The sequence below is a fragment of the Dermacentor variabilis genome, chromosome 1, assembly GCF_050947875.1.
Source record: "Dermacentor variabilis isolate Ectoservices chromosome 1, ASM5094787v1, whole genome shotgun sequence".
Taxonomy (NCBI): domain Eukaryota; kingdom Metazoa; phylum Arthropoda; class Arachnida; order Ixodida; family Ixodidae; genus Dermacentor; species Dermacentor variabilis.
The window spans coordinates 117308489-117430384 of NC_134568.1; the positions used below are offsets into that span (position 1 = coordinate 117308489).

The 121896-nt window shown below is 46.1% G+C and overlaps 5 protein-coding genes across 7 annotated transcripts; 1 reads left to right on the plus strand and 4 right to left on the minus strand.

Moving 5' to 3' along the window:
* Positions 1-22328: 22328 nt before the first annotated feature.
* LOC142583359 (uncharacterized) lies at positions 22329-28613 on the minus strand. The gene is made up of 4 exons (XM_075693790.1): positions 28204-28613; positions 26691-27308; positions 24233-24343; positions 22329-22607 (listed from the first exon to the last, which is right to left on the minus strand). The coding sequence occupies exons 2-4, from the start codon at positions 27295-27297 to the stop codon at positions 22462-22464; spliced, it is 864 nt and encodes a 287-aa protein (XP_075549905.1). The 5' UTR covers positions 27298-27308; positions 28204-28613; the 3' UTR covers positions 22329-22461.
* Positions 28614-45492: 16879 nt separating this feature from the next.
* LOC142583367 (annexin-B12-like) lies at positions 45493-115352 on the minus strand. Of its 3 annotated transcripts, none has more exons than XM_075693802.1 (12): positions 115205-115352; positions 112670-113419; positions 100244-100267; positions 100089-100164; positions 97661-97755; positions 92981-93185; positions 88210-88289; positions 76758-76814; positions 71967-72156; positions 66890-66948; positions 66680-66802; positions 45493-48244 (listed from the first exon to the last, which is right to left on the minus strand). In XM_075693802.1, exons 2-12 carry the CDS (start codon positions 113396-113398, stop codon positions 48188-48190), a joined length of 1695 nt encoding a protein of 564 aa, XP_075549917.1. In that variant the 5' UTR covers positions 113399-113419; positions 115205-115352; the 3' UTR covers positions 45493-48187. The 3 variants fall into 3 exon arrangements, with proteins under 3 accessions (XP_075549917.1, XP_075549920.1, XP_075549923.1); XM_075693805.1 differs by lacking the exon at positions 115205-115352 and adding an exon at positions 114823-115090; XM_075693808.1 differs by lacking the exons at positions 112670-113419; positions 115205-115352 and adding an exon at positions 100958-101122.
* LOC142583380 (uncharacterized) lies at positions 51580-57969 on the plus strand. Its single transcript, XM_075693816.1, has 3 exons — positions 51580-52159; positions 53235-53442; positions 55199-57969. Exons 1-3 carry the CDS (start codon positions 51629-51631, stop codon positions 55588-55590), a joined length of 1131 nt encoding a protein of 376 aa, XP_075549931.1. The 5' UTR covers positions 51580-51628; the 3' UTR covers positions 55591-57969.
* LOC142583386 (uncharacterized) lies at positions 61043-64070 on the minus strand. The gene is made up of 5 exons (XM_075693827.1): positions 63846-64070; positions 63685-63778; positions 63366-63601; positions 62995-63228; positions 61043-61630 (listed from the first exon to the last, which is right to left on the minus strand). The coding sequence occupies exons 2-5, from the start codon at positions 63726-63728 to the stop codon at positions 61299-61301; spliced, it is 846 nt and encodes a 281-aa protein (XP_075549942.1). The 5' UTR covers positions 63729-63778; positions 63846-64070; the 3' UTR covers positions 61043-61298.
* A 309-nt stretch (positions 115353-115661) lies between the features above and the next one.
* Positions 115662-116672, minus strand: Blos2 (biogenesis of lysosome-related organelles complex 1 subunit 2). Its single transcript, XM_075693838.1, has 4 exons — positions 116455-116672; positions 116146-116265; positions 115959-116063; positions 115662-115865 (listed from the first exon to the last, which is right to left on the minus strand). The coding sequence occupies exons 1-4, from the start codon at positions 116552-116554 to the stop codon at positions 115834-115836; spliced, it is 357 nt and encodes a 118-aa protein (XP_075549953.1). The 5' UTR covers positions 116555-116672; the 3' UTR covers positions 115662-115833.
* Between the last annotated feature and the right edge of the window lie 5224 nt (positions 116673-121896).

Below are 121896 nucleotides of genomic sequence, written 5' to 3' on the forward strand. Positions count from 1 at the left end.
AAAAGTCCGCGGTGCAGTTCATTTCACTGCTGAGCCCGTTCTACTGATGAAATTTCACTGCCACCTGAAGTGAAACTTGACAATGAATAGTGGCAGTCAAGTAAGCGTTTTATTTCAGTTCAATAAAGAATTAGGCTTTCACCGTTCCACAATAATAGACGAATGAAAACGTGTAAAATTGCGCGCTTATAACTATATTTTTGTGCTTACCACCTTATTTAGGTCACAGAAAAAGTTTTAAGTACGAACTATTTTCAGCCTCGCGGAGGAACAGTGGCTGACAGTTATGTGGGCGTGAACCGGGCTTCATTGCAGACTTGAGTTGTATCTGACTATAGCTTACTCTCTGCTTGTTAGTCGCGCTGGCCGCAAACGTTGTACTGCTCATTCCATAAAAGCCTTTTACAGCAATGCTGGTTAGCCGATTCGTCCGTCCGTCCGTCCGTCCGTCTGTCACCTGTACACTGAAAACTCCTCCAGCGCAACCCCATGCGCATGCGCGAAAAAAAAAAAAGAGAAAGAGAGGCGCGTGACTGCCTGCGGCGTGCGCCAGAAACTGCGCACGCCGCAGTTTCTCTCCGGCTCCGAAATGGGTAGGCCACGCGTCATACGTACTCCTAATGAGCAGGCAGCTTTCGATCAGCAATGCTGCGAGCAGAACCGGGATCGAGCTCGTCTACGCCGTGCCGATGCTGCAGCTCGGGCACAAGAACAGCCGAGCGCAAGCAGCAACTGCGTACCGAGGATCCGGCAGCCGTCCAAACCGTCATTTAATGAACCGTCGGGATTAACCCAGTGATAAACACCGGGGCCGCATGTTTAAGCTTCGCTGGTTAACCATCTGTGCAGAGTGCTCGGGGGATGATTTGTTGTTGGTATTTCCCTAGAGCAATTTTAACGCTTAGAATTCGCATCCACATTCAACCTCCCGAAGGCATCTCAAAGTGAACAAAGAATCCATTCAGAAGATCTAGAGAGGCCCTTGAACAACTCTCTTCGAAGCTGAGTTCCTCACGTATTCATTCTCAGCTCTCCAGTGAAAACACGCACCACTACGGCGAATTTCCAGCCGTATAGATGCCCAGTCGTGCACCGTCAGGCTATGTCATTTCTATATTTCTTATCAAGCAAGTCGACAGACATAGTGCTAAGACCATTCACCGTTCCGCCTGATAGCTTGTGCCACAATAATTTCACGCACGTCCTCATCCCTGTCTCTGACAAAAATGACACAGTCCTTGAACAAAGGTGCACATCCGCACTCCTGACAATGAACAGACATTGCGGTCGCGATAATTACTTAAACTACGTTGTCTTAGGCGGCCATTAAGACATCGTCCCATTTGTCCTGTGAATTTCCTGCCACAAATGACAATGGCAGTTCATACACCAGTTCTTCACACCGAGCGCAGGCTGATATGTCCTGCGCAAGATCTTCAGTGCTTTACCGAGACTGGTTATGCAGCATTACTTTATGTAAATGAGCAAATATACTAATGCAAGTCACTAAACCTGGTTGAAGCTTGCGAAAAGATAACAGAATGTAGCAGAAAAAGGAATCACTTCGTGGAATCGGTAGCACGTAGTTCAGGAGCTATGAACTTTGCTTGCACTTGTGTATGACTTATGACAGTTGCATAGCAAAATGTCACACCTTTTCATGCGCGAGAGTATGAGCGTTGTACCACTGGATGCAATCCTCAAAAGCTGGGGCTACGGTTAGTACGTGTCGCACAAGCGTATGAAGGCAAACAATTACTAAACGCGTAGACATTTCATTCGACACTACGCTTATCAACTACAGTCACCTTTTCAAAATCTTAGTATCAGAAATAGGAACCTTACCAAAGATAATTTTGTGCGGATGGCTGACAGGCGTGGCCGTGGTTGATGTCTACGATGCTATAACCCGGGTAGCACGAGCCGATAGCTGTGTATATATGCGAAATGTGGTAGCTGAGAAGAGGAAACGTTGAATATATCAGAAAAAAATGAAATTTCACCCAAAAAGAATTCTTCACTGCATGTATGATTTTCCTGTTAAAGCAATTTGGCGCTAGTTCGATAAATACGATCCAGCACTTGTTGTTCCTCTGCACAAGCGGCACACACCCGCCGTGGCGGGGACCTACCACGGTGGGTACGCGTACCATAATGACGAACCTATGTCATGGCTCGGGTCCACTATGGGTGGCGATAGGCCAAGAATCGGGGGGCAGGAGGTAGCTGAAGGAAATGCTTATGCGCACCACTTTCGGCGACCGATCTATATCCCCACCTTCTTCTTCGCTCTTGTCTTCAGATAATGCCTCTGAATAAGGCAGTTTAATAATGAATTCGACCATTCACTTTACTTTAGGCATTATTATTATTTTCTTTTTACTCTACCTGTTTATGCAAGGCTGACACACTGTTTTGTTTCAGTTATTATCGGTTTATTTAACATCTTGGATTACCTTGTTTATCATATTACCGCCCGGTTCGTGGCCTGTCCCCCACAGTGGGTAAATGTGTGCCATTATACGAGGAATCGTCATTATCATCATCATCAGTTCTCAACAGTCCGACTCAAAATTAAGGAGGCACGACTTGCTCCAATGGTGACAGTAAATTAAAATCCTGTTGTGGTGCATTCCAGTGCTCTATGCTATACGCGAGAGCGAGCAGAGTCACCACCTGGCGGGCGCCGGCTGAATCACGGATATTGTGGATTGCGCCGCGCGTCGTCTGCTTGCTAGGCACTGCGTGTTTACGTGTGCGTGTACGGCGTGAATATCTTTAAAGATAGTTTCTGGCGTGGTTGTAGCACAGCCGTAAATGCTTGTCTGTAATTTTTGACGATGTAAAAAAGCATTTCGCTTTGCGTTGTCGTCTTTGCACTGTAGCAAGGTAAGTGACATGCCTTGTGTCGATCGCGCGATGTGCGATTGTCTCACCCTCCGCTCGACACAATCATGCGAATTTTATTATCGCTCCGTGTTTAGAATACATTACAAAAAACTGTTTAGCTCGTTTTAAACAAATGAAGTGGTAGCAGCGAGATGTGAATGCCAGCGCTTTGGCGACTTGTCACGATGTGTTGGTCGCTCCGCAATCTAATTTCACGAAACATGGACGGCGTGGCGTGAACCTCACTCAGCAGTAGAAAAAACAATCGTAAGCATGAGCCCATATCATGTCATGCACTTTATATTACGACAACTGCGAGAATTGTATAACTCTCGCTTAATGCATTACGCGACTAGCGGTGTTATTTTAATATGCAGTTCTGATTCCACTCCGGTGAATTCATTTTGCTTTGCGATTAAATCGAGGCCTTTCGTACTTTGATTCGCTGCTACAAAATGAAAGCTGAAACAGGGTATTCTGTCAACAAAATGTGTGAAACGGCAATTTCTAGACGCAGGACGTCGTGACGCTGAGTTGAGAGGGGCTGTTGTAATTTCCTTTCGCTCTCCATTGTGGCCTTGTGAGCTCGACGGTAGACAGTGCCACAATTAGCTGCAATAAAACAACGTAATTATTTTATCTCCTCAAATAATTAGAGCTTTGTCGCAGCGTTGTCGTGTGTGCAACAGTGCAACGGCGATAAAAATAATATCATCTGAAGCAACGTTACGATCATGCCAATGTACTGTCGCTCACAGTGGCCTAACTTGCTTAATTGAACTCGTGAACTGCTTGCACTTCACAGCGAAAAAAAAAAGTAAAGAAGAACGAAGGTGTAGAGTACAATTGGTGATGTAGAGTGCCCATTATAACTTTCTACTTTACCTTCGTTGTACAGGAATGCCCTTTTTAAAATCGTGATAGATAAACAGAGAATGTGGTATAAATTAACTTGTGCAACAATATTAACAGAGTAAGCGGAACGCAAGCGAAACACACAAAAAATATCCCGACAAAGTGCTGACACAGCGACTGTGTGGCTTAGTGCCAGGCCCCGGTGTACGACAGTTTGCGCTTCTTTCAAGTAAATAGAAATGTTTGCCACATTTCGTGCAGGAATGTGCCATTGAAGGGCTATATATATATATATATATATATATATATATATATATATATATATATATATATATATATATATATATATATATATATATATATGTGTACTCTGACAAAGGCTGGTCCACCAGCCGAAAACGTTAAGTAAAAGAAGTCTCCCAAAAAGTTCGTCGTCTCTTTCGTGCGTATATATATATATATATATATATATATATATATATATATATATATATATATATATATATATATATATATATATATATATATATATATATATATACATGCAGGGTGTTTCAGCAAATACTTCCAAAGATTCTTAAAGTTGCCTGTGGCAGATTCTGCCTGTGGCAATTCTTGTTCATGAGGTGGTCTCCTCGAAGCGGGGGACACTACTTGCACGAAAAATTGAAATTAATAATCGACTAATTAACAAATATTCGCTAATTAACTTTTTAATAATTACTTTATGGTCCGCATTGCAATTTACAAATTATAGCCGTGGAGTTCGCAAGGCGGATCCACTTGGAACGAATTCTTGGGATGGCACCAGTTTCGATATAATAATTCCCGAACTTTGCGGAGAAATGCATTGGCGTTACAGTTACTTTTGTGCTTGAATGCATGAAACAACGTTTTGTTAAGAAAGTAACAGGAAGTACCAACGCATTCGAATGAGAATGTCAAAGTAACTTAATGAATGTCTGGCGAACACGAACGCTTTCACCTTCATCCTCCTCCGCCCCCCCCCCTTTAGCGTACGTTAAAGTGACTGCACCAACGCTACATTCTACAAACTTGGGATGCTTTTTCTCGTAATCTTGTTTCTTATTCGTTTTAAGAGGGGCGGGAATAAAAGCGAACTGGTACATTGTATCCGCTTGCCACGTTCTTAAAGTTATAAGCAACCCTATGACAATACGGTACTCTTCCGGCCACTTTAACTGCGTGACACAAGTATTGTTGCGCCGCTTACCTTTTATTTTCTGAAGCAACGCCTCAGAAATGGATGTCAGCACTAAACTCCGGCAGCCCGCCGCCTACAACCCCCCCCCCTCCCCTTACATAACTGCGCAACAAAACTATCATTTGCAGAATATGCGTGCGCGATTTCATTAGAGCAGATTCTATAATCACATAAACCCAAATGGCGTGTTTCCCAGTTTTCAAGTGCGCAGATGTTTACGGTATATGAATCCTCACGTGCGCGTGGCGAATACATTCTACAGGCGTGACTTTGTAAAGAAAGCAGCAGGTCTGAAACCCGCAGTTTCCCATCCTTCGGAAGCGCGTGTTAGGGTTAAACCTTTGCCGTTGTCTCTAAAATCATTTAAAGTTTCAGCCATGAAAAAACATGCTCTTTGTTAGACTTCTTGCGTCATCCTGTTTTCGCTAAGGATTATTATGAATATGTACAATTAACCCGTCAATGCATTCAGCTGGAAAATACTACGTTCATCATCATCATCATCATCATCATCATCATCATCATCATCATCATCAGCCTAGTTACGCCCACTGCAGGGCAAAGGCCTCTCCCATACTTCTCCAACTACCCCGGTCATGTACTAATTGTGGCCATGTTGTCCCTGCAAACGTCTTAATGTCATCCGCCCACCTAACTTTCTGCCGCCCCCTGCTACGCATCCCTTCACTTGGAATCCAGTCCGTAACCCTTAGTGACCATCGGTTATCTTCCCTCCTCATTACATGTCCGGCCCATGCCCATTTCTTTTTCTTGATTTCAACTAAGATGTCGTTTACCCGCGTTTGTTGCCTCACCCAATCTGCTCTTTTCTTATCCCTTAACGTCACACCCATCATTCTTCTTTCCATAGCTCGTTGCGTCGTCCTCAATTTCAGCAGAACCCTTTTCGTAAGCCTCCAGGTTTCTGCCCCATGTGTGAGTACTGGTAACACACAGCTGTTATACACTTTCCTTTTGAGGGATAGTGGCAACCTGCTGTTCATGATTTGAGAATGCCTGCCAAACGCACCCCAGCCCATTCTTATTCTTCTGGTTATTTCAGTCTCATGATCCGGATCCGTGGTCACTACCTGCCCTAAGTAGATGTATTCCCTTACCACTTCCAGTGCTTCGCTACCTATCGTAAACTGCTGTTCTCTTCCGAGACTGTTAAACAATACTTTAGTTTTCTGCAGATTAATTTTCAGACCCACCCTTCTGCTTTGCCTCTCCAGGTCAGTGAGCATGCATTGCAATTGGTCTCCTGAGTTACTAAGCAAGGCAATATCATCAGCGAATCCCAAGAAGTTACTAAGGTATTCTCCATCAACTTTTATCCCCAATTCTTCCCACTCCAGGCCTCTGAATACCTCCTGTAAACATGCTGTGAATAGCATTGGAGATATCGTATCTCCCTGTCTGACGCCTTTCTTTATAGGGATTTTGTTGCTTTCTTTGTGGAGGACTACGGTGGCTGTGGAGCCGCTATAGATATCTTCCAGTATCTTTACATATGGCTCATCTACACCCTGATTCCGTAATGCCTCCATGACTGCTGACGTTTCGACTGAATCAAACGCTTTCTCGTAATCAATGAAAGCTATATATAAGGGTTGGTTATATTCTGCACATTTCTCTATCACTTGATTGATAGTGTGAATATGGTCTATTGTTGAGTAGCCTTTACGGAATCCTGCCTGGTCCTTTGGTTGACAGAAGTCTAAGGTGTTCCTGATTCTATTTGCGATTACCTTAGTAAATACTTTGTAGGCAACGGACAGTAAGCTGATCGGTCTATAATTTTTCAAGTCTTTGGCGTCCCCTTTCTTATGGATTAGGATTATGTTAGCGTTCTTCCAAGATTCCGGTACGCTCGAGGTTATGAGGCATTGCGTATACAGGGTGGCCAGTTTCTCTAGAACAATCTGACCACCATCCTTCACTACGTTATAGCGTTCCAATTAAACGCCCAAAAATTTCCAGACGGCATTTTGGATTGTTACCTTAATATATCGCCATATTTTACATACAGGAGTATACTATTTCATGTTTTCATGCGAACACCCGTCTACTTGTGTGATCTTACGTTCAAGTGGCCGAATGAGCAACTGTCGAAATAAGTTTTCGAACCACGAGACCACCAATAAACCATCGTATCGGCTGTGCATGCATGCAGCCAGGAATTGATAGGTGCACTCTGAACTTGCGCGCGCAGCACCGCTGCGAGAAAAATTCTACTTAATTTTCTTTTATTTTTTTTTGTAGTGCCACATTAGGGATACTTTTGTGCGCACCTGCCCGTACATCGCAAAACGTGCAGCACGTACGCACTTCGCCTGGCATGTTAATAATCTCAAGTATATGAAATACTGAAAGGCCTAGGCTACTGGTCTTACACGCAGATAAAAAAAAAGTGTTTACCCAACTGGCAAAAGGCTGTGTGGCTTTACCTGAAATCGCACCAACGCACAGGCCATGGTCGACGCGCTCACTAAGTCAACTCCCTTGATTCAGAGCACTTGCGAGTGTCCGGTCATACCACTACGACATCATTACATTTAATGCCTCTTTGCGTTTGAAAGCACCGATACGCGTTGCCAGCTAGAAGGCCAGCCAAGGCAACCGATGGCAAGTCACGGTCGATTTAACAAAGATCTTGGTGAGAACTTGGTTTAGTGCAACGAAGAAGGAGCATGTTCTTTTCTTGTCTGACGGGTAATGCACTTAAAATACTCACAGGCAACGCTGACGCCACGCGATAGCAGACGCACTAGGCGCGGTGCACTAAGGTTATACGATAAGCGCTTGCTTTTTTTTTTTTTTTACAACTTCGGCATAAAGACGGTGTCAGATGGCTTAGAATTTCTACGTTGCTCTGCGCGTGCGTTCACAATGTGCACCATTTGAAATCACGAGCTTATGCTGCACTTGGAACAGATGACAGAAATCTTAATAAGGCGCAGCCCGTGGGCACCATGGACCATCAAGCAGCCGCATTATTAGCGAGGTTGCAAGCATGCGCAGTGCGATTCTGCTAGCGGGTGATGAACCGCGGACGCCTCCAGCCTTTTGAGCTACAAGCTGTAGGAATTCAGGTTACTGAAGGAAGGCTTCCAAATACGGACGCAATATATCTATAGGAACGAAAACGACGACATAAACGCCGTTCTCATTCCTACTTATTGTGTCCGTGTTTGGCAATCAAGGCAGAAAGTTGGGCTAGTTGGTGTGTCAACATTATTCAAAAGACTAGCGCAAAATAGCAGGGACACAGACAGAGAAGACGACAGGACGACCTGTCGTCTCTCTGTCCTCGTCCTGTCGTCTTCTCTGTCTGTGTCCCTGCTATTTTGCGCTAGTCTTTTGAATAATAAAGTGTTTGGCAAGCCTGCCTTCAGTAACAAGATTCCCTACCAACTTGTTCAACTTTCAATGCTTCTACGCTGTGGGAAGTTGCACCGTTCGTTTGGTCGCAGCAGCGACAGTATATGCGACCACTGGGAGAGAATGAGACGATGATAATGGTGTGTGGTGTTTTATGGCGCAAGGACCAGGTATGGCCAAAGAGCCCCATGACAAATGGTAATGTTATCGATGAATTGTGGATGGCATGGACAATGAATTCCTAATGGTAGATGTGAAATGGCAGTAAACGGGCCTAAAAACTGTCGCTGTAAATGGCGTAATACATATAAGTACTAAAATAATGGCACTGACTAGTTAGTGATGTGAGCTATGACAATTGGGTTTCGTTAAAAACATATGATGCAACAAAATATAACAGTGACACTAGAGCTTTAAATGGGCCCTTGAATGCAAGGGCCGTTGATCACGCGCTAAAAATTATCTGGCCAAATGATTTTCAGGGTGTCTGTTTCAGCTAAGAACTCTAAGACTATTTTCAGATTAAAAAGCGGTTAATTGCTAAGAAAAAAATGCTAGGTAGACAGGTATTTTTTCGCGATATGCAGAAGGGAAATACTTTTTCTTCTCTACTTCTAATGCAGGGCATTGAATATGAACATGTAGGACTGTGAGATTATTGCCACACTTACTACAAGCCGGAGGATCCCTCCCAGTCTAGAGGTAATAGTGAGTACCGTAAGTGTGTACTATTCTTAATCGGCAAACAAGCAATTCATTGTACCCTGCTGTTTTCTCACTTATCCAGTTGCCTAATTTTGGTTTTATCGTGTGCAGCTTATTCAATACTTGGATATCCCACTCTCCTTGCCAATGCTCCTTGCCAAGCTCACGGCGTAGAAGACACTTTAGGTATATGGCAGGGATGGGGATATTTCCATATATGTCACTAAAATTTACTGACGTAACGTTTTCGTTTATACATTTATATACATACATTATACATACATTTACATTTTACATTTATAGATTTACATTTACATTTACATACATTTACATTTTATACATTTACGGCCAGGTACCCAGCATAAAACAATCAGTTGGTCGCATATACATGCTGAGCACAACAAGCTGTGCAGTTCATTAAAAACGAAGTTCTTGTTTTTTCGTACACTAATTAGGGCTCTGATTAAACTTAATGAGTCTCCAAAGACAATAGCCCTAGAGACATTTGTGAGCCTTATGCATCGAATAGTCGAGAGTATAGCGTATGCTTCCGCTGTAAAAATGTGGGTGGATTTAGTGCCCCAGATGTTCAAAATGAGGGTCCTAGAGCTGCGTAAGCAACACCAGCAGGGAACTTTCAAGCATCAGTGTAAACTTCAGCACAGGAATACTTCTCCTGAAGTTCAAGAAAATTCGAATATATATATGCCTCGTGCTCCTTTCGATATTGCTATGAAGGAGATGTTGCATTGAATAGTCTGCCACTCCCAAGGCGGTGGAAGCCGAGTAGGAGTCATTACGACATTCTCTCGAAGAGGGACACCTGTTTTTTTTTTATTTTCTGGAGGGACAGAGGAGGGACCGAAGGGACAGAGGAGACCGGATGGCTGGTCGGTTACGGAACAGCCTAACAGTGGAGATGTCGCGAATAGTAGAATGACATGGATGCTGAATATTTGATTTAACTTTCAGGGCGTAGCAGAAATTTAAATATCAGTTTTTTAGATGTAGAGACCATTCGTTGGATTCAACGTAATGCTTTCTACAGGACTAGTCCTGAAAGCACCTGTAGCAAGGCGGATACCCAAATTGTGAACGGAATCTAGCCTCTTCAAAGTACTAGGTGTAGCAGAGTCAAAGACTATGGCTCCGTAGTCAAGGCGTGACCGAATCAGGCTTTTGTACAGGCCCAAGAGGCATCTTCTGTCACTTCCCCAAGTGGCGCAAGACAAGAGCTTCAGTAGATTCATTGTCTTCAGACAGTTCGCTTTCATATATTTCAAGTGGGTGAGAAATGTTAATTTAGAGTCTAAAATGAGGCCCAAAAATATATGTTCATGGCTCACGGGTCGCTGTTATCGATTAAGGTAAACAGGGGGGTCAGGTAATATACCTATCTTGTTCTAGAAGAGAACACACGTGCTTTTTTGAGGGTTTAGTTTAAATCCATTCTCGTCAGCCCACTTAGATAATTTGTTTAGCCCAAGCTGTATATGTCGCTCACAGATAGAAATACGAGAATTAAATGATTTAAAACCTATTTGTACGTCATCCACATACACAGAATAACACATTGTACGTGGCACGACAGTACCGAGCGAGCTCATTTTTACGACGAACAAAGTGCAGCCAAGCAAACCACCTTGCGGTACACCCGTTTCCTGCGTAAAAAGACGAGATAGGACATTGCCTACTCTAACACGGAACGTGCAGTTAGACAGGTAATTGGATGACATTCAGCAAATTGCCTCGGATTCCCATTCCAGCCAGGTCACGAAGAATTCCCAAAGGCCTCGTGGTGTCATATGCCTTCTCAATATGCATAAGTACTAGCTGACAAAAAGAACTGCTTATGCACAAAAGTATCGCGAATATTCCTCCACATAGGTGATCAGTTGTGGATCGACCTTCCCTGAAACCACACTGTAGGGGGTCTAATAGTTTGTTACTTTCAAGGAAATGAAGTAGGTGCCGGTTAACCATATTCTCAAACAGTTTACATAGGCAACTTGTCAAGGGTATAGGCCTATAACTGCTGACCGAAGTCGGGTCCTTGCCGTCTTTTAGTATTGGAATGATTATTGCTTCTTTCCAGGCGGACGGAATGCAGCCGGCAGAGAACACGAAGTCAGTGACAGTAGTGTTTTGTGGGTTTCAAGGTGATGTAAGGTTTGAGAAGTTTTTTGATACAGCTCTGAAATTTTGTTTTGGAAATTTAATAGCTGGGAAGGATATACAGAGAACTAATTGTGACTAGCTTATCAAACAGCACGACTCTGATAGCAACTAAAAGATTCGAAACAATATTACTACAGTGTCACTCTTGCTAACTTCCTAAAAGATAACCCACAAAGATTCTGGAAACATCTGCGCAGTACCGAGCAGACAACAACCAAACTAACTGAAGAAGAAAAAAGTGCAACGGCAAACAAATATAACAATTTCTTCAAATCAGTCTTCACGGAAGACAATGGTACACTCCCCCCTCTTCCACCATCCTGTACGTCAGTGCTTGATCGGTTAATAATAACGGACGCCGGAATCCACAATCTTCTCCTCAACATTGACCCTAAGAAATCAATCGGGCCTGACGAAATTCCAAACGAATTCCTAAAAAAATATGCTGAGTGGTGCAGTAGATATCTGGGACACATTTTTCGTAAATCACTAGCAACTTCTAATCTACCACATGACTGGAAAAAGGCTAAAATAATACCGATCCACAAGAAAGGAGACAAAAATAATGTTGCCAATTTCAGACCCATATCTCTCACCAGCACTTCATGCAAAATACTAGAACACATCATTCTAAAACACATGACAGTATTTCTAGAACGTGAAAACATCCTATCGCCTCACCAGCATGGTTTTCGATCTGGCTTATCAACCATCACTCAACTAACAGAGGTAGTTCATGACCTTGCTCTTAGTATTAATAATCGTTCTCAAATTGACATGATTTTACTTGACTTATCTAAAGCTTTTGATTGCGTGAGTCATACTAAGCTAATTGCAAAAGTGGAGCATGCCATCGGGAAAGGAGAGGTTTCTGCTTGGATAGCAGCTTTTCTAACACACCGCTCACAATTTGTTATGTTTGACCACATGCCATCTAATGTCGTTCCTGTCACATCTGGAGTACCACAAGGCTCGGTACTCGGGCCGCTGTTATTTCTGATCTTTATTAACGATATTACCAATAATATAGGATGCAAAATCAAACTCTTCGCGGATGACTGCGTAATATACAAAGAAATTAACAGCTATAACGACCATCTCGATCTTTCTGATTCCCTTAACACGCTAACCGAGTGGTGTTCCCAGTGGCAAATGTCTATTAACGTCAATAAATCAGTGGCAATGACAATAACAAGAAAAAAGCAACCCTCTCATTTCACCTATATCGTTAATGGCACGCCTCTTTCCATGGTTGAGCAACAGAAATATTTAGGGATAACGCTGACATCAAACCTCAATTGGGAAACACACATTACTAATATTACAACTACTGCACTACGAAAGCTATTTTATCTAAAAAGACGCCTAAAGATCGCTCCAACGAACATTAAGCTTCTGGCCTACAAAACATTTGTGAGACCTATTTTAGAATACGCTAACACAATTTGGTTTCCTTACACAGCAACTAACATAGCTAAACTTGAAGCTGTACAAAGAAAAGCCGCAAGGTTCATTCATAGCAAATATCGTTCTACTGACTCACCTTCACGTCTCTTAGCTTCCTCAGGCCTCAACACATTATCCACGAGAGCGAAACAAGGTCGACTAAAATTTCTGTTTCAAATGCTGCACCGTCACTATAAAATTGATATCACCCGGTACATTTCATATTCGCAATCTAGGATAACACGGCATCAACACGAACATACGCTAACCGAGTATTCCTTTTCTAATGACTCATTCAGGTACTCCTTCTTTCCTCGAGTAATCAGAGAATGGAATGAACTTAACTCGTCATTAACAGCGACAAATTCTTTATCCCTGTTCGTTTCACAACTGGAGCTCATCACAAGAGATTATTAACGATTCTCATCTAACAACTAACAGTGCTTAGAAAAAAAATATGTATACACTTGTTTTTTTCCAAATGCTTCACGTTTTTGCTTTGACTATGTTATGCCCCGGTTGTTGTTCATTTTATTCTCCTTGTTTTAGTGTTCTGTTGTATAGCTTATCTACCTTATCTTTTGTATTTTTGTTGAATATTGTTGCTTTTTCATTCTTTGTGTAACTCGCACATGTATTTATGTCGGGAAAAGAAATGTTCATGCCCGTCTGCTAGGCTCTCGGCTGAGAGCGGCAGTATTGTAAAATAAATAATAAATAAATAATAAATAAACTGCCTCAAAGGTAATTTGCAGCTTCAAATACTGGCAGGCGACACCTTTATCTACTATTATGGCCACACCGCCCGACGAGGCGAAGACATCGGTGCGGTCTTTGCGATAGATGGCATATTGTCGGAGAAAGTTAGTGTGCGAAGGATTGAGGTGTGTCTCTTGAACACACAGCACCCTTGGATTTAGCTTACGTAGCATTTCCTTAATGTCATCAAGATTGTGTATTAGACCTCTCACATTCCAATTATTATTTGTGTAGCCATAAGTGTTTTGTGCTGTGTGTTAAAGAGATAAATTATCTCACGAAACCTTTCCAGGCCCCATGATACGGAATTTTTTCTTTTCTCCGGGGTAGTGCTGCTGGCATCCATCGCCTCTTCAGAGGCGGTGGATGACGTCCGCTCGGCGGACACACTCAGGAGTTTTTCGGGCATATCTGCATGGGCAGTGGCCCTGGGACCGGTAAGCCCGGAGGTCTGCGGGCCCTTCTTAGCAGGAGGTAGAGCAGGAGGTTGATGGCGTGACCGCTGTCACACTCCGTGTGACTTGCACGACCGCCGAATGATGTGGCGCTACCCCCCGGCGCGTCACGTCAGTGTAGGACGAATTGGACTGATTGTAGGCAGAAAAACGCTTGCGCGCTTCCGGAAAGGAAATGTTTAGTTTGAGCTTCAGTTCTACGATTTGTTGTTCTTTTTTTCTTTTTTCCATGAGGGGCACGATCGCGAGTATAGGCAGGGTGGTCTCCTTCCCAGTTGACACAGCGGGTTGCTGAAGTGCAGATGTCCAAAGAGTGTTCGATGAGTAGAACTACACTTATCACAAGTAGCACGCCTTCTGCAGTTTTGAGACCAATGCTCAAAACGCTGACACTTGAAGCATCGACGCGGATTTGGAATGTATGATCTGACACGAAGCTTACAGTAAGCGGTTTCGATTGATTCAGGAAGGTTGCTGATTCCGAAAGCAATGATTATGTGCTTGGTTGGTATTTACTTGTCATCTTGCCTAATTGTTATTCTTTGCCCTTTGACTACGTTCTGGTCTTGCCATCCTCCAACGTCGAGACCGGCAGGTCTAGCCCACTGGCCCGGTCGCGGGCACGCCGGACAGCCAGGATTTGCTTGTGTAGAGCTTGTCCAGAAGCCAACGAACAATGACATTAAGGACAACGTAGGGTAAATTACTTGTACTTACTAATTGAATTAAAGAAATGATAAATTATTGCAAATGAAGGTGTATGAAAAAAAAAACTTTCCATAAGTGGGGAACGATCCCACGTCTTCGTACCTGAAGGCGTCAATGTTGCCGGATTCGAGACCCTCGTTAAGTAATAAACGAGAAGAAAAGGGGTTAACTGAGGGGCCCGATTTTTATTAATCATATCATAAGAAGCCAACAAACAATGACACCAAGGACAACATACGGGAAGTTGCTTGCACTTACTAATTAAATTAAAGACATGATAAGTGTTTGGATCGCACCGCTGGTACGATCTGTTGGGAACTCGGCGCTGACGCCCGTGGTTGTACCTGGGTCGCAAGCCCCAAGGGTAGCGTTGGCCTGGCGGCCTGGGGTACAACTGGAAGCATCCGAAGGTCCCGGCAAAGCATGAGTCGACTGGTAACAACGAAACAACTTGTTTATTTTAACATCGCAAAGAGTTGGCGGTCAGGTTTGACCGAAGTAGAGAGACGGGAGAGCACTTCACTCAACAGAAGAAATCGGAGCCCTCCTTTTGGCGTCCGGGGGCAGCTGTTTTTATACTCTCGCAGTTGAGGGCAAGAAGGAACCCCTCAAAAGACGAGCACGTGAATGTACAATGGGCTAATGGTGACGCACACTGTCGTAGCGCTGCCGTAGCACCATGTCGAGCACAATCTCGTAGCACCCTGTCGTAGCGCTGCCGGTCGGGCACAATGACTGTAATGAGAGGATGATCCCTGCTTTCGCATCGCCTGGTTCGGGCACAATGACTGGAATGAGAGGGTGATCCTTTGCGGTCGCATCGCCGCAGTCGCGCCTGGAAACACCTGCCGATGAGCGTTGCGACGACGACGATCGGGCCAAAATGTCTGCCGCCCCGCCGCAGTCGCGCCGGCAAAACCACGTGTCGCAGGCGAAACGCAACAGACCGCCCCGCCGGGGGAAGGAGATCCCGATGGACAGGGGACTGCATCCGCTGTCCGGAGGGATGTCGCTCGATGATGCTCATAACCGAAGTCGGGCGTCCCTCGACGTTTCTTGAGCGCAGCGCACAGAGAAGGCCTCGTTCTCTCGTTCAGGTTCGCACGGGACACTGCAAAGTGACTTCGGGAGAGTTCACATTTTTGTTCTCGTTCCCGGCAAGCGTTAGAACTACGCTGAAACTCAACCGCTCAGTCAGCAAGCACGGCACAACCCTCACTAAGCCCTGCCAGGCTCTTTCCCCTTTTTATACCACTGCCTAGTTCCTTACAGTAGTCTAGCATCACTCAGAACGCGTCCACAAATTGAAAAATTGCACTAGAAAGCATATCATCACTTTGAAACACTAAACAAAAGCAATATGTTAAAAAAAATCCTGCCTCAGGAAGAAAAACATCAGTAACAAACAATTTTGAGGCTGATTCCTACGTTAGGGGCTTCGACTTAAGCCATCGGCGTTACCGTTGAGACTCCCCTTTTTGTAACGCACCTCAAAGGAATATTGTTGTAAAGCGAGGCTCCAGCGCAGGAGGCGGCCATTTTTGGGAGAGATGGTCTGCAGCCATTGGAGAGGGCAGTGATCCGTCTCAATGATAAACCTCGAGCCGGCTAGATAGCATGACAATTTCTGAACGGCCCACACGAGACACGCACACTCTTTCTCGGTGGCGCTATACGCCTGCTCACGACTGGACAGCTTACGACTAGCATACAGGACGGGGTGTTCTACTTCTCCATTTTCCCGTTGGCACAGTACAACGCCCATGCCTCGCTCACTAGCATCGCACTGAACAACGAACCCTTTTGTATAGTCTGGCGATCGTAGCACAGGCTGGTTTGTTAGGGCACTCTTTAGGGCGCTAAAAGCTCTTTCCTTTGTCTCGTCCCAGACGACTGTTTGAGGCTCTGTTTTTCTTAGAGCATCCGTCAGGGGAGCCGCGATATCAGAGTACCTAGGGATGTACCTCTGATAGTAGCCGGCGACACCCAAGAACGACCGAATATCGGTCTTGGTGCGCGGTTGCGGAAAGTCTCGCACAGCGGCCACTTTTATTTCAGAGGGGCGGCGACGACCCTGACCAATCACGTGACCGAGGTAGACAACCTCGGCCTGTGCTAACTGGCACTTAGGAGCCTTGACTGTCAAGCCCGCTTCGCGCAGGCGGGTTAGCACTGCCCGCAAGTGTGCCATATGCTCAGACCAGGATGCGGAGAATATCGCTACGTCGTCTAGATACGGTAAAGCGAATTCTTGCTGTCCCCGCAACACTTATCCATGAGACTTGAAAAACAGTATGGCGCGTTCTTCAAACCAAAACCAACACTTTAGGGACGGAATGTTCCCATTGGTGAAATGAACGCCGCATACCTACTAGCCTCTTCTGTAAGTGGAACCTGCCAATAACCCCTGACAAAGATCTAGGGTGGAAATAAACTGAGCGCTACTAACTTTCTCAAGGCGCTCCTCGATGTTAGGGATCGGATAAATTTGATCCTTAGTGATGGAATTAAGCCTGCGGTAGTCGACGCAAGGACGAGGTTCCTTGCCCGGTACCTCAACTAAAATCAAAGGGGAGGTATAATCACTCTCACCTGCCTCAATAACACCGAGCTGTAGCATTTTCTTTACCTCAGCCTCCATAATATCGCTCTGGCGGGGTGACACCCGATACGCCTTGGATCGTACTGGCTCTGTGGAGGTAAGTTCTATATCATGAGTAAGTACAGAAGTCCTACCAGGCCTCTCAGAGAACAGACCTTGAAACTCTTGTAATAGCTGGTGTAGTTCGGTTTTTCTGCTCGGGCGACAGCGGTGCTTTACTGATAAGGTCACTAATGACTTGACCGGTGTCTTCCCTGTTCGTCACTGAGCCTAGTCCCGGAAGCTCGACCGGAAGCTCTTCAGGAACGTTTACCATCATGCACACCACTGCTTCCCTTTGTCTATAAGGTTTGAGCAGATTACAGTGGTAAACTTGCTGTGCTTCCGCTTTCCTGGCAGACTTACCACGTAGTTAACGTCCGACAGTTTCTGAACAATTCGTGCTGGGCCTCCCACTGCACGTCTAGTTTTGTTGTTTAGCGATGTGCGCAATATCATGACCTCATCGCCAATCTCAAAACGACGGGCCTGGCTGTCCGATCATAATAAACCTTGGCCCTCTGCTGGGCCTTTGTCATTGCTTCACCTGACAACTCCTGTGCCCTTCTTAAGCGTTCGAGGAGCTTAAGCACGTACTCCACCACGACTGGGTCGTCGCCCCTACCTTCCCACGATTCTCGAAGCATGCGAAGCGGAGATCGAAGCGAGCGACCGTACACCAGTTCAGCTGGCGAAAACCCCGTAGCCGCATGCGGCGCGGTCCTTAAAGCAAACATCACCCCAGGCAGACACAGCTCCCAGTCAGTTCGATGTTCAAAACACAACGCTCTCAACACGCGCTTCATGACGGAGTGGAGCTTCTCAACGGAATTCGACTGTGGGTGGTACACTGAGCTGTGTAACAGCTTTACCCCACACCTTTCGAGAAAAGTTGTCGTCAAAGCGCTAGTAAACACTGTGCCCTGATCTGATTGGATTTTCCGCAGGGAAACCAACTCGCGCAAATATGGACAGTAGTGCATTAACTATCTCAACTGAGCTGAGTTCTTTAAGCGGCACTGCTTCAGGGAACTTTGTCGCTGGGCAGATCACAGTCAAAATGTGTCTGTACCCCGTGGCTGTTACCGGCAGAGGTCCCACAGTATCAATAACGAGCCGTCTAAAAGGCTCCGTAATGATAGGTACCAATTTCAACGGCGCCCTCGATTTGTCCCCTGGTTTGCCCACCCGCTGACAAGTGTCACATGTCCCTCACGAAATGGGTCTGCGTCCCGAAAACACCCTGGCCAATAGTACTCTTGCAAGAGACGGTCCTTAGTTTTCTTAACTCCAAGGTGTCCGGGACCACGAACCCCGTGTGACAAGCGCAACAGATCCTGACGATAGCATTGAGGCACGATCAGCTGATCGAACTCCACTCCTCTGCGGTCTAGATACTTCCGGTACAGGACTCCACCTCTTTCCACAAAACGCGCAGTTTTCCTGGCGATACCTTCTTTGACATTGCAGCGCACGTTTTCCAGGCTGCCATCCTTTTTTTGCTCGGCTATCAAAGCCGTCCGGCTGACTTTTAGCAACCTATCAAGTCCGTCTGACGTAGGCGCGATGAGCAAATCAGTAGATAGCTCTTCTAACTTTCCCGCGTCGGGCGTTTCCTCTCCAGTATCTGGCGCCTTTAACGTTACAGACTCAAGTTTATTCAGTTCGGGCGTGCTCGGAATATCAGCTTGCTGCGCCTCTGACCCTTTTTCGTTGTTTGATAACGTCGGCCCCGCAACTACCGCCTTTGCAGCGAGCTCCCGAACCTTCGATCTGGTTAAGGCCTGAACACTAGCTTCACCAAACAAAAGCCCCTTCTCGCGCAGGAGGTGATCGGACCTGTTTGAAAATAGGTACGGGTACTGGGGGGGGCAGCATAGATGACACTGCCGCCTCCGTCTCAAGCGCTCCGAAAGGTCCTTCAATCAGCACTTTTGCTACCGGCAGACACACGCTATGAGCTTCCACGGCTTGCTTGATCCATGCGCACTCGCCCGTGAACATATGCGGTTCTACGTAAGACGGGTGAACTACATCCATCGTAGCTGCGGAATCGCGAAGCACTCGGCACTCTTTCCCGTTCACGAGGAGGTCTCGCATGTAAGGCTCGAGAAGCTTCATGTTCTCGTCAGTGCTGCCTATTGAAAAAAACACAACTTTTGGTGTTGTTTCCGGACACTGCGCCGAAAAGTGACCCGGCTTCTGGCACGTATAACAAACGCGCGCTTGCCTCATCTCGAACCGCTTTCTGCGTTCGGCTTCGGCTGCTGCCGTCTCCTTAGGTTCGGTCGCACTGCTTCCACTCGCATCCGCACTACGCGTGTTCCCCTTTGCTCTCATGGGTGTGAACTTCGGCCTCTCAAACTTCGAGCCAAATTCACCCTTTTGACCGTCCTTAGCTCCGCGAGCCCGACGCGTCACAAACTCCTCGGCTAGCTCAGCGGCTTTAGCCACCGTACAAACGTCTGGCCTATCCAAGACCCAGTATCGCACGTTCTCCGGTAACCGACTATAAAACTGTTCTAGCCCGAAACACTGCAGAACTTTATCGTGGTCACCAAACGCTTTCTCTTCTTTGAGCCACTCCTGCATGTTCGACATAAGCCTATACGCAAACTCTGTATATGACTCACTTCTGCCTTTCTCATTTTCCCGAAACTTCCGACGGAACGCCTCCGCAGACAGCCGGTACTTTTTTAGCAGACTCGATTTTACTTTGTCGAAATCCTCTGCTTCCTCTCTATCCAAGCGAGCGACTACGTCGGCCGCCTCGCCGGGTAACAAAGTGAGCAAGCGCTGTGGCCACGTTTCCCGAGAGAACCCCTGCTTCTCGCACGTTCGCTCAAAGTTAACCAGGAACAAACCAATGTCCTCTCCAAGCTTAAACGGCCGCATCAGGTCAGTCATTTTGAACAATACTCGTTCTCCTGCGCCGTGTGCCTGACTTCCATTACGAGCGCGTTCCATCTCTACCTCGAGACGCTTCATTTCCAAAGCGTGTTCGCGCTCTTCTTTTTTCTCTTGTTGCTCTCGCTCTTTCTGTTCTTTACGTTCACGCTCTTCTTTTTCTTTCTGTTCTTTAAGTTCACGCTCTTCTTTTTCTTTCTGTTCTTTAAGTTCGCGCTCCTGTCTCTCTTTTTGCTCTTTAAGTTCGCGCTCCTGTTTCTCTTTTTGCTCTTTAAGTTCGCGCTCCTGTCTTTTTGACCTCTCCTCAATAGTCTCAAGGCATTCCGACAGCTCGTCATCCTCAGCCTCTAACTCAAGAATAGCCTTTAGCAGTTCAGGTTTTCTTAGTTTGTCTGAGACATCCAGACCCAACTCTCTTGCAAGCTCCAACAATTTCGGTTTGCGCAACGACTTCAAATCCATGGCTGCTCTGAATGCTGCTTTCTCTACTGCTTACTATTGTCTTGCCGCAAACTAACCCGGCAGCAACGACAACCACAATTACCAGCTCTGTTTCTGACACTAACAAAAAGCCTGGCAAAGCTCAGAAGAAGAAAGTCCCGCACTCACCAAACCTCGCAGCCAAGAGTCCAGCGCAGTCGTTCCGCTGCAGGCAACCAGTCATCACACAGGGCTCGTTGCACTGCTCCCGGATCGTCGATGAGCTGCTCAGCATACAGTCAACTGCATCTCTTCGCTGCTGGCCTCCGTTGTCGCGATCTCACCGCTGGCAGACAGTTGTTTGAAGTCGGAGGCGATCTCACCGCTGCCAACCAGATGTTTGGATCGCACCGCTGGTACGATCTGTTGGGAACTCGGCGCTGACGCCCGTGGTTGTACCTGGGTCGCAAGCCCCAAGGGTAGCGTTGGCCTGGCGGCCTGGGGTACAACTGGAAGCATCCGAAGGTCCCGGCAAAGCATGAGTCGACTGGTAACAACGAAACAACTTGTTTATTTTAACATCGCAAAGAGTTGGCGGTCAGGTTTGACCGAAGTAGAGAGACGGGAGAGCACTTCACTCAACAGAAGAAATCGGAGCCCTCCTTTTGGCGTCCGGGGGCAGCTGTTTTTATACTCTCGCAGTTGAGGGCAAGAAGGAACCCCTCAAAAGACGAGCACGTGAATGTACAATGGGCTAATGGTGACGCACACTGTCGTAGCGCTGCCGTAGCACCATGTCGAGCACAATCTCGTAGCACCCTGTCGTAGCGCTGCCGGTCGGGCACAATGACTGTAATGAGAGGATGATCCCTGCTTTCGCATCGCCTGGTTCGGGCACAATGACTGGAATGAGAGGGTGATCCTTTGCGGTCGCATCGCCGCAGTCGCGCCTGGAAACACCTGCCGATGAGCGTTGCGACGACGACGATCGGGCCAAAATGTCTGCCGCCCCGCCGCAGTCGCGCCGGCAAAACCACGTGTCGCAGGCGAAACGCAACATAAGTTAATGGAAATGAAAGTGGATGAAAAAAACAACTTGCCACAGGTCGGGAACGCTCCCATGTCTCTGAATTAAGCGTGCGATGCTCTACTAGAACTAACCATGGGAGTGTTCCCAGGGTTATTTCTAGTAATAAAACATAAATACCCAAGAAAGTGGATGGGAAAATGGCGCCGCGGTAGCCCAATTGGTTAGAGCATCGCGCGCGTAATGCGAAAACGTTGGATCGTTGCCCACCTGCAGCAAGTTGTTTTTGTATCCACTTACATTTCCATTAATTTATCATTTCTTTAATTCAATTAGTACAAGTACGCACATGTGAAGGTTACGTGCATCGCCAGAAACATGCGAAGTAGAAGGGGGGAATAGCCAAAGAAAGCTATCGCTCTAATACAGAAATGCGGCACCGCGCTTTGGTGAATGGTCATGTTAATGAAGCACGTTCTTTTTGCACTGATATGCTAATTTAACGCTAAAATCAAATACGCCAAAACTTTACTTCGAGCCTCAATGTTTGCTGCAAACCCACCCCCAAATCTCCGCTCCTTACGTAATAGCCCTACTACGGGGTCTTTAATGAAATGAAATGAAACCAAGGAGTTATTTCTGCATTTGATTCCTCGTTCTGTGTTCTATACAACAACGCGTAGCCCGTCAGCCTACGTAGTTGTTAGACACGAGCCCATCACGAAAACATGCACCCTTCCGTGCCTCGGAAATACTACTTTAATAATTTCGTTTGGCGACCCTTCATGCTCATGTCATTTCCGTTGGTCCAGGACTCTGCGCCTGCGGCGGTTTGGGTCCGTGCGGCTGGTGGCCCCGCCGGCTAGCGACCTTGTGGATAGCGGGACTGCATGTGGTAGACGCCTGGTTGTTGGTGTCCGTAGCTCTGCACCTGGTAGCCGCCCGGAGTGGCGACGCTGGAAATGCCGTAGCCTGACGGGTATCCGCTTCCGCTCGGGTAGCTGTTGCCTGCAAGATGCATGACAAGTGCCTCGTTCAAAGATGAATTCACGTTTGCGCTCGGGGGGTTATTGCCAGGCTAATTCCCTGGCTAAAGCCCATATTGTCGTGGCTCTGTATCGCTGACGCACAGGCGTTACCAGACAACCTTATTGTAGCTGCTCGTAGGCGATGTACTCGTGGATGATAAACAGCCCTCGTTGAAGCTGCGTTAGAGTGAACGTGTTAACAAAACCAATTTCTTGACGTAATAGTTCTGCGGAAACCCGCAAGGTGGACAGAAGGATTTAATAAAGGAAAAATTAGACATCCACCCAATCGTAGCAATTGCTACAAAGGAAACCCGTACGGGTTCCTCTGAAGAAAAGCCTCGGAGTTGAAGAAAAATTCGTACTGGTCCTGGACTCGAAACCGGGACCAACGGAACAAGGTGGTCCCAGGTTATCTTCTTATAAGACTTTTTATAAGACTTTTACAACATATGACTTTCTGACAACAAAAAACTTTCTATAATAATTGCCTGTGGCAGATAGCATAATTTCAATCCTTGAGCTGGATTACTCAGAAAGGCGTACATTACTTGCATGATAAATCGAAACATGTTTTCAACGAATTATGAAAAAGTTCCTAATTAACTTCATAATAAAGTTACGGCACATATTGCAATTTACTAATTGTAGCCGGTGAGCTTGCAAGGCACTTAGAATTATTTTCAGGATGACACCTGCAGTTTCGAGATATTCATTGCCAAAGCGTACGATGAAATACGCGGGCGTTCCAGTTACTTTTGTGCTTCAATGCATAGATGCATAGCGCTGAAGGTCGTACGTAAGAGAGGAGGAATCATTCACTTCCGCAGTGCAAGAAGACACTCCCATATACTCATGATTTCACCAAACCGTTAATTTTGTATCACAGATTTGCCTACATAATTTGTTGACAACATGTGTGAGAAATCCATGCTAAAATTACCGAGCGCCAGTGTACCAAAAACAGGAAATGAACCATCATCGCGATAGCAACGCCATAACACCGTGACTCACAACCAGCTCAAAATGCCAAAATGCACCGAAGCATCGAAGAAAAAGGCGTGCGGTTAAAAGCGCTTGTGTTTGTATTTCCTTTCATTTAACTTCGACCAAGTCGCCAAATTGCTATCGTGAAACAATACCACAGTGTAGGCATGGCGGAAACTGAGGCCGACTGCGCAGTATCCAAGTATGCTGCAAGGAATGGACGCGATTGTACACAAGAATGTGAAAATATCGCACGACAGACTGAATTCTGTAAAAGTCGGCACACTTTCCTAATAGGACTGTGCTTACGTAAAGAGCGCGTCAAAACGTGGCAAGCATATGCAACTTCGGCATTTGCAGTGGTTTCTTAGCTATAACTATGTAAAGCTACAACAATGTCTTACACAGATCCTCCTGTAAGGGCTTACATTTTGCACGGGCTCTTTCTGTAAAGACTGAACATCGCAACAGGCTATGTGGAACTTGAAAAAATTCAGGATTGAAGGGACCCCTGACCGAAGAGCACTTGGTGCAACGTTATCAAAGTTATTGTCTGTGTGTGTCTTCGCCATAAACTTGCAGCTGTTTAAATTTGAGAAGGAGTTTTGTGACACTTACTGTAGTAGTAATTTTGACGACCGGGTTCGGCGTTCTGCGGTGAGGCACACCGAGATGGCCACGCCCCCGTCGCCTGCTGGTAAGCGGCCCATGGACTTTTCGACTGCTTGTCTGCGCAGACAGAACAAACCACCACAGTTTTGCATGTAAATCCTCTAATCAATGCGCAAGCTCCCGGGTGACCACTGGAAATCGCCGCTAGAGACCAGAACAAGTAATAAAACCAAGCCCGACTATCTCTTTGTCACTGGCATCATGCATGCGCTTACAGTTTAGTCCAATTGTGAGTAAGGTAACTACGTTAATCTAACATTAAGAAGTCGACTTAAGTTTGGTGAGGAATATTTTCCTCTCAATCGATGTATATGGGATAATGGGTAGGGCGGCTGGGTCAACCTAAAGTCCAGAAACGTGGCTCACACCAATCTGAAAGAGACGGTGGTGGATGCAAACAAGACAACGTTAGGCCGGGTGTAACTCCTCCAACGCCACCCCGACTTCTGACACGGACCGCTTGTGCCGGTTTGGTGCAGATGTCTCCGGTTCACTAATTTGTTCCTCATATCACCCCACCTCGCTGCCTACGATGAGTCGGCCAGAAGCCCAAGCGTCCGAGCTATCCACTGACTTCGGGCGTGCACGTATATAGACGCCGTCGATAGTCAGCAGTCGACCTGCTGCCAGTGCGCAAAGATTCTGCATGCGGTCCTGCGTTAGCCCGAACTAATTTGCCTAAACTAAATTGTGACATTTTTTTGTGTGGTGATAGCAGTTACATGGACAATGGAGTGGTGTTCATATGCCATCGTCGCCGCCGCCGTGCTGTCACAGTTTCGAAGGTGCGTGCATGGCCCGCGCGTACAAAGCTAGAAGGTCTTCTAAGACGCGAGTGACGCGCTGTGCGTTAGGCAGCAAAAACTGCGAGGCCGAGCGAACGCGTCCCACGCTCCGCTCAATCGGCTAAGTTGCGAAGTCAGGCAGCGTTCTGTCTTTGCTGCTGGCATGCGATGGGTGCACGTGTACCCCATAACGTCAATGCTCAACAGCTGTGTGCGTATACACTGGTCCGAGCGGAACGGACAGTGAAGCTATAGCTACTCCTTTCATAGGGCGCTGACAAACGCCGGCGGTTTTCCGCCTGTCTCATCTCGTGCACTATCGAGGTGCGATGCCTGCAAAGACAGCGCTCCTCATATATAATCCTGAGACGCCTGGTATATTAGCTGCCAGGGCACTGTTTCTGCTACACTTGCCTCGCGTACTGCGTCGCGCCGACATGTAGCCCCCGCGTATTGGTAGAACACCGTCTGAGGAGCTGTACCGTTACGCTAAACACTGATATTGCTATCAATCTAAAGCTTTAGTACACGTCGTAAAAATGCTTTCGTTACCGTTAGCGAGCGACGCAAGGCTAACGCTATCGTACGCTGCAGCGTACGGACTAGTGTTTTGTAATAGTGTAAACGAGCGGAGCGCTAACACAAACAGTTGCGACGCCACCAAAATGATGACGTTGATCGTAAAATTTAAGTTGTGGCGCCATATATATTGCGCAAGCAAACATTCGTAGTCTAGGCATGTGAGATCTGGCAGCACGCATGCCATGACTTGCCGTACGCGCCGCCAAATTTCGGAGACCATGTTCAGCTATAATATACAGCCGGTCTCGCTATACCAAGTAAAATTCTTGCTTGGGCTAGTTGGTTCATGCTTCAATTAGTAAAGGCAAGGCGCAGAAGACCAGGACTCAAGAAGAACATTTTGCGCCGGTCCTGTCGTTTGTGTTCTTGAGTCCTGGTCTTCGGCGCCTTGCCTTTACTAATTCTTGCTATACCAAAAGCAACGAAAAGTCGAGAACTTTCCCATGCTAAACCCTCTTTGCAAGCGTTAGCGTCACACGATAAATTCCAAAAATGGCGGAAGCACGCAACGCACAAGGCTAGCGTTCTGCGCATGCACCGTCTGGTCCCTCCAATTCATTACGCGTAACGTGGTGCCACTTACGCTATACTAAAATTATCCAATGCTACACCCCCCCGCCTCCTTTTCGTGCTAAACTGACAAATTTTAACTGAACTACGAGCTATACACATCTATACACCAATTTCAATATACTCATTTAAGCTGGCGAGCCAGTGAGTCATTATCGGTGTCAATTTCATTTTACTCCGGTGTTAGGAACACCGAAGCCTATTAATGAACCACTCGAAGAACATTGTCAGTGAATGTACACCACAATTTTCAAATGTTTCACGCCTTCACGTATGGACCAACGGTCCATTATGAATGAACTGGATTTCACTGAGCACAAACCTTTCTTTTTCATGAAAACAAATAGTGAAAGCGTGTAGTTTATTCTACTTGCGTGACCGCCGGTATAATAGCACTCAAATATGCAGCATCGCGCGCGAGCGCTTCCCGCGGTCTACCCCGGCAATTTCGTTTTACGTATACGAACCAGCAGTAGCAGCCGCGCTGGTCCAGCCAGCCGAGTAGTTCGTTGCTCCATTCGGCGGGTACCCCGAAGCCCCAATCTGTCCACCTGTGTAGCTTCTGGAACCCGGGTAGCCAGGCGACTGCTGGTAGGCCGTCTGGGTGGACTGCGGCATGACGTAGGCCTGCGCCGGGTAGTTGTGGTAGGCCTGGGCCTGGCGAGCATACTGCTGCTGCAGTTGCTGTTGCTGCAGCTGTTGCTGCAGTTGTTGCTGCAGCTGTTGCTGAATTTGTTGTTGCAGCTGTTGCTGCAGCTGCTGCTGAAGCTGCTTCTGTTGCAGCTGCTGTTCCTGCTGCTGCTGTTGCTGCTGCTGAAGCGCTAAGGCCGTCTGGTAGGCAGCAGCCGTCGTATTCGGGGAGTATCCCTGATTTCCCATTGCGTACCGCTGCTGTTGCTGCTGCTGCTGTTGTTGAAGGGCAGCCGCCTGCAGGGCATTCTGGATGGCCGCGTAGCCCTGCTGCGGTATCTGCCGCTGCATGCCCGAGGCTTGGTAGCCCTGATTGACAAAGGGATAGCTCTGCCCTACGGCAGCGGCGTACGCCTGGTAGCCTGGGGCCGTCGGGTAACTCATCCTCTTGCAAACTAAAACGTGCAAGAAGAAAAAGGGCGACTGGGTAGAAAGCGAACTGAAATGCAATGTAATCGACGTCTTAGCGATTGTCAGCTCCCTCCAAGAAGTAAGACTAGAATAACTTCTCGTGCTTTTCATATTTATGGACGCGAGACGGCATTCCCTTCAGTTAAATATAAGTGAATGTTAGAGAACCACATGCAAGAAAACAAAATCGTTCCGCAGTCCTCCACTAAAACGTCTCAGCGAAGTGTTGCTTTGGGAACTTAAAACCCTCAAATGAATTTCCTGACATCGGCGCCTTTCAGTCGCTGCTCCAGCCTGCCGGGATGAAAACATTGGCAGCACCACTACGCGAAGGAAACCTCCTCACCATTAAAAAAACAAAACCTGAAGACGAATCGGCAGATAAGTGCTGGATAGTGAAATTTTGCGGTGAATTTCATACCGAGTAGCATGGCAACCAAAATAACCGCACTATAAAAAAAATAATTAATGTACCAACTGGGACCGTATTTTACAAAAATTGTTTTTCACTGATTCTATCCATCTCTTATCATGCGTCCAGCCGAGTGGCCGATCATGGCGATAACGGGGGGGGGGGGGGGGGGGGGCTTTGTGCTAAGCCATAACGAACGACAAAGCGAAAGAAATATGAAGAATCGCAACAAAAAACGACCCACGTATGGCCGGGTGAACCTACACACTTAGACAAATCACCTAATAGAAATAAAATGAAGCAGCGTGGAAGCGAAGCATCCGGCGAGCCTCAGAGAGGTTCCGAGTCATCAGTACAACAGCTAAGACATGCTAAATGGCTGGGTCAGGCAGTTAACATCGAGCCTAGTCGACCAGCGCCCCTACGGAGGCCGGTACGCGAGGAGGTGCAGGCTTCGGCATACTCACAAGGGCTACCGATGTCCTTCGAGGCCTCCAGCCGATTCGAATTCACCGAGGCGACTGGCACGCGAGGGCCAATGCACGCACCAGCACCCGCGGTTGCCTCGCGCGGAACGCGCACCCCCGGTGACGCCTCGTCGTCTTCCCAAAAGTTTGGAACATCGAGTTTAGTTCGCCTTTTACACTACCGCGTGCTACACAAACTGTTTTCTCAACTTATTCGTAGTCGTTGTATCTCCTTATCGTACCCCGTGTGAAAAGGTTATATTTATTCGATTATTTCTATAGAAACTTATTTCACATCGTTGGGGATAGTTATATCGTTAGTTTGCTCTCTTGATCAATAAATGTGTGCTCTTTCGCAAGCTGCTATTGGGATTGTCTTTTACTTGTTTCGCTTAAATATAATTTCTCAATCCTTTTTTATTTCTTTTTTTTTCTGTGTGTGTGTACTGAGGGTATCTTCGGGCCACAGTTGCTGCGGCTTTTTGAAACCGCCTTATTCACGCTTGTATATGCAGAAGGCGCTAAGACCCGGCCGCGGCGGCCGCATTTCGATGGGGGCGAAATGCGAAAACACCCGCGCACTTAGATTTAGGTGCACGTTGAAGAACCCCAGGTGGTCGAAATTTCCGGAGTCCTCCACTACGGCGTGCCTCATAATCAGAAAGTGGTTTTGGCACGTTAAACCCCGTAATTTAATTTAAGGTGCTAAGTCTTAGAGAAAACAAGTTCTGTACACACACAAAGTACGACGGAGCAGCTTTGACGTTGAAGCTCATTTGAATGAAATGGTTTCCCTGCAGAAGTTTGGAGTATGAGATGCACTGCCTTCCAGAGAGGCTCGCTCATTTTGTGACGGGCGACCAACGATCGCGTAAGGGAACATACTCTGTAATACTGTTTCACTGCACAGTATTTCTACAAAAATGGTCTTCGAACTTGAGCGACTTTGCGGAATGAAACCGTATGCATGACATCTACGGAGTGTGTGCAGGAATGGATACTACAGTGTATGACTTGAGGAGGTACGTGCCTTGCACTGATATCAACTTTCTAGACACGTAGGTATAGATTTTCAATGGATAGATAAAAGGGGCCGTGGAACCTAAGAAAAATTACGGAGTAAAGCCGGACTTGGCGCTTGGTCACAGTGACCTGCCGATTACGCCAGTGAAGCGATTTGCGTACGTGAGAAAGAAGAAGAAGAAGAAGAAGAAGAAGAATGACTTTATTGTATGACTTTATTGTATGACGGTAATTCTGCGCTATTCAATGTTATTTCAATAGCTATTAGGAAATTTATGCTCCATAATAATTTCGAATAATCCACCCATTTCTTGGCCAATCCCCCATCGTGGGTAGGAGCCACACGCATCACAGGCTACAACAACAACAACAACAACGACGCCTTTAGTCCGAGTTATCGTCTCCGCTTGAGAAGGTGACGCCTCCTAGATGTGGCGATGTAGTACACCAGCCCCCCAGTCTGGCGCAGGTATTCGGGTACCGCGGCCCAGCTCGCCCAGGTGTGAGACGTGGACGGCGAATATAAGCAGGGGGGGGGGGGAGGAATTGATGTGTTGGCGCTCGTCATACTGGGGAGTGAGGACAGGGCGAGCGGACATACCCAGTACGTGTGTACCGCGTTAGGATGGTGCCCACATACCTGACAGATGGGGGTGGCCTGGTCTACGCCCAATGTGATGAATGATTGCATCATTATATAAGGTCTGAGATTGTCGGATGAGAGATGCAGCTGCCCATGGAAAGAGGTATGAGGGAGTCGGGAGGAGCATGCGCGATTCGCTGGAATATTTGAGTCGAGCTTGCTTGCGGTGCGGGCAAGATGGCGGACCTACGCGCAACTCTGCTCCCGTAGGGAGCATATACAGTAACTCTAAGAAAGAAGCGCGAGAGAGGAACCCGGTTGCCGCATGAGGCGTTTCTCAGCGTTCGCACGCACCGGCACACCATGCATGTCGAAGGCCACGCGCAGGCTTCGCGGCGGCGGTGCTATATGGCATCGAGTGTTCTTATGGAAGTGCGAAAGAGGAGTCCCACTGGATTACATGCCTCATACATCTCGTTTGGACGGTGGTAATAGGTGGTGTCGCTATAACGACTCAGTGCTAACGCATTACCGTCGACAGTCATCGCGAGATGGGTTCTGCTACAATTTTTTAAGTATCAGTTGCTCAGATTGTCATACGTCAGTGAAGCATATTTTTTTGTTATTTACTCCCTTGTTATGAGTGATAATACACGGCACAATAAGCAGATACCCGGAAAGATAGATCGTACGTGACGTCACGGACGCAGCTTCTCACCGTGATGGTTCTCCAATATGACGTCTAGGATGACTTCATTGTATCATATTCACTGCCGCGAATAACCTGCTTCCATGGAGGAAGGAAAGCTTAGGAGGGGCCCCACCCTATCGGCTGTGTTGGAGAAAGCTGCAGCTGCGCGACGATGTATGGGGCTTTGTGGCGCAAGGGCCAATGATGGTCAAAGAGCACCAAGAAGTGGTAGGGTGTTGTGTGAGACGTCAACGAACACAGCTGCTCACCGTGCTGGTTCGCCAACACGGCGCCTAGGATAATTCCTTCCATTACAATTATAATGTTTCACAAAGTGACGTTCAGCTGTTTCAAAATGATACACCTAAATTTGGAGCCAGGAAGGAGATGGGCGCAATAATTTCGATTTGCCTGGGGTGGCAGAATACACTGAAACGCTGCTGCGAGCGTGAATGCGCGCTTCGGCGTCTGCGTGCACTTTTGCGTCATAGTGCGAAGCCCTAGTGCGGGAAATCGAGCGACGTTCGACGCCCGCCTATCTGCGAAAGGCGCTTCATATCCGGACACGATGAGCACGCATGCTTCATCGAACGATTACCTTTCTATCCTGCCTGAGTGTGTTTTCCCGGACAGCTAAAAAAGAGAGCGCCCCTCCCGTCAGTAGCCTTCGCCTTCCGTTCTCTGTATTATTATGTTTACCCCTATTTACGTAACGATGTAATTAATTCTTGTTTTCGTTCTGCCCAGGGTCAGATCCAGCTAGGGTAGACTCCAGGAGGAGGCTCTCATCGAAGTATACAGATAATGGGGGGAGGGGTCCTGCTGAACGCTCAATACTGTCAGCCTCTCCCTCTCCTCCTCTTCCTCTGGATCCGCCAGTGGTTCTACGTCGCCTCTTCACTGAACATGGGCCCTTTCCGCTCTGATCGACCGGATCAAGTTCCGGGCCAATGGGCCCTTTTGTAAGCCCATTTAATCACATTTACAAATACTTCCGCGTGCATCTGACTACAACATATCCTGAGCTAGTTGACGTAATCGCTTCCGACTTAGTATTGAAAAGTATTGAAGGCAATGTGCAATTTACTGTACAAGGGTGGATATCTGCACTGTGCGCGGATGGACGCAGTGCGACAGCCGCCCCCCTCCCCCCCCCCCCCCCGCCGCGAACTTTTCGGAGTGAACCCACATCTAGAAGGATAAGGTCATCCGGGATGCCAGAACCGCACGTAGGCTAGAGAAATCACGTGGTGCGCCGAATTGTTTCTTTCTGTATGTCCATTGTTCCGCGGGGGGTCAATAGTTCAACAAAGGCATTTTTGACATACACGTATGCGTCAAAGCACGACAGACAGTCTGTATCTGCATGAGTGAGTACACTATATCGTATCACCCAGCAGACTCGAACAATTCATAGACAAGCTGCCACAAAGCGGCAAAACCCAATCTGCAACTACCCGAGCGACCAGTCGACGCTGCAGAGCGTGCCATGCGGCTTGCATATGGCGCTTGGAGGTCGCAGCACCTTTACGAGCGCCAAAAGAGTGGTCAGTTCATTGCGGAGAAGCTCCGCACGGTTGGTTAACAGGTGGGCAAGGTGGTTTAAGTCTATAGTTCCACGGGCGCCATCCAAGTGAGCAGACTCACGGCCGCACTCGATTGGAATGGCGGTACTTCAGCGAACTGAGCTCCGCAGTCTCCTCGCATATGCATCCAAGTGTCTTGTTGGCCTCATGGACTGGCGATAAATATTGGTCCCCTAAAGAGGCAGGTGGATCCACGCAATTCGCCGCGGCACCAGCCGCAGCTAGTGTTATGTTTGTGCCCTGGGATTTGCCTGACGGGAGGCCAGTGCTATGGTGTGTCGACCGTGGAGGCAGCATTCATCCCCACATGGTGCCCGCTTCGGGCACATGACGGCTACGTGCACGGCTCGGGTTTCCTCGCGGCTGCACGGCGTCTACGACGGAAGCGGCCGCCGGCTCACGGACTGCTATTCAGCCCCTCCTCGTGCCGGCAGCAATGCAACCCTCCTTCCCCCCCCCCCCTCCTTTGTGCGGCAGCGCCCAGGGGCAACCCTTTTACCGACCACCCAAGGAGGACTATGTGTCGACCCCGTGCCTTGCATCCCTTTGTCCCATGCTGGGCTATTGAACTTGCCCGGCGCACTATTCCGTCCGACCGCCAGATTGGCCTGACGTCGCAGCGCGGTGCCCGGAGGCGCCGGCCACTGAAAGCGGCGTTGGGACCACGGAGGCTGCCCGGACCCTCTCTCTCTCGACCTTGTTCGTCCTTAGGGACTGTCTGGGGAATCTGGGGACGGGGAGGTGTTATTTAAGCAGCTTGCAGCTGCTCTGCTGCTCTCTCCTGATAACCACGCCAACTTGTAAACAGTGTATAAAGAATTCTTCGCCGAGAAAGCTCTCCTCGTCTCTGGCTCTGCGTGAAGTGGGGTCCAGACCTCCTGCCGGCCACGCATACCTCGGCACACGCAACAACTGGAGGGCGAGCGGTGGTATCGAGCCTGAAGTATGACGGACGACAGCACACCGAAATCAGTGATGGACAGCGTAGAGCTGCTAAGTGTTGGCTTTGCTCTTCTGAGTGACCAGGCTGACTGGATAGAGGTGTAATCCTAGTCGCTGGTAGGAACCTGCCGCAGAAGCGTGTGTTTTGGTACTTCTGGTTAGAGGTCGAGGCATTGTCACACCAGTGTTCCGCGATGGATCTGAAACGGTTGCTCAGAACTCAGCTCATATCCCTTTGCGAGGAGCTAGGCGTTGAAGCTCAGCTTCAAATGACGAAAGCAAGTATCATTGAAGCGATTGAGAGCACGGATCTTGCGAAAGAGAAAATCGTAGAAATGTGGAACGCGATCCTAAGGCGCAAGGCGGACGAGCAGAAGCTAACAGAGCTTCAGATAGAGAAACTTCGACTTGAAGTCGAGTTGAGAAAGACAAGTGTGGTTTCGGAATCAGAGGGAGCAGGTAGACATGACCTTCATGATCTATCTAAACTTGTGCAGCCCTTGAAGGTTGGGCAAGACATGGGCCTGTATCTCGTAAATTTCGAGAGAACTTGCGAAAAGCCAAACTTTGTTCGCGGCACTTGGGCGCGGCGCTTGCTTAGTTTGTTGCCCTACGAGGCAGCAGATGTGCTTGCGAGGTTGCCTGCGGATGATTCTGATGACTATGATCAGGTGAAAGAGAGCCTATTGAAGCGGTTTCATTTGTCAGCAGAGGCATTCAGGCAGAGATTTCGAAGTCTGAACAAAAGGCAGGGCGCCACTTTTGCTGAGTTTGCTTATGAGTTAAAGGTAAATTTGGCCGAGTGGTTAAGGGGCACCAAAGCTTTTGGCAGCTTCGAAAAGGCGTTAGAAGTGTTTGCCTTGGAGCAGTTTTATTCAAAGGTGCCGGAGGCAATGAATTTTTGTATCCAAGACAGGGATCGTGTAGAGTCGGTGCAGACAGCCGCTGACCTGGCGGATCAGCATGCCTCACGCAGAGGAATTAAAGAGGAGGCTACGATCGCCGGTGCGGTGGAAAAGAGAGGCTGGAAGGGTACAGCTAAGCCCATTAATGGGAAAGGTGCTGCGAAAGAAGTGGAGCCGAAGGTTCACGAGCAGCCGGTAGGGGAACAAGAGAGAGAGATTCGTGAGAAACGTTCAAAGAAGTGCTTGTTCGAAGAACGGAGGCCGGTGACGTGCTTTAACTGCAACGAAACCGGTCACATAGCTGTCGGCTGCCGCAAACCAAAAGTTGTGTTCGCGTACGTTTCTGACTCGCAGACTAATGATGAGCTGCTCAAACCGCACCTGTCTAAACTGCAGGTGAATGGGAAAAACTGTAACGTGTTGCGGGACAGTAAAGCAACCACTGACTTGGTGCACCCAGATTATGTGAAGCAGGAGCAGTACAATGGCAAATGCGCTTGGATAAAGCCTGTGTTAGAGGACACGAGTGTCTGCCTTCCGGTCGCGGTGAAGTGTGTACTGAGGCGGCTGTTTCTAACAAGCTGGCGCCGCAGTACACTTACTTGTTCTCTAACCGCACCGATCGCCTACTGAGGGACCAGGGTAAAGATTGGGTGGAGGGTAGCGTTCAGGCTCTACCAACAGCTAAAGCGTGTGCCTTGGCTGCTAAACTGGAAATGAAAGAACGGGATACCGAGGTGGAAGTGAGCAATCCACTCGGCGATGAGTGCGAAATTGAGGCATAAAACCCTTCAATATCTGTGAGTAGTGAGGGAGAGACTGTTAAGCATGAGAGAGAGTTTGCAGAAAATACAGAGGCTGTTAGGCAGTCAGGCAGAACAACCAGGCAAACCAAGTTCGAGAGCGCATTGATGAAGGACGCCGAATGTGTCGACGGGTTATTTGTCCTGCCGTGCTCTAGCTCACTAGATAGCATGCTAGCAAAGGTGACGAGAGGTTCTCATTAAAGAGCAAACAGTTAATTTGGCTCTCAACATGACGTACGAAGTGGCGACAGAAATGCCGTGCCTAAGCGGAATGAACGAAATTACGGGTGCGGAAGATGTGATGGAGGGTCGCTGCGTCTCAGGAAGCTTTGACAGACCTGCGATTGGCTGATCTAAATAACTTGGTAGAAGAGAACACGGATTTGTTTTCTCAAAATCCAGGAAAGACGGAGCTGATGGCTCACGACATAGAACTCACATCCGAGACTCCAGTGAAATCACGAGCTTACAGGACGGCACCGAGGCAGCAGGAAATGTTAAAAAGAGAAGTTAAGCGGATGCTAGAACTTAGAATAATCGAGCCTTGCGAGAGCTTCTATGCTTCTCCGCTCATTCTTGTAGAGGTCCCGGGTAAAGAGCCACCACCTTGCATTGATTATAGGAAGCTGAATGCGACAACCAAAGATCAGATGTGTCCCATTCCCCAATATTCAGAACTAGCGGCTCCACTGACCGATGCCCTAAGAAAATCGCCTCTTGAAAGAGTAATTTGGGATGACGCCAAGGAGGACGCGTTTCAGGGGCTCAAAGCTACTCTCTCGGCTTCTCGCGTGCTGCGTGCACCGAACTACGACCGACCCCTCATTGTACAGTGCGATGCAAGCAATCGTGGGTTGGGGGTTGTGTTGTGTCAGGAGGATGACAATGGTGAAGGGCACCCAGTGTTATACGCGAGCCGAAAGCTCACAGTACGAGAGGAGCTCATCGGAAAAAGAAGGTGCATGCCTTGTTTGGGCATCTCAAAACCTAGCCTGCCACCTTTAGGGAACGACATTTGTCTTTGTGACTGATCATTGCCCGCTAAAGTGACTGGCTCAAATGTCAGGCAAGAATCCCCGATTGTTGAGGTGGAGTCTAGCACTTCAAGAGCTGAATTTCAGCGTGCGCTATCGAAAGGGAGCAGCCAATGCCAATGCTGGTGGTTTAAGCCGCGCCTTTTAGTTTATCTTGCCAGCTTGTGCTAAATTTCTTTTGGTTGCAACTGTATACTTTTGCTTATTTGCCTTGTGAAGAAGCGAGAACACTTGTGTGACTGCCAGGAGTTAACGAAGTGTAGGAGTTTTCACTGTCAATGTCAGCTTGGTCGCTTGGGGAGTATGGCTGGCGCTGCCGAGCGCGTGGTTTCGTTCCACGTGATTTAGGAGAAAATCAAGAGACAGAAGGCGAAGCAGACCTCTTCCGTCGAGCAGCTGAGACTTCTCACCGTACGAGATCTTCCCCGTCGGCGGAGGAGCTGTTATGTTTGTGCCCTGGGATTTGCCTGACGGGAGGCCAGTGCTGTGGTGTGTCGACCGTGGAGGCAGCATTCATCCCCACATGGTGCCCGCTTCGGGCACATGACGACTACGTGCACGGCTCGGGTTTCCTCGCGGCTGCACGGCGTCTACGACGGAAGCGGCCGCCGGCTCACGGACTGCTATTCGTCCCCTCCTCGTGCCGGCAGCAATGCAGCCCTCCTTCCCCCGCCCCCTCCTTTGTGCGGCGGCGCCCAGGGGCAACCCTTTTGCCGACCACCCAAGGAGGACTATGTTTCGACCCCGTGCCTTGCAGCTGGTTCCCTTTGTCCCATGCCAGGCAATTGAACTTGCCCGGCGCACTATTCCGTCTGACCGCCAGATTGGCCTGACGACGCAGCGCGGTGCTCGGAGGCGCCGGCCACAGAAAGCGGCGTTGGGACCACGGAGGCTGCCCGGACCCTCTCTCTCTCGACCTTGTTCGTCCTCGGGGACTGTCTGGGGAATATGGGGACGGGGAGGTGTTATTTAAGCAGCTTGCAGCTGCTCTGCTGCTCCCTCCTGATAACCACACCAACTTGTAAACCTTGTATAAAGAATTCTTCGCCGAGAAAGCTCTCCTCGCCTCTGACTCTGCGTGAAGTGGGGTCCAGACCTCCTGCCGGCCACGTATACCTCGGCACACGCAACACTAGGGACGATGCAGTCTTTGATGAACGAAATAATCTACTTGCACTTCTGCCTTAAGTGGCTTGCAAACTGCGATTCCCGCAATCGTCGCATCAGTCAAGAATCCCTTTCATGGAACTTTTTCTTATTTTAGTGCAGGAACAATTGGTAAACTGCCGGCTTTGAACGCGAATCTGGAGCTCTCTTTCTTTTAATATTGGTTCACCTTGGATGCCCACAGAACAAGAAACCAGTTGGGGTGCTCTCCACTGCATATAATTTCCTTCTCGCCCCGCTGGAGAACATACAGGCGCCCTAAATCCACCTTGTGCACCACGCCTTTATGAAAGGGCCTGTTGTGCCACCTCCGTTTCATGTGTCGGTCGCTATGACGCCGCCAGTATACAGGGTGTTTCACGTAACTTGAACTAAGAATTTAAAAAAAATTGGTTGGCTTCAGCTGAATGAAACCAACGGCATACAATTGCCCATATCGAGCTTTTCTTGACACGTACATACAGCGCCCCAAGAGGCCGCGGCACGAAGCTATCGCGTTTTCAATGAAACGAGCGGGTTTTTCGCGAATAATTAAAAGTGCAGGTCGCTTACTGAAAAACGCAGTTGACGAACATGTTCTTAGGGGAGAATCCGCACGAGACAAATGCAGTTGATCATGCTGTGGAAAGCTAGAATTTTGTTCCCAGAGCGGTTAAAGATTCAGCAATGGATGCCTATGGAAACGGCGAAAATTTGTAGTCGATTTTCGAGACGAAAACGGTAGCTGTGATAACTGCTATCAGCAGAAAACAGTAGCTGCTATCGTAATAGCCGCTAGAGCTAAGTAGTCTGGAGGCTCAGCTTTCGATTTGATGCCTATCTCGACTCCCTACATGTGGCGTAACACTGTTCCCAAAAGCGATTTTTGAAACACAGTCGTGCAAATTCACGTGGTATCTTGATAAACCCAAGCGTATCATTGCGACAACGTCGGAAGCTGTGGCCGAGTGGTTTAATCGCACGCACCTTTCGTCCCGCGTGATGCTGGCAGCGACGCAATACCGTTCTCCGAGATGTTCTTTTAAGCCGCATTGGACTTAGTTCCACATTCCCCCACTAAATGGCAGCAACATAAAACTCAAGATTTGATTTCGGTTTTCAGTGTTGCTCTTCAAATATTATTACAGCGAAGCTGTTAAGGGCTGCTTCCCTCAGGATCGTGTCCGTGTGTTAACACAAAACTGTCATACCAGGATTGGCTCCAGCGCTGTCGTCTTTTTCCACAGTTGGCGCGCGAACGCGCTCGTGCCACTGCTTCCGCGTTCGTCGCCCTCATTAATTACTTAAGAAACGCAAAGACGTAATCGACCTTACAGCGAAGCTATTAAGGGCCAGTTCCCCCAAGATCATGTCCGTGTGTAAAATCAAAACTTCCCATACGTGGGCTGATCCCGAAGTTAGCGCAATACCGGACCGACATGCGGCGGAAGTGACGCAGTCGCGAAGCACTCCCCATACGTGGGCCGATCCCGAAGATAGTGCAATGCCGCGCCGACCCGCGGCGGAGGTGCAGCTCGCCATTAAGGGGCCCACATACACAGCTTCGCTGGCCATCCTTCCTCACAGAGTGGAAGGGCACTTAGTTTTTATTTTCTATTTTACAGCGAAGCTGCATATGACTAGAGTTCCATGCATGTTCTTCTTCGTGAACGAAAACTATAATCATCAATGGCTCATACCCCCGTAAACATTCATACTGCCGTTCATACAGTGTATTTCTCCGTGCCCGTAAGGCAGATGCTACAAGCACTCAGAAAAGTGAAGCGAACAGTGTTTAAATTCTTTCTAATCACGCATACAACAGAACAGCATGTCGAAAACTGTCATCATCAACGGCTCATACCCCCGTGAGCAAGCAAAAAATGCAATGACTCATAGTCCTGTAAGGTTCATGGCTACTCACTTTGCGCGAATTAGCTGCAATGACACTACCCCTGTTGTTGTTGTCGGTGATTTCATTGTGGATGTATCGGAACCGAAAAGGGAGCGGTTTACGCGTTCCGTGTCGCAGACATATCCCTTGCGATGCCATGCCGATCCGGCCCAACCGACCACTCAGCGGTGTAAGTGCATCGATTTGACATGATCAAAGAATGTGATTGCAGCTGCAAGTGAAATAATGACCACCCATCAAGACAATAAATGAGTTCGTACCCCTGTTCAAAATTATGTGTCACCTCCGTGTCGTGTGCTAAACATCTTCGCTGGTCAACCACCTTCGCAGAGTGGAATGGCTCATGATTTTTTTTTTTCCTTCCTGAAAGGTAGCAATGTGTTGCTCATCTTTTAAGTCATCACTTTTGTAATCAGATTTTATTCCTTGGTCAACATAACAAGCATGCACATGTCTGTGTTACGTTAAAAAAAGATGAAAAGAACTATCGTTCATTGTAGCGTGGACATACTCAGGAATTCTGGAGATTGCACTTTCACCATTCTGTGGAACTTTACGATTTGTTAGCGTTGCTGGCATCCAGTTCGGTTTCCTGGCGTCATTAGCAATAAAAACAACTGCCTGGGGGAAAGCATTGGATGCATTTTCAGTACTTTGTAACATATGGAGCAGCGCGGACATGTACGTTAGAACTAAAAGTACTGAAGTTTAGGATGAGGGTTTTGCTGCAATATTTTGGCTGTCTAATGTGAACCCCTAAAGAAGAAAATACTGTGAGTTTGTGACAATTAATGCTGACATACGTACAGTCACGTGAAATATGAGCTCTGACAGTGCCCGTGGTGGAACTGGCCCCTGGACTACAGGGCTACACTGACAGACGAAATGCTTGTTTGATAACTATACCAGTAACCAGAAAGCGTAAAGCTCTTGAATTTTTGGTATGTCGGCACCGCTGTGCAGTCTTGGGCTCCCTTTTTACCGCGAGCACTATGTTTCAGCTCGTATTTAAGGCAACTGTACATTGTTTTTTTTAAAGCGAAAGTTTTTCTAACGGCGTCGAGCCGAGTTTCGCCGTCGCCAGCAATTTGACCATCATTTGACCGCAGCTGTGCCGTAGCCTTGGCAACGCATCACGTGACACGTCGCGCCGAGCTCCACCGCCACCGCCGGCTTGGCACATGCGCTCTCCGCAGCTGGGTCGCCGCCTGACCACGTGACTCGCCGCGAGCCTGGCTGAGGAGCGCCGCGCTTGCCTAGTCAGTGCGAGCTTGGCCATGGATGACAGCGAGGCCGGGCCGTCTTCTCCGAGCGTTGCGCAGGAGCGGGAGGCTTTAAGCCGTCGTCGCCAAGCAGCGTTCGACTACCCCGCGGATATCGCCCGGCAAGCAGCTTCACTGGAGAGGGTCCGGAATGCAACAGGCGTCGCACCGTCAAGATCAATGTAGCGACCGCGTTCTCGCCCTGTCCATTTGTGCGTCGACGCTGCGCACGTTCGCGGCGTCTCTTTGCATGTCTAGCACTTGCGCTTCCCTGTGGTGGTGGTAGAAACATTTATTTCGAAGGGAAAGAAGTAGTTATCGAAGACTTGGGCGGCGGATGTAGAACTCATTGCAGAGCCCCTGTGGCCTGTGCTGCTGCCCTTGCCTGCTGTACCAGGCTGCGCTGGGTTGTCAGGTCCGAGCTGGACAGAGAGGCCTCCCACTGCTCTTTCGTTTGAAGTGTTCGTAAGTGTATGGGTTTATCCCCCGTGCACCCTCACGTAACATGGAAGGTGGTGGGGTGACCGTCGCACCATGGGCAGGTAGGTCTGTAGCGTTCTGGAGCGCTTCCCTGTGGCACAACAGGCGTCGCACCGTCGAACGATGCGTGTCTACCTAAGCCTAATCACAGTCATGGTTAGCCACCGACCTAGGCACAACCGTCATGCCTGCCTTAACGATGTTTGTATACCTAAGGATAATAACTACAGCTAAATCATAGGTTAACCAAATGAAACGAACACTTAACCAGGCTAAAGCAAGCTTTCGCTTTGCATATCCAGGGTTAGCTGAGCTAAGCCGCCACTAATTTTTTTTAATTTTGGGGGGGGGGGGTGAGCTTTCTTTAGCGTCTTTAACCACTGTTCCAAAGTTATCGCTTCTCTCAAGACACACCTGCATGCATTTTAAATATTCTGAATGTTGTTATCGATTCAATGGCGAAAGAGCGTTATCTAATCAGATTGCGCGCGCAAAGCGAATAATCGCGTATACATTCTGGATCACATTTGAGCGCCCGAGCTTGCGCTGCAATGTAGTACGAGCATTCAAATCTGATGAACCAATGCCTTGATCCTTAGATCAGATTCAGAGGAAGCACTACTTTCCGGGCAGCCATCATTGCGATTCGAGTGGTTTTTTTTTTTTTTCAGCGTAAGTTCGCCTTATAGTGAGTCAGATTCGTGACTCACTCTTTTGGAACTGCCTTGTTCTTCACATCACTACAACGTGACAGCATAGACGTGCTACATTTTTATTGAGTGAATACTGAGAAAAAGACTAGGACTTTTGTTGCGTGTGCGTTTACACCTTTAACGAGATCATTTATTATTCACAACTTTTTAATTTGGGAGGATGTAAAAGACAGCAATCTTATATTAACAGGTCTGAATAATAAAGAAAATTTAAGTGCTTATTAGCCAGCTTTCACCTCATGGCAGGGAAGGAAACTTCAATAAAAATAACCTTATGATAACTGAAAGTCTATCCACTTGAAAACGTTTCATCTGGGTTGCCACTTTCCAAGCTGATACCGACTTGAAAGTGGTTCGTATCGTGGGCCCTAGACGTATATCCAACCGTTTAACAAAGCGTTATTCCGAATGTTTCATTTCGGGAAGGCGTGTTACCCTCCTTCCCTTCACTCCTGTTCACAACCATGCATAAGATGAAAGTACTGCATAAAGAGTGTCGTTAGCACGAAGTCACGGGATCGAATCCCGGCTAAGGCGGCCGCATTCCGATGGGGGCGAAATGCGAAAACACCCGTGTACTTAGATTTAGACGCACATTAAAGAACTCCAGGTGGTCCAAATTTCCGGAGTCCGCCACAACGGCGTGCCTAATAATCCGATTGTGGTTTGGCGCGTACAGCCCCATAATTCTGCCAACAGTTCTGCCGCGCGATGCGATGTGCCATGCGAGGCAATGACAATGCTCAAACTTCTCATAGGTTATAAACAATGGCCCACAACGCCTCAAGTAAACACGTTTCCCTTATGTTCTGTGTACTACGCAGACAAACAGCAGTGGTACACTCAATGTAGCTCACTACTCTCGTATTCCACCAAACGCTGATGAAACATTTGCAGTGCCCATCACCGCTAAATATCATCAAACAGCACAGAGAGCTTCGTTTACCTCCATTTCCACAGTGCGTGGGATCCGCATAATTTTCTAGACTGTGAAGTTATATGCTTAATTATCGCGCTTATTGATCGAATAGTTACATTCGAAGTGGGAAAAAGCGGCTGTCGTGTCCACAGTAAACTTCATTTAAACGGCTTCAATCTAATGGCCGTTGCGTGATTGCCGACTTCCGTGGGAATCTAGTCGTCCAAAAGGACTACACTTGATAGTGAATCCAGGAAGTTGATGAACGGAAGGTCGAAGCTTGTAGACGGCCTCGGGAAAATAAAATGACTTTTTCAGGAGCGTGGTCAGGGGATCGTGCTACGGTTTCAACGTCCATCAAAAATCTCCCAAAATATGAACAGGGGCCTACAAAAATGTGGCCCCCTTGGGAAAGGTGAAATTGATGGAAATCTCAGGACAGCACTATAACTTAAATATAAAATATAACTTAAACGTAAAAAAAACCATAACGTTGACAGGGGAGCCCAATTTCGGGACGAATAAAGTGGCTGTTGAGAGTTCGGCTGGAACCCGATGGTGCAAAATAAGGCGAGAATGTCGGCAAGTGTTGAAGAGAGGTCCAGTAAGTCCTGTGCCGGTAAGTGTCAAGCGAGCGCACGTATAAGTGACATGCCTGGTTGTCAGTCGTTACGGGGCGAGTAGATTGGATCTGAAATTCGGGACGCGGACTCCATCACATTAATACAATGCACTCCACGGGGTCATTCTTCGACGACTGGTACCGATTCTCGCGCAATGAGGATGCGAACAAATTGGCTCATGTGGCGACTGTCACCTTCCTCGAACTGGCAACATTCTTTAGTGATGTCCTTGACAGTCGCACAGCTTTAAATATAAGTGTGTGGAATTGTGAGCGAGGCCTTCGAGTACGTCGGCAGCCTTTTTGGGATTCGATATCTGCTAGTTTGCATTGCGGCTACATTTTAAGGCAGAACGGCAACATGGTAGACAATTTGGAGGTCAAATCCTGCTTGTATTTCTGCACAATAATATTAAATAGTGGTAATCTTTCACGCACGTGGATAATCGTCACAGGGCAGTGCTTTGAGAACTAAATGCAAGTACTGTATGTCACACCCAAGGGCGTACCTGGCCCGGTGACCAGTAAATGTGACGCGATATTGTGAGCAGCTTCGGCCATAGCATGCTAATGGACGACGATAAACAAACAGATCACACAATTATTGTCATACCTTTTGCCCCAAGGTGAAAAACCAACTTGTTTATGCGTCTATCTTGATACCTAAGCACATCTTTTCTCTATTTTCAGCTACTGCAGTAGCCCGTCAGTGCGGAGAGGAAGATTGCTAGGGAAATAATCGGGAATACCTTAACGAAACCGATAGGTGAAAATCAAAAGCCGTCCACGACGGAGTATCTCATAGAAGCTGCGGGACGTTGAAAGCTGTAGCTCGGACCTCCTATCTAAATACATGGCAATTGATAAATCGTTTTTCTCGGCAACCACAGCACCAAATTTGACGTTTGTTACATTTAAAAGAAACGTTTAAAATATCGTTGCTGTAGGTTGCGAATTTTTGATATAGGTCAATTTTTTAAATAAAAACTTACAAAAATCGCATATTTTCAGAAAACGAAACTAGCATAACTTGGCAATCAAAAAGGATATCACAATTTCGTCAATTGCACCTAAAAGCACATCTAAAGCGGACAAAATTGTCATATTATGCCTAAAAATATTACTAATTTGTGAGAACTTCTGCGAAGCCCTTGTACACTATGTAACAAATTCACTCTATATAAATCGACATATCAAATTTGTCCGCTTTGGATGCTCTCATGGATGCAGTTTACATAACGGCGATATCTATTTTAGGTGCAGAGCTGCGAATTTGTAAGCTTCGTGCTTCAATTTTTTTCAAGCTAACCAATTTTCGAAACTTTTTGAAACATCCAGATAATTCAAAATTCCGCTTCCAACATTCCCTAGAATTTAAAATCTTTCAAATGCAACAAATTTCAGTAATATCAGCCCAGCGGTCCTCAGAAAAGAGTTTGTATTTTACATGTATTTGAATAAGCTACATCGGAGTTAGGCACGAGCTAAAGCTGCCGCGAATTGCTTCCAACGATTGTGCTAGCCAGTCAAATCTGCAGCATAAAAAAAAAAAAAGCCGACGCTGCCTTTCGAGAAGCCTCTGAACCCGGAATCAATCACCGCTGGGTTTGCCTCGTCGAGGCTAAACGTTCTCAGGATGAAAATTTCCAGCCGACCGGCGGCAAATCCTTATCAAAAACACTGATAGTGCCGGCGGGACAAGTTTTGTGGCGAAGTTCAATGCGCAGGAATAGCTTTTTTTTTTCTCGTTGACGTCATCCCTACGTCACCACGGGAAGTTTGAAAAGGTTGTCAATACGCCACGTGGTGGCACACCCCCGAAGTAAACCCCGATGTCCAGAAAAGCTGGATACGTTCTTGTGGCCCTCCTCAAGAGCATTTTTTATATTCTGCTGAATCAGTTAACCGAGACGAATTATGCAAAATTGTTAATATGCACCTCAGGGCGAAGTGCGTTTCGTTGCGTTGTAGAAGGGATTCAGAAAAGACCTATACAATTTTTTGTGGCAACGTACATGCTGCGCTATTCTTTTCAGCATTTAAAGGAAGCCCGCGAAATATGGAGTGAAACCACGTGACTACAAGATGCTGCAGTTGCCGGTAGTGCCTGTAGCAGCCAACCAACACGGCACCATAACCGGCCGCTGTGAGCTGCAGGCTGCAGTTCACGCGCTCGCATATCTATTCCATGCGTGTCGATTGCTTTTTTTTTTCTGCTAGTTTCCGAATTGTAAACACCGCAAGCACTCCAGATATGACCCAGATACACATAATTTTAGGCGCTTCAGATGGAACTACACTGTTGTCAGAACTCAATTCTGGCTGTGCCACAAGTGCCACACCGAGCAAGAAACTCGACTGTGAACACCAAATGACAGCCGTGCAGCTAGTTCCTTCACTCGTCATAACCCATTGCTTGATTGGCCACGGTGCCTACAGTACCGATAATGTATACAGTACTCCCTTAAAGCGTGCTACACAGCATCTGCACTATGATGTAGCCAATGGGCCCTAGCAGCAAAGCAAAGCAACAAGCCACATGGTCTCCAAGAGGGAAGTTGCAGCAGCTACACAAGTATCTGCAGTCCTACAGATGATCACACGAAAAGTAGAACAGACTTTAAAAGAACATATTTTTAGTGAGCGAAGAGGCTTTCACGAGTTGTAAGCATGCAGCAGTTTATTCAAGAGGTTAGTGTAATTGTATAAACCCAACAACCTTTAACCAGTGTATCGAGTTAGCAATGCCTGAAAACAGTGGATACTTTAAGACAGTACAAAGTGTTATAAAAAGGAAAATGGACAATTGTTCTCTTCTGAATCTTCCTCTATCTTGATCTTGCCGCACCTGTCTCAACGAGCAAGCTGAAAAAGAAACTTCAACCAAGCACAATACAGCTGAAATGCTGACCTAGTCTAATCAGTTTCACAGAAATAGGTCCAGAATATGGCTTTGTAGCAAGCCAAGTGAATAAAACCTAGCATAGCATGAAAGCCCTGCACCACCACTGTGACCCATTAATGCTTGCCATTAATTACATACAATTGTCCTGGCTGTAAAGGTAGCTTAGGCATATGCTTGTCTACACTTTGCAAATATTCAAATACATTGTATACATTCATAACAGCTCTAAGTTTGCAAAGCCCTATGCAAAGTTAGGAGGTTAGGAGTTCCATTGCAATGGGAGCAGCCAAGTGCTTACAAGCAAGCTAAAAATGCTAAAGCAGCACCACACAATTGGAGTCATGCTTTATGTGATAAATAAAAAGCTAATCAAAATAAACTCGTTATAAATGAAGAGAATTGACCAAAGACTAAATTAAATGCTATGGCCAAACAAAATAAGGATTGTAACAGAAAGTAGAAAGCACTGTGGTTTAGGGATCCTAAAAAAAACAATTATCATTAGCGGTAGCTTGACAACCATTTCAGTGGCAACGTCCTGTAGACATGTTTGTCCACCCTCCCATCAAAAACAGCATATAGCTGTTTGTGTTAGCGTACTACCCAAGTTAGTGCAGCGTGCAATTACCACGAGTGACCTTATAATAGAACTGCTATTCGAACGCTTACGCGCATCACTTTCGCGAGTTCGAATATCACCTGCTATGTCAAGATTACACGTATAGAGCCTACATGCAAGCCGCCAGACAATCTGGTGCCTGTAGCAAACACACACCTGCAATTAAAAGCAAAGTGCTACAGCCTGAATTAAGTGGTAAGTAGGGCTGTTCAGGCTGCATGTGCCATGTTCTTAAGCTGTGCAAACGTGCTGTGCAGGATTGCGAAATGTTTTTCGAGGCACCAGACAGCTGGTAGCAAATGGAATAAAAAAATCTACCTAACAAACAGGTTCCCAAAAGGAGTAAAGAAACAAGAACAGCAACAGAGCAGGTTACAGACTACAAGAATGCGAGAAAATAAATATATTACGGTCACTGACAGCATGCAGAACAGGAAAAGATTAAGCGCAACACAATGAAGCGCATGTACATCACTAAATCTTTAAGTACTATGCTAAAATAGAATTTTGCTATTACACAAAACACTCATGCCTTACCTCAGTATCGTGCTTTACTCACCACATTATGAAAGCAGCTAGGAGAACCCATCACCTTTCACATTTTACAAAAATAATGTCACTGGCGTTTTGTTCATTGAAAAGTTTTGTTGAAAATTTTTATAAAGGCTTTTTGTAAAGGGCAGTGTAGGCAATAAACGGATTCTTCCTCACTGGTAAGTTCACAATGCGTAATTGACTTTGAAGAGAGCATACTGCAGTTCTTTTTTTTATATATATATATACATACATATATTTGCACAGCTCTAGTCAAAACAACTTCAACAATGATAGTCATTAGCAAAAAAAAACAACCAAAAGAAGCTCTAAAAGTGCAAAGATGGGGTTAAGCTTAGACAATGCTCATGCATCGAAGAACTAGAGCAGCCACAAGCGTTTCACAAAACCTCTTGTGACAAAAGACAAACGTTCACCGGGGTTTCACATCGTGCACCGGATGCTGAAGCTTGGCCACAGCACAACATGCCATTTGCGACATGAATTAAACTATAAAAGAGTAAACTCTGAATGCTTAACAGCAGAATAAAGGCTATTTAATATAACAAAAATACTACTGTATGCATAAAAAAGGGGGTAAAACAACAAGACTATTCACTTGAAGCTTCCTGTCTGATGGGATAACACATCTCAGATGTGTCGGACTGCCCGTGCCACTACAATCATGCGCCTCAGGCCCGGCATGCTTTGCGGATCTTGGGCCATGGTCCCATATGGCAGTATGCTAGCAGACTTCTTAAAACTTGCTACAAAACAATCTTGCACCAAGTTTGGCTGTCAACAGAGGCGCAAAACTTTGGCTTTCTTTTTTTTTCTTCTTTTTTGCACTAACATTTTACAAAATATCTTCAGATATACTCTCATAAAATGAACTTCGAGCCTGTAATTGCAGAGACCCGTAGGACTTCTTTCTTTTAGTGGTGTGTGCCATCTCCAAGCCCAAACTAAGCACCACTGCAACACACTAACAATGAATAACGATGGCTCTCCACATAAGTTTTGTTTAAAACATGTAACACACGGACACTCAGATCTCATATATGATACAAGAGTCAATCATGATACAGAGAAAGACAATTTTTCAGCAATAAAATGCAGCATAAGCAGCACAGTTTTACAACACTGAGAGTGATATAGGCTAGAGTTCCAACACCAATTGAAAATGCAAGCAGAGTGGAAAGACTGAAGACAGCCGAAGAGGAAAGGAAGTTGCCACATGGCGTTGTCGAGATGTCATAAGCGCACTCTCTCGAGAGGAGTGGCAGGACCCTTCGATGTCTAGTTCCCAGACACAAGCGCAATCAGGACCTTTCGATAATCGCCAGAAGTGTCGCCCTGCATAAACACATACATGGAGAAGTGAGGGTGCGTACTTTGACATCTTCAAAGGCTGCTTGCCTGTGCGCTATAAGTGCATCACTAAGCTGACTTTTACCCAATGCCAAATGTGGTTTGCAAACAGCTGTAAAGCTGAGTTGAAGACAGTGATGGCGGGGTTTGAGTTGCCGCAACTAAAGGCTAACATGGTCATTTCAGTTCAGCTCCATTACAGCTCACAGCAGAGCCACTAATGAAAAACAGAGGCCATAAAATGCAATGTCGCAGGCTTATTGCACAAAATGGAGCACTTTAATACAGGCTTTTGGAATAGTCAAGCCTCTAAACAACACAGAAACATGCATTCGGACAACAACGTGATCATGCACACCGAGTGTGCACTTAAGAGGCAAGTCCCACAAATGGACTGAAGCCGCGTGTGACTCCGGGCTAGTTCGTATTCCATTGCTGAAGTGGCTAGAGCAAAAGTAGACACAGGGCACGAAAGGGCGACAAGGACAAGCTCAACCTTTCAACTGGTGCTTATCACAAAAAAGGTTAGGAGTATATACTCTCACGCACTTGATCGCGATCAGTTGCACACGTGCAAGACAACATGATTATCACAAGCAGACAAGAGCACACCATGGCGGAAGGGGGGGAGGGCTTAAGGTAGTCTCCCACCGACAGTCCCCAGGAATGCAAATTGTTTAGCAATTAATGCAATGGACAGTTTGCTGTTGCAGTTGCCTTCTGCGATAGCCACTGACTCAGTGATGAGTCTGGTGTTTTCCTGCCCCTGCCTTGCTACCATTTCTGTTTTTCCAAAGAGTGGCTGACATTTACATTGGGAGCAATGGATCGCAAGGAAACCTTCTCTCCCTTTTTTGAACTTTCCGATTGTGCTTCTGTAGTCTCACGTTCAAGCACCTTCCCATTTGTCCCACGTAACGCTATCCGCAGGAAAGAGGTATGCTGTACACTACTCCTCTTGAGCAATCTATGAAACCCTTTCTATGTACAATGTTGCATGATTTTGATTGTCTTCTGACAGGGCTGGTTTTTGTGCATAACTGGGATAACTTGTGGGGCATGGAATAAACAACCGAAATTCCCACCCCTTGGCCAATTTTCTTTAGTTTATGAGAGATGGCGTGGATGTATAGGATGACTGCTAGATTCCTGCGAGCAGCATCACGTGGGCCGGGAGGAGCGTCACAAGATTGCAACTTCCCACGCAGCGTGTCTGAAACAGAAACAATGAGGCTGCTGGGATAGCCAACAGCCTTCAAATGAGCTATCTGCGAGTTAAAACTTTCTTGTACTGAGTACTTTCTGAGTGATCTGCTTCTGGGGCACTTAGAAAGATTGAAGCTCTTTTATCTGGTACACATATAGTAGAATGTTTTCGGTTTGTCTATGATTACCCCATCTTGTTAGACTGCAATGATGCTGGTTTTGATTCATCCCTCCAGCAGACACTGAAATTGTTCAGTGAATGCATATAACCTCTCACTCTCACGCACGAATGTCCTGAGAATGGTGGTTTAAGGTTTCTCTATTTGAAGTTGTCCTTTTTAGATGAGCATTTCTGTTGGAAGTATGAGCGCTGTGCTAAAAAACCCTTGCTGCCTTTTGCATCAGCCCATAGTAAATTGGTTAAATGCAGCATTGCTTAGACATGCTTGAAAAATGCCTTGTTAAAATCATGTTACCACTCAGTACAAGAGAGTTTCAACTCGCAGATAGCTCATTTGAAGGCTGTTAGCTATCCCAGCAGCCTCATTGTTTCTGTGTCAGACACGCTGCGTGGGAAGTTGCAATCTTGTGATGCCTCTCCTGGCCCACGTGATGCTGTTCGCAGGAATCTAGCAGCCATCCCATACATCCACGCCATCTCTCAAACTAAAGAAAATTGGCCAAGGGGTGGGAATTTCAGTCATTTATTCCACGCCCCACAAGTTATCCCAGTTATGCGCAAGAACCAGCCCTGTCAGAAGACAATCAAAATCATGCAACATTGTACATAGAAAGGGTTTCGTAGAATGCTCAAAAGGAGTAGCGTACAGCATACCTCTTTCCTGCGGATAGCGTTACGTGGGACAAATGGGAAGGTGCTTGAACATGAGACTACAGAAGCACAATCTGAAAGTTCAAAAAAGGGAGAGAAGGTTTCCTTGCGATCCATTGCTCCCAATGTAAACGTCAGCCACTCTTTGGAAAAACAGAAATGGTAGCAAGGCAGGGGCAGGAAAACACCAGACTCATCACTGAGTCAGTGGCTATCGCAGAAGGCAACTGCGTCAGCAAACTGTCCATAGCATTAACTGCTAAAGAATTTGTATCCCTGGGGACTGTCTGTGGGAGACCACCTCAAGCCCTCCCCCACGCCATGGTGCGCTCTTGTCTGCTTGTGATAACCATGTTGTCTTGCACGTGTGCAACTGATCGCGATCAAGTGCGGGAGAGTATATATTCATAACCTTTTTTGTAATAAACACCAGGTGGAAGTTTGCGCTTGTCCTTGTCGCCCTTTTGTGCCCCGTGTCTACTTTTGCGCTAGCGAATTCAGCCCCACAAATGGTCTAGCCTTGAAGGATGTCGTCCTACCTGCTCAAAGGAGACCGCATTGGTTACCATGAGACTACAAGCACAGACAAAAATGATGAAGTGTAAAAAAGAGTGATGTCAACCAATCAGCACTAGACAATTTTCTTGAAGAAACAAGAACAAAACAAAACACCACTGAATTGTTAACAGAATGACAAATACATATTTAAAACGCCATTTATTCAGTCTAAATATGTCGGTCGTCCTTATACATTAGATCTTCGGGGCTAGTGGAGGTGCCGTGGGCATGGAGTAAAATAAACAGGAGCGCCGACTCGCCTCACAAGGCGTTCCAACTTGTGTCCCAGTGAGCCAACTGTTTCGCAGCACAAACTATATATGTCACAGAAACTTATAACTAGCACCCAAAGCTGCGTCACCTGCAGTAGCCGAAATGCAGTGCGGCATATAGCAAGGCATAGTGCAAGTTTTGTTTGTTGACCAACTCGTTTGTTATAAAGATATTAGACAGTTTTAGTATAGCGTACGCAAGTATAGCGTACGCTATACGCTATTTTATAGCGTACGCTACGCAGCGGACGCCCATGACAGTTTTAGTTGGACGTTCCGCAAAGTCGGCTGAATAGAGGTGCATAACGCGCGACTGGCGTGTTTGAGCGTGGTTTGCAGTGCCATCTGACGTCGCCAAAAACAATTACGTTTTTTTAATCGAGCCAAGCCAAGCGGTACCATAGCCGAAAGCAGCACGTTCGTGAGTTTACTGGCCTCGTTCGCAGCGTGCGGCTTCTTGTATTGCGATCGCTGTGCTCTGTACTACGAATAACTCTAGGCATGCCGAAAAGTATTCTTAGTGATCATCGCCTCCTGTCTGCGCTAACGTGGGCGGAGATCGACGACCTCATGCTGGCGCGTGTGCAACCACGGCATCTGAAAGGGGACCGCTCCATAGACGAGCTGGAGAATGAAATTAGGCGCAGCCGCGAGTCAGAGCTGCTGAGGTACCGTTCGCGTCATGGGCTGCTCGATATTGGAAAAATCGAACAATCTTTGTTTCGACAGCAGTTTCGATTTGACAAGGACGATATTCCAGAACTGCTCTCTGCGCTGAGAGTGCCTGAAGAGATCGTCAGCGCTCAGAATGTTAAGGTATCTGGCTGTGAAGCCTTGTGCATCACATTGCGCCGGCTGGCGTACCCCAACCGATGGTGCGATTTGGAGCCTATTTTTGGGCGGCATTCATCTGTGATGTCTAGTGTAACGTCACAGGTGATCAGTCACATCACAGCAACCTTTGGCTACCTGTTGAGCGATTGCAACAATCACCACTGGCTTTCACGTGCTTCGCTCAAGGATTTTTCGAATGTAAGTACCACGTAGCTGAAGTTCATATTCAAGCAGTGTTGATTTTTGTGCCTCTACCCATCACAGCATAAAGTAGCGCTGAAGCTTATCTAATGAAGCGCTAAAAGTGAAGTGTGATTGCATTATTTTCGTTATTTTCAACAACAGACTAAGAGCGTTTTCGGACACTTCATTAAAACTCACCTAATAATTTGCATAGCAACAAGTGATAGGATTCATGTGTAATTGTGTAAATTATTGCAGAAACGCATTTGAGTGTTGAAAGGAGCGCTGAAATGTTATAATTGCTGGCTTACATAGGATATTTCTTGGGCACTATAGATTATCGTGCAAGTGAGCACAGCATGCATATTCTTTAGTACATTAGAGTTTGTCGTGCTAAGATTGGCGAGAACAAGGTCTTTGATGTAGAGGATACCTAGAATCTGTTCTCTTATTGGAAGTGAATAGTTATTGTGCCGGTATGTCGTTCTTTCACTGAGCGGCGATACTGAGCATGTGTATCAGCATAGGAAGTTGTGTACAAGCTTATCTGTCACCAAAACCCCGAGAATAAATTTCCTGGTACACGCACTGTGGTGCTTCATGCCAGTATTAATAGCTGCAGATGATTATGGGGTGAAATAGCAGCAGCAACTAACTAAACAGCCACAAAATAGATACTCTAAATGTGCTTTCTGTTTTATTATGGAAGTAAGCTTATCGATCAGGGACTATGAGAGCAGATTTAAAGTGATCACATGAATGTTTAAATGCACCTGTGAAGTGCTAAAGAAATGTCCCAAGATGGGCAAGCAAGAAGTATTTTTGTATTCAATTGCATACAAAGAAATTCATGAAATAATCCAATTATACCTACTAACAGTCAACTGAGAATAACATTCTCAATAACAACTAATGCAATGTGGTGTGCATTGCATTTCTTTCTAAATCACTGTGTGTGGCATACATTGCATTTGTTCATTGATGACCATTTGCAGTTTCTGATGCAATAGGAGCAGCCATATTTCAAGAGTTATATTTGTATACCTTCAGTAGAGTAGCTTGCTTATATATTTCTTTTCCCTTGCTGCAGGCCGTCAGAAGTAAAGGGGCACCTCTCCATAATTGCTGGGCATTTGTGGATGGTACTGCTCGGCCCATATGTCGCCCAAAGAGAAATCAACAGGCATACTTTTCGGGGCACAAGAGGGTGCACTGTTTAAAATATCAGTCATTTATGTGCCCTAACGGAATTATATGCCAACTGGATGGGCCATACCCTGGCAGGCGGCATGATGCAGGTAAGTTGCCTTCTTGGATGCTACCATGAGCCTGTGCACTCTTATTTTGACTCAGTATATGTCAACAAACAATTTAGAATGTGCTCTAGTCAATGCACATTGAAATCAGCAAGATGGTGCTCCTACATAGCCATTTAAACACACTTTGTTCTTCCTGTACTTCACAGTCCTTGATGCTTAGATGTGCCTGAAAGTATCAGTGCAGAGTGCAGATATATTTCAGTGATAATGATGGCCGAGAGACCAGAATGGAGGACTGTTTTTTCAGAGGCGAAATTAATTAAATCAGCATCGAACGTGGAATGCAAAGGGACTGACATAATTACTCACTAGTTAGAAAGAATTTAGTATATGGTTACGAGTGCAGGAGACATTTATTTTAGTCGCAATGGTGAGCTCAAGAGTGGCAAAAGGAGTTGTTGCTGTTCACATTGTCTTCTGCCTCTGTCCTTTCAACACGGCCACCAATCGTCGTCTTCTTGTGTAGGTGCAACAATGTTGTTTTGGTACATCACCTGTTATAAACGATACACTGACTTCCCAAGCAGCGATTATTAGACAAAAAAAGAAACACGATAATGTATACATACCTATAATGTAAAATGGATGGAGTGCTCGCACGGATGTATGCCCTTGTATGAATGGTTGATGCCTCATGTATTTGACTAGCTTATTCTTATGGATACCTTTCTAAGATGCTGCAGTACTTAGCAGTAGAAGCACCGAGGCTAACACATGTGGATTTGTTTATGTTGTTTTCATGAGGGTCACGCACTTCCTTGTCTATTTTACATACAGCAGGCTTGTTCGGGAAACATTACTTAGCCGAACCATACACGTCATGTACTGCGACAGTTGTATTACCAGCAGTGCATGCTATGACACCAACGATTGTAAGTACAACAATTGGGTACGGATTTGTGTTACTACTGAAATGCAAGCATGCAAGCACAGACACAAGGAAGAACGAATGAGACAATGCAAGCCCTTGTTCTCAGCTGGTACATGTATAGGTTTATTTTGCATAGGTTCTTGGGCATCGTTACAGAGAATGCCTTAAAGCAGTACCGACACAAAATTTCGAAGTCTAGATAACTTGTGAGGTCGATTCCTCTTGACACACACACACATCTACAGAATATTAAAAGCAAATGTAGCTGAAAGCATATGTAAAAAAGCAGTTTTAAATTATGTGCACACAAAAAAACACAATGTGCAGCACCTCACAACATACTCATCAAGAAATTGGGTTTGTAAACATCCCAGGGCATAACAACAGCACTACATCACAGGTTTGTGTTGGCCACTATGCGCCTTGTACAAGCTCTTGCTCGTCCCACGACCTAGCCCTTCATTGTTGCTCTCCTAGTCATCCTCAGTTATTAGTCATGCTTGTATGCTCTCACTGTCGCTGCAACAGTTCTTGTAGTGCCTGCCGAGGTTTGCTGCACTGGCCACGGACAAAATGCAAGAATTGAAGCACAATGTCAGCTGCATACTTGGACTAGTCATTATAAGCAAGGCTCTAAATAATTAACTGCTGCACGCTGAAGCAAATGAAGTTTTGTGTCGTGATAACAGGGTTCTTGACTACTTATTGTAACAGAAAAGATCATTTTTTGTGCCAGTGCTCTTTTAATGACTGCTTTCTTCACAATTTGTTCTACATTGTGATTAATTACATACAGATGAAATTACAACTGTGCATTGGAGTTCAGTTGTTCCTTATTTATAGCATAGCTACTCTTTCTTACAGGCATACTTCAGGAAAGTCAAGCATACGAAAAGCTTCAGAGGCTTGTCGGCACGGAGACTTTCGTGGTGTATGGTGACCCTGCGTATCCATTGAGGCCACTTCTGATGAAGCCTTATGCTGGTGCCTTCCCCACAGCTTCCCAACGGGCTTTCAATTATGGAATGAGCCAGGTCCGACAGGCAGTCGAGTGGGGATTTGGTAAAATTGTTTCTCAGTTTGCCTTCCTTGATTACAAGAAAAACCAGAAGCTCCTCAAACAGGAAGTTTCACAGATGTACAAGGGAGCAACAATCCTCACTAACTGCCACACTTGCATGTACGGCAGCCAGGTTTCATCCTATTTTGGTTTGCACCCTCCTGACCTGGTGTCATACCTAAGGCTGCCTGCATGAACTGTGAGCACTGCCTAGTTATTTCCTAGTAGAATTTCAATTCTAATTACCGTATTTATTCGAACACAGGTCAGCGTTTTTTCTTCTTGGTAATGTTATGCAATGTTGCTTTGTGTCTACTACAGTGTGTTATTTTGCATTTATTTCTTTATTCTTTGAACATGTGCCTGGTTCAATTTAGTGCAATAGCAACACATTCTTCCTGTTTAATTCTTGCTTTTAAGTGAAGACCACTTGTTGCGTTCAGTGCCTTTCATTCCATACTGCAGTGCTTTTTTATATTACTACTAGGTTTTTGCTTCCCTGTTTTACCCTTACTGCATTTTATAGACGCCTCAACTTTGCTTTGTCTGTACTGCAGTGTATTACTTTGCATTTATTTCTTTATTCCTTGAACATGTGCATGGTTCAGTTCAGTGCAATAGCTGTCGCGTCATGAACACCCGAGGCCCAGTCCAAACACTATCTTTTTATTGTATTGCTCGTACTATTTATTTTTTTCTTTCTCTTCTCTTCTTTCCGTCGCTGCCTTTCTGCAATGATCTCCACAATCATGCTCGCCAATGTCATCTTTTATCTCGGCGGCACCCCATGACGAGATAAACAGTTGGGACAGTTTCAAAGAAAAGCTCAGGGAACTGTTCGGCGACCCCATTGGGCGCAAGGCTGCCGCGAGAAAGGCTCTTGCGTCTCGTGTTCAGACATCTACAGAGCCGTACGTTTCATACATCCTCGACGTCTTGGCTCTCTGCCGCAAAGCTGATGATACGATGTCTGAAGCAGATAAAGTGTCGCATGTGCTAAAAGGCATCGCCGACAATGCTTTCAATTTGCTTGTTTTCGGCCACGTCTCGACTATCAACGCCATCATCAAAGAATGCCGTCACCTTGAACAAGCTAAGAGCTGCCGTATCACACATCATATCACGCGGCTACCCAACACTGCTGCTACGTTGACATGTGAGGGTCGACCGCGTCAGACCACCCCCTGTGACGACGTAACCCGTATTGTTCGCCACGAGCTCGAGGCCGTTTGTTTTCCAGCTTTCTCCGCGATGCCTCCCGATCCACCAGCAACCACAATTGCGCTCATTCAGGCCGTCGTCAGACAGGAATTCGAGAACATGGGTCTCAACTCTGGGTGTTCGTCGTCTCCACCCACGGTTCCCCAGTTCTCTAGCAACCCTTCCGAATGGCATATCCCTGATGACAGGCCGATCTGCTTCCACTGCTGTCGCATCGGCCACGTCACTTGTAATTGCCGCAACCGATGGCCACCACCTCCTCGGATATACACCGCTGCTCATTCCCGCCCCTTTGGACCTTCTGTTCCCTATGCCACCCGCCATGAACCCATTGCCGCTGATGCTCCTGCCCCGAACCTTCGCTACAGCCGCTCTCCCTCACCTCGACACCATCAGTCTTGTTCGCCCCAACCCCGTCGCTTCTCTCCGTCGCCTATCGCCTCCCGGATCCAGCCAGAAAACTAGGCACTGCAGCTTCTGGAGGTGAAGCTGCGTTGTCCACCCTGTTCTCAAATCCTCTGCTCACGTTACACACGAACCAAAACCTTCTTGACGTTGACATTGATGGCTATCCTGTCACAGCACTCATCGATACAGGTGCACATCTTTCTATTATGAGTGCTGCCTTCCGACGATGACTGAACAAGCTCTTCGTTCTTGATACTGGCAGATTGCTGTTGACGATATGGAAAGAGAAAAAACCGTGTTCATCACACATGATAGCCTATACCAATTTAAAGTAATGCCGTTTGGATTATGCAACGCCCCTGCCACCTATGAGTGTATGATGGACTCCTTGCTCCGTAGTTTCAAATGGTCCACATGTCTCTGCTACCTCAACGATGTCATCGTCTTCTCGCCCACGTTCGACACTCACCTTGAGCGTCTAACAGCTATACTTGATGTATTTCGAAAGGCAAAGCTGCAACTTAGCTCGTCCAAATGTTGTCTCGGTCGCTCCCAAATTACTGTTCTGGGCCACCTCGTTGACGCTTCCGGAGTACAGTCTGATCCTGACAAAACTCGCGCTGTCCGAGACTTTCCGGTTCCGAAGACAGCCGCAGACGTTCGAAGTTCTGTCGGGCTATGCTCGTACTTTCGTCGTTTTGTTCAAGATTTTGCGGCAATTGTTAGACCCCTCACTAATTTTTGAGGAAAGGCGTACAATTCTCGTGGGGTACTGCAGAAGCCGCCGCCTTCTCTCGTCTCGTCACTCTTCTCTCTTCACCGCCCATTCTCGCCCACTTCGACGCTGATGCCCTTACAGAATTGCATACAGATGCGAGCGGTCAAGGCGTAGGCGCTGTCTTAGCCCAGCGTCAGTGTGGCCAGGATCGCGTTACTGCTTATGCCTGCTCACACCTTCGGAGGGCAACTATTCCATTACGGAACGAGTGTGCCTTGCTGTAGTCTGGGCGGTTGCGAAGTTCCGTCCTTACCTTTACGGTCGCCCTTTTTCCGTAGTTACTGACCATCATGCTCTCTGCTGGCTCTCATCACTAAAGGATCCTACAGGCCGGCTTGGTCGGTGGGCTTTGAGGCTACAAGGATTTTCATATTCTGTGGTCTACAAGTCTGGCCACCTGCACCAAGACACTGATAGCTTGTCGCGTTACCCTGTTGACGACCCTGACTCCTCCAATATTACCAGTGCTGCTTGTGTATTCTGTGTCGTAGCTGCTTCATTTCGCCGAAAAGCAACGTCGTGACGCTTACATCAGAGCACTCATCGACTGTTTTGAACACCGCCACTCTATGCCTTTTCGTCCTCTGCGACGGTACTCTGTACCGTCGTAACCTTCATCTGGACGGCTCTGAGTTCCTACTTGTCATACCTAAACACCTCCGCTCAACCATTCTAGAAGAGTTCCACGACGCACCAACAGCAGGACACCACGGCGTATCTCGAACCTATGACCGCGTACGTCGCCGTGTTTTCTGGCCGGGCCTTGCCCGTTCCGTACGATGTTATGTCGCCGCTTGTGAACTTTGCCAACGATGCAAGAAGCCTTCCTAGCTCCCCGCTGGTTACCTGCAGCTGCTCGACATCCCTGCCGAGCCCTTCCATCGTGTCAGCTTGGACCTTCTCGGCCCATTTCCAGAATCTACATCAGGAAACAAGTGGGTTGCAGTCGCGACGGACTACGCGACCCGCTATGCCGTAACTAGTGCTCTTCCGACCAGTTGTGCAACTGATGTTGCGGGCTTCCTCCTACATGATATCATTTTGATGCATGGTGCTCCGCGTCAATTGCTTACAGACCGTGGCCAAAGTCATTGACGACATCATGCGTGCCTGCTTAATACAGCATAAATTTACCACCTCCTACCATCCTCAAATGAATGGCCTCACTGAGCGTTTGAACCACACCCTTACAGACGTGCTATCTAAATACATTTCAGACGACCACCGTGACTGGGACCAGGCTCTACCTTACATTACATTTGCGTATAACTCTTCCCGTCTCGAAACTGCTGGCATTTCGCCTTTCTACCTCTTGTATGGCCATGAACCAATGCTACAACTGGACACTGTGATTCCGTCCACCACAGCTTCAACTAGCGCTTATGCCCGTGATGCTATCGCCCATGGTGACCATGCTCGCCAACTTGTGCGCACTCATCTAAAAGTCTCTCAAGGCAAACAAAAGCAACGCTACGACCTCCGTCACTGTGATGTCCATTTTGTGCCCGGCACCCTCGTGTTGCTTTGGTCACCATCGCGTAAAGTTGGCCTTTGTGAAAAACTGCTTTCCTGCTACACAGGCCCATATTGCGTGCTTCGCCAAGTAACCGATGTCACCTACGGAATCGCTCTAGCCACGCCCACTACGTCCTCCGCTGTGACAACCAGTGACATTGTCCACGTCACCCGACTGAAACCCTACAACTGTCCACGTGCCTTGGATATTTAACAGCACCTTGACGGTGCTTTTGCTGCCAGGGGGTAGTATTACGATATTATCGGGAGATACTCAAGGGACAAGCCGCCGTGAGAATGACGACAAAGTGGGTCTGTGCCCTTGGCGCGGGCGAGTGTCGGCCTGGCTCCAGTGTAAATACCCTGTATATAGCCTCTTTCATCTGTGTTTTTCCACATGTAACAATATGCTCTGATTGCCATGTGGTACTGCTTCAGTTCAAACTGTTGTCGAAACTTATTGGGTTGGGCTTGCAGACGGCGCTCGGCTAACCTTCGATTATCGCTGCCTGTAGCTTAACTATACCTGGAGCTTGTATCATTCCTAGCGGTACCTGGTAGAGCACATCAGACCTTGTGATGATGTCTTCAGATATCTTGTTCTGGGTGAACCTTGCCATCTTCCACAGTAGGCGTGTCAATTACAATGATGTCAAGACACAACATCGCGGACAGGTTGCAGTCAGGAATACAAGCCTTGCAGAAACAGAGCACTCGTTGAACTTCCTTTGAGTTTTACGATTTGTTGCATGGTCCCTCCGAACTTGGTTTCCAAGGCTGTTAGATCACTAGTCAAATGATCGAACTTTCCAGTGGCTACCTTGCAGTAAACACCAGAACCAAGTAAAATGCTTATTTCATGCGGCTGCCATGTGTCAGGGTGAAAGTTGTCCGCAACGTCATATTTATTCTCGCACAGAAGCTGCAAGACTATTTACTTCCAGAGCCCCAACGGGTACCGCAATGTCACTGTGTTGGCCTTGAAGAGCTAAAGCTACCCGACGACTGCGCATGACCTGGCGGGGCTTCGAGTGGCCGAACGTAACAAGAGATAGTTCCTCTTTTCCGATAACTGGGCACGTGAGGTCCTTCGAGAGATCTCCTTGAATTAAGGTGCACTGCCTGCCGCTATCGAGAAGAATACGCACAAGATTCTTTTGTGATCTGCGCTCAATCCATGCCATGTTTGTTTTGTCCCATATCCCCTTGTACACACATAGGTCTTTGTGCCATGGAAGTCATGTGAAAGTGACAAACCTTATAACCTCTCTATGGCAAATCCTTGTTTTTGTTATATATTTTCTTGCAATGGTGCCATGTTTGAAACTTTGTACATTGTCCTTGTTTTAGCACACGAAGTTACATTGTAGAAGTTTTCTTAACATACGATTTCCGTTATCAGAGTCCGTATTACTGTTAAGTTTCTTGTGTTTCACGAAATGTTAAATAGAGTACATACATGTATTTGTTATGTGTGCCTGGTGCATTGTTACAACTGCAGCTAATGTTTGTCTTCACATGATGAGAATGATTGTTGTACCTCTACCCCGATCTCTTTTTTAGACATGCCTGAAGGTGTACTATGTGCAATATGGAAATAAAATATGTCAAAGTGAAATGACAGTTTCAGTATTCGGAGCACCATTCACATTTCCACATGTCTGTGTGTGTGCTGCTTTCAAACCTAGCCAGCAAATGTGCCCAAAACACGGACAGTGGTGCGGTGTTAGAAAAATCAAAACATTTTTATTACCAGAAATTACAGTTCAGTATAAGCTACAAGGCTTTTCCGTTGAACGAAGTGGGTTAACGAAGGGGCGCAATTTCTATTAATCGTATCATAAGAAGCCAACAAACAAAGACACCAAGGACAACACAGGGGAAATTGTGTTGTCCTTGGTGTTTTTGTTTGTTGGCTTCTCATAAGCTTTTGCATTGTAACTCGCATCGTACTGAGCGCGATAGTACATGTTTTGCTATGTTTAGCCTATGTTATTTAACTTTGTCACAATATTTTCAAGTACGCCAAGTACAGCTTGCTGTTGTGCTGCATTAAAGCGGCGTTCTTCTGCTCGCTCCTTCCTCATCTCTTCTTGCATTAGATTCAACTGTAGCAATTGCTCCTTCCTCTGCTCCAGCTCAGCTTCTTTTAAACGGGCGTCTAGCAGTGCCCGCTCCCTCTCCCACGATAGGCGGCTTTCTTCCAGGGCGATGCGCTTTGTCTCGAGCACAAACTCTTTGTCTTTCATTTCCATTTCATGTTTCATACGCTTTTCAAGGAAATCATAATCTGCTTGTTCTTGCTTCCTCTTTCCTGCAAACAAAAGTAGTCGCAAAGAGTTAAGCTTGCAACAACTATGCCATCATCCTAGCACAATCAAGAAAATACTTTATCGCATAATTTAAATGTGTAATGATTCTTTTGTGTGAGTAATCGTGATTGTGCTAGGCTACACACAAGCATTTGGTTACCGAGCAGAAAGATGGAAAGCCCTAGAAATAGTCTAAAGTTGGGTGCATCAAGGCAGTTGAAATAAACGTTTCAAAGTCTAAATTATGTAGTGCAGAAGATCTGCCTCCATGCATACAGGTTAGCAGAAAATGACTGAGGTATATTAAAATACCATTACATCTATAATTATTAGCACATCTGCCTTTTGTGACAGTCAAGAACTTCATATGCTGTTGTGACTATTTTTTATAATGTGTAATCATAATTTCTGAATAATGAAGTATACAATTACAGTGGAATCTCGTTAAATGGAAATTGCTTAAACGCAATTGCCGCTTACACAGAACAGCAGCCTTTATATTGGTTAGTTTTTATTTGGACAATTCGAGAACACGGGTAAATTGGAACCAACATTTGTGCAACTTTCAGTTAACGGAACAGAAGCAAGGTTTAAAGTAAATTTGTCAGGAAAAGCCATAATTTGGTTTTTATTTTTGTGACACCTATCTCCTACATAGAGGGCCATCCTTAAGACTCAAGCAAACAAAAATATAATAGTGCATAGCATGTGCAGTCCAGAGAGCTTCGTGATACAGCCACATGCCCCATAGATGGCCAGAGTAAGAACTGAAAATTCGGCCACCTTACAGCGCACTGTTTGATAATTTAGACTTCAACAGCATGACTTCACGATAATTCAGCTAACGACTCAAGCAGTAAGAGCAATGTTTTTGCTTTGATACGTTGCCGATGTCTCCTTTAAATGAAAATGAGTGAACCCTGGACAATCCAGAAGTCTCTTGCTGCGCTTAAACCATGGGACAAGCTAGCTGCTACATTCATTTCTTTATTCTTATAATGTCTAACATTAGTAAGAGTGTGTATGACATAGTGCTGCACTTCTGCACACCTCCTTCAGTAAATGGAATCCCTTTTTATCCGAACATACTTCTCTGGACCCTTGAGGTTCCAGTTATCGAGAGTTTACTGTATTTTCACGGTTGTGTTGGGTAAAAACATGAGGGAACTGACACTCAAATAAGTTCAGCATTAGCTACTACCCCTGGTGAGTATCGTATGTCAGGCACAATAACAACACTGAACTTATTGTGCAACATTATTGTTGCTCGGAAAACAACTATAGAATCGGCACATAAGTGGAATTCTGCAGTTATATACACTTATTTTTTCACTGAAAATTGTGAGATAATGGTGATGGTACTTGCCACGCTGTAGCTCGCTTCGTGCTGTCGTTCTGGGCGAAGCACAGTCAGAAATGCTGCCACTCGGTGCAGCTGATGCCCCTTGATCATCGCGTAACGAGATTGCCGATGCAGCAGGCGCTGTACTCTCTGTGCTCGCTGTGCTTGGAAATTGCGAGCACTGCTGTTGTTCAGCCGAGGCGTTGTCGTCACCGTTTATCATGTTGTTCAACAACTGTGATGGCGTCTCGCTCACAGCTGCAAGTCATGTTTGTAAGTACACAACAATGCAAATTAAAAACAAATGAATTGCATGTTCAGTGCAAAATTATATACGCTGTAGTAGAAAATGCCATCCCGATTCCTCACGGCAACATCCAGTCTCTACTACGTACCCGTGTTGTCCCAATCGTCCTCCAACGTGTAAGCTTCGGCGGCAGCGTCTCTCGCTGTCGCTGCAGAGCGTCGTGCCGCTTCTTGCGTCGACGTGAGGCGCCCACGAGCCGGCTGTGGTACCGCACCGTTATTTGAACGCCGCGGTGCCCTAATCGTTAAGCCTTCATTTTTCATTTTTTCAATGATCTCGTGCAGAAGCTGCTCCTTCTCACTGTACTCTTCCTCTGTGCCGGATCTGTAAGGTCATGAATAACATTTTTACACTTGCAGTTTAAGATTCATATTAGTATACCTCACCTAATGAACAAATCAACTCACTTGCGGAGGTTTTTCCGGTCGTTCGATGAGTAGCGCCAAAGCATCAGTTCCGCACGTTCGCGGACGTTGCGTGCTGTGAATGTTTTGCCGGTTGCTGCATTCAAAACAGCTGCGATCAGGGCCCATCCGTTCTGATCCCCGAAAGGACAGGTCTCCCTTACCTCGCGCAGCAGCTCGATGTCGTCAGCAGACGAAAAGCGCACGCGAGGATTGCTTTTGGCCGCTGCGCTCATGATCAAAACGTTGCTCGCACTGTGAGGAGCCATGTTGAAATGCACGCTCTCACCTTGGCGAGACTTCGCGAGACCACTCCGCTAACCCCGCAAAACCGAGAACGCTAACTCGTTTGCGTTGCGTACGCCCGCTATGCCCGCTATTTCGTTTAGCGTACGGCGCATGCGCAGTGACGACCCGCTATTTTTTAGCGTCCGCAATGGAATAGCGTACGCTATACTAAAACTGTCTATTCAGGCATTTCCACTGTTGCCAGTGCAGCATTGTGTATGCGCGTGCTACCGCTTGTCCCCTGCCGAAGTTCGCGGGATATTTCATTGCTTTTAAATGCATACAAATTTTCTACTGTAAGAGCCAGTGTCATGGTAGTGACCGTTTGTAGTGAAGATTTTTTTTTACACTGATATGCTTTCACTAGAGTTCCATTTTTTAAATAACAAATTAAAAGCTGCAAACTGCCTCATGTCTGTGTGCATTCAGTACATCAGTGAGACAAAATCTGGTGTATAGCTTTGCTTACTTGAGCATACTTTATGTTGTCTGCGTTCATGGACCTCAATTTCCAGCATGTAACAGCGATGGGTAACTTTGGCAACAATACCTTTCCACTCTTGAAAATTGGCTGATCGTATACACGTTGCAGTCGCAATAAAAAAACATGCCAAAATAATACAGCGCAAGTGTGCCATCAGACCACTTATTTGATAGCTGAAAGGGTTTCAACACACTCATTTGTCAACTTCACCGCCACATGGTGCAAATATTTGGCGCTGACATATCGGGAAGGAACAAAGGAGGAGAGTACCTTCGAAAGCCACAAAGAAGAAAGGAGGTGAGCGGAGGCAGAGAGTACCATGGAAGGCACCTGTTATCACTGGGACGTTAGTTGGCCACTCCAAATGCATTGAAAGATTGGTGAGCCAGCGCTCCTGTATATTTTACTTCATAGCCACGGGCCTCTCCCAAAAATTAAGCATGCCAGAATTATTCGTATCCGAATAATCGGCCGCTGAATGTAGTCCACAAAAAAAAAAAAAAAAAAAACACACCGGGTATATTATCGCACTGCAGTGGCAGAACAAGCAAAATGTGCACTAACAATCTTGTCAGTTGCTGTTTTGCAATAGAAATTTTCTTCCCTTAATAATAAAGAAATGTTCTTTTATTATTATTTGTACTAAAGGTTTGAAAATTGAGCCAATCAGAGAATTCTCCAAGCAGATTTTGAATATGCCATTAATTCTTGTCTAGCTGTTACATTTCATGAGCTCGGTCCTACACAAACAGCAAAATACAGTGATCTTTGGCAGGCACTTTCTTGTGCATACAACTTTAACAAAAAGCATTGCGCTATAGCCTCAGGACACAAAGTGCCCATATCTATCCAAACAGCATGTACAATTAGTAGAATTATGCACAACAATATTAGTACACTTAAAATTTTTTTTCATAATTCAATGAGAATAACCATATGCGCTTATAATTGTCCTATACTAACGAATTTGGCATACATACATACTCAAGATATGTAGAGTGCCGATATCTACTTGAAATTGCTAAAAAATTTGCTAAGGCATCCTAATTTTTCTTGCATAGTTCCAGTAATTGTTTGTACATGCTGTTTGGATAGATATTGGCACTTTGAGGTCTACAACAAGCTAAATAAGCTACAGCACAACACTTTTTTGTGAAAATTTTCTGCACAAAAAAAGTGCCCACTAAGATCACTATACTTTGCCGTTGTGTAGGATATAACTAAAGAATGTAGCAGCTACACAATAACTAATGACATATTTGAAATCTACATAAAAAGCTCTGAATAGAATGATTTTCAAATCTAGTAAGAATAAAAAAAGGGAGATACTCCTCGAAAAACAATTTGTTCTTCAGATCCAAGAAATCAGTGTGAAATTATAGTAGGTATGACACGGTTAAAGGCTTAAGAAAAATTTTAAATTACAGAGTTTTATATGACAGAACCACGATCTGATTATAAGGCACCCTATAGTGGGGACTCCGGAAATTTGGACCACCTGGGGTTCTCCACTGTGTACCTAAATCTAAGCACACGGGTATTTTCGCACTTCGCCCCCATCGAAATGAGGCCACTGTGGCCGGGATTTTATCCCATGCCCTCATGCTTAGCAGCCGAACACCATAGCCACTAAGCAACCATGGCAGGCAAGGCATGGCAAGTTAACCCATTATCCATTACCTCCTTTGAATGGACTGCTCACTTTTACCACTGGCCAATGAAAAAAAAGAAAGACGGGAGAAATCACTACAAAACAAATAGGAGCCCATATTATGCAAGGATTCTCCTCATTCTCCATTCTTTTTGTTCTCTGTCAGTGGGTGGCATGACGCCAGGTCTCTCTTATCAGTATCAGCCACTCACTGCAACAGGTCATGAAAAAATAAATAGAATCAAAGGAAAATAATACTTAGGTAATATGGCCCTAGGAGTTGCATGCCACTCCTGTGGCCTTAAGAGCATGAAAAGCAAGAAGCAGGTGACAAAAGCAACCCCCATTCTTCAAAGCCCAAGAAAATATCTTTCTCCCATTTGAAGGTAATCAATCAGTTGAGACACATCTGCCCAAGCTGTATATTTCTGTTTTCAATCCTTGACGAGTTTTCTACACTTATGACAATGTCAAGCACAAGCAGTGCTAAAATGCATTAGCATGGGTGAAAACTGCCTTAGCTCCACCGTCTCCTTTCCAGACAATTTAATTTCAAATCAGCTGCAGCACCTTACCTTGATAGCATCTTCAAGGCTCTTGCCATAAGCTCTCTGGTATTCCTGCTTGACGATAGCCAAGTCAGACTCACAGCGGCTTACAACAATGCGAATCAAGGTCTTGTCATCAGTTCCAGCTCCCTGCACGATTCAGTGAGAATTACAAATAAGAGTGAAGGAACTGTGAAGCTAACTTTAGCACAAAAGGCAAATGAAAAGCATACAAACCTTCATGGCTTCGTGGAGTTTCTCAGCAAAGTACAGCTCTGTGTTGTAGACGGATTTCACTAAAAAGAAAAAGTATTTATGAAGGCAAGACATAAGCAAGTTACAAGAAAAACACAAAGCACATCACTTTTTGCACTAAAGAGAAGTGTGACTGTGGCAATAAACTACAGATATAGGCGCCACTTATTATATACCTGTCTGCTTAGCGCCTGAAAGGGGCCCTGAACCACTTTTTTATCGAAGTGGAGAAAGACATTTGAAATGAAGATAGGCTATTTCAGAACCACTTTGCCGTAAAAAGTACCTCAATGCATTCAGTAGAAGCGGAGTTATCGCCAATCAAACACGGCCTCAGTTGTGCTCCCATTCCTCCTCCAATGCCTTGCCCTGCGAAGGCTACGGCGGAGACGTCACCATGGCGCGCAGTTCAAATTTCCAATTTGGTGCCTATGCCACGCTAAATGTAAGCCAAACACGGCTGTCCTCAGAGAGCCACAGTGCTCTTAGCTACTGGACTAGTGGCGGCACCTCGCGGCGGCCGCGGTATAGCTGAGCGCAGCAACCAATAGCAGCCGCATATTAGAGTGTGCTTTATGACAAAATAGAGCACACAGAAAAGAACGAGGAGCATGTGGTTTCTGAAACGAGAGCGTTTGAGAAAAAGGTGACTTCGCGCTCCTCTTGCGAGCTCCACGGACCGCATACGACAGCAGAACTTGGCTGAGACGTTCACAACAGTGTATGCTACCCGCGGACTATGTTATTTCACCAAGCCCGAGGGGTGGTTCAGGGCCCCTTTAACCATTTTGCAAATACAGGGTGATCCTTTAAGTTTTATGAATTTTTAAAAATATCCTGCTCTAGATAACATTATTATAGCCCTTGAGCTGGATTATTCAGAGAGGCGGACATTACTTGCACAAAAATCAAAACACATACTTATTTTTAAAAATCCACTAATTATCTTTTTGATTAATTCACGGCACATATTGCAATTCACAAATTGTAGTCAGCGAGTTTGCAAGGTGTAACCACTTGGAATGAATTTAGAGAATGCCAGTTTGGAGATATGCGCCACCAAACTTGCTCTAAAAATGAACTGCTGTTCGATTTACTTTTTCAACAAAATGCTCTTTTATGCATTGAAGCACAAAAGTAACGGGAACACCCTTGTATTTCATTCCAAACTTCAGGGAATATTTTGAAACTGGTGTCTTTCTGTAAATTCATTTCAAGTGGATACGTCTTATGGTACGTCCACACTAGCGACAAAAACGCGCGCGACACGCCGCGCGCGGCGAGCGGTGCTGTCGCGCGCGGCAAGATTCACGAAAAGCGGCAGCAACGCGCGGCAAACGCGCGAATGGGTGAGAGACCCATTTTTCGCGGCAGACGCAAAACGACCACCAATCAGAAGCGAGCCGCTATACGAGCCGCGCTGTTGTGGCGCCACCTGTCGCATAAGCAAAGAATCATAATCTATGGGCTCTGAGACTGAACAGTGACACGCGCGCCGTAAAATCTCAGAGGCCATTTCCAGTCAAGGGGGCTGTTTTTGTTAAGCCTTACCACACCGCCACTGAGGCGTCGACGAAGAATTCGCCTCGAAATGGAGGCGTTTTTGGAAACCGTTCGCGGATATGCGTGCCTCTATGATAAATCGAGCGTCGGACAAGGAGCTGCGCGCCAACCGCTGGCACATTATGGACAGCAGTTTGGCATGACAGGTGAGTAATTGGTGAAGGCGGGGAAGCAGAGTGTGCGCCTGGCCCTCAGTGTCCCTGTACCGCACCCAAAACTTTCTCGTCCGCTTTCTGGCACGTCGGCGTCACACAAGTAAAGAACAAACAGTATTATAGTGTTCACAGTCACCAGTAGCTCCTCGTCCGTATCCGACGTGCCTGAGCGTGGCCGGCAGTGGCGCAAAAAAACACAGACACTTCCGATGGAAGACGAAATGGACAGAACGGAGAGCGCGTTGTCACGAGAAGTATCGAATGGAACGAGACAACGCGGTACTCCACGGGCCGCTGCCGCGTGCCGCAAAACGCGACTGTGGACTTGCCCGCACGCGTCTGCCGCGCGGGCGCTTGCCGTGTGCGGCGTGTCGCGCGCGTTTTTGTCGCTAGTGTGGGCGTACCATTACAAGCTCTCCAGCTACATTTCACAAATTGTAATATGTGCTGTGAAGTAATTAAGAAGTTAATTAGTAAATATTTATTATTTATTTGAACTTGTGAATTTCTCGTGCTAGCAATGTCCGCCTCTTTGAATAATCCAGCTCAAGAACAAGAATTATGCTATCTGCTACAAGCGATTTTTTAAAATTCACAGGCGACATTTAAAAATTTCATAAAACTTAAGAATGATCACCTTGATCACCTTGTAGCCCACAACAGGTTGCGGGGACCCTTCGGACCCCTTTCTCTAGTTTATGAGTGGACTTGGCTATTTCCTATTAGCTGCTGGTGGGGAGGTGCCATTTTGGTGCCCTATCTGGGCTATGCATGTACCCTGCGGATGCTGCACCTTGAGACATGTACTGCCCCTATGCATGGCTTACATTACACTGTGTGCCACACATCTACAAATATAGGGCTGAAAAAGTTGATCCTGCCCACCATCTTCTCGCCGTCTCTCTCACTCACAATGTCAGATAAGATGAGGACACTTACCTATAGCACTCCTGGCTAGCTAACACAAGGACTGTTACGTTTCGCCTACGACGCGCGGTATAGCCGGCGCGGATGCAACGGACGCCGGGGCTTCGTTCAAAGCGGCAGACATTTTGGCCCGTTCGGCGCCGCCGCTACGCCTCCCCGCCAAGCGCGTCCAGGCATGTTCCAATGCCACGTGTCTTCGTGTGCGTGTGTGTGTGTGTGCATGTTGGTGCCCACGCTTGTCGAAGCGCGGCAGCCGGGGAGAGGAGCTCCCCCATCTGTGAAGCGAGGAGGTCCGGGCGGCACACGGCCCGGCGGATGCGCCACCTACTCTTCCCAACGTGCCCGAGCGGCACACGGCCCGGCGGATGCGCCACCTACTCTTCCCAACGTGCCCGAGCGGCACACGGCCCGGCGGATGCGCCACCTACTCTTCCCAACGTGCCCGAGCGGCACAGTCACGTGCGCGTCTATAGAGGCGTTCCTTCTTGCCCTCAACTGCGAGAGTATAAAAGCAGCTGCCCCCGGACGCCAAGGGAGAGGCTCCGATTTCTTCTGTTGAGTAACGTGCTCTCCCGTCTCTCTACTTCGGTCGACCTGACCGCCCACTCTTTGCGATGTTAGAATAAACAAGTTGTTCTGTTACCAGTCGACTCATGCTTTGCCGGGACCTTCGAATGCTTCCAGTTGTGCCCCAGGCCGCCAGGCCAACGCTACCCTTGGGGCTTGCGACCCAGGTGCAACAACGGGTGTCAGCGCCGAGGTTCCAACAGGACCTTGTCCCGCGCACCCACTCAGCAAAGTGAGCACCTTTACGGTAAGCCCACACGTGACTCAACAGACTTCCTGGGACCTTGTCACCAGTGCACCACAACTTACACACTACTGATAAACGTTCGTTGTATCCCCACGGGCAATATTAAAACGGAACACCCAACTTTGGATGCAAGAGACCATAGTGGTTCAACATTTACAGTCGAACCTCAATATAATGAACATGGGTATAACAAATAGGATATGATGAATAAAATTTTGCTCAATAACAGTATCAGCATGGAACAAATATATGCTTATAATGAATATTGGATATAAGAAAGGCATCTAACAAAGGTATTTTCGTGCTGTATGTAACTTCGTTATAAAGAAGCTTGGCTGTATGTCGAACATTACTGTATTTACTTGCATAATGATCGCACCCCTTAATTTTGTCGTCAAAATTTGATTTTTTTTCTTTCCCACGTAATGATCGCACCCTGAACTTGTCGCAGCGATATGTCGCGTGCTAATCATGATCGCGCTTACCATCCGTCGAATGCTATGCGAACGACTCTTGAAGACATACCAAGCGGTCTGCACGCAACCAACATTAATAAGCAGATGCCCCATCTCATTCCCTTCATCACTTTCCGCACTTTCATTAAAAACAAAAAGCTACAACCAAACTTGCCTAGGCTTTATTATTTGTAGGCTTCATAATGGTTTTGGTCAACAACAAAGGGTGCCTTTCGATTCTTCTCGTCTGCACTCATGGGCACGCAACAAATCGCGAGCGGCAACAGTAGTAGCCACGTTTACACTGATACGTTAGAAGTGTACCCCATTCATACGCTGATGCTTGTAACGCAGCTAAGATATTCACCCACCATTAGCGGAAACGTGCCGTATTAGGATAGCAGTGAAGACAAATGCCGCAGTTTCCCCAGCATGCCTGCCATGTGTTTCTATGTCACTGGCAACTAAGCGTGCCCATCTCTTTCTCTCCCCTCAAAGTGGACATGGCTAAGTTATTGTCGCAAACTTGCCAATATTAACCATATTATTCATTACTGATACGGAAGAAACTGTTTCAATGCATATAATGTACTCACGAGAAGAAAAATAATCGCGTTCAGCGTTTTCGGCTTGTTCCGCCAGCCGCCATTTTTGTTTTGGTGTCCCGCACTGACAGCGGCAGCCGCCTGCTTGTTATTCCGCAAAAAGAAAATGTTTATTTTCGTGGGAAATTTAACCCACGTATGATCGCGCCCCTGAATTTGCCTCAATTTTTTTGACAAAAAAGTGCTATCATTATGCGAGTAAATACAGTAAGTGCACCGAGACTAAAATCGAAATAACAAAGAGCTTCTTGCCTTTTGGCAAGTGAGCCTTTTAACCTTTTATACGTCAAACAACTATGAGCCCAAGTCTGGAGAGACCAAGCTACCTGCACTAATGGGAGATTAAGGGCATGGAGTTGTGCTTATGCTCATGCTATGATGAACAGTGAAACCATCCCTGATCCCTTCTCTGTGTAACTGGCAGACAAAAGAAAAAAAAAAGCTTTGCTGGAAGGCCTCTTCCACCATCTTGAACGCCATTCTAGATGCAGATGCAATAAAGTGCCTGCCAGAAACAATATGTGAAGGAAAAAGACTCACCTATCGTAAGCAGGGCTTGCCTGAAGTTGCCAGACATCTCCTTCTTGATGGCCTCCATGATGTCATGGTTGGCAAAACGCACATACTCGCGGAACACCTGGCGTAGTTGGTCGTAGCTCTGGGAGGCCAGGATGGCATTGAAGGTTGACTCATCTGTGCCCCACTTGGCCACACCAGACTGGTAGAGTTTCTGTTTGAGTGAAAGTCATTAAATGTAAGGGCTCCATTCTTGGACAGTCTAGTTTCAGTAATTATGCTGATACAATTTGTTTAACAATGTCTCCACATAATAAAATCTATACAATGACGATTTTTTACTGTGGTATAAGTTGCACATAGTACAGGTTTTCAAAGAAAAAGTACACTCGAACCTCGTTATATCCGTTACTTTGTTATATCCATTGTTGCCATTTACTGCAATATACGCACAATGGGGTGCACAATTGTAAACATGTAAATAAGAAGACGGCCTTGTGGCCCACGCAGCCGCTAGCTACATGGCCACGCATACAATTCAAACAAAACAACAAAATAATCTTCGGCGTATCACGTGATTTCTTAGCACCTGACACAACAGCCTTTAGAAGCTGCCTTCTGCTCTATTATGATGGTCTTTTGCGTCTGCGTTCCACTTGGCTTGTCATGGTCAAGCAGCACGTGATACGCCGCACAGTGCTCCTCTGTGTGACCAAAGAGATGAGCGAATTTCACCGCGCCAACTTGTCTCATGGCCCCCCGAGATAGAACAGATGCCAATGCAATCTCGGAGGCCACGCCCAGCTGTCAAGCAGTACCGCGCTGCAGGGAGAGAGGGAGAAGTGAAAGCATGGCCTGAGTGTGACCCCCGAGATTGCGCCGAGGCAGTCTCTGAGGCCAGCCCAGCAGCAGGTCCCTGAATGGCGCACCATAATGAAATAGGGAAATGAACGCACTAATAGAGAATTTTAGCACGTCAGGTACTCTGGTTAATGCAGGCTGACTGGGAATTTTACCGGTGGGGTGCAGGCGTGAACCAGAGCGGCTGGAGTGATGCAGCCACCTGGTGGCGTATAGCTCAACTAGATAAGCACAGAGCTAATACTGCAGTAACCAAGTGAATTATTTTTTCGCTGCTGGTCTAAATTTTCGCATATGCATAACTTTGTTGCGATTTGCCGCAGCTGAAAATTTACATCAGCAACGAAGGAGAATACACTTGCTTGATGGAATGTTAGCTCTGTGTTTGTCTGGTTGAGCTCTGCCGCATGAGGTGACACCACCTTTCAAGCCGCTCACCATTTACACCTCTCACCCATCCGATAAAATGCCCAGTTCACCTGCGTTTACTGGAACGTCGGACAAGCTAAAACTCTCTAATGTTTCGCACCACCGCGTGTAGCTGCGCAGCATGGTGAGACCTGCGCAGGCTTGCACATGATCTGCAAAATTACACCGGGGAGATCTAGGAGGCCACACCCAGCTATGCCTGCTTGCGGAGCACGCTGAATGGAAGTGCATGCACTAATCTTTCGCACCGCCTCACGTGGCCGCACAGCCAGGCACACGCAAGAAAGAAAGGTCAGTGGAGAAGTACGATAGTGAGCTGCTGCTTGTGCAGAAGTGCACAGCTATGCGCGGCGGTGAGAAAGACCAGCGTGACTCAACAACGTATATAATGCGGGGACGCGGGAGCTATGAATTGCCGTGATGAATGAGTGCCGAATCCCGCGAAAAGCGATGTACTTGGCGCACAACAGTCAGGTATTTCTTTGGTTTCGGAGATGAATCTATTTCGTTATATCCATTGGTTGGACAATTTCACTTTATTAAAACGAGGCTTTAACCCTTTCAGGGTCAATGGCCTAAATATACGGCGCCGCAAACAAGTCCAAAATGGTCTATGTCATATATTTACGTCGCCGTCTGTACGTTTAAAACGCGCCAATTTCCTAATTTTTTTTATTCTTGGCACGTGCTGCCACTATGTGGGAGAACAGGGAATCTTTTTTATTGCGTCTCCCTCTCTCTGTTTTCGTTGTATGGTTTGTTTTAGAACTGTAGTAGTTTGCTCTGGCGCGTCTATATACTACCGCTCGTGCATTGGCACGTGCGGCGGTTTGGGTTTTGTTCCGTGGGTGGTTTCAGCTTCTTGCGCTCGCAAAACTGATGGCTATCTCGTTACTAATCGCTCAAAGGATGGCCACCTGTTTCTCGCGCGTTTAGTGCTCCCAGAGGTGAGCATAGGAAGGATGCCACCGTGCACACGTTTCCTCTTCTTTTTTTTTTTGGGGGGGGGGGGGGGGTAGACTCTCGATATCCAATTGCTTCTGGTTGGCGGTAACATGAAGATTAGCGGAAGTTTGTCACACGTTTTGCTTTTTTGACGGGCACACAACCACACAGTTTTCTTGGGTGCGCTCACCTACACAGTCTGATTAGGCTATTGATGTAAATATTAGTGTAAGAGCAGGAACGTTTGAGACTTGTGAAATGTTCACCGAGTACAGTGAACAGTGTACGAATATTATGGTACACTGTAAACTGCACCGCTGCTGAAGTTGCACCTGACATGGCTCAGCGCTACCCAGTATGAAAACTTTCCTGTGCTTGTTAGAAGCCATCCCTCAGTGCTACCCAGTGTGAAAGTACATCACAAAGTAAAGGAAAATAAAGCGTAGTTTCCTGTTCCTTTGCTTGTATGTTTTCTGGCATTCCTACGTGCTTACATACACGGTTAGGCCGCGGCAAAGCGCTTCTGCGCTTGCCGATGCTCACTTTAAGCACAAGCAGCGAGCTATTAAGCACAAGCAGCGAGCTATCTGTTAAAAGCCCAGTGCAAAAAACAGGCGCATACCAATCTGTGATCAGAAATGCGAGTGCAAGCACATAGCGTGCCGCACCAATACCATGCATGAGACAGAGGAGGAGGGAGAGTGCAGCACTGCCAACTTGTGACACTAAGCTCAGCATTACCAGCAGGCAATCTAATGCTATCTCGGTTAAGCAGTACTACTGTTTAGTACGTACTTTTTCTGAGGTCTGGCCAACTATGGTTTAACGAGGTTTCACTGCAACTGAATTTTGAGAAATGATAAATTAATGGAAATGAAAACGGATGAAATAACTGGCTGCAGGTGAGAAATGATTCCATGTCTTCACGTCACGCGTGCAATACTCTTGCCAATTGAGCTACTGCAGCGCCGTTTTCCCATCCAGTTTCTGGGGTATGTATGTTTTACTACTAGAACTAACCCTGAGAGTGTTAGCCAGCCCACCACTCTAAAACCTCGGCAGCGGGTGTGGAACATCCTTTCTGCCGCAGGTGTTACAAGAACGTGCTCTTTTTGGGTGAAGGCAACTGGTCAATAAACCCACACACTACCTGAATGCATCAATGTTACCATATTCGAGACCCTTGTTATGTAATAAACGAGAAGAAAGAGAACCGAGGGGCCATGCAAGAGAGCGGGCACATGCAATCCAAATTCATAACCTTTGTTCAATTAGAAATATAAAAACCGAGCTAAAATGAAACCAACTTTACAAACCATGCATAGAGAGAGTACATGATGTCCACGCCAACTATCTTCCAGACCTGGTGTTAACCACGGCCATGATTCCAATTGCTATGTATACCTCTGTTTGCCTACTGTACAATGGTTCACAATCGCCACAAACACAATGCTTGCGGCTTTGTTGTAACACACCCTGAGAAGGCACGCAAAACACATACAGTGGGGATATCCAAATAGTGAGATCTTTGTTCAAAACAAATTGCGATTGAATGATGTCACATGGTCAAACACTAATTCTGTTCTACAGCAAAGCTGTACATGGCTAGCCAATTTGTCAGTTCGTCTGTCTGTCCGTAGCCTGTATGCTGAAAACTCCTGCGGTGCGACTCCACGCACATGCAGGGGAAGAAAAAGAGAAAGAGAGGCACGCGATTAGCCAACACTATCTAGATAGCACAAAGTCTGTTTACTCCGATCCATTACATCACGCTACCTGGCCTGAAATTTCCATTGAAAACGCTGGCGTGATCAAAGCAATGACATCAAAATCACCGTGGCCTATTCTGGAGCATCCCCATTAGATTCTATGGCAGTCGGGCCAGGTAACATGGTGTCATAGATCGGAGTGAAAAAGCCTTGTGCAATCTAGGTGGTGCTGGATTAACCATGCCAGTAGTGACATCATTGCTCTCCATCGCAGCCAAACACACGCACAGCAGTTTCTCGCCGGCTCCGAAATGGGTAGGCCACGCATCATACATACTGCTTAGGAGCAGGCAGCTTTCGATCAGCAATGCCGCGAGCAGAACCGGGAACGCTTGTCTACGCCCTGCCGATGCTGCAGCCCAGGCACAAGAACAGGCTCATGCAGACGAGCACAAGCAGCAACTGCTTACCGAGAATCTGACAGCCTACCAAGCTGTCGTTTAATGAACTGTCGGGATTAACCCAGTGATAAGCACCGGGGCCACACATTTCACTTTCGCTGGTTAACCATCTGTACACAGGGCTTGGGAGGTTGTTTTTTTTTCCTATTTCTTTATTTGGCTAAATACTGCCAGATAAATCAGCGTTTTTGCTGCCTTAAGTTTAATTCAATCTGCTGCAGGATGAAATTAATTTTGTCAGGGTCAAATTAACACCAGGTGAGAAAAAATATTTGTATTTGACAAAAGTGGTGTAACTTTTTGAAACATAGGCACTTTCAAAGGACTTTCACAAAAAGTCCTCTGATTACCGCAATGTTTGCAACGGTGTAAACAAAATTTATAATCATGTAAATGCAATGAACACTTACCTGTGCGTCATCTGCAGCTCTGTTGGCATCTACGGGCACTCCCTCTTGACGTGAGCCCTACAAGACATAGAAAGCTTTCAGAAAACACAAGAAGTGCTAGAGTGCTGACATCACATTGTCCAAGTACAGTGGATGCTGCAGCAATATAATGCCCCTTCTAACCCGTTCCATGAATTCGATGGAACCAGCTTGCTCAAAGCAATCTTGCGCTGGCAAGGCAAAGCCACTACTCATGAAAAGTGAAGTGTTTGCAAGGGCTTTCACCTTATAGCAGCTCTTCCCTAAGTTCACTGAACTTATTCTTGGATTGTACTGTGAATTGACACATACAGGCAGACTAGAAAAAGACAAGAGGTGTGCTAACTCTACACTAAATCTCTATTGAAACTATCACTATATGAATAAGTGATTGCAAATAACGCAGCATACAAACATGACAAGGTCTAAAGACTATCAGTTAACATATCAAGAGGTAGGGAAGCCAAAAAAACCAAATAACAAAAGGCACTACATGACATTGACACACATGCTGAGAAGATATTGAAATTTGCTTTCTGTGAGAGATATTAATATGTGGCTAACACAAGTTTCTCCTAATCTTTTAATGTGAAACACCTCAATAATTTCACATGTGGTTTGGCATTTGTGTCCTGAAAGGACCTCCAATATTTTTTAAACATTTCAAGTAAACATGCGCATCGAGTTCAGAAGCCATCATGATTAATGATGCCAAATGTGGCAGCGCTACATGCCACGGGTGCACCCCAAAATCAAAAAACAATCCCGTGCTCCTCTCTGGGGCTTTTCGGTATCCCCAGCGCTCGTCGTTATGTCACCAGGGTGCGTCTGGTGATGCCACCATGAGAAGATGCTGTCGATTGGTTGAAGAAGAACCTACGGCTTCCGGTTAGTCTGCTAGCAGGTGCATGCGCTCCCCTGCCCTTAAGCCCAGAACACATGTACGCTTGTGGACATGAGCCAACGTGCATCTACGCGCCTTGCACCTGGCATGCCTCGAGAGGAATGGTGGTTTGCATCCACAAAGACGCATGACAATGCATGCTCACAGGGCTCACTCATCCTTGGAAGATGCCACTTAATGTTTTGTTATTGAAAGAGTCTTAAAATGCTTGAATATCTACAAATGTAATTGTTATATTTTTAGAGCTGTTAGAGCAGCACAAAAAGGAAATAATAAGCATGTTCTTGCATGATATAAATCTGTTTCACTGAGAGTTGAATGTACCACACCATAGCTGCGCATGACATAGCTGCGCACACCATGGCTGCGCCTCGAGTCGGCGCAGCCAGGTGCGCCGACTCGAGGCAGCCCAAGAGCGCAATAACAGAGAGGAGCTACTCAACGAGATTGTGCCATGTTTCACTGTGTATGAGCTGTGCCACACTGTCTGCGCATGAGTGGGCAAGCGGGCGCGAGCCTGTGTGCGCGTCCGCAAGGGTATGCGTGGTTTGGGCTTTACTCGTTAGTCAGTAACTACAGTCCATAACACAAGTGCCAAATCGCTCGCATTCCAATACAGTCGTGCTTAGCGGTCTAATTAGCTGCGCAAACACAGTCCAACAGGGTGTTCTGATGGCTAGAAGGCATCCGTGTGCAGTGCTTGGCTGCATAAGCGCAGACTGAAAAACCATAACGACGCAACGCCGGCTGCCTCATAATGACGCCGTGCACAATGCCTGGTGCGCGACACAGGGTCCATAGCAGCATGCTTCCCAGCAGCACGGGCCGGCATACAATCAACAGCGAGTAGCCTAGAAGCGAGGAGTTGCGGTAACCGGAAGTGGACAGTGTTTTGAAAAGCGTGTTGGTGGTGACGTATGTCACGTGACATTTGGAGGAGCACTCAGCGAGGCGAGACTAGCTGACGAATGGAGCGTAGCGAAGCAAAGAGGGAAACGAGCGAGGGCCGCGCTACGATAATCTAATGTGTGCAACTCCGCTATTACGGCACCGTTTCCAAAAATTCTTGTGGCTATGTGTCCATAGCAGACTCGTGCACGACTGCAACAACACCACAAATAAATTTTGACCTCTGGGTGGTTTAGGGGCCCTTTAAGCTATCTTTTCAAAGGATGTAAGAACCATACCATGGCAAAATAAACCAAGAACACTGTACTCGACACTCTTGGATAAACTTTTTTTTATTCAACTGCTTGCTTAAGAAATTCACAGGCAACTTTTATGTTGCTAATGAAGAGTGGAACATAAAAAATAGTGCAGAAATATCCAGCACACCTCACTATGAAATATGTGGTGAAGCTATATTAATGAATGAAGTGGCATTTATTGCTGATTAAACTACTGATTAAACTTGCCAGAAAATACAGATTTCTATATTTCAATCAATTAGGTGTCCAGATTGCACCACTTGTTTACAGCTCCCTACACTGGTGCAAAGCAAATGGTTAGTGCAAACACGTTCTGTGGCACTATACAATGATATCTCGTAACACTAGCATTACCAAATAACTGGCTCTAAGAGTACAACTGGTGTAGCTGCTTTCTCTCTCTTTCTACAGCTAATTCTTCTAGTCTAACAGTGCTTTCCTGCCATAAATTATGTTAAGCAAGCGACCATGACAACTCATAAGGGCTGGCACAACCATATCAAAAATGCATTAAGTCTTTCTTTAATTTTGAGAACTACTTCCACTTCCAAGCAAATGTAAGCAAATGAAAACAAGAAACAGCTGAGGGATTACTTAAGTAGGATTAAGCTGAAATAAGTAGGTCTCATGCCGTTTCTGTATATTTCAGCCCCTTAGCTAGGTGAAGCGCACACCCCGTTTCTGGCCTAAGCATCCTCACTTCATTCCATCACTGTTCCAGGCTATATAGAAAGGCTAAAATTAATGTTTTGCCAAGTTGTGCCATCAACAGATAAAGGGCCCTGAAGCACTTTTTGAACTAATGATAGAGTGGCCTCACTATAAAAGATGTAGTCATATACCGTGTTACATAAAACTATAGCCTGACCACTGGCGTTTTCAATGGATATAAAGCAGTAATTATTCATTTTAAAAAAATAATTTCTAGAATTCTGATGTGAAACCTCAAAAAAGAATCTCAAGAAACGTTAATAAACGTAATTATTTGCTATTTTTAGTATAAGTGCTGAGAGTAAGAAAAATGTTATAAATATACAAAATATGAGCCTGGCTCCTAATTCTCTAATGTTGCATGTCAGAACATGCAAAGAAATTATGCAAATTTGTTCACAATAACACTAGCCATAGACATGCCCATGCTATGCGATATAGCAGTAGCTTCATAAATGTGAAAACAGGTAAGTTTCGATTGCTCAATGTAGCCGGAAACTGATTCGTTTTTTACTGATTTCTTTAGGCTCGTGAAGGAATGGTTCTCAGGTCAGGGAGCCATGCAGAAGCCTCCTCATACTTTATTATTGCGTTCGATCAGCTTTTCTCTACGAGCAAGCTGATCTAGTGCGCATTCAACTAGCACTGGAGCCTCCACGTTCCTTGTCCAGTTCCTGTAGAGTACTGTACAATACAGTAAAATCTCGATGTAATGAACTTCTGGGGACCGTCCAAATTGATCATTATTCTGAAAGGTCGTTACAATGAAAGCTTAAAAATTAACCATTCTGTCCATCAACACATAAGTTCATCACTTGTGACCATGTGAGCCATTCATGAAAACGTCGCTGCTGGCTCTTGGCCCGCGCTGTTGCTATTTTCTACAGATTCCACCCCCACGCAACACCGAAGCACCGCAAATAAGAGTGGCAGTAACAAGAGAGAAGCTGACACTGAGAAAAACGCCAACAAAAAGGAATTTGCACGGTGTTTATTTTTCAGAAATAGTAGAAATGTACCGGACTTTGAACCTAAATTTATACAGTTTGCCACAACCGCTGTCATGTCTATAGTTGTAGCGTTTCCTTCCCTTCTCACATCACATTTTCCCTTTCCTACCCTCCCCTCCTGTATGAGAACTGCGAGTGAAGAGTGCCAAGGCTGTTATTCATTCGTTGCGCAACTACGTCAGTTCTACTTATTGTCTGCCTCCTCTGTACCATTCCATCTACCTCCCCTCTGAACTTCAACCTTAGTAGAAGGGTGAGCACAGAAGTTACTGCAGTGCTCTTGCGGAGGGTGACGAATAATTACAGCTGTCAAGAGGCTAATGTGGCGATGCCCAGGGAGCTCCAGAGGGCATTGTGCACACGCAGCCCATTTGAAAGGTCCAAACAAGTTTCTTGCATCACCTATCATCTCTGCCACGCTCCTTCCATGTGTACAGTATACATGCTCTGAACCACCCTGCAACGTAGCGTGCTAGAGGCCGCAGCAGTACAGTGGAAAAGTCTAAGGAAGAGGCAAAGAAAGATTCTATTTGAAAAGTCCTCTCCCACATTTTAAAGTGCAGCTTTCTTTGCCTCTTCCTTTGACTTTTCAACTGCTGCTGCTGTCTTGCACGCCTCATTGGGGGGCGGTTCAGAACGTGTATATATATGGAAGGAGTGTGCCAGAGAGGAAGGGCAATGCGAGAAACTCATCTGGACCCTTCCATCGCATTGCATGTGCACAATGCCCTCTGGAGCTCCCAGGGCATCGTCACATTAGCCTCTTGACAGCTGTAATTATCTGTAACTCCCTGCAAATGCATTGCAGAAAGTGCAGCACTATCCCTCTACTAGCATGCAAGTCCTGAGGAGAGGTAGACGGAATGGTAGAGAGGAGGGGGAAGAAGAGGTAGAGAATGGGTAGAACCGGCGCAGTTGCGAAACGAGGGAATAACAGCCTTGCCACTCTTCGCTCGAAGTTCCCATACAAGGGCAAGGGCGGGGCAGAAAAAAGGCAACGCGAGAAGACACGGAAACACTACTAATATAGACACGACAGCAGTTGCGGGCAAACTGGAGGTACGGCACTGTACGTTTCTGCTATTTCTGAAAAATAAACACCATGCAAACTTGTCAAGCAGACAACTGACGCAAGGACATGCAGTCACCAAGTCGCATTAAATTACTATAGGGTTTAGACAATACCACGGAAGCGGTCGCAGGTCAAATCAACACTTACTGTGCCTACCGCGGTAGCCAAGCAGCTATAGCATTGCTCAACATTTTGGGTTCAAACACGAACCAGGGCAGCCAGATTTCAACGTGAGCTAAATGGAAGGATGCTCGTGCACTTAGATTTAGGTGCATGTTAAAGAACACTAGTGTGTCAAAATTAATCTGGAGTCCGCCACTACGGCGTGCCTCACAATCAGATTTCGGTTTTAGCATGAACAGACCCATAATCCTAAACACTTCTGCCACAATGCAATGTGCCATGCAAGGCAAGGACAATACTCGACCCTCTCATAGGTTATGAAAAATGGCGCGCAACAACACCTCAAGCAAACTTGTCTCCCTGCGTGCTCTGTGTACTAAGCAGACAAACAGCAGTGGGGCATGTAAGGTAACGTTTAAGCATAAACTCCATACAAGCAATCTTGCATGTGACAGTGACAAGCGACGCAAGGGAGATGGCTGTCGCAGTCACTCCCCACCTAAAGTCTTACCCCACACGAGAGACGATTGAGCGATGTCTCCCTGGTATTGCCAGTATGAGGGCAGCAAATACATGCCGAAACTGTCACGACGCATGCTTTATTAATTTGGGTTGATGTGCTTTACTGTAAAGAGCAGCATAAAATATTTCTGAAGGTCATGGAGTAGGTTTCGATTCTTGCATGCATGAAAATTTAATCGTCTGCTCGTTCCGTGTGACAATCTGTGGTACTTGATGGATGTACATCTAGTTGCGGCTTTGCGCTATTGGTCAGTCGCTCATAGCACTTCCAGGCAACGAGCAACCAATTCTAGATTTCCAGAAGTGAGCAAGCGCACGACAAGAACAAGCTATCTGTTCACGATTCACGCAGTGTGTAGGATCCGCATAATTTCTCTCTCCTCAGGCACCATCTCAGATTTTTCGAACTCATGCACCGAAACGTCCACTTCGTGCTCCCTGTCGCCTGCTAGCCTACTGTTCCTGCTGCTGTGAAGGATGCAAAGGAATCTAAGAATCCCCAGATTTCTGAATATTCATTCGTAGTACTAAGGGATTGTTGACGTGACACGGAAACTGAATGCAGTAAAAGCTCGTTAATTCTAATCCCACAGGGATGCTACGAAAATTCAAATTATACAAAATTTGAACTAATGAAAGTCAGAAAAAAAGAATTGCCCCGGTAAGGCGCGTACGTAGTTCGATGTAGCGGGAGTGCGCACGTGCACTTGCTACATCATGTTGGCAAGAACAACATCTATAGTTCGAAGCACTGGCACAGCGAACATAACCGGGCGCGGCCAACGAGGTCCGACGTGCCCGACGTCGAGATGGCTCGTGCTCTATCCGCACATTCCATCTCTTTCTCCATCCAAGTCTAGAGGGGATGGCATTTCGGCTGGCACAGTGCAAGCGGCATAGCGTTACTGGCCGCAAGCGATGCGTGCCGAAAAAGTCTGACTATAAAAGCACCTTTGCGCCGCCGACGCTCGCCGCAGGAACAAGAGATGTGCTCTAAAGTGCACCCGCGAAATGCACCACAACCTGCTGCGACGTTAGTCTCCGAATCTCAAAGGCTATGCTTTTTGGTACTGCGCGCGCCGATAAACGTCGCGGCCACCATGTTTCAGACATCACCTGGTGCCCCTTCTGGGCAGAACAACTCGTAGAGAAAGAGTGTAGCCTCCAAGATGTAACAGAAAGATGTAAGGATGTAAACAATGGACAAAACAAATACGCAGCGCCATATCCGCGTTTTTATCTTGAAGGTCTTGGGAGAGGGAGAGAACCGACCTGGAACAGTGGCATCGACCATGCGCAACCCGAGTGGCGACGCCAGCGTCGTCAACGTGCTTCTGCACACTAGCACTCTGCCCATAAACGATGGTGCGGAGTTCAGATTATCGGTGGCGGAGAAGATTTCAGTGTGAATTAGCGGGTTGTGCTACACATTGCTTTCAATACATTGTTGGACGGACCACAGCGGCTACTTCAAGTTATCCTACATTGCGAATTAACGAGTTGTGAATTACCAAGCTTCTACTTTAACATTCAGTATTCTGAAAAGTTTGGTATTCTGAAATTTGCAGTACTGAAATATCTTTACAATGAAACTATATAGGCATTCAGCAGGGTATTTCTGAAAAGTTCATTAATCTGAAGAGTTTGTTAAAGTGGCGTTTACAGTACAGTCGCCAACCGTTTATTCGGACCTCATGGGGACTGCAGAAATGTCCGAATAAACAGGTGCCTGAAAAAGGAGATTAAGAAAAAAAAAAAAAGAAATCCTTCATTTCCACGCACTTATTCGGGCTCGGCAGTAGGCTCGAAGACATTGTGGATGCGCCATTGCACGCTGTTCCATTTACACACAATCAGATAAGCCTGAATCTCGGAGAGGGTCGTACGGTCACTATAGGCGGCTGAAAGCACAGTAACTGCTTGTACATGCTCCACATGCAACAGCAGCCTAGCACATGGTGCGTCATCTTCCGACTCGGCGTCATCGTCCGGCGGCGCAGCAGAAACCTTACGAATGATCTCGCCGTCGTCGAGTTCTGCACATGCCAGTACAGCAGTATCAGCACCTGTGAAACTGTCAAATGAGACTGTGCCCGGAATCGCAATGCAACCACTGTGGAGGTCTCGGCAGAACATTTTCGGTGTCAGTAGGGAGCACGTCGGAAGGCGACAAATCCTAGGCCACCCGGCACCCGCTTGCCGGCATTCCCCAGCGCAGTCTGCGCGGACGCTGTCGGCGCCATTAGACACTTGACACTATGTTTCCGTATGCCGCGTTGCATCACCGCAACCTTGACACAGCACACAAAGCAAATATCACCACGCCGTCACGCCGACACCAGTCGCACAAACGAAAAACGTGGCCTACTCACAGCGTCATACGTGAAGAAACAAACCAGCTGCTGGATTGCCTTGACATGGCTTACTAAGCTGAGACCGGAACTGCTGTAGCTACGAACGAGGCAGAAACGATGATGATGAGCGGGGATTTGCAGTAGCGCCACTTCGTGGGGCAGCAAGGAGGCTACATTTTAAACAAAAATGGCGTTCAGCAAGTCGAATCATGCACCGGTCAGAGTCGGTGCATGGTGCTCTCGATCGAGTTGGCTCAAGGAGTGTCCGAAAAATCAGACGAGAGGTTGCAAGGTGTCCGAACTTTCGGCAGTTGTTATACATTATGGTCTATGGGGAGAATGGCGGTGCCGCGAAGCAGACCGAATAATCGAGCACGTTCGAATTTTTGGAGTTCGAAAAATCAGTCGGCGACTGTAATGAAGTTTCCCTGTAATGTGAAGTGCTGCACAATATTTTACAGTAATAAATAAAGGCACTTGCACATGCGGTGTAAGAGATTAGACTGCCAGTCAAGCTTCAGTTGAAGGTCGGTCTAAAATCGACTGCATGCTCTAGTGCAAGTGAAAATCTTACAAACAGGAAGGATTACTTGTAATAATTTGTACTTAGGCTATCGAAATGCTCATGAATAAAAGCAACCCATGGTACAAAAAGTAAACTTGCATTTCATATTAGTCGAACTTAAATTATTAAAATAACAAGCACTCATGTGTATCTACTGTTTGAGACATTGTTAAAACAGCCTAGACGGATAGGAAAATTAGACAACCCGACAGAAGATTCTGTCTCTTTACTGCTGCTGTACTTTAAAATGTTGCAGAGTTGACCAAAGCACAAATCTTGCGTCGTTTTGGTAAGGAAGAACGACGAGCACAGTCGGAGTTTCATTTTTCCAGATTCTCCAATTTACCGAAACTTGTGAAATCTGACCAATACAGACGCTCACCAATAAATCCAACACCGATAATCCGGACAAGTTCGGTAATTCCGACAGCTTCGCAACACCACCAATGGTGCCATAGACTTATGTGTAAAGACGACCAATATTTCGGACAGCCGCCAGCTCTACATTCGATTACCCAGACTCCATCCGTGGCTGTAGTGTACACCGACTCTGCTGCCATTATCTCCACTGGCAACCTCGATGAGACATCAAGTATGGCCTCAGGATTTACCATCCAGCATGTAATCTCCAAGACCCTGTCCTTGTCACAGCACTGCACCTTAGCGATATAAAGAGGGACGTGACTTTGAAAATCAACTTCCTCATTTCTTCATGGATGTTGATGAAAATTGGCACAAATGTCCAGAATGTTGCCCTGGAGCTTCCGTAAAAGTTTCAGAAAGATACCCTGCGAATATTTAATTGAGTTTTATTGACCAGAATTTTTCTCCCTCGAACTTTCTGGAGAACCTGGGGAACTTAGAAAACATGATAGAAGGCTTGTTAAGTATTGACTGCATAGCTAAATGTGTGCTGAAGGTAGTGACATTCTTGCTTCTTTTTTTTTTCGTAGGTAACAAAAATTTTATGGTGTGACTTTTTATGTTACCTTCGCATCAAGCACACTTTTGGGGTAGACGTATAGCCATATCGTAAACTTACAAAGGGTCAAAATAAGAAAACGAGAATGTCACGACCTGCAATGTAGCCCAAGGAACGTGACAAAAAAAATGAGTCAAGATATGATAAACGGTAACAAAGAAATCAGCTCCAGAAACTGAGGAGTAAGGAAAAAAAAAGTTTTGAGAAAACGGTTTTCAAAGATTCACCTTCTCTTCAGTTATCTAAAAGGCACCAAATTTGTAGTCTTTGGATTGTTTTGTGATGTGGGGCTTCTTGTACATGTGGCCGCTGGTCTGGTGTGCCTTCGTTTTTTGCAATCTTGGCTGATAAAACAAGTTTTTTAGAGCACTTCTATGTGGTTTACAGTTATATTTCGCAATCAGATAGAAAAAGAGTTATTGAAACCCAAAATATGACTTTCGAAAAATCTACTTTTAGCCCATTTCTCGCGATGCGAAAGCCGCGTCCCCCCTTAATGAGAGCAGCATTCCAGGCAAGTTGGTAATCCATTACTTAAATGATATTGCGCAACAAAAAAACGACACGGACGTGAGAGAAGATGACACACCAAGCGTCCCCCCTTAACTACAATTGCCGATCTTGGAGGCTTTGCCTGAATTGTAAAGTCGCATCAACATCGCAATCATCACATCCATTCTGGAACCACCAAGCATCGCCCCGTGATGGCCTGCTCTTGTTTGTTGAATTTGCCTTCCAGACAGCGTTCAGCCATTATGTGCTTGCTTGTTTGTTTAGTATGCAATCCAGACAGTGCTCTGCTAGCTCCAAGAAGTCTTTCTCGTGAAGTTATTGACAGTCCACGTCAAATGGCACCAACTTTGCCCTCGGAGTCCGACTCCGAATGAGTCTTGAGTCACAGTCCAAATGAGCCCGGCTCACAACTGAAGGGCCTGAAATGCCGCCTACCACAATGAGCTCAAATGTGCACATTATGAATGACCTGCTAGGCTGCGGTGAGCGGATTCCTGTCACAGTTACATCTGAAGACTTTGCAGACGTCAACAGCATGGTGTCATTGCGTGCCGAACTGAATGATGACGAAACAATTGAGCAAGTTCTCCCAACGTCAAACTGCGACTCCAACTTGGATTATGATAATGTGTTATGTGCTCTGGAGCCTTCACATGCATATCTGACTCGAGGCTTTGCAGTCCTTGCATCAGCTTACCGAGACAACACAAAACTGGCAGGAATACAGGCGGACTTCATTGCACATAAGCGGAAGTGCTTGCAGCAATGAATCGACCACTTCTTCCTTGCACAGGGGCCTTAAAAAGTAAAGATAACCATTTTTTTTATACATTCGTTTTTTTTTTTTTTTTTGGACATCCGATAGTTCGGACTTATTTACATTCCCTGTGGAGTCTGAATTATCGCTCGTCGACTATAGTTAAATATTTCAAGCGTCATTTCAGTCAGTGCATGACGTTGCAACTAGAACTTCAATGGAAATTTTTAACAAAGTACACAACACTGTCTATCAAATTCATTGAGTTTTACAGGTCCAGTAAGGAACAAATTAATCAACAAATATTAACTTGGAAAAAAAAGGCGGCTGCACAAGTTGCACAGAAATCCCCAAACCCAAAAGTGAAAGGATTAAGAAAGAAAAGGTTGAGAAGAGTTGCAATCTGGGTCAGTTAGTACATATTTTTGAGATTTAAACTAGTCAAAAGATGAACAGGAGAGATATAGCACACACGATGATTAGACTAAGAACTGTGCTTTATTGAAAAAAACCATCTCCCAAGAAAACTAGGCGAGCATGCGCAGCTAGGAGCTAAACCACACACAAGACTATGTTGATTGCAAGATAGACCAAACAGTTAGCGCCAGTATGATAGGACGCTTAGTTCCTTCTGCCTCAGTGAGACAGAAGTTGCACTGATGCAATTATCCCCTTGCATGCTGATGCAATACGCTTCGAGAAGTATAGCTCACCGTCAACATGGAGACAAGAATACGCTGGAAGTCGCCAGACGTCTCGCTGATCACAGCCTTCTCAAGGTCCTTGCCAAACTCTGCCCAGAGCAAAAAATAAAGAAGGATTACGCTAAGCTGTACAACTAAAAACTGCATGTAGATATACATACTGCTATCTTTCACCTGCAAGGCAGTGAAGCCATAAGAACACTGCAATACAACCACATTATGCACATGCCCCCCCCCACCCCCCCCATTATATATTGAGTCATGAAAACCAAACCCAAACAATACAAAAACGATTGCATATATACTACAATGTTTTTCACCCTTTGTGTGCACTGCGGGGAGCACCCGCTCTCATTTCCTCCCGTGTACTCGCATTGTCCCGTTCGGACGTGGTGGATGCGTCGAGCCGGCATAGACACGGGAGAGAGGCACTATGCGCCCTCTCGTTCTCTGTCGCTCTCGTGACCCACGTACCCCTTCCCCCCACCCGGCTCGCGGGAAAAGGAGACGTATCCGGCGGCCGAGGGAGGACCTCCCCTCACAAAAGGTAAAAAGGCATGAAAGCGTGTCACCAGGGGAGACCCTCTCTCTCTGACGCCCGACTTCTAAGCTGCCGGACTGGATCCCCTGCTGCAACCCATGTGTGACCTCGTTTGCCTGACTACCCCAGGCAACGAGGCAAGCCTATTTATTACTTATTACAGAGAGGACTTCCCTCTGCCAGTGTTCTTTATTGCTTGTAGCAATAAACATTATTACAGTTGATGCCACTGGTTGCCTTATTCATTCGAACCCGATGTAGCCCCGATTCCTGCGCTACGGGTTGGGAGTACCATAGAGCGACTGTGTGGGGCTAGATCAAGAGCTCGTCTTCAGCCCTAGCCGCATGCAGAGTGGAGCCCCCGCAGCACATATTATTTCGGCCTAACTTCACTTGCCATACAACTTGGACATCGCAGAACACTTGCCTCTGTCTGTAAAACATCCCACCTATCTTTAACCAAGGTTGAAATATATTCAGGTGTGCTACAGAAAGACACGACTAAAAGCATGTTGTTAGCCACTCTAAGGAAAGAACACAATTTTTTGCATTCTTTCAGTTGCACAATTAGCCGAGAGTAAATAAACTCTACAAGTTAAATTTAGAGAAAAACTTCTAAAGAGGGAGTTGTAGAGCGTTCAAGGAAACACACGATTCGCAGTATTTAAAGTCCTACATACTATATAAATGTCATAAAGAAAGCCCACAAAATATGAAAAGAACCTGTGTGACAGCCCGCTTGCACGTCACAATCGCACTGCTCTCACTCAAGCCGCATGTGAATAAACAGTGCGCTAATTAAGCTAGTGCGCTGCTAGCAAGAAAATAACATGGTGGCGATGACTTAAGGTTCTTTATTCCACTTATTGCTATCATGAAGAGCTGCACCTGTTGCTTTTGGCAGTACAACCGAGACCAATCCCTATCGTAAATTTCGCAGCCTATGCCTGCGTCAACTGCCCTGCCACTTTCTCAGTGGTGGTTCTTTTTGTTCATATGTTGTATGTTTCGAAACACTTAAGGATGTTTATTTATGCTTGGCCATTGGTTGAGCAACAACAGTCAAGTCAGCTGCGGGCGTCTGCTAGGGCAGGGATTCCCAAACTGGTTTCCCCAAAGGCTTTTTCAAAAAGTTTGGGAACCCCTGTGTGCTAGGGGCATGCCAGTTACACTTTTAAGCAGTTCAGTTTCAGTTTTCTGGGTGAAGTTGGCCTGAATTCATTACACTGCAGAAATTAACAGCCTTTTGTATGTATGGAACCTGTTATGAACACCTCAGATAACAGGTTTCCAAGTCTTGCATTATAATCAATTGTCTGACTTTTTCAGTTAAAAAGATTCATTTTCGTAAATACTAGTCTAATTTACTATATTGAGTTCTTTGAATATGCATGACCTTGTGGTAGAAGCAATCGCAAAGAAATCTCTAAACTAATGCATCTTCCTCACTTTTAAGGAATTTTAAAAGCATTTGCCAAGCAAGTCAGACTATGTCTGTGCCTCGTCCTAAACATCAGGCCCCACATTCACAAAACTACTCTTACACAAGCACAGCCTGCGATTGGGAACTGCCGTGGCAACTGTTTTGTCACCACAGCGATCACAATCATGCACTTGAGACAACACTTCTCTTCTGTAAGCAAAGTTTTATGAAAACAGTCCCCAGTCATTAACGCAGCTTGAAAAGAAAGTGGCAACAGAGGCAAACAGTGCATCCACATATGGAGTTGCAAGTTAGTGTGAGTCATCTCTCAGATGAAGTCAGATGATGCGTACTTCAAGCAACAGTGAAAAAAATAATAGAGTACATATGGCTATCAACCTAGCCCCCTAACTGTGGATAATGAACACGGTGCATATGAACAACAGCACCCTATACTGGCATACTGTGATTGCTGCTAGTCCTACTACATACAGTCGAATCCATATATAATGATACTGGTTAACAATATATCGGTTAAAACAATGAGAAGCTGCTGCACCGTTGATTTTTGTTTGTTTTCCATGGTGAAATAACCTGCTCACTACAATGCCCCAATGCCACATTATTGGTTATAACGATGAAGTCTGGCTGCTGGGTGTCCATGCTGAAAGGTAGTGAAATGCAAAATCCTTGAAAAGGAAAGAAAACGATAAATTCGAGCCACTGCACGATGGGCCGCTGCCGCCGCACGCTCATTTTCCAGCTTTCTCTGCGCCACTCTCTCCTGTCGCCCTTGTACTCCTCCGAACATGAATGGGCCACGCCCATAGGTTTACGCTGCCCCACTCTCCGAAATACGAATGAACCGTGCCAACTGCGCCGCAAGCAGGTTGCTCACATGTTGCAAGCTAGCTTCTCATTCAGTGCCGTTCTGCGAACAGTGTAATTGCCTGTGCTCGTCTTTGTTGATTGCGTCGAAGTCATTCCTGGCCACGCAGTTTCTCAGCTTCATTTGACTCGCCGCTGAAACGTAAAATGGCTAATCCGCCTGCTGATCATCGGCAATGCAAAACGTTGCTGGTGAGAAGAAAACACACGGCTATAGATTTGGAAACTAAGTGCTTCTAACCGATGAGACAATCGTCACAAATGTGCTTGCATCGGATACCGACGGCAACGACGGCAGCGATGACTCAGTTGGGCAGGCTGCATCAACATTGTCCTCACAGGAGGCCCGGCAGACGATTCAGTCCCTCCGGGGCTTCATTTTTGCGAGGGACCTTCCGCTGCACTACGTGGAGCACTTGGATGCCTTGAAGAAGGATGTCGGCAAGCTTCGTGAAAAGCATGCCTGGCTGATGGACATAGGCTTTTCTCGTACAAGCCAGTGAGAAGTGCGTGGCGAGATTCTCGTGGTGATCTCTCCTCAGCGTTTCTTCTGGATTGCTCAAGCTGACAGGCTGCTGTGGCAGCCTTTCCCCAACTTTTAAAAGGCCCTGGTCAAGGCCACTGAAGCGATGCCTCGGCGGTGCTCGCATATCGCTTGCCACTCGTGACACTTCTTTGCGGTTGTTATAGCAGTGCCATTCTTTAACGCCGACAGCCACGGTTTGTTGCACACAATCAGAGCGCCCAAGAAGCAGTTAAACTAGTGAACACAATCAGCAGCTGGGCAGAGGAAGGTGGTGGGGAGGGGCACTGGCCTCCCCACCTATATAGTTTTCTCACATCAGCTCTGCCATCCCCCTAAATAGATTTTTTCATGCAACCTGGTTAACTCAAAACTTAAAACTCAAAAGGCGTCATTAACTCAAAAGGCACTATGTATCTTTCGGTGTTCACAAGGCATAATGTTTCAGATATTTATCTTGCTCTGATTATGGTATGTTCACTCGTTGCAGAAATGTTTGTCAAGAAATGTCTGTTGTCGTCATTCTGCCCTTGAATTGTATAATTTCTAGTGTTCCGAGTTTCTAGCGTTTGTTTCTTGTACCTGTGCATGAATCATGTTCTCCCTAGTACCTGCATTAGACTTGCTTTGGCAACTTTTACTGTTGCGCTTCTAGAATTGTTTCTTTGTTTCCAAATCTGTTTTTGTGTTATAACCCACTCCTGCCTAAGGCCCCATATGAGAGGTCGGCAGTACTCCTGAAATAAATAAATAAATAAATAAATAAATAAATAAATAAATAAATATTGGTTATAACAATGGAATTTTCGTGGCACTTGAATATTGTTATAAGTGGGTTCGACAGTATACAGTATTTGGGGGGTGGAGGATAGATATCATGGCCTGTCAACAAGTTCATGACACAGAAAATATAATTTGCCACCACTTCCCACTAGTCAAGCTATTTTCAATCAGTCAATGATGGGCATACCCAGTTATCTGCATGCTTCTCAACTGGCAGAAGTGTATCACAAGCAGCCTGCACCCCTTCTTATCCCCTTTTTGATTATGTTAAATGTTTGTTTGGGTGCTTTGATGTTCCTCCACCAAAAACGACACACTAGACACCTGGGGTAATATTATGGGAAGATTGTTTTCCATCAATTCTATTTTTTTTGTACCACCAATTGCAGAAAGTGGCTGATATATTAGTGAGAGCGTAGACATGGCATTCTACCTGCCAATGAAAAAAGGCAAAAAGAGTGGAAAATGTAAAGAATCGTTACATAATACAGTCCCTGCTCTTTCAGTTTTTCTGCAGACCATTCAGCAGCTACCCCCTGATATCAGGAATTCCCGACACACTTATAGCTATTGCAGTTTCACAAGCAGACACTAAGAAACAAGGAGGAGGGTGTGCACTCACTCTGCTTGTAGATCTGCTTGATCGCAGCAATTTCAGCGTTGGTGCGGGTGCAGAGGATTTCAATCAGGCAGTCCTCGTCAGTGCCAAGACCCTTCATGGCAGCCTTCAGCTCAGATGCCAGGAATTCGTAAAGTGGAGTCATCAGCCCAACAATGACATCCTCGAATTTCCCAGACAGCTCCGACTTGAGATCCTTTACAAGGTCCTGAAAACGTAAAGCAGGCAGTAAGCAACTCCGTCAACCACAGCTGAAAGTAAAAGCACTTCTGAACAAACAGAAGACAAACATAAAAATAGTCATATCACATGCGACAAAAGGCCAGCAAACCAGTTATTTATGAAGCTGTCTCTGCTTCCCTTACAAAAATTATAGAAAATAAACTTAATGGTGGCAAAGTGTACCATGAAGACCTTGCAGCAAAAACATGGACCAGCATAAGCAGCATGGTGTACAATATCTTGCAATGCTGCAATCAGCAAATGCTTAATACATGGACGGAGCATGAACATCTGTAAGTAAAATATAACGAACAAAAAGGTATTGGAGGCTGCACAAAAACTTTTTTTTTAAGTTTTCAGACCTGTACATAAAGCATTATGCCAAGTGTAAAGGCAAGGAACTCAATTTAAATCATTGCAAGTTTAATACCAATACTGTTTGTACCTTTTTTTTTTCACTGTTTACCACTTGCACTAAGCAATCTGCTACTATGAACCAACTAGCCTACAACCTACAGCAGCCTACAGATGCGCATATCCATCTAAGCAAATGTGCTTTTCCCTACAATGCACTTGCCCCCATTTTTCACCACCAGTGTGATCCAGCTGACAATGTATATGTAGCCAGCAAGCTTGATGACAGTACACGGGCTGCAGTGAGACTGTACTGCACTGCATTTACTGATGGCTTCCACTATGTTCACTACCTACAATGTCTCACACCGATTCAAAATGAAAATATTGCTTGCCACAACCACAGTTGCAATGATGGAGGCACATGCTATGTCCTGCACATCACAAAATGTGCAAAAGAATAACTCGAACCATTCCTGCATGATAACTGGTGTGAAATAGATGTGCAAGCACCACAGAAGGAAGATGAGAAAGGAAAGGGCAGCATGCTTCCTGCTGTTCCTTTCTGAATAACTTAGGCAATTGTTTGTAGCAAAGACAAAGAAGCAACAAGTTCAAACAAAATAACGAAAGTTATTAAAATTAAACGAAGTTCACATAAAATATTAGTGGTTAATATCAGCAAAAGATAACCTCAAGGCAAACACTGCACTGATGTTGTCAGTGTACGAGTTTTACAACGCACTCGACATAACTTCAATATAATACAGCAACAATGCTCCTCTGTGCAGTAAGTAACAAATAGATGAGTGTCCTGATGCAAGACAACTCATGGCAAGTGTCCTTTGAAACAAGTGGAGATAGCAAATGTTTATTTCAGATATCTTGTGAGAGCAGCTGCTTACAAAAATATACTCACACCTAGAATGCAAGAGTACATGCACTGCACACATGGCCCTCATTTAGCAGCTGGCTGCATTGAATAGCGCAACTTGCCCTGCTGAATAGGAATGCTGCTGAAAGGTAGTGAAACTTATGCACACATTACTGCTGCTTAAAAGTACATGAGAACAAAGCCTCCACAAGTGCAACTCTGAACAACCACCTACAGTACATAGTACAGCAAAACCTCGTTGAACTGTACCCACTTAAACAGTAGTTTCGTTTTAAAAGTAGTAAAGTCAAATCCCCGACTGAGCGGCCATTGACCATAATGTGTTTTGTATCCACATAAAACGTGCCAGCTTTTTGCGTACGTGTTGGTTAACACATAGCGTTTCCACTTTTCGTCGCACAACAAGGTGGTGTGTCGTCTCCATTGGGTGGCCCGGCAGAACAACAAGCCTCAAAGATCGGAACAATGGCCTCCAAGTGCCCTGTGTGTTTGCGCATGAAGCCACGTCAACATCATTTCGGCACCGTGCCAGAGAGCATTGTGGCGTCTTGCAAGCGGAGACTCGCGTCATGCCGAAGCTCTGATAAAAAAGACGCCGGGTGCTCAGCATGGAAGAAAATTAAATAGTTCATGCTATCGAACGTGACGCGAAGAAGTCGCCGCTGGCACGTGACAGGGATCTGCTGTTGACTACGGTATGTGGCATTTGGAATGCAAGGAAGTTGTTCAGCAGCCCCGCTGCGACCGCGAAGAGATGTCGGCTACGAGGTTCGACTTTTCGCCATCGTTGCCAAAGTGTCGACTAGCGACAGTGATGAGGACGACACGGAAAGCGACAGCACGGGCGATTCAGGCCCAACAGTGGCAGAAGCTGCGCGTTACGTCAGCCTCATGAATGCAGTTGTCGCGACGAGAACAGCACGCGCAATGAAAAAGGCGCCTCGCGACTCCTGCAGCGCTACCACGCCCACGCAGGGAGAATATGCAACATTAACAAGGAATCTGCAATGCGAGTGTTTCCCAAAAAGAGGGGGCTGGCTAGAAAGCTTACACACAGCTTCAGTAAGTTTGAGGCCGCTGTCGTTGCTGGTAGGCCGCCACAGCATCAAACTAAAATAACACTTTTGTAGTGAGAAGTGAATAAATACTGCATGTTTTCTTCCCCTTTCATCAGACTCTCTCCTAGTTCCGTGTTCCGTTTTTGACAGGTAAGTGGGCGCGATCTCATGTTATTTCAGGTAAACAGTACTTCCGCTTAGTACGTACGTACTTTTCCAAGCTCCGGCCAACTACGGTTTAATGAGGTTTCACTGTACATGAAAAAAGAAAAAGGTTGCAGGGATTGTGTTTGTCCATTTTGTTGCAGTGCCATGGCGCAGCACATTTTGGGCATAGGGGGCCACTTCATGGCAAAGTCGCTTTCTCACTTCACGCATGCAGACCTGCCGCTTTCTCTTTCTTTATTCTGCGAGAGTGCCAAGAGCAGGGAGTGCCATAAAACACTCCTGTCCACCCACTACTCGACCAGGTGTTCACCCAATTTATCTGTTTGGGTGGGAGCTCTTCCTCCCCTCTCTCCTGGTGGCGGGGTCCAACTGCGGGAGTGTGGGTACGGGGAGAGGCTGTCAAACAGTGACGTGGTGTGTACTGAATCCCATTTCTTACAGCAACCCCTTTTGCTGGCTGGCCAGACTTGCCAAAGGTAATCCAGAGGTGGGTGTGTACCTGTTTGCTGCTCCTGCCAAAGAGACGCAGCTCACTTCACGTGCTTGGTCATACTGCCCTAAGTCGCCCTCGAAGGCTATCGAGCTGAACGAATATTACTTTGGTAGTGCAGTTGCTGGAAGCCATCCTCCTATATTGCAGCGTGTTACATCGTTTTCTAATACTAATGTGCCACCCTTTGACTGCAGGAGCTTTGGCTCATGCACCCTGAACAGTCTGTCATCGCCAAGGTAATCGTCAAATAAACGCCTTCCATGTACAAAGGTCAACACTTCTCTAGAATGTGCGAACCACCTGCTCAGGCATGCGCTGGCGTTATCTGAAGATGACGTGTCACAAAATCGGCTGACTGTGAGCTTGCGTGACTACATTTACAGTTTCCATAGATTTCTCTCGACCTGATGATCGACTATAGCTTTGGTAGCTGCTTTGGCCCTCAGGAGCATGTTCTAGACAAGAGTGTAGACCTCTGTACTCTGGACCTTCTCAGTGCAGTTCTCTGTCTCACTCCCAGTGGAGACTAAACTAATATACACTTCAGGCACACACAACACAATGCAACTGAGATGAATGTCCCCTTTGAAGCTCAGATACTGAAACCTGTGCTGTGGTCTAGACGACCCCATTGGAACACCATGTGAGAATAACCACAAGGTTTACTATTCTAAACCCACGAAAGGCAGAACAGTGGTCAAGTATTTACCTACGATATTATCTTTCATTGCTTTTTAATATACACAAGGAATATTACTATCCTTTTTGCATAACCCAATGAAAACCAAGACTGAGCACACTACTTTTACATGCTCAATTTAAAAAAAAAGTAATTAAATTCTGAGGTTTTATGCACCAAAACCACGATATGATTATGAGGCATGTTGTAGTGGGGGGCTCCAGATTAATTTTGGTCTCCTGGGGTTCTTTAACTTGCACCCAACGCACGGTATGTTAATGTGTTTTTGCCTTTTGCCCCCATCAAAATGAGGCCACCTGTGCTGGAACTTGATCTTGCACCCTCAATCTTAGCAGCACAATGCCATAGCCACTACACCGCCATGGCAGGTATGCTCAATTAAAACAGCACCTCGCAATTGCCTTTTATAAAATTAAGCTGTGGAATCATGTGCTTTATTTACATTACAGCAATAATTCCCCAATTACACAATGTGGCTTGTGTTCAAATTCCAAGCAGAACAACCGGCCTCAACCAGGCAAGCAAGCAACAAATCAACCAAGTTAACACTCCGCGGCATACCCTAGACAATAGAGATGATTGAAGCAAAGCAAGACACACCAGACAATCCTACCACAGCTAGACATACATGTACACATCCTCCTCCATTGCAATATGGCTAGGAATGCAGCAGGCACACTTTCCCCAAGATGACACCCTAACAGAAAAGCAAAACAATAAGCAAGCCGCAAGGCATCTCTACAGCACACCAGCATCCATCAACCACAACTCGGACAATGGGGCCACAACTCACCCGTCCAAACATCTGCTTGTACGTTGTCGTGATCGCCTGTCGCTGATCGCTTGTCCTTTTGGCAAGAATAGCAATGATGGCAGCCTCATCGGTGCCTGCAGGCACAAACACATGAGAAAATGCATTGAAGCCAGAGAGGAACAATGCACCATCTATTAAAGTATCTCAAGAAAAGAAACTGTACATGCAGGCACTGTTACAGTAGAACCAATCACAACTCAATACTTCCTAGTTCCCCCTAGACTCTTATTCCCCTGCTAAAGGGAAAATGTAAATCTTCAGTCTACAAGAGAAAGGGCAGTTCTTTTCCCTCAGGGGGCACCTTCCAGAGTGCCAAATGGAGTGAACTGGTGTTCTCCCTTCAGTGAATGCCAGCAGACAAGCTCCTCATTTGCTCTACAATACTCTATGCTTACACTGTCATTTCTCACATCTATGGGCATGTTTACGCATTCTTCAGTCTGGCTGACATGAGATGAATAAAAGTGAATAAATAAGCTATTTCAACCTTCATCAACAGCTGAACTGCAGGTCATCACTACAGTCTGTTTTTAAAAAATTACTTCTGCCTCAGTCTTTGATCCATTAAATTCACGAGTTCAGGCACACCCCAAAAAGAAACCCTACCGAAACCATCTGCTTCTACCTCTTCACTTTTAGTACTGACCCACACGTGCCAATTCATATCTGGGGGTGTTGCCAGCAAAATTAAGGCACACAAAAAAAAGAAGTGTGCACTACTTGTACCAAAGCTGACCAAACTAGCACTCGAAGTGCTACTATGTAACACAGAAGTAATACAAACATTACCTACTGGTGTGCAAGGGCATTGAAAGTCTCATGGATGGGAAGGGGTAGGGCAACAGTAACCCAGCACTGGTAAATGCTTGAGAGAGGCAACAATTCCAGAGGCTAAATAGGTGACCTCTCCCTATTCCCCAATTACACTGGTTATCAGCCTTGAACTACATAAGTACCCTTATTGCAATCATGTCTTCAACCAGTATGACCAGTTCATAACCCTTTCAGACACTATTTATGCACTTGAGTGCACTGCGAACTCACACCTCTTCCTCCAAGTATGTTACAGATGTTGCCAATTTCGTGGTTCCAGCCGAATTCTCCACTTTTCGTCTTACACCTGTGGAGTTTACTGCGCCATATAGTGAATGCAGATAAAGCTAATTTGGAAAATATTCATCGTGGCTGCACGCAATTTGGCATCGCCAGATAAGCTATCTTTCTCAAAAACAAAGGTTACAGCACTAAGCAGACGACGAGGAAGTGAGACACAAACTGACACATACAGGTATCCATCCGTATGTCTCACTTTATCCTCGTCTGCTTAGCACCATAATCTTTGTTTTTAAGTCGTGAACCAAATAGCTCAGCAACAAGTTTTGTTATATCTTTCTCACTTTCTCAGCCTTTCTGGCATTGTCTACATCGTCAGTTTCAAAAAATTACCTGACAATTATAATGATCTTGTGACGGTCTCAATATCAAATTAACACACTCGCAGCGTGTCCTCTCAGTGTCATCAGAATTTGTGTATGATCACAAACATGTACAAAGAGTGATGGTGGACACATTCGGAACACTACGCACAGCAGAGCAAAGCAATGCTCGATTCGGCTAGCAGTGAACTGCTCGTATATCTCTGCAGAGTCTGCTGCGCTGCCTTCTTCGTCATTTTATGAGAAGAATATGGTCAATGCAAACAAGCCAATTTTGAGAATGCACTGCAAAATGTCTTGACATGGACTCAAGTGGAGAGGAGGAGAAGGATGCTGCTGGAATTGAGTTTGTCCGTTCCACTAGCATAGGAGACGTGGATGAAAAGAATGTGCAAGATGTAGGATTTGCAAGTATCCCTGTTACTGTGGAGAATTGTGAAATAAATTTTGAAAAAAAAAAAACTGCCTTCTCTCTTCTGTGAGCACACTGTTCATTAAACTACCTGCTCACAACCTTTCCCGTAACAGTAACATCGCATAATTTTTTAAAATGTTAGCTACTCCAGCTACACAGCCCAGGAGTCATTGATGCAACAGTTCTTGCATGTCACTTGAGGTGCAGTTCAGTACTGCACCACATTCTTGAAACCTTTGGACCTCTTGAAGTAAACTATGTCAAGCAACAATAATTAACATTGTGGGCACCTTTGCACTTCTGTGCACTCTTGTCAATACTTTAACGGCCAGGAACATCATGTGCACAAAACCTGTGTGAAAAGTATTGAAAAAAGAATGCTCATAGGAATGATGACACCTACTGTTCCGTGACAAAATTTCACCCAATAAATGTCATCTTATGTACGCATGGCCTGTGTTCTTAACCTAGCTGTTACAGCAAATTGACATGCAACATATTCTCAAGCAGGCAGAGAATGGTTTAAAGCTGGCATTTAAACATGAAGACAAATTACCAAAACCCTTCATCGCCTTCCTGAGCGCCTGGGCATCATCCTGGGGATTGAATCCTGGGTAGGGTTTGATGGTGGCCTGTGCAAAGCAGAGGGGATTATCTCAACTGCAAGCAGTCACAATGTTTTGTTAAGAAATCCATGACGACGAAACTCACCATGTTTCTTGCGTTGCCTGGACTCTGTAAGCAGAGAGTGAGAGAGAGAGACAAGGAAAAGTAAGGAATGGTATATAAGTGCCGAGCACAGCGCACGGTTGTTTTCAAAGTGGGACAGAGCTAGGGGCGGGGCGACGACGGACAGAGAGGCGCGCCGCCGACACAGGAAACGAAACACAGCAACAGCAAAGAGGAGGAAGGTGAACATGTGCAGTGACGTTATGGCCATGTGACATTAGTCCTGCACCCTAATGCAGCGCTTGTATTTTGCTTTCGGCGCAGCGCGAAATACACACACGTGCCCAGCGCTGGTCCAGGCGATAAAGGCGAGAGGAGCCCGTCCAGAAACATCACAGACCTCTTGCGGACTTACACGAGGTAGTGAGCTTTCCTAATGGCGGCCTGGAAAGCCATGCCAAAACGCACGTTATGAGCCGCCGTCCCATGGGGCGGCTACAGCGCGACGGAGCAAGAAGCAAATGGATCGTTGATCATAACCGCAAAACAGCATTCGGTCAACCATAACGCCCCCGTATCTACGATACACGTTCGCCTCTCTGCGCGATTTTAGATTTACCTCCGTTCAGCTCGAACGGCAGCCGACGATCGTCCCGATCAAACTTCGGTACGTCGGGCGGAGGCGCAGAAGTTGCAAAAGAACAAGCTTTATGAGATGCCCGACAATTTAGAAGGAATAAACGCGGAATGGCTCACCCGAAAGTCGCTGTCGATGCGAATATAGTGACGGAAAATGGCCCCCGCTGCGGTCAAACTGGAGCAGTCAACGCAAAAAACCTGGCCACACCTACTCCGGCATCCACGCTAGCGACCACTGATCGTCGTCGAGCCGGACAAGCCGCGAGACCGAGACTAGCGAAGCAACGCCCGCCGCCGCCGCCGCGCGCTAAAGGCGAGATCGAGATGGCGCTGCACTCGCCAGAGATAAACTGTTGAACAAAGGAAGTGGCAACAACCTGACCACGCGAGTCGTTAAACAAAGCCATTGCTCACGCGGCCGGATTGAGTCAACAAGATTCGACATTGTTCGCGATCAGGCAAAAGACTGAGTGTGCTTGCAAGTCTATCACCTGCCTGTTGAAATAACAAGCAATGCCCCTGCGAAAATGGGCCGTAACGCATCGCGGAAATGTCCGATACTACTGTCACGCCGGAACTTTCCGACCTGACGAAAACTCATTCTGCGCCCATACATACAGACGCACACATCCAAAAATGCGAGTCTTTATCGTACGCTTCTGGGCGAAATAAAGAGTTTGATTGGGCGAAAAGTTTCTGTAGGCGCGTGACAGCTTGACTGTAGCGCATTCCTCTTCACCACTAACGAACACAAGAAGCAGACGTATGTGCGGGCCGCGCAAGTGTGTACGTGTGTGTGTGTTGCTAGTAATGAGTCACAAAATTCTAAGCCGGAACCAAAACGGCGGGGTGTCTCCTCTAACGACAGAGATACGTGCGCGGATCCTACCCTCGCTTAAAATGGGGAAACAACGGACCGCGCCTTGAGCGCGCCAGCTTCCTGGAAAGAGGCGCGCAATGTGTGAACAAAAGCAAAGAAGAAAAGAATTACTTCAAAAACGTCGGAAAGGTCCCGTTGACGAAACGACCTCGACTGTAGGGTGAGTGGGCACCACCACGCTCTCACGGAGACAACTTGGCAAGCCTACCGCGCGACTCTCTTCCCTTACAAAAACGCCGCCATAAAAATGCACGCGTGATTTTTTTTTTTTTTTTTCGTCTATTACCCGCGCTGCCTGGCGTGGTCTGGCGCCAGGATATCGACTGGGGCCGTCCGAGAAGTTGGCCCGTTCCCAAGGCAGAAGTTTCTCGCTCTGGGAGCGCTAAAAATACGTGCATCAGACGAATACGCGAGCGTAAAGAAATAATTTTTAAAAAAATAAAGAGCGCGCACGGCGGCGTTTTTAGGACTGTTCATCTGGGACTTTTTTTAGGTCTGGTCATCACCACGCAGCTGCGGGACGGCCAAGAACGTTACGCGGTTTACGCAACACGCCCCCTCCGCCCCAAACCGTTCCCTTTATTCTCACTCTTATCTCCTTCCCTGCACTCGCAACAGCTGGAGCGCAGGCACGCGAGCGGCGTAGCGAGCGCTGCGGGCTATATTTTTGCAATTCTTCTTTTCTTGCATTACGCCGGAATTCTCGCTTTATTTGCGTACAGGACACAAGCTACACAAAAAGACCTCGAAAGTTCTGGAACAATGTTTAGCGCTGCTAATTCGTGCTGCATTATCACCAAAGTTTCCCCGCGCATCAACAAGAAAGGGACCTCACAGCGCTGAGTGTCCATTTCTTGTTGTCCCGCGTCTGATGCGCTAGGAAGCTGCAAATCTCGTCCAAAAGGTTACCGCAATTCTTTTACCGCTTCTTACATGCCTTCTATTGTTACAATTGTGCTTAAGAAAGCCGCACGCTAAATGCAGTGAAATACCTACCAAGTACTGCACCCTCACCTCAGCCAATGAGGCGAACGCGGTGCCTAAAAAGGAAACAAAATCGCGCCGTCGAACACCACTTCGAGGCGACAAATACACTATTCTAGTCAGCTGGCGGATACAAGCGTATAACGCTATGTTGCTTTGTTTGCGTGAACATCGTGAGCGTTGGATTCCTGAACCAACTCGTCAATAATGCTTTATCAGTTACGAACGCGCGTTAGTGGACTCACATACATTGGACATATACATTTTAATTTAAAAAAAACGCCCTGTGCAACACCCAGATAGCGAAATTATAATTGATTTCCCTATCTCTAATTGCAACATATATGTTGCAATTTGAGAATCAGGCAAACTGTTCGTTTAAACGAAATCCCGATACTGGCACTGATTTCGAAATATTCGTTCCTAAATTGTGCTGCGAAATACATGAGTTTTCCGGAAAAGTGTCCAAAACGCTTACCATTTCTGCTTAATGAATGTGACTTCACCAGTACCTGGGCTCGATTTCATCATTGTCACATGCGCCCAACTAAAGTGAATAAAGGAATTAAATAGTGTAACAGTTTATTAGCTGACCGCAAAAATTGCCATTTATCATCCATGCAACGCCCTGCTTTTAAGTAATCCACCTGAAGAGGCGAAATTCGACTATCTGCTACTTTTTTTTTGTTTTTATCGAAAGATGCGTTCCAAGAAAGAAGGAGAGAGAAGAGGTGGTGTATTGTAACATAGCGGCCGGTCACGACAGAATAACAGCGGTTTTCTTATTTTTACTACTGGTGACCCCCCAAACGGAAACCCCACCCTCCCTAAGAAAAAGAATTTTAAAAATCGCAGTTTCGCACACAGGCGAAGCCCTGAACGACCGTGAAGAAGAGCGCCGCACCTCTATTGGTGCCCGAGATGAGACCGAAGGGAAACCGTCAGAGTTCATCAGCGTCCATAGGATGGATTGCAAAGATTTAGCCTGACGTTTACTGTCCGATCCGCTCAGACCGGTGTATGCACCAGGGTGTGTAATGCACACCGCTGCTCAGCAGGAACGCTATACCTGTGGGCGCGCAACGCTCAGGCCAGCAGCGGAAGCCAGACAAAGCCGACTGAGCGGAGCGGGCTGGTGCGTTCACTTGGCTTCGTTGCTTTTCGCAGGCAAACGCACTGCGCGTCTCTGGACGGCTTCTAGCCCTCCACGCGCGGACCGCGCATGCGTCGTCGGCAGCAGTACAGCAAGGCGCGAGTGCGATCGCAATAAGGAATTTCAGTTTCGCCATAATGGCGAAGCAATGAATGCGATAGCGACATGTTGGAATATCACAGGAAGTGTAAGAATCGTAGCTGCAGTGGCAGTACGAATTGAAGTAAATGTAAGTTAACTATACGTTCCACACATAGCAGTCAACGCTGCGGAAGCTACGCAAGAAGTGCTTCGCTGCGCGCCAACAGCGTTCGCTCGCGCGAGCATGCACGTGAGGCTCCTCGCGACGGGTTGCAAATAAGAAACCCGAAAAGAACAACAAAAATGAAAATTGCCTAAAACAGCGCATTAGCACCCGCATACCAAAGTGTGTTTATTTCTAAGGATTAAAGCTTGTTCCATTCGCTAGTGAGCCCATATAAACAACAGTTGCGCACAAGTGCGGCCAAAAAACATCGAACTATATGCGAGTGCGAACGAAGCCACTGCCAGTCTTCTATGTATGGAACGGAGTATACGTAAAAACGAGCTGTTGTGCTAGGGGTCCTCCGTTTGAATCCTGCCATCGGACAATTTCATCTTCCATGGCGACTTCGCCACCGCTTTTCCGTATTGGATGTTTCAAACCTCTTGCCTGTGCCGATTCCGGAGGTAGTGCGCAGCCGCGGCAATAAAATTGCATCATTTTCAGGCTTGAGCTGTGTTACTGTATCGCACATTTAATATTTGAGGCTGAGAATATTTAAGGTGAAATGCATGCGCTGTCGGTGTTTTGCTTCATGACATTTATTTGTGGGCTGCCATTCTCAAAATCCTGAGGAATAATATTGTCAAGAATGTAAGACCTGGCCTGAGCAACTTTAGTGATAGAATGGTGAGGCAATTTGCGACGAGGAGTTACGGAGTCGCCATCTATCGGAAGCGCCTCGCTGGCGTAGTATGAGGGATCACGCGGCGCGCTCGTCATAGGTTTTGCTGTCAGCGCTCACTGAAAACACCACGCGCGAGCTCTCCCGGACATTTCTGTAAGTACATTCGAAACGAGAGAAGTTGTTTACTGTCTAAATAATAATCGTGGGCAAACTGAAAGCACACAATCGTTTACAGACGCTATCTCTTTACCGAATACGTACAGTGAACGCCACTGCGCGCGGTCGCCGCGATGGAGTCTCCCGAACCGGCTTCTTGCGTGAAAGGTAGGTAAACGCTGAGAGCAAACTATGTGAAATATGTTCTTATAGTGTTTGTATAACTAAATGAAGCGTAATAGAAAGAAGCCTCCATGCAGCGATCGCGCAGATTCGCAGCGACCGACTGCGCGTCTGCATGCTTGTCCGCGCACTGTTTCTCTTTCACCGCGCGCGCGTTCTCGCACCGTGCCATGAGCTTTAGGCCGCAGAATATGAGCATTTGACAGTATACAAGCAACCATTGTTGCGTGGGAGCTATAGGTGTTCAAGAATAACTTCATTGTAGAGACTTCGACGCCTACAGGGACTATGATGTGCCGTCGCGACGACACAATCTTTTATTTTCTTCTAAATTCTTTGACTTTTCAATATTATTTTTCGAGTTGCGTCGCACTGTATGTTTATCGGTGTTCTCAGCGTGCAATTTCCCGCTGCTCCTTTTTTGTAATCCAGTGCATTAATTCATAACACAAACATGACCATATGCCATGCTTTCTTTAAATGTGCTTCTTACCGCTGCCTTTCCACTCCACTGAACTTGCCAGTATCTATAGCATCGACAAGTTGATAGACCAAACCGCCATAACATTAGTCGTGCAGCAGACTCGGGCGAGCGTCTCAGTGCGCGTTTATAGAACATCGCAGACCGGGCGCCATAGCTGAAATCTTCCTCGCGTCTGTGCTTGCTGCATACCCGAGTTGTAGCCGATGACTGTTTGCCGGTTTTATGTTTCGCGAGCCAAGCTTCACGCAGCTTCTTGTCCTGTGGCTACGTGTGAATAAGGCTGACACCGGCCTCCGTTACGTGCGTCCGGCCCTGCGGCACCGAGCAGTAGCCTACCATGTTGCGCGCCTTCAAAGGCAGCCACTACCTATTGTAGTGCTTTCAAGCGTTGTAAAGGAGACACTCGAAGCGGGAAAATTTCGCCACTAAATGAGGACCGCAGCGTACGAGGGAATTCAAACTCGTTTTCAGCTCGCTTCGGCGCTCCCGAAGCAGCCGACGCGGCCGCTATGTCCACGTGATCCCTCCTAGCACGTCACGCCGACGGTGGCGCCAGCTTTTCCAGTGGTGGAGCTCGAGGCCAATATAGCCCGCATATACCGCATGTCATATAGCATGCATGCACCTAAATATATACTGAACCTCACGGCGACACCGACGGCAAAAATGGGCTTGGAGTGTCCATATAACTGCTACCGCAATAAAAACTGGTCGGCTGTATCACGAAGGCAGCCGCAATGGTATACGTGAAACGCCTTGCGCGCGCTGTAGAAGGTGTATGGGGACTAGGGAGCAGAAATTACGTAACCAAATACACAAGTGACATTTATTTACGCATTATAAAAGAATACATGCTTAACTTATGATACAGCTGTAATGGGGGTCCCACGGTGCATGTAATCTTGCAATCGTGCAGAGCCGAGCATCGACATGAAATTTTTGCAACATATTGCCACATTTGTAGGCCTTACAACTCCTGACATACACCAGTTTGAGTTGCATAAATCATAACTACTATGTCATAGTGAGCTCTCTCAAATGCGACCATTCCTATCCACATGGACAAACGTACTGTCGAGCTACGTACGCCTATCTGAACGCCACACGCGAGGGTAAATTTAGCTCCGATTGCGTCATGCGTAGCGCGACAGCGGCGTTATCTGCGCACAGGACACATACTTGGTCGGGTAATGGCTTATTTCTTCTACACAACGATATCACAGTAACGCGCGTGGATAGTACTGTTCCAAAGATATAATGCTGTAACATACATGTTTTCGTTACGTACGGTTTCATCCAGCGACCCCTTGGCGCTTTTTAAACGTACCACGTCATGGGGGGGGGGGGGGGCGGGGGGTGAAGAAAAAAAGAAGGAAAAGTCGAACGTCCAGCTAGAAGAGAAAATTTCGATTTGACAAAATTCTTTTTTCTTATATATTATACCGGCCTTCAACAACCCCTTCCCTCTCCCCCCGCCCTATTTTCCCACACACAAAGAATCATACATTCAAACCTCGATCTAACGAATTTTTGTCCTTCCCCTGGATTGCTTCCGTTAAAGACCTGGGGTACTGTGGCGCGAGGACCTATGGCCAAGTGTACACGACGTAACGCAAGCGTCAACCATGCAGTTTCCCGATTCAGCGAAACAACGCTTCACTGCCGTCTCAATTTAAACACGTCATCCCAGAACGCACACTCGCTACCGCAAGCTCCTTAAGAAACCACGCGGAAACGGAGGACAAAGCATCGCAACTTGTCGGAGCGCGTCGCGGTGAGCGCGTTCCGTTCGTGCCTGCAGCGGAGAACTAAAGCACAACACGTGAGCCTATTTGCATTGACTGAACTAATCAAAATATGCCAAAAAACTGACGCTCCTGAAGACGACAATTCGAGTGGGTAATAGGCCGAAATTCTCTCACAATAACATAATAGTCCGGGACGCACGCGGCTCTCCGTATCCTGCAAATCGGGAACTGCTGCCAGTCTACGCGGGCCTTTTCGGGTAACGAGTGAAATCGAATACCGAGTCTGACTGCGCCGTGGACGACTGATAGACGCGAAATTTACGAGCATTCAATTACCTTCATGCATACGGCACTCAGTCAAGGCGAGTGCGGAGAATGGGACCAGTCAAAAGCAGAAAACTGGGCGCTTTTGTGCCTGACTTAAAAGTTTCAAGGCCACTGTTATAAGCGCGCGACGGCATCTCCTGTTGTGCCACACAAGCAGTCCGATTTCTGCAACATGTGCTGTCAAGGTTGTAATGCCGAACGGACAAGGCAAGTTTTCCTAGCTCTCTCGAGATTTCGACCGCCATCAGTGCTACAGAAGATAGCCCACACGGCCCAGGAACAGCTGCGTTAACGCGCGGTTCCTGACGCGCGGTGTGGCCTTTCATCTCACAGAGCATAACTGCCATAGCCGCGCCACAAACACCGGAAGCCCGCGCCGCGGCGGCGCTACTTTAGTTACGCTTCTCTGGCTACGTTCTCATTCTCGGCAGGGGCGGCTAGGAAGGTAATGGTGCGCGATACGCTACGCCGAATCTTTATAATGAGGGCTCGAGCCTTTCGATCGAATCGCTGTACGTCTTCCCAATGTTTCTAATGAAATGGCACGTTCCAAGACACCCGTCCACAAAGGCCCAGCCAGCAATAGAACAAGCGAAATTCGCAGCCCAAGCGCAACAATCTTGATGTAACCAAGTTTTCAGTTTTAACGAATTCTGTGCAACTTCATTAAACTTGGGGTCCCAGTCTACAGTTCTGAACACCAGCTATAGCCGGCGATGTTAATGCACTCTAGAAACGCACGGCCGCAGTGTATAACCATGCAAACGTTCAAGCTAGCTTCATGTATTATAGCTACCAAGTTTCCACGATACGCAGGCGTGTTTTCCTAGGAATATCCCGTTCTACTCACTGCCTTTCTCTCGAATACCATTTCTGCCCACCAGGTAGGCGGTTGTGGCCCTTCCAGAGGCACTTTTCCAGAGCGTTTGTCTTCCAACCTATTTCAGCAATGATGACCCGCCGCGATGGCTATGACGTCTTCAGGAATGGAAGCGGCCAAAGAAGCTTTGGAGCAGCTCTCGGAGCAGCAAATTTGAAACTTTGGAGTACTATAGGTTTGGAGCATGAATTGTCGGTTTTGGAGCAGTAAATACGCGTCTTGGCGTAGCTTGGTAAAGGTCAATATAAGTGAAATACAGGCAGATAAAGAAAAGGTGTGCTTTATTTGACTTTGCAGAACACTATTAGGCTACGGTAAATCAGTTCTTCGGAAGCCCGCTGGGCGAAAAACATGACAAGGAAAAATTGTCTTGGTTAAAACACGTTGGCGGGCTAGTTGGTTAGAATCCGCAAAGTGAACACCGTTCGCGTAGTACCCTCTGGTAATTTTTATAGATTTAGGTGCACTTTAAAGAACCCCAGGTGGTCAAAATTTCCGGAGTCCTCCACTACGACGTGCCTCATAATCAGAAAGTGGTTTTGGCACGTAAAGCCCCATATTTTTTTTTGTAATTTTTAATTCTTGGAGACGTTCAGTTAAGATAGCGAAATATCGCAGTATAAATGTGAAGCGGCATACTGGTCATTGCATGTTGGCCAGTATTTCACATCGCTTGCCGAGAAAAATAGAGTACTCTAAGATAATTTTTGAAAACAATAAAGGGATAAAAATATTCGCTGGCTTTCCGATCTGCTTCATCGACCAATATTTTGAATATGCTCGATTATTCTGGCTTGTTCGCGGTTCCGCCACAGGCGTCATAAAGCGAATGTAAAACGGCAGCCGATATGTTGTGCGCCGTATGATGGTTGATTAAAATTTTCGGACTCAATCTGCGCAAGACACGTCGTAAACATCGTTGCCGCGAACACAATATCGGAGGTTCGCGTTTTCGCCGGACTTTTAATAACGACCACCATTTGGCCGATAAGGTTGACTAATGAGAAAACTTTACATCCTTGGCTTAACTGCTTTCTGCGTCGGCAAAAGACCAACTTTGTGCGGCCGTGCAGAATGTAGTTAGCCTGATCGAGTGCAAATTCGAGAGACGATTGTGGTACGTTGCCATTGGATGTTTGTGAGCAAGACGTTTCATGAAAGCAAGCTAGTCGTTTGCCAGCATGCCGCACCATCATCTTGGTGAGCGGAGACGTGGTGCACGAGCGAAATAGACGTAGAACGTCAGACGCACGGCGTCCGCCCATTAATCGACGCAGATGTACTTACCAATAGTGCACGTAAAGTGAGTCATAAAATGCAAAACGAAACTGATGAACGCTCAGCAGACTGTACGACCTCATTCATTCAGCACGGCTTCCCTTCCCGACTGCCCCATGAAATGAGCGCCAGTTCAAATCATCTTTAGCTGGTTCGGGTATGCGCAAACGCAGAACACTTATATAAAACATTTTGTGATGCACTGTATGGTACAAAGCGGTTTTCATTTTGTTGCCACCTAGTTACAATTACGCCAACAAACACACCCGCACTCCAAAGACGCCGACGCTGAAACGCATTGCCTAGGCTTGGATTGCAGTGCTAAGCGCTAACCAACAGACGTGTGGTCGCCACTGAACATGCATACCCTGCTAAATTTGGTATCTTCATTCGAAATTAGTGTTTTGGTGCAAGATGGCGCAACTGGCGCAGCACTTCTATCCCTGCGTTTTGCTGCTGGGCACGAGGTCGTGGGTTCGACTCCCGGCCGCGTTTCGATATGGGATAAATGCAAAAACGCTCGTGTGCTTACATTTAGGCGCGCGTTGAACAACCCTACGTAGTCGAAATAATCCGGAGTCCCCCAAACAGACCCAGAGTTGCTCTGGGACGTTTAACAGGTTAAACTCCATGATTAAGCAATCAATCAATCGACAATCACGATGATTATATTCCGTTCTAGATACCACCGGCTACTGTGCCTGGTCTACACGCTCGACTCCCTTGCCAATAAACTGGTATTGATTAACAGTCCAGGCAGCACGTAATGTTGACCTATATAATAACTGACAGACTGTTTACCTGTTCATTAAGTTTTGAAGAACGCCTGTTTTTTGCCATAGTAAGGTTGCAGCGATTCCACTTGTAAAATTCCTGTTCGGTATAGAAAATATTCAGCTCAATTTCAAGTAGTTTGATATAACGAGGTTTCAGTGCACTAAAAAGTACATGTGTACAATGTTGTCTAAGGCTATATGACAATGCTCCCAGTCCAGGGCTGTACCCGGTACTTTTTATCGATTCCGCCGCGACTCGCGGCTGCGGCGGAATGCTAAGACCACGAAAGCCAAACCTGGGCCGTCCAGCAGGTCTCGGCGGCTCTTGAAAGACAAAGGCCGAGCGAAACCGACGGAACGTTGCCCCTCAGGGCGACCGACCGCGGGAGTAACACGCGCTGGAGTTGAGTAGAGACCACCCGCTGAGAAGACGTCAGGGCCCGCGTCACGGCGCCATTTAGTCATGGTGTCGTTCTGCAGGCGACTACAAGAAGTTGTTCCTCTCTCTTATCGGGGGAGGGGGAGTTGCAGAAACAATGGTGGCCATTTTGAAATATTCATAGTGACTCATTTTCATGTGCGAATCAAGCACATCACTGACATCTGATAATTGGAGGGGTACTTTGAAATTAGCCTGACAAAACTGTTTTGGGTGTGCTGCAGTAAGCATTGTCCATAAATATAGGAGGAGCCTAGCTGTAACACTACTCCAAGCACACAAATGGCAGTAGCTACATTTTAAGATATTCATGGAAATTAGCATGGTCACAAATTAAGCTTTTGGCCATGCTGAAGGCGAAATCACAAAAAAACTTCTTTATACGTCTTTATATTCTGCCTGTCTACATTGCCTCAGCAGGGTTATGTGAACCATTCAAAAATATAGTAAGACTTCGGCCTTGCATTTTCTACGATAGGTCTGTTAGTTCCATATTGATGTCTACTTGATTTGAGTCACTTAATGGCACCTATATGTTTTTCACCAACTAATGATTTGAAAGTCAGCTCAATTATACCATCGCTGTGAGCCAATGCACTTACATTTCGTGCCTGGAAGTTCACATTCTAAGAAATATGAAACTGACAAGCCAGTGAGTATTATGTTAAGACAGATATCCAACAATGTATTACCCACAAACAGCGCTAAAGTGCTTTGTGCAGTGGAATACAAAGAAAAGAAACGTCGCGACTCTCTCAAAGGCTCAAGCTTCTTGAAAGAACAGATTACAGAGTGTTGCCTCATTAGGTGAATAATTTTGCAAAACTACCAACCCATCTACCTATCAACCTCCTGTCACTACTAAGCAGTGGGTGAAATAGCGTGTTAGGAAATTTCTGAAGGGAAATAATTATCACGAAACTATGCACAGCCTGTGGCTACAAAGGAAAGCAACACAAGTTGCTCCAAATATTTGACCTGAAAATAATTTGTCACAGTTCAAAGCAGCACAACCATTTTATAACTTAAAGCAGCAGACCAGCAAGTGCAGCAATAAAATAAACACAGAGGAAGACTGTTAGCCTCGCATGGAGCATAGTCCCATGAGATAAAGTATGCTTCTACCAGGGAATTGGTAGCCTCATATTATGCAAGCTTCACTTAGCTGCAGTTATTCAGGGCTGTACAAATTTCCTTTAAAATGTTCAGCTACACTCAAAATAGCAGCAATTGCTGTCACATAGAAATGCACATTTCATATAAACTATTTTGAGACAGCCACGCTTTTTCTTTCCATCAATTATAGGAAAGCCATTTGCTGAGAGAAGCTGCCAAATCCATAAACATTCTGCAATTACCTCTCAAAAAGCACTCCAGCCACATGGATCTTAAATGTCACAAATGTATGTGCCAGCAAACTACAGTGCAACCAATAATTTCTGTATTGCTCAGTTTTCACCAAGGAAATGTTACAGCCCAGCAAACACCAAGCAAAACTGGCGCATCAAAGCAGGCCATGCATAAAGCCAAATATAGCCACAACTAAGACATATCCCACTGCATGATGCACATGGCACACTTACATCTTTACAGAAGCCTTATCACTTACATCTCGTAAACGCTGTCCTGTATAGGATGCTGAGTGAGTAACTTGGGCAGCACTGGAGTAAACAGATCCTGCTCCATAGGCTGACTGCGTATAGGGTGCACTGTAACCACCAGGGCCAGTTGTTGTGCCTGCACTAGGATAGCCTGCAGATGGATATGGGCTTGGAGCTGCTTGTGTAGAAGGATAGCTAGCAGCAGCCACAGGTGCAGAATAGCTACTCTGGCTTGTTGGGCAGCCAGGGTATCCTTGAGCGGAACTTTGATGGCCAGTGGCTGTGGGCATGGCGCAACCAGGTTGACTTGGGTAACTGGGCTGGCTTGGATAGCCGGGTTGGGTTGGGTAGCCGGGTTGACTCGGGTAGCTTGGTTGATTTGGGTAGCCGGGTTGATTCGGGTAGCCGGGTTGATTCGGGTAGCTGGGTTGATTCGGATAGCCAGGTTGACTCGGATATCCGGGTTGGCTCGGATAGCTGGGTTGGCTCGGATAGCTAGGTTGGCTCGGATAACCAGACTGAGAAGCAAAACCTGGCTGGGTTGTTGGGAAACCTGCTGAGGACGGCTGAGGGTATGTCTGATTTGGCACTTGGGGTGGGTAGCCAGGAGCCTGCTGGCCGGCTGGTGGTGCTCCATAGACAGCCCCCATGGGGTAACTTGCTCTGTCTTGAGGCGGGTAGCCTGGATAACCCTGCTGAGGAGGGTAAGAGTTCCCACTTCCGCCCGGGTAACTCATTGTATCTTGCTATAATTGGCACTGCAAAGTAGTAGTAACATCCCATGACAATGACGTATATGCAATATTTATTCAATATGGTGAGGTTCGTCTAAATATACTTTAGGCGTGGCAGCCTCTTTAACACTGATTGCAGGGCATTCTATAAAGCTTCAAACAGAATGATTGCAAATTCTTGCTCGTCACACAACGTCTGTCAGAAGAAACATAAAAGCACTCAGCTCTCAAGGATCAGGGCCCGAGACAATCGGTCTTTCCAATCAATAAGTGAAGCTTTATTAATGATGTAAGGTATATACAGGGTGATCCTTCGTACGTTTTCCTGAATTTTTAAACATTGCCTGTGACAGATGGCATAATTCTTGTCCCGAAGTTGAATTATTCAAATTTAGAAGCAGATATTACTAGCATGAGAAATTAAAACACATATAGAAATAGTTAACGAAAATCCCCTAATTACCTTATTTATGTTATGGCATATACTGCAATTTACAAATTGTAGCCAGTGAGTTTACAATACATACCCAATTGAAATGAATACCCAGGATGACATCAGTTTTGAGGTATTATTTTCGAAAGTGTGGGACAAAATACATGGGCGTTCCATTTACTTTTGCGCTTCATTACATAAAAGAACACTTTGTTAAAAAGTAAGTGGAACAGTGCACTTTTACGGCGCATTTGATGGCGCATATCTCCAAACTGGTGCCATTCTGGAAATTCATTTCAAGTGGATACGTCTTGCAAACTCATCGTCTACAATTCGTAAATAGCAATATGTGCGGGAAAGTAATTAAGTAGCGAATTTTTCAATTGGTTAAATACGTGTTACAATTTCTCGTGCAAGAAATTCTCACCTCTCTTAATAATCCAGCTCAAGCACTATAATTATGGTATCTGCAACAGGCGATTTTTGAGAAATTCCAGAAAACTATACTTCACAACACACGAAACACGTATAGAGGAGGAGGTCCCAAGGTCAAAGGCCGACCAAGGGACCTTTGGTGCATGAAGTAAGTAAAAGCTGGTCCCAAAAGTTTTCAGCATTCTTCTGCGAAAGTTTTGTTCCGCCATTGTATTTTTATACCCCAGTCCCATGCGGCACTTCCGAACGCAATCGAGCCCTTTCCGGATTGGATCTTGCGATCGCAATTCGTGATCATCCTCAGCCTGCGCAGAGGAGCCAATCGCGGTCGAGAAATTCGATCCCGATCGGGCTCGACCGCGATTGAAAGTACTTTGTGTGCCACTGGCTACATTTTCCTGTTGGCATCGAGACACGTTTTCATCTGCAAACAGCAGCCGTGGCTGTCAGTCAATGCAACAGGTAAAGTTTGCAAATCTGTTTTCTCCGCAATGCGCACATTGTCAGAAATTGTGTACACAAATTGAAGAACTCGAACAAGCGAGATGAAACTACGTACCAAATGTGTACTCAGCGTGGAACTTGAGCCAAGCTTACGTCACGAGGAAATGCGGGAACGCTCACAGCCGGCAGCCGGATTGGGCGTGTGCGTACGGTTTGTTTACAGACACGCAAAGTAGTCTACGCCGGAACTACACAAAAGCAACCACTACGCAATGAAGCCAGTATACATGACCTAGGTCGGAAATTAATGCAGTGTCAATTTTCCAACGAAGGCAGCTTTCTCAAAACGCACCAAAAGAGGCCGATAGCGACGACCGGCAAACGCTGGGAGTGTCATTTGCTACCAGTCGAGAATAGAGCGCCAATCATCAGCTACCACAAGTCCGCTTAAAACGTAAACATTTAAGGCACATTGGCAATGATTAATTACCGCTCACCTGAGTTATCAATGCTTCTAGTACACACCACAGTCACAACTTCAGCCTTGGCACCGCTTTGACCGCGTTATCAGCCGTGGTCACTGAGCGTAACGTCTACTGGCACTCTCGGAGTCCGTCCAAGTTCGCAGGTTGCTGCTACGGCCGCAGAGGCACAACGGCAGCACCTAACGCTGAAAAATTTGATGCGATGGCACTTGGACTGCACTGTTTTCACAGTGTTCTTTCAACGTATCATTCAATTAACGGCTTCAACGTCATATTTACACTCACCCAACACATTTGTATGTTTAGTTCATGGTTTAGGTGCTCTAAATACAGAGCACCTAGCGCACCATTCGGCAGTGTTACTCACGTGCCCATGAATTCATTAATATGCCAAAACCCAAATTCCTAAATATACAAGTCCAGTCCACCATGATTCAAAAAGCAAATGAAAATGCAGTGCGTGACGATATCAGCGCAGAAATACTGCATGAGTGCACTATTTATTGTCGTTAAAAAGCCACCGCAATGCAGCTGGTTTCGGCGGATGACGCCGGGCACTGGATCAATGAGCAGTTTCCAAAATGAAGCCATATGTCCCGAGTCATAGCAGCATCCAGCCAGAGGGTTTCTGAAGATCAGATTCACCGTTTTTCTAGGACTTTGAACTTTGCCTCTGAAAGAAAGCAAAGAATGTGATGCCGAATAATCGTGAACATTACTCATTCTATTCCAAGAATCGGGTCTCTTAACAGCCAGGGTACTTTACCAAGACGTTTGGAATAAGCGTCCAGCTTGTATGCTGCTTGTTCCAATTTGGTAACGCTGTCCTCAACTTGGTCGATTTGGTCCAAGTACGGTTTTAGGCACCGATCTACAGATAGGGAAGAGTTCCCGAGGTTTCGCTTATCAGTGCCCATTGATACACACGTTGGACTAAGTTTCCTGCAACTCACATTTTTCGTTGAGGTCCATGAGAGCTTTCGAAACGTTGCCGGCAATTTGCTTCATGTCACTGTACTTCGTTATGGTTAATTTGTTCATTTCTTCTGTCAACCTGTAATCGTCCAATGTAGCTGCAAAACGTGTAATTGAGGACTGTTCACGTTAGGCTCATTGTTACACACACCACAGCAAATCTCTAGCCGCATTCAGCATTACATCTCACACATAATGGGCACACTCTGGTATATGGGAACATGCACCACATTTGACAAACGTCAGCAACGTAAACAACCACCCCAAATCAGCTGTTTAGCACTCACATGAAAGCTCGGCTTGAACGTATTCTCCTGTTTTTTCAAACATCGTGGCCGCTAGTTCATTTAACTTCGGCGATTCGGTGACTGTATCCCCAAACTCCATAATAAAATCTGCCGTACGTAAATTCGATCACTTGCAAATAAAAGGAAAGAAAATATCCGAAGAAACCTCAAGCAGACGCACGCACTAGCGCCGCCGCGGCTGTCAACATTGGCACAGTGTTGCCGATTCTGCACTGTACCGATTCTTAGGCAAAGTTGACCGAGCCTTTTTGAAAAAAAAAATTGATCAAACTATACCGTTTTATTCAAGCAATATATGTTTGCATGTGCGCTATAGATGCGTATTTTGATAACTACGACTTTTATTGTAGCGGCTGCACTGAAAATTTTTTGGCGCCAAATTTAATTTTTCTCTTTGATCATAATGAAAACCGTGACCACATTAATCTATAGACAATCCTTTCCTGAGCTCCTGGTCCATATATAAGTCGCCAGTAGGCAACAAGAAACTTGCGCAAGTTCGCTCAAAGATTGCTTGTGCGTGAGAAGCTTTAAAAAAAAGGGAATTGAATTCTAGGGTTTTACGTACCAAAACCCCGATTTGATTACGAGGCGCGCCGTATGGGGGGAGTCCGGGTTCATTTTGACCACCCGGGGATCTTTGCCGTTAAAAAAATAGTGGGAAAGTGCTGTACAGTAAAAGTAAAGCTACAGTCGGCGGTGCACTACCATCCGTGGCGCCGCACCATAGAATAAGGGGCGCTTTAGAGGTATCAGTAGAGTAGGAAAAAAGAAGAAAAAGAACTACCGTATATGAAAAGGAAATTCGCTTACGCAGGAGTCACCACAGTGTCTCAGTGTCTATGGCATCCTTCTGCTGACCACGAAGTCGCGGGTTCGATTTCCAGCCATGACGGCAATATAAGGTGGGGGCAGAATGCAAAGACGCTCGTGTGCTTAATACGTGCGCGATACAGAAACCCTAATGGTCAAATTTATTCAGGAGGCTTTACCCCAATAGCCTAGGTATCACTTTAGGACTTAAAATTATTCAATCAAGGTACACGAAATGGCTTTTGAAAAATTATCGCAAGTATATATTCTTCAAGCGATGCCACGGTACCCCCCCCCTTTTTTTTTTTGAGAAATGGCAAACAAACATAAGAAACAAACACGAACAGCAAACGAGCTATAGTAATGATAAAAGTGTAGAATTAGTACTGCGGTTAGTATATGCATACAAATAGCGCAAGACATGATGGTTCTTTTATGGCTGCTATGATTTGTTCCTTCATGTCGAAATAGTCAAATCTAACGCAGCCGCTGCTTGATATCATAGATTGTCACTCAGCTGAGATTACTGAGACCGGCCCCGGAAATGGCGTCGTCTCAATAATAGCGGTGAACATTAAGTGTTTACTACCTCAAGCGACCTCTTTTCTGAATTAGTGTGACACGTACTGTCTAGTCAAATAGCACAAAAAGAAATAAAAATGTTCTGATGTTCTCGTAAGTACAGAAAGCAAGTCGATATTCATAACCGTTAGTCGGCGTACCTGCTGATTACGAATACTTCAACAGAAGAAAACGAGCCAAAGCAAGCGTCCTTAAGCACGTGCAGCACCGATTCAAGGACAGTTCGCTGCAATTAAATTTCTAGGCATAGAGAACGAATTTTTGTGCACACCTTCGATTTTGAAAAAAAAAAAGATATAAAAAGAGGGTATCGAGGTAAATGGTGACCATTCATTAATTCATTCGAATGACTGATTGATTGATTGTCCAAAACACCTTTGGTGTTGCATTATTGGATCACATTTCTCAGCAGGCGATAACCGCTGAACGTATAAACTTTATCGATTACCGTCCATAATCCGCAGGATAAACCTCATAAGCTAAGTTGAGCTTGACGACAACAATAATAATAATAATAATAATAATAATAATAATAATAATAATAATAATAATAATAATAATAATAATAATAATAATAATAATAATAATAATAATAATAATAATAATAATAATAATAATAATCAGCCTACTCTATGTCCACTGCAGGGCGAAGGCCTCTCCCCGCGATCTCCAATTACCCCTGTCCTGCGTCAACCGATTCCAACTAGCACCCGCAAACTTCCTAATTTCGTCGCACCACCTAGTCTTCTGCCGTCCTCTACTGCGCTTCCCTGCTCTTGGTACTCATTCTGTCACCCCTAATGGTCCTACTTATCTACTCTACGCATTACATGACCTGCGCCATTTTTTCTCTTCATTTCAATTAGAATGTCGTCTATACCCGTTTGCTCTCTGATCCAAACCGCTCTCTTTCTGTCTCTTAAAGTTATGCCTAGCATTCTTCGTTCCATCGCCCTTTGCGCAGTCCTTAACTTGTTCTCAAGCTTCTTTGTCAGTCTCCAAGTCTGACAAAGAAGGCGACGATAATACAGGGTGTCCCAACTATCATGCACCAAGATTTAAAAATATGAAAATGCGACGTAGCTGGACAGAACCAAGGCAATGTTGTTTGCAGTAGCTTGGAGATACTCAGATTATTTTTTGCATTCCGCCTAATTACATAATTAGTCTTAATGAAAGGAGTACTGCCACAAAAAATCTCGATCTGATTTTTTCTGATTTATTAAGTAGACCCAGAAATCACGGCATGAAACTTAATTTACTTCAGAGCGCGATGGGTAATTATTTGGAGTCTTGTTTGTAACGACCAGTCCAACTTTCAGTTTCAGAGAGCAACGAGATAGGCCAGAGAAGGAATGGAAACACAGCTGGGCACGTGATCGCAAAAACCTCTCACGTATGCTCTGACGCGCACGTTGCGCGCGAGCACACGCGAGCTTCGTGTTGCTATTAGCGGCTGGCTGGCTGGCTGGATGGATGGATGGATGTTATGAGCGTCCCCTTTGGAACGGGGCGGTGGATTGTGCCACCAAGCTCTTGCTATTATGTTGCCTAATCTCCTACCTACGTTAAGCAATAAAAAAGAAGAAAAAAACACTATAAACTCCCACAACCAAATTTTCTGATCCCCTATTGTGAACTGCGATTTTGTACGTCTCCGTTTTTTGTCTTTTCCCTACTTTTATTACACCAATCCTCCAATCGCCTCTTACTAATCCCTATTGCGGAATATTTCCTTTTCCACTGCTCTCGCTGAACCCAAGGGCTTCAAGGAGGCCAGTGGTGCCTAAATCGACCGCTTGGTAGACGTCTTCACATTCTAATAAAACATGCTCCATAGTTTCCCTAGCTTTACCGCAGCAAGCACATGCTTCTTTTTCCTTCTTATATCTCGCTTTATAGGTGCGTGTTCTAAGGCATCCCGATGTCGCTTCGAAAAGTAATGAGCTTCCCTTTGAGTTATCATAAATTGTTTCTTTCCTGATTTCGTTTTTTCCTCTCAAGTAGTTACTCATGCCAGGTTTCTTTACCATTGCCGCCACCGATAAGATTATTTCGGCCTCTCTGACTTTCCGCTTGACGTTCTTTGTTGCTGTGTTGCCCACCCTACAGGCCGCATACTTGCTGATAAGCTTCCTAGTCCTTTTCATCCACTGTGAATCATTTTTTTTCCCTGTACAGATACCTCAACACTCTCCCAGCCCATTTACTTTCTTCCATATTCCTCAGTCGTTCTTCATACTCAATTTTACTGCGAGCTTCCCTCACTTCAAAACTAGTCCAGCCCATATCACCCTGCACAGCTGCATTTATAGTCTTCCCGTGAGCGCCCAATGCGAGGCGACCCACTGACCTTTCGTTCACATCGAGTCCTGATTGTACCCCTGATTTAAAGCAAACAACCGCATTTCCAAAAGTAAGTTCTGGAACCATTACACCTTTCCACGTACCTCGGGGCACCTCGTACCTATTGTATCCCCACAGCGCTCTCTGCTTCATTATGGCTGCCCATTTCTCTTCCCCTTCACTGTTATTGGTTTTTCCTGTGTTTTCATATATCTATTGCCTTCGTTTATCCATATACCAAGGTATTTATAGTCTCTTACCCGAGGTATTTCCTGGCCCTGTATTGCCACTGTCTGTTCACTATTTTCATGGAATACCATAACACCTGATTTTCTAACACTAAATTTCAAACCTAAATTATTGCCTTCCTGTCCACATATATTAGCCAGACGTTGCAAATCACTTTGCTTGTTAGCTAGCAACACAATGTCGTCCGCATAAAATAAACCTGGAAGCTGCTGCTCTACTACTGTACCCGCTTGTTTGTATGAGAGATTAAAACTGATATTACTTTCTTCTAGCGCCCTCTCCATCCTTACCATGTACATCATAAACAGCAGTGGGGATAAAGGGCTCCCCTGCCTCAGTCCCTTGTTGATATTAACTTTCTCCTCGCTCCTCATCCCTTCCCATTCAACGCAAACGGTATTTTCTAGGTAAATCTCTCTCAAAATCTGTAGACAATCGTCACCTAAGCCTTCCCCTTCCAGAATATCCCACAAAATGTTCCGGTCTACGTTGTCATAAGCTCCTGTCATGTCTAAAAAGGCCACATTTAACGGTCTGCTTTCTACTCTTGATATTTCAATACACTGAGTAAGAACAAATAAGTTACCATCTAAACGCCTACCTATTCTGAAGCCATTATGAAGTTCTCCCAACATGCCATTATTCTCTGCCCATGCTTTAATCTTTAATTTGATTGTCTGCATTGCTAGCCTGTATATTACCGATGTAATGGTCAACGATCTATACGAGTGAATTCTGTCGTTATCCCCGTTACCTTTATAAATTAAATTCATTCTACTTTGTCGTCAACTGTCTGGTATTCGTCTATCTGTTAAAGTTTTTTTTTCACTGCTTTCACCAGAGCTTCCTTACTTATTAGTCCTAGTTCATTAATCAGCCTAACGGGAACCTCGTCTAGCCCTGTGGCTGTGCGCTTAGGAATTTTCTCTTCGGCTTTCTTCCAGTTGAAATTTGTCAGCATCAGCTATTTTTCCACTTGGGTCTCTTTCACGCTCTTTTTTTCTTCAAATAAAACCTCGCCATTGCCTTGGAAAGATTCGGCTGCTATTTTTCGGATGTAATTTATTGCCGCTTCTCCTTCCAGTCTGTTTTCATCTTCGTCTAGGATATGATGTTGTATTGTTGGTGACTTTCTGCCTAATAATTTTATGTGGTTCCAAAGTATTCTAAATGCGGCGTTCTTTTTCTCACGTATTTCTGACAACCAACTTTCACTTTCACCTATTAATTTTGCTTGCACCAGTATTTGAACCATAGACTTTTTCTCCCGGTATATTTCCCATTTATATTGGCATCCTGCGGCAGCTGTGTCCTTCGCCTGCCTGTGCTCTTCGGATGCTTTCTGTCGTTCGGCGATCGCTTCTCGTATCTCCCTGTTCCACCAGCTTTTCGGTTTTTTTTCTTCCTTTCCAACGAACATGCGGCGAGAAT

Coding starts and splice junctions, on each gene's coding strand:
- LOC142583359 (XM_075693790.1), bottom strand. CDS start 27,297: ATGAGTTACCCGACGGCCCCAGGCTACCAGGCGTACGCCGCTGCCGTA. Junction 24,344..26,690: donor CAGCGCGGCTGCTACTGCTG/GTTCGTATACGT, acceptor CTGTCTGCGCAG/ACAAGCAGTCGAAAAGTCCA. Junction 22,608..24,232: donor TCGTCAAAATTACTACTACA/GTAAGTGTCACA, acceptor TGCATCTTGCAG/GCAACAGCTACCCGAGCGGA.
- LOC142583380 (XM_075693816.1), top strand. CDS start 51,629: ATGCCGAAAAGTATTCTTAGTGATCATCGCCTCCTGTCTGCGCTAACG. Junction 52,160..53,234: donor CGCTCAAGGATTTTTCGAAT/GTAAGTACCACG, acceptor CCCTTGCTGCAG/GCCGTCAGAAGTAAAGGGGC. Junction 53,443..55,198: donor TGGCAGGCGGCATGATGCAG/GTAAGTTGCCTT, acceptor TCTTTCTTACAG/GCATACTTCAGGAAAGTCAA.
- LOC142583386 (XM_075693827.1), bottom strand. CDS start 63,728: ATGCTTTGGCGCTACTCATCGAACGACCGGAAAAACCTCCGCAA. Junction 63,602..63,684: donor GACCGGAAAAACCTCCGCAA/GTGAGTTGATTT, acceptor ATGACCTTACAG/ATCCGGCACAGAGGAAGAGT. Junction 63,229..63,365: donor GGACGATTGGGACAACACGG/GTACGTAGTAGA, acceptor CATGACTTGCAG/CTGTGAGCGAGACGCCATCA.
- LOC142583367 (XM_075693802.1), bottom strand. CDS start 113,398: ATGAGTTACCCGGGCGGAAGTGGGAACTCTTACCCTCCTCAGCAGGGT. Junction 93,186..97,660: donor ACAAGCAGATGTTTGGACGG/GTGAGTTGTGGC, acceptor TTACGTTTTCAG/GACCTTGTAAAGGATCTCAA. Junction 76,815..88,209: donor TTCTTGTCTCCATGTTGACG/GTGAGCTATACT, acceptor TATGTCTTGTAG/GGCTCACGTCAAGAGGGAGT.
- Blos2 (XM_075693838.1), bottom strand. CDS start 116,554: ATGGAGTTTGGGGATACAGTCACCGAATCGCCGAAGTTAAATGAACTA. Junction 116,064..116,145: donor CATGGACCTCAACGAAAAAT/GTGAGTTGCAGG, acceptor CCCTATCTGTAG/ATCGGTGCCTAAAACCGTAC. Junction 115,866..115,958: donor CGCTTATTCCAAACGTCTTG/GTAAAGTACCCT, acceptor GCTTTCTTTCAG/AGGCAAAGTTCAAAGTCCTA.